Source organism: Oryctolagus cuniculus, chromosome X, assembly GCF_964237555.1.
Source record: "Oryctolagus cuniculus chromosome X, mOryCun1.1, whole genome shotgun sequence".
Classification (NCBI taxonomy): Eukaryota; Metazoa; Chordata; class Mammalia; order Lagomorpha; family Leporidae; genus Oryctolagus; species Oryctolagus cuniculus.
This window is the reverse complement of record NC_091453.1, coordinates 62884412-63028590: the sequence shown is the minus strand read 5'-3', so window position 1 is coordinate 63028590 and position 144179 is coordinate 62884412. Positions and strand designations below refer to the sequence as shown.

Here is a 144179-nt window from a genome sequence, read left to right as displayed (position 1 = left end):
ACAATGAGAAACTTGACATGTCTCATTAACTAATCTCATCAATAGTCTAGTTGAGGACATCTTTAATAGTGTTATTCTTTTAGACTTGCCATTTGCTTGAGGGTTCTTGGAAATCGTTGTGACAACTTGGGAAAGTTTCCATCAACAAATTGCCTAAGCACAACTGAGATAAATGTTGATTTACTGTCAAAAATGATAGCACCTGGCAATCCATGTGTTATGATCACTGACTTAGAACACTGATTATTGTCAAGAAATTTGAAGTGACACTTGGAGCAATTTGAGGAGTTTTGAAAAGGGGGGAAAAAAAGGGCCGGCGCTGTGGTGCAGCAGGTTAATGCCCTGGCCTGAAGCACCGGCATCCACTATGGATGCCGTTTCAAGACCCGGCTTCTCCACTTACACTCCAGCTCTCTGCTATGGCCTGGGAAAGCAGTAGAAGATGGCCCAAGTCCTTGGACCCCTGCACCCATGTGGGAGACCCGGAAGAAGCTCCTGGCTCCTGGATTTGGATCAGCGCATCTCCGGCTGTTGCGGTCAATTGGGGAGTGAACCATCAGGTGGAAGACTTCTCTCTCTCTGCCTCTGCTCTCTCTGTGTGTAACTCTTTCAGATAAATAAATAATTTTTTAAAAAGGGGGGGGGGCAGAGAATAGTCCAGAAGTTGTTCGCACAGGATGATACTGAAAAATAAGTACAGAACTGGTGTTCTTGGTCACTTTACATGAACAATTGTCTTTTTCATATATTCTAAATATCTTAGCACATTACTCATTATTTTATAATGTTGTAAGAACTGTACTTCATTCTGAGCTACTATTACAGAGATTATTTTTTCTAAAAATTTACTTATTTGCAAGTCAGAGAGAGAGAGAGAGAGAGAGATCTTCCATCTGCTGGTTCACTCCCCAAGTGGCTCCAACAGTGGAAAGAAGAAGGCTTAGGTAACAGCCTACAGTCAGGAGAGTTAGTTATAAAGAAGATGATGGTTTTAATAAACATTTAGTCAGTAAAATCAACTGAGTTTGATGATTGTGAGAGGTCACAGAAATGGAAGAAGTCAAGTAAGTCTTTCCCCATTGAGTACATAGAGATGCCTAGTACGTAATTGTATATTTATGTTTCTACTTAATAAAACAATTTAGGGGCTTATTATATTCCAGGCATTGTTCTTAGTGCAATGGGAACTGTCTTAGTCCATTTTGTGCTGCTACATAACAGAATATCATAGACTGGGTAATTCATAGTTTACAAAACTTTATTTCTAATAATTCTAGATGCTGGGAAGAGCAAGATTAAGGGGCCAGCATCTTGTGAGGGCCTTACTACATCATTTCATAATAGACAGTGGAAGGGAAATAGAAAGAGAAGACAAATATATATATATATATATATGTACACAAAGACACACACAGAGGCTGAATTCGCCTTCTGACTTCAATTTTCATTCATTTAAAAAATCTTACTGTGTATGTTTAAGATATACAACATGATGTTATGAGATACATGCAGATATAAAAAATTTCTACACTGAAGCAAATTAAGATGTCCATTAACTCACACACTCACTGTTTTTCTGTTTTTGTGATAAGAGCGGCTAAAATCTACTCATTTAGCATGAGTCTCAACCACTACAACCTTTTTTTTTTTCTTTTAAAGATTTCTTTGAAAGTCAGAACGAGAGAGAGAGAGAGAGAGAGAGAGAGAATCTTCTATCCCCTGGTTCACTCCACAAATGGCTACAACAGCCAAATCTGTCCAGGCTGAAGCCAGGAGTCAGGAATTTCATTCTGTTCTCCTACCTGGATAGCAAGGACATAAGCATTTGTGCCGTCTTCTGCTACCTTCCCGGGTGCAGTAGCCAGAAGCTGGATTGGAAGCAGAGAAAGTGGGACTCAGCACTGCAACTCAATTCACAATAGCTAAGGTATGGAATCAACAAACCCAGATGTCCATCAACTGAAGACTGGATACAGAAATTATGGTATATGTACACCCTGGAATATTACACAGCAATAAAAAAAAAAAGTTGAGGCTGGGGCTGTGACGCAGTGGGTAAAGCCATTGCCTGCAGTACCAGCATCCCATATGGGCACCAGTTTGAGTCCTGGCTGCTCCACTTCTGATCCAGCTCTCTGCTATGGCATGGGAAAGCAGTGGAAGATGGCCCAAGTCCTTGGGCCCCTGCACCCACATGGGAGACCCTGAAGAAGCTCCTGGCTCCTGCCTTCAGATAGGCACAGCTCCAGCAGTTGCGGCCATCTGGGGAGTGAACTAGCGGATGGAAGACCTCTCTCTCTCTTCTCTCTGTGTGTAATAAATCTTTAAAAAAAAAATCCTGTTGTTTGAAACAAAATGGATGCAACTGGAAACCATTATACTTAGTGAATTAAGTCAATCCCAAAAAGACAAATACCATATATTTTCCCTGATCTGTTGTATCTAATAGAATATCTAAAAGGTAATCTATAGAAGTGAAATGGATACTTTGAGATGCGATGACTTTGAACAGCCCTCTTCTCAACTGTTGAGGAACAGTTTTTTTTTTTCCATGCTATTTGTTGAACTGTTTACTTAGTGTAGGATTAATCTTATGTGTATAAAGTTAATTGAAAATAGATCTTAGTAAAAAGTAAGAACATGAATAGAAGAGGGAGGAGGAAGAAGGGTGGGCGTGCAGGTGGGGGAGAGAGGATAAGGGAGAGAATTGCTATGTTCCTAAATTTGTATATATGAAATGTATGAAGTTTCTTATGCCTTATATAAAAGGCTTCTAGGTTTTAAAAAAGATATTTTTATGTGAAAAAATTTGAAATCCATGCATAGGCCTTTTGTAAATCAAATTTTCCATGAACTTTTTGAAGATCGTTTGTATGACTGGATCTCAAAACTTTTTGCACCAAAATATATTTATCTTTGAAATATGTTTTCCATGAACGTTTTGAAGTTTCCTTGTATGTGCTACAGTTTACTCATTTATCCGTTGATGAGTACTTAGTTTTCCTGTCTTAATTATTGGGAATATATTGCAATGAACATGGAGTGCAGATATCTATGAAATAGTGATTTAATTTTTCTTTGGGTATATATATGCTCAGAAGATGAATTTCTAGGCCACATGGTAATTTTATTTTTGATTTATTTAAGAACCTACATACTGTTTTCCATAATGGCTGTATCAGTTTGCATTCACACCAACAGAGTACATTATTTTCCTTTTCTCCACACCCTCACCAGGATTTGTTATCTTTTGACTTTTTGATAATAGCCTTCCTAACTTCTAAGAGGTGTTATCTCATAGTAGTTTTGATTTTCTTTCCTTTGAGGGTTAAAGATGTCAGGAATATTTTGCATACCTGTTAGCCATTTCCATGTCTTCTTTCGAGAAATGTTACTCATATATTTTATTCATTTCTAAATGTAGTTGTGTGTTTTTCCACTAATGAGTGCTATACATTATTAATAAATTTTGAATATTAATGCCTTATCAGATACATAGTTTGAAAATATTTTTCCCAATCTGTAAGATTGTCATTATTTTGTGGATTGTTGTGTAGAAGCTTTGTAGCTTGATATAGTCTCCTTTAGCAATTTTTTCACTTGTCGTCTGAGCTCCTGGTGTGATACCCAAAAAAAATCATTACTACAGCCAATGCCCAGGAGCTTTCCCTGGTTAAATCCTTTCATCTTTTACTTCTTAGTCATGTGAATACTTAGCCCTAGATTAACACTGCTGTGGTTCAGCAGAGTTAAGAGTATTAAGCCTCCAATGAGGGGGCTTCAGCAGTAGTGCAATATACTTCACTCTGTCAAGTGAAGACATCTCTATACTACCTCCACAACCGTAAAACGTCAAATTATAGGAGATCATTATAATAACCCTAGCATAACTATAAGATGAATGTCTAACATTTTACTTTAACTGTTAATTAATAAAATTAGTAGAGAATTCAAATGTGTGTATGTATGTTTGTGTGTGTGGACACACACACACACACACAGAGAGAGAGAGAGAGAGAGAGAGAGAGAAGGAGTTGTAATCAGATCCATTATACAAGAAACATTTGCATTTCTAAGGACAAAAAAAGCTTGTGTCAGTGTGAGTTTTCCTGTATCCCTTGTAATATAGTTTAAAGATAAAAAAAAAAAAAACTACACAGAACTCAATGAAATCAGATAAACTATAATTGTATTCTAGAAAACAGCTTTTTATCTGTTGAAGCCAGCAAATACTCCTTTAGTCCATTTTAAAATACTTTCTAATTTGTCCTTTGTTACCACCTGTTTACTAGGGTTTGCACAAACCTGAGCTACAATTTTTTGTCAAACTGAAAGCTGCAAATATATGTGCTTATCTTTAGAAAATGCTGTTCGAGAACTAATATGAGAATATTTGCCTGGCCCTATACGTAACCTTTTTATTTCCTTTTTCTTTTGTTTTTTGTTTTTTTTTTTTCTCCTAACCAACCTCAGTATTTAAACATAAAAGCTTGCTAACTGCCAGAAGGAAGGATGATTTCACTTTTAGACCCCCTGCCCAAAGAATGAATTCAAAATAAAGTATCAAAAACATCTGTAGGGCATTCTTCATGCTAGAAGGAGCTCTTAGGAGATCCCAATAGAAAACTAACACTCTTTGAGGAGCATTTTTACAAAAGAATTCAAAGTATATGGATATATAGATATTGAAAAGCCTAAAATATCCAAAATATTTGGTTTACTTACTGAATTTTTCTAGTTGGAACAAATAACACAATTTAGTTTAAAAAGCTAGTTATTTTGATAAGCATTGGTTTTTGCCTGGTATTTGGTGAATATACCCATAACAAAAGCATACAGGAGTTGAGAAAAGCTTACTGGAGTTGAATGTATATTTACTTAACCTCCACTATGTGACATTATTGTACTATGTGCTGTAATGAACAAGATAATCATAATTGAATAAAATAATTGGTTAGTAAATAGTTTTGTGAACTGCACACACACTCACACACACACACACCTTTATGTAGATATTGATGGTCTAACTTCTGAATTACTTATATTGATTATATTAAAAATCCTTTAATTCCCCCCCCCCCTTTCTCATTCTGCTTTGGCTAAAATCACTTTTGCAGATAATTAAATAATAAAATAATATTCTTCTGTTAAAAACATGGCTATGGAACAGTTCAGATTCAGGATGGGATTCTTAATTTACAAATGCCCATGCTATGGTGTCAATCAGAAGAGGTTTAGCATTCTTGTACTGTGCAGATGATACAACCATATCCATTTGTATGCAGTTTCACCATCTCTTACGCTTGTCATTCACTCATTGGCTGAACAGATTGAAAATTGGCTGGCAGTGCTCTGCAGGCAGTGATGCAAAAGTGCCTTCCATCTTTAATCACATTCAGTTTCATTTGGATTACAACAGGAAGGAGACAATTTTCGTTCTCTGTGTTGAAGATTTAAAGTGTGAGCATTGGTTCCATACTATTGAATCTTAGTGCTTGTTATAAAAGAATGTCCTAGAAAGCTTTCAAAACAAATTACTTTCTTTTGGCGCTTCAAAGAATAGATTTTGTTTTTATTGTGCTTGTTAACTCAAAAAAGACACCTCTGAAAAAATTCCTCATCTGATTTCTGCTATAATAAAATTCATAACATGGTACTCAGGCCATATCACCTACAATTTTCCAAGTGAGCTTCTGTTAAATATTGCTAGCATGTTAATTTACCTATCTGCTTCTAACAAAGAAAAGAAAGGTGATCATAGTGAAGACCAGATCTGTGGCTATGCTGCCAAGGGTACAGACAAATCCAGAACACTCTGTAAACTTATTTGTAGCTTTCAGTAGTCTAAAAATGTAGCAAAATTTATTTATAGACCTCAGCTTTCCTAGCTCTCTTTGTGCCACTGATAGCTCTATAATCCTCCCCCCACCCCGCCCACCACTACCACTTGAAGTATAAAAAGGTTAAAAGAGTGGAGTCATTTTAAATTTTAACACAGCGTCTGTTCTACCCACCACAAGCTACACATTAAAGGGTACTTTGAGAAGCTCATTAAAAAATTGATTTACAAGATAGGTTTATTTTATTGCAAAAAGTTTTTTAATCCATGCATAAATGTTTTCATTATATACATTTTCCATGAACTTTCAGAAGTCATTGAACTCTAGTTCTGGGACTGATAAATTATGCCACAAGAAAAGAAGGATAGTTTACTTATTAAGAAATCACCAGAGAGAATTAACCCAGATAAAGTGGGGGGAAGATTTGCCTGCAAACTGACTGCTATTTAATCGTATAAGAATGTGCTATGGTTTAAGTATTGGCTTGGGGAACTCCCAAAAGTTAATATGTTAAAAGCTTGTAGCCAGGGTGGCAGTTTTGGGAAGTGGTGAAGTTTTAGTGAAGTGGGGCCGAATGCAAAGTCCTTAGGGACTTGAGGGCTTGCTTTTAAAGGGAATTGTGTCCCAACAAAATGTATGCAATTGGGGACCATTATGTTTAATGTGATATGCCCATCCCAAAAAGACAAATATCATATGTTTTCCCTGATTTGTGGTAACTAATATACAGAGCACACAAAAAAATGTAATGTATATGAAGAAAATTGACATTTTCGATTTCATTATTGATTATAGCATTTGTCTGAACTCTTAAGGAATAATGTTTTTTTTTTTCTAATTACTACTTGTTGACTACTTTATTTAGTGGAGGGTTAAGCTTGTGATTTTACAGTAAATTGTAAGTATGTCATTGTAAAAATTAAAAGAAAAATAAGAAAGGATGGAGGAGGGAGGGCAAGAGTGGGGGGATAGAAGAATAGGGTAGGAAATATCATTATGTTCTTAAAACTTTATATTATGAAATTTGTTCCCTTTACATAAATAAAAAAAAAATAAAGGGAATTGTGGAATCTCATTTTCTCTTTGTGTCCTCTATGCTCCAAAATGCACTCCAGCCATGGCCATCTGACATTCCCCATGCAGTCCTTAGAAGAACTGTGCCCATGCAGGCGCCACGTATTTGAACCTCCAAAACCGTGAACTAAATAAACCTGTCTTTATTTCATAAGTAGCTTGTCTTAGATATTTTGTTACCATAATGCACAGCTGGTATAACAGGAGTAGATTAGCAAGAGGAGGAAATATACAGGGTTAGGTTTTCCAAATGAATTTCTCAGACTTAATTAACACTGAGACATCTGACCAACTGAATATAAATGTAGCTCCACTCATTGCTTAAATATTATTAAAACAAATGTCATATTTCCAGATTATTAAAACTAGCTTTAGCACCTTGATCTCCAACATGCATCTAGGAGTTTTATGAGTGAATAAGAAGTCAAAGATTAGGTGAACTTATTTTCCAAAAGACTTGAAGTCTGATTGTCTTTGCATACCTGCATGATGTTAAAACATCTGGGTTAATTATTGCACATACCCTATAAAATTTCAAAACTAGAAAATAGTTCTTCCTTACAGAGTCTTGTTTTACCTGGATGTCAGCTGCCTTCATTAGAGTTCTTATAGCATAAAATAGTATTCTAACATATAGCTTAAAGTGGTGCATACATAAATATTCTTGGCAATTAATCTCTGATCTGGCAAAATAAAATAGAAGACTCCAACCTCCACAGCCCTCATCAAATTTCCCTTTGATGTCTGACTCTCTCTAAATCTACAAGAAGCCCTGCCTTCCTATTGTATCAACATTCTGAATGTCCTAGAATGGAAGTTATCTGTAAGCCTCTTGGAATTTTATTATAAGGGTGAGAGATGGGAGGGAGATAAGATTTTTCCTTTAGAATGAATTAATCAATTATATTAGCTATTTGTGATTTTAATTAGATATGCCAGTCCCCCATAGGTATAGAGAAAATTGTTTTCTAACAAAATCTCTTCTTTCAAAGTAATAGAGTTAATCCAACTGTTCAAATATAGACTATATCATACAGCTTTCCAGACCCTGTGACTGAATCGTCAGCAATGGTATGTGTACAGAAGTGATAAATGCAACATCTGTCTTAATTTTTAAATGAAAATAGTTTTATCTACACTTTCCATTCTCATAAGGTAGAACATGAGTATGTTACTAACCTTATATTAAGCCTACAATCTATGGCAATGCCTTAGAGCACGGTAGAGTAACAAGAAGGATGGGGGCCAGCACTGTGGTGTAGTGGGTAGAGCTGCTGTCTGCAGTGCCAGCATCCCATATGGTCACCGGTTCGAGTCCCAGCTGCTCCACTTCCCATCCAGCTCTCTGCTATGGCCTGGGAAAGCAGTAGAAGATGGCCCAAGTTCTTGGGCCCCTGCACCTGCATGGGAGAGTCGGAAGAAACTCCTGGCTCCTGGCTTCAGATGGGCCCAGCTCCAATTTTTGTGGCCAATTGGGGAGTGAACCAACGGATGGAAGGCCTCTCTCTCTCTCTCTCTGCCTCTCCTTCTCTCTGTGTAACTCTAACTTTCAGATAAATAAATAAATCTTTAAAGAATAACAAAAAAAAAGGAAGGAACATGCATCTCTGAATGTGAGTATAACCATCTAGTCAATTTGACTGTTTATGAACTTTAGAAAAGAGTGAAAAACATGTATTCTCTTTAAGGCATGTTCTTTTTGTACCCTTTGTGGAACCAATTTATCCTTTATTCTAATACATGAAAGAATAATAATCAATTTGGTAAGCTAGACTAGTGGAAACAGTTATTAGTAATCACATGCCTAGGCTGGATACCTGTTGTTCTTATGAGGGAAAGTAAAATAATATGGCTTATTTGCTAATAAAAAACAATTGTTTGTCCTGATTCTTCCAATGAAAACCCATAGGGAATTAGTTATTTACAGGATCATCTATACTCCCTTCAATATTCATTTAACATTCTTAGGACACTGGAGCAGCCCTGCTAGTGAAAGGGAATGAATGGAAATTAGTGGAAAATTTATAGTTTTTGATATGGTGTAAAGGGTAGGGAAAAATCAGAGATTGTTTCTTGTTTATCATTTCAAACTTGGCTGACAGATTGGCTCTCTAGGATAAAATATGATCCATTTTGCTAATTTATCACCTTTGAAATGTATTTGTTGTTCTAGTCTCCTGTAGTACTACACACTCTTTCATCTGATGCAAAATGATTATTTTATTTGCCTTTATGGAAAACTTTTGTAATTTTTTCCTGTTTGGATAGTTCACAGATACTAGTGCATTAATTACTATGAGATTGGTTTCATTAGAGATTATCAGTCTATTTATCCTCATCTACAAATGGTGAAGCAAAATAGCAGAACAATTGGATATAGGCCAGGTCCACTGTCAGAGGCTGGGAGTGACAAGTTCAGAAAGAACTCACCTTGGACCCATAGTCTTTCCCTAGACTACACTTCTAAGTTCTTGGAAAAAGATGAAGAAAGCATTTTACTTTCTATTTTCTGTAGGATCAAATTACTGTCCCCATTATTACAGAATGATTAGCAGTTCGCTTGCAGTTTCCCATTTAATTAAATGAGAAACAGCAGGCCTACTATGACCCACAATATTATAGGGAAACTAAACAGCTGTCACCATAATATGCTTTTGTATTCTGGAGTGGAACCTCCCTACACCCCTAAACATTTCCGGAAACAAGGGCACTCTTAAATTATCAGATAATAGCTGGCCTCATCTAATAAGGGCCTGAGTTATCTTGATGAGCTGAACATGATCAGAAAAAATACCTCTGAAACTCTCATTTACTATATGCTTTAAATATTTTAGGAAATGATATGTATTTCTCAGTTGTTTTTCTTATAATTCAAAACCTAGAAATTTATGAAAATGTCTTAGAATGGGTTTATTTGAAGCACACTTTATTAGGATATTTCTTGGCAATGGAGAGAAACAAGCGTATCAGTTCCTCCCTGCTGCTTGAGTAATTGAAGGTCTGAACCCAGCAGGGTCAGTTAGCCACGAATGAGGCAATTATGACGCATGGCTTATCTCAAAGTACTTATTTTCCCTGAAATGTCAAAACATCTCAAGAGCATAAAACTTTTCCAAGTTTAAGGTGAAACCTGCCTATCATCACAACTTTCCTTTTCTCTCAAGAGGAAAGTGTATGTGCAAGTACTAGTGATTTGTTTTATTGGCCTGTAGCAGAGTGATAAAGAGGGAAGGACATAATACCCAATTCTAAGGCTTGAATTTTGGTTTTAGAAAGTCATTGCCTACTTAACTATGAATAATTATGGATAATTCAAAGTGTATGGATAATATATTTTTGGCCATGACTCTGGTTACAAGCCTTGCTTGTCCTTTCTTCTATTACTGATCCTATTATATGAAGGGCTGGAATAAAACTCTAAGGACTTGGAAGATTACCCTACTGAACTCCATGTACTTCTTATTTACATACTGGTATGAATTTCTCAAAACGTAAATCAAAAGATTATTAATTTTGCACTTAAAACCTATGACATTTAATATACAAATTGGGACTCACATCAGAACTTCAGAGCTTTATGTGGTAGCTACTGAGTTACATCCTGTAGCCTCAACATACTCCTATGGTGTGGAGTTTCTGAAGAACTTAATGGATTAAGTTGTAATAGGTCTTTCTTATCAGATGTTATCAGAACATACTCTCTGGGGAAGGGTTTACATGAAAAAGTGACAATGCTATAAATAATTTTCCACTGTCTGTTAAATTCGCTATAAGTAAGTAAATGTTAGTTCAATGTTCAGAACATGTGAATCCCCTTTCATTATTGAAATGCTTGCTACTAGTCATACTCGAGTTTCTTGGTTTGTTTGTAAATGGGGATTTACTTTAAATTTTAGCTTAGATGTTTTTAAATAAATATACCTTTTTTTGTGTGTGGTGAGAACACTTAAAATCTGTACCCCAAGCAATTTTCAGATGTACAATATACTGTTATTAATTATAGTAACCATGATGTACAATATATATCTTGAACTTATTCCTCCTGTCCAACTGAACTTTTCTTCCCTTTGACCACCATCTCCCCCAACATCCCTGCCTGCCATCTCCACAACCATCGCAGCCCCTGATAACCATCATTATGCTTTATGTACTTACAAGTTCAACACTTTTTAGATTCCACATGTAAATGAGATCAGATAGTAATGTCTCCGATCAGGGAGAACATATGATATCCCTGATCAGTGACAACTAACTGAGCAACAAAGGGGAAACTTGTTGAAGTGAAATGGACACTATGAGAAACAGTGACTTGATCAGTTCTTGTCCTGACAGTTGATGTACAATGTAACACTTTATCCATTTTAGTATTTTTTTGTTCTAGTACCATTGGTTGAACTCTGTAATTAACACACAATTATTCTTAGGTGTTTAAATTTTAACTGAAAAGTGATCCCTGTTAGGAATTTGGAAAACATTATGCTGAGTGAAATAAGCCAATCCCAAAGGGACAAATACCACTTGTTCTCCCTGATAGGTGACAACTAACTGAGCACCAAAAAGGAAACCTGTTAAAGTGAAATGAACACTATGAGAAACGGTGACTTGATTAGCCCTCACCCTGACTGTTGATGAGCAACTTGATATGTTATCCCTCTTAGTATTTTTTTTGTTTGTTCTACTTAATACTTTTGGTTGAATACTGTAATCAATACACAATTCTTCTTAAGTGCTGAAACTTAACTGAAAAGTGATTGCTGTTAAATATAAGAGTGGGAATAAGAGAGGGAAGAGATGTGCAATTCGGGACATGCACAAGCTGACTTACCTCAAACGGTAGAGTTAGAAACATACCAGGGGATTCCAAGTCAATCCCATCAAGGTGGCATGTACCAGTGCCATCTCACTAGTCCCAGTGATCAATTTCTGTTCACAATTGATCATAATGATAGGACTAAGAACCAAAGGGATCACATAAACAAGAATAGTGTCTGCAAATACTAGCTGATAGAATATAAAAGGGAGAGAATGATCCAACATGGGAAGTGAGATACACAGCAGACCCATAGAATGGCAGATGTCCTAAACAGCACTCTGGCTTCAGAATCAGCCCTTAAGGCATGTGGATCTGGCTGAAAAGCCCATGAGAGTATTTCAGGCATGGAAAGCCAAGACACTCTGGCAAAAAAAAAGAAAGAAAACCTAAATGAAAGATCTCCGTGAGTGAGATCCCAGTGGAAAGAACGGGTCATCAAAGAAGGAGGTACCTTTCTCTGAAGGGAGGAGAGAACTTCCACTCTGACCATGGCCTTGTCTAAATATGATCAGAGTTGGTGAACTCAAAAGGCTTCCATAGCCTTGGCAGCTCATGACAAGAGCCTAGGGTGATTACTGATGCTATAAACAAGAGTGTCAATTTGTTAAGTCAACAACAGGAGTCACTGTGCACTTACTCCTCATGTAGGATCTCTGTCCTTAGTGTGCTGTACATTGAGATTTAATGCTATAACTAGTACTCAAACAGTATTTTTCACTTTATGTTTCTGTGTGGGAGCAAACTGTTGAAATCTTTACTTAATATATGCTAAACTGATCTTCTGTATATAAAGATAATCGAAAATGAATCTTGATGTGAATGGAAGGGGAGAGGGAGTGGGAAAGGGGAGGGTTGTGGGTGGGAAGGACATTATGGGGGGGAAGCCATTGTAATCCATAAGCTGTACTTTGGAAATTTATATTCATTAAATAAAAGTTTAAAAAAAGAAAAAAAAAAGACAGTAATGTCTTTCTGTGCTTGGCTTATTCCACTTAACATAATGTCTTCTGTATTCATTCACGTTATTGTGAATAACAGGATTTCCTTCTTTTTAAAGACTGAATAGTATTTCCTTGTGTATATATACAACATTTTCTTTATCCATTCATCTGTTGATGAATATGCCGGTTGATTCCACAACTTGGCTATTGTGAATAATGCTGCAATCAATATGGGAGTGCAGATATCTCTTTAATATGATTATTTCATTTCCTTTGTATATATACCCAGTAATGGGATTTCTGAATCATATAACTGTTTTGTTTTTTAAATTTTAGGAAATCTCCATTCTATTTTCCATGATTGCTGTGCCAATTTACATTCTAACCAGCAGTGTCCAAAGGTTCTGTTTTCTCTGTATCCTAACCAATCCTAATTATCCTTTGTCTTTTTGATAATAGCTACTTTAAGAGATGTCAGGTGATATCTCATTGATTCAAATTTCTATTTCTTTGATAATTGATAATGTAGAGTAGTTTTTAAAAATGTTTTTATTTGAATGTGGGAGAGAGATAAGAGATTTTCCATCTACTGGCTCACTCCCCAATATTAAAGCCAGGAGCCAAGAATTCCATGCAGTTCTTCCATTATGAGTGACAGGAACCCAAGTACATGGGCCCATCATCATTGCCTTCCCAGGAACATTAGTGGGGACCTGGAGCAGAAGCAGAGCAGTTGAGACTCAAACTGGCACCCTGGTATGGAATGCTGGTGTGGCAGATGATGGTTTAACCCACTGTGGCACGATGCCAGGTGCTAATGCTGAGCATTTTTTCCATGCATCTATTGGACATTTGCATAAATACCTTTGAGAAATGTCTAATGAGGTTATTTGCCCATTTGTTAATTAGATTCTTTTCTAACTACTGAATTTTTTGAGTCCTGGAGCATTTTGGGTATTTAGTCTTTATCAGATGTGTGATTTGCAAATATTTTCTCTCAATATGTAGGTTGTCTCTTCATTCTGTTAATTGGATAATTTTCTATGCAGAATCGTTTTGCTTTGATGTAGCCTAATTTGTCTCTTGTCTCTTTTCATTGTCATTGCTTGTGCTTTTGGGATCATATACAAAAATACATGCTCAGAGCAATGTTTTGGAGTTTTCTCTGACTTTGTTTTCTAACCTATTCATTGTTTCACCTCATTTTAAAGGATTTAATCCAGATTGAGTTGATTCTGGTATATTTATGTGTGAAATGTTTCAATTTTGTTCTTCCACATGTGGCTATCCAATTTTCTCAGCACCAATTTCCTCAGCACTTATTTAAAGACAGTCTTTTCACCTTTTTGTTTTGGTGTCTTTGTCAAAAATCAGTGGACTAGGGTGTGAATTTGATGCAGTGGTGATGAGCCCACATTCCATCTTGGAGTGCTCAAGTTGCTAACCTGTTTTCTACTCAGCTTCTTGCTATTACACACTCTAAGATGATGGCTCAAGTACTTAGGTGAGTGCCAAACACATGGGAGCCTAAATGGAGATCTGGGAACCTGGCTTTGACAGTATCCAGCTTAGGTTGTTGCAGGCATTTGCAGAGTGAACCAAAAAGATTCTCTCTCTCTTTCTCTCTCTCTCGTTCTCTGTTGCTCTGCCTTTCAAATACATCAAAAAAAATTTAAAAGCCTAATGGACTAATACAGGTTCATATGCAATCACACTGTTGGTGAACAGATGATTTAATTTTCTTCATTTCCAATTTAGATGACATTTATTTCTTTCTCTTGTCTACTTGCTCTGACTAGGACTACCAGTATTTTGTTGAATAGAAGTATTACCCTATTACTATGAGATTGGTTTCATTAGAGATTATCAATTTCTAATGAAGAGCTAAGATATGGGTATCTTGATCTTTTTCTTGATCTTAGAGAAAAAATATTCAATTTTCTACCATTGAGTATAATATTAATTATTGTCTTGTCATATATGACCTTCATTATGTTGAGATGAATTCCTTTTATATCTAATTTGATGAGTGATTTTTGACATGAAAGGATGTTGAATTTTGTCACATGCATTTTCCGTACCTAATGAGATGACCACATGGATTTGCCATTCATTCTTTTAATGTTATGTATCACATTAACTGATTTGCATATGTTGAACTATCCTTGTATCACAGGGATAAATACTACTTGATCATAGTGAATAATGCTTTCAATGTGCTGTTGAATTAAGTTTATTCATATTTTCTTAAATATTTTGCATGTATGTTCCATAAGAATGTTGGCCTCTAGTTATGATTAGTGGTTGTGTTTTGCCTGTTTTTGATATCAGGGTAATGCTGGCCTCATAGAGTGATTTTTGAAAATTTCCTTCCTCTTCAATTTTTTTGGAATACTATTAATATTAGTATTAGTTCTTCTTTAAATGTTGGATAGAATTCAAGAGTGAAGACAAACTCCTGGATTTTTATTTCATGGAAGATTTTTTATTGGATACCATTATTTATACTTGATCTAAACAGATTTCTCTTTTTTTTTCATGGTTCAGTCATCTGTGTTTGATTCCTTATCTTAATAGGAATGTTTCCAACCTTTCCCCTTTACAATAAGATGCTGGCTGTTGGTTTGTCATAAATTGCCTTGATTGTGTTGAGGAATGTTCCTTCAATACCCAATTTCCATGAAGTTTTCATCATGAAAGGATGTTTTATTTTAGCAAAGGCTCTCTCAACATCTATTGAAATAATCATATGATTTTTATTCTTAAGTTTGTTAATGCAATATAGCACATTCTGATGCGTTGTTGGATTCAATTAGCTAGCATTTTGTTGAGGATTTTTGCACCTATGTTCTTCAGTGATATTGGTCGGTAGTTCTCTCTCTCTGTTTTATCTTTTTCAGGTTTAAAAATTAAGGTTATGTGGCTTCATAGAAGGAGTTTGGGAGAACTCTATACCTTTCAGTTATTTAAATAACAGGAGAAAAATTGAATTAATTCTTTTTTTAAACATGTTGTAGAATTCAGCAGTAAAGCTAGTTGGTCTTTATTACTAATTCAATCTCTGTCTTGGTTATTGATCTGTTTAAGTTTTCTGTGTCTTCATGACTCAATTTTGGTAGATTGCATGTGTCCAGGAATCTATCCATTTCTTCTAGGTTTCCCCCTGTGTTGGCATACAGTTCTTTGTAGTAATTCCTGAAGATTCTTTTTATATCTGTGGTCTCTGTTGTTAAATTTCCTTTATCATCTTTGATTCTATTTATATGGGTCTTCTCTCTCTCTTTTTGGTTAGTTGGGCCAATGGCATGTCAATTTTGCTTTTTTTTTTTTTTCAAAAAGCCAGCTCTTCATTTCACTGATTTTTGTATTCTTGTTTCAATTTTGTTTATTGCTTCTCTAATTCTAATTATTTTTTTCCTCCTACTAATTTTGGGTTTGGTTTGTTGTTTTTTCAGGTCCTTGTGATGCATTGATAGCTCATTTATTTTGTGCTTTCTGTTACATCCAATAAGTTTTGGTATGTTATGTTGTCATTTTCATTTATCTTAGGGCATTTTAAAATTTCCCTTTCAACTTTCACCTGCTGGTAATTCAGACATTTGTTATTAACTTTTAAATAAAATACCTCCTATTGTTTATTTCTAGATTTATATGATGGTGGATGGACAAGATACTTGATATGCTTTTAATCTTCTTAAATTTATTAAGATTTGTTCTGTGGCCAATTATATGATCTATCCTGAGGAATTTTGTATGTGCATCTGAAAAGAATGTATATTCTACTGTTATTGGATGAAATATTTTATATATGTTTGTCAGATTCATTTGATCTAATAGGGACGAGGAATGTTCAGCTGGCAGGCTGCATAAGGCCTGTGAAATCATTTGGTCTGTCCCTACCACGGTAACCACAGGCAGGACTCAAAATTCTAAAAGTCTATAGCAGGTTAATTTTAAGTTGATAATTTTGTATAGCCTGCAAAAGTTGTTATAAATATCCAAATGGTCCTTAGGAGAAAAAGTTTCCCCACCATGCTATAATGTAGTTCAAGTTCAATGTTTCCTTTTTTTGTCTGTGTAATCTGCCCATTTTGGAGAGTGGAGTATTGGAGCTTGTTATTTTATTGCAGTGTATCATTTTCTTAACATCTATTACTATTTATTTTATATATTTATGTTCTCCGTGACTGGTGTACTTATATTTATAATTGTTATAACTTTTAGGTGAATCGACACCTTTAGCATTATATAATTGTCTTCTTTGCCTCATTTACAGTTTTTGACTGAAAGTCTATTTTTTCTTACATCAATATAGGTTCTCTTACTTCTTTTCATTTTCTGTTTGCATGGATTGTCTTTTCCCATCCTTTTACTTTCAATATATGTGTGTTCTCAAGACCACTGGTTGAACTCTGCAATCAATGCACAACCATTCTTAAGCGTTTAAAAATTAACAGAAAATTGATCTCTGTGGAACATGGGAGTGGGAATAAGAGAGGGAGGAGATATAGAGGATGGCACATACTCACTCAGACCTACCTCCAATGGTGGAACTAGAAACGTGCCAGGGGATTTCAACTCAACCTTACCAAGGAGGCAGGTACCAATGCCAGCATACTTGGTAAAGTGATAAGTATAAATACACAACCGATCAAAAAGATAGGGTAAGTGTCAAAGAGATTACACAAATAAGACCAGTGTAAGCAAATAATGAAAGATAGAATCAAAAGGGAGAGAATGATCCTGCGGGGGAAGCAGGACACACAGCAGACTCATAGAATGGCAAATGCCCAAAACAGCACTCCTGCCTCAGAATCAACCCTTGGGACATTCGGATCTGACTAAAAGGTCCATGAGAGTCTCACAGGCATGGAAAGCCATGACACGGTGGCCAAAAACAATCTAAATGAAAGATCCTGGTGAACAAGACCCAAGCAGAAGGATCAGGCCATCAAGGAGAGAGGCGCCTTTCTCTGAAGGGAGGAAGGAACCTCCACTGTGATATGGCCTTGACTAAACAAGTTCAGAGTTGGTGAACTCAAGGGGCTTCCATAGCCTAGACAGCTCATAGAAAGAGTCTCGGGTGATTGCTGACATCATAAATAAGAGTGCCAATTGTTAAATCAACAACGGGAGTCACTGGGTTCATGCTCCCCACGCAGGATCTCTGTCCTTAATGTGTTTAACTATGAAACTCAAAAACAACACTACTTACTAGTCGAACAATACCCTATACCTGGTTCGGTTGTGTGAGTGCAGCCTGTTGAAATCCCTACTTAGTATATACTAAGTTGATCTTCAGTATATGAAGGTAATTGAAAATGAAACGTGATGAAGGGCGGGATGGGAGAGGGAGTGGGTGAGGGGAGGGCCACGGGAGGGAGGGAGGTTGGGGCGGGGAGCCACAACAATACAAAAGTTGCATTTTATATTCTACTTAAAACTGTTGGTTGAACTCTGTAATTAATACACAATTACTCTTAGGTGTTTAATTAATGCTATAACTAGTACTCAAATAGTATTTTACACTTTGCGTTTCTGTGTGGGAGCAAAATGTGGAAATCTTTACTTAATATAAGCTAAATTGATCTTCTGTATATAAAGATAATTGAAAGTGAATCTTGATGTGAAGGGGAAAGGGAGAGGGAGTGGGAGAGGGGAGCATTGTGGGTGGGAGGGAAGTTATGGGGGGGAGGAAGCTATTGTAATCCATAAGCTGTACTTTGGAAATTTATGCTCATTAAATAAATAAATAAATAAACAAAGATTTGAAAAAGGGCGGCCTAACCACAAACTGTCGTTGCCATGACGACGGGACCCTGGGGGGGTCAGAATGTGGGCGGGGCTAGCCTCTAGAAACTGTATATAAAGGTACCCTCAGCCGCTGTAAACCAGAGGTTGCTCAGCCTCCCTCTCCCCAGTCTGTAGTGCCTAGTGCCGGCGGGGAGAAGCTCCTGGTCCATAGTGCCTAGTGCCCGCAAGAGTAGGCTTGAGCGATCTCTCCTCCTAGTCGCCTAGAGTAACAATAAAGTGTGTTTAGCTTGAAAAAAAATATATATATATGTGTTCTTAAAGGTGAATAGTGTCTGCTAGGCAGTACACAGTTGGTCCTTGTTTATATTTTAATTCATTTAACCATTGTATGGCTTTTTGATTGGAGAATTTAATTCATGTCCATTCGAGGTGATTTTTGATAGGTGGCAACTTACTATAGCTGGTTTGTTAATTGTTCTCTGGCTGTATCATGGAACCTTTGTTCTTTATTTCCTCTCTTGCTGAATTCCATTGTGATTAGATGAATTTCTTCAGTATGATGTGTTGATCCTGCCTTTCGTTTATCTACTTAACTGCTTTGCTTTTTAGTTACCATGAGGCTTACATAAAACATCTTACAGTTAAAGCAGGCTATTTTAAGCTGACAACTTCAGTTGCATTCTTAAAAATCCAGTATTTTACTGCATTGGTACCCCAAATTTTCTCGTTTGTTGCCATGATTTATATCATTTTATGTTGAATATCCCTTAAGAAATTGTTGTAGCTATTATTTTAATAAGTTTTTCAAATTTCATGTTAAAGATGTTATTTTGTCACTAAAATCACTGTTAGAGTATTCTGAATTTAGCTGTTTATTTTTATCATGGAATTTTGTAGCTTTATAGGCTTTTTCGTTACTAGTTAGCATTCTTGCCCTAATACTAGTGTTCCCATGGAAGTCCTTGCTTGTGGATTTCTTCTCTTTCCAGGGAAATTTTTTTTTTGACAGGCAGATTTAGACAGTGAGAGAGAGAGAGAGAGAGAGAGAGAGAGAGAGAGAGAAAGGTCTTGCTTTCCGTTGGTTCACCCCCGCAAATGGCCGCTACAGCTGGTGCACTGCACCAATCCGAAGCCAGGAGCCTCCTGGTCTCCCATGGGGTGCAGGGCCCAAGGACTTGGGCTATCCTCCACTGCCCTCCCGGGCCACAGCAGAGAGCTGGACTGGAAGAGGAGCACCAGGACAGAATCCGGCGCCCCAACCGGGACTAGAACCAGGGTGCCGGTGCTGCAGGCATAAGATTAGCCAAGTGAGCCGTGGCGCCGGCCCAGGAAACTTTAAAAATTTGCTGACAAATGGAATTAAAAGATAAGTTTATTTCAGTGAAAAATATTGAAGAAAGACTCTTTGTATTTGCTGTCAGTTTCTTCAGTGTTTGAGGTAGCCATTTGCTCCATTGTGCCACTTATCTGAGAGATCTGGGATGATTTGTTATAATTATTCTCTTGTTCTGGTTTTTTTTTTTTTTAACCTATTAGGTCAGAATGGTGATTCTAAGCTTGTTACATGCCAGCCCTGAAACTGGAAATCTCTGGTAATGTTTTTATTTCAATTACTGATATGTTTTTACTCAAAAGTTTCTTTTTGTTTCCTTTGAAAAATTCTGTGCCTGTAAATATTCTTTCTTTGTTGACATATTTTTCTCATGCTTCCTTTTAGTTTTTGAACATGTTTGAAGTACTTGATTTAGAAGGTTTGCCTAGTAAGTCTAATGCTTGATTCCTCAGGACAATTTGTATTTGCATTTTTCCCATGTGTATGGATTGTGGATTTTTTTGTGTGTCTTTCCACTATGTGTATGGTTGTGTGTGTATACAATTTAAAACTGGGCATTTTATCTAAAATATATTGTGGCAACTCTAGAAATCACATTCTACTCTTCCCCCAAACACACATACAGACACGCGCGCGCACACACACACACACACACACTCCAACTCAGGGTTGGTTGTTTCCAGATTTTTTTTTATATCAATTTATTTTATTTTTATCATTTATATTTATTATTAAATTGTTTATTTTTATTTATTTATATTATTTATCTCAATTTATTTCACAAAATTTGTATTCTTTGTCCTGCATAGCCACAAAGTATTTCTTCTTTTGGCTTAATGGTCACCTAAAGATTGAAAAAAGCTTTTCCTAAACACCTGTAACCGGTAAATCTCCCAGTCTTTGCTGAGGGATTCTGTGTTCTTCGAAAACTTAGTCAAGCACTTTACTACTCTATCTCAGCTTTTACTTCCTGCTAGCTCAAAGCCTCAGAATTTGCCAATGTTAGGCTTAGTACCTATTCAGGAGGTCTCTCTTGACTGTATGCATGTCATAGAAACATGCAAGATATTTCAGATTTATAGGAATATGCCCAGCTCAGCTTTTCAGAACCAGTTAAGTACCATTCATTTGTCAGCTTTTCATTTTCTAAAGTTTATATTTATTTTTGTTTATTTGAATGGCAGAGAGAGACAACAGACAGAGAGACAGACCAAGATCAACCATTTGCTGATTCATTCCCCATATGCCCACAACAGTGAAGCCTGAGCCAGGCTGAATCCGGTAGCCCAGAACTCAGTCCAAGTCTTCTTTGGGGGTGGAAGGGACCCAACTACTTGAGTCATCACCCACTGCCTCACAGGGTGCACATTAGCAAGAAGCTGGAATCAAGAGCAAAGCTGGCACTCAGTCCCAGACACTATGATATGCAATACAGGTGTCTCAAGCTGTTTAACTGCTTTGCCAAATGCTCACCCTCAGCTTTTAATTTCAGTGATTTTATTTGGCCAATATTTTGCCACAACTTTTTTTTTTTTTTTTCAGAAGACAATTTTATCCCAACGGGAGTTTCTCAAACAGAACACAGAGAAGTGAGGCAGCAGTTATTAAAATACACTCTCACCAATGATTTGACTTCCGAATACAGCAGGGAGCAGGGAAGCATGGGGCGGGTGCCCATCAAAGACAGGGCCAGAGTCAGACCCACCTGCCCCCGCTGCCCTGCTGGGCCAGGGGCTGTGGACAAAGGTCTCCCTCTTCCTCCAAGTTCACACCTCCACCCCGTATCTCCCAGCATCCTCTGCAGACGTGCAGAGGTGATGCCCCAGCACTCCTCCTCCTGCAAGATCCGGGTCCCCCCCCTCCACCTGAGGCCCCAGTGTGTGGGCTGGGTCTGCACCTCCCAGAGGGCCCCGGCTGGGGGTTCTGCAGCAGTGGGAAGTGACCTGAGCAGGCCATGGCAGGTAAGCTGGAGCCCTTGGGCAAGCCCAGGGGCCGGAGACAAAAGGCAGCTGCAGGTAGAACAGCCAGGGAGCCCTCAGAACAAGAATAAGGCCCCCCCCACTGTGCACTCTCACCCCGTCAGGGAGTCAGGGCCACCAGGCCCTCCCGTGGGGACAGTGGGAGCTGCCAGAGCAGTGTGGTAGGCTCAGGAGGATGTGGCCACACTGGCTCAAAACTCGCAGATGACACTGTCCAGCGACGAGGGGACTGAACCCCAGGGGTGCAGGCTGAGCGCAGTGGGGCATGACGAGGCGGCTTGGAATGTGGCACTGGCACGAGGGCACCTGGTTTCCGCGGTCACAGTGGCCTCCTCGGGGGCAGGGGCCAGCTTGGACCAAGCCTGCCCCTGACCACAGGCGGGTGATGGGAGCACTCCAACTGCTGGGCCCACGGAAGGGCCCATGTGCTCAGGCACCCGCAGTCCTGCGTTCCGAGACGGCGGCACCTGCTGCTTCCACCTGGGTGTTCAAGTCAAACTCCGAGCCAAGGCAGCGCGCCCGCCTCGGGCCAGCGAATCACCTGTGCGGGTCTTCCAGCGGAACACACCCCACGCGCCAGGACGCCGGGACGCCGGGACACGACTCACACCCCCAAGAGCGTATCTGCATCAAGTGTCAGCTGGGCGGCCCTGGCACAGGCAGGTGAACAGCGCAGGCGATGCCCCGCGTCCTTGGGCCCGAGTGCTGGCCCGCTGCCAGGCTCCAGGCCCGGCGCTGGGCCGCCCTCTCCTGCGGCAGCTTCCCCAGGTGCTGACTGCCCACCGGCCCTGTCACGGGAGGCTCCCACCCCCACCCCGCTTCCTGGAGAGTTAGTATCGTTAATGCACAAATAAAACCCAGACATACCAGGATCAAACAAGAGCTGGCTCTGCACTTCCGGGGTGGCTGGGATCAGCCCTTCAGTACCCACAGGAGCCACTCAGTTTATGGTTTCATTTGCCCAAAAATACACCGTCAGGGGCCTCAGATTCTTTCGAAAAATCACCAGACATACGAATGCGAACGTCCCCACCCCTCCACCACCCCGTGGGTCCTTCCAGAAATTCCAGAATAAAAATGGCCAGGTTGCCCCACCTGGGGCCTCTCCCGTCCGGGCTGCGGTCCTGATGTGATGACGGTGACGGCCCAGCGCGGCCGCGCATGCTGCGTCACATGATTGCACAGCAGGAGTTCTGCTTCCGGGCAGTCTTGTAGAAGGCCTTAGACTGTGTTCCCAGCACTTCCGACTTGGACACCAGGTCATCCAGCTTCTCCCCTCGCTCTAACAGAGACTCCATGGTGTTGTGCAGAATGATTTTGGTCTCGTCTAGTTCCGCTTGTACCTTAGTCATGGGGTCTGCTTCTCGAGGGTTCTGGTATCTGCTGAGGTGACCGTCCAGTGCCGTGTACTGTATTGTGGCAGGGGACCCCACCGGCCACTCTATCCTGTCGACCTGCTTGGAGAACTCGTCCAGTACCTTCTCTAGCAGGGTGAAGGCGACCCGGGACGGGTACTCACTGTCAGCAATGACCACACCCGCGAGACTGTCATTCCGGACATAGACATGGCACAGGTACTCTTGCTCTTTGACGGAAGCTCTGCTGCCTTTGGCCGAGCGCTCCACAATCAGCTGACTTGTGAAGGTCATGAACTCCTGGACGCTGGCCCTCTGGAAGAAGCTGAAGGAGGACACGTCGTACGCGGCTTTGAGCAGCACCACCTTGGCCTCGCCTTTGTAGAGGACGCTGAGGCTGTACAGCTTCATGGCGCCGCGCCCCGGCGCCCCCCGCCTGGCCGCGGGGCCGGCTCGCAGGGAGCAGCGCGGCCGCCTCCGGGGCTCCCCACCGCCGCCCGCCGGCCTCCCGGCCTCCCCGCGCCCAGCTGCTGACCAAGCCGCCGGAGCTTCCTTGCCACAACTTTTATCCAGCATCTGTTTCCTACCATTGTCTCTGATTATCTTGGACAGATTCTTCTGGTGAAAAGGTTGTTCACACTGGACAAGCTGAGTCAGGTCACATATAGACAACCATATAAGTGAAATTATATAAGATTTGAAAGACCCAGAAGTCATTTCAAATAATGACAATTCTTTGGGAATTGAGCTCCAACCCTATTTTGCTCCCGTCAATTGCTTCTAGACTGCTGGTGTTACTTTGTCTTGGCATTCAAAAGTACCCCACATCTGGCAAGGGACTGATAGGAATAGCACAGATTAAATTGCTGCGATGATCAGTGTTCTTAGCCAGATTCCTACTTTTCTTAAACATGAGAGTACTTCAAAACATTTGTTGGAAAATGGAATTAAAAGTTTATGGGTGGGGCCAGCGCTATGGCACAGTGGGTTAATGCCCTGGCCTGAAGCGCCGGCATCTCTTATGGGCACCAGTTCTAGTCCTGGCTACTCCTCTTCTGATCCAGCTCTCTGCTATGGCCTGGGAAAGCAGTAGAAGATGGCCCAAGTCCTTGGGCCCCTGCACCCATGTGGGAGACCTGGAAGAAGCTCCCGGCTCCTGGCCTCGGATCGGCGCAACTCAGAGTCTCATAACTGGACATCAAAATATGTAATTAAGAAAAGTGTTTTTAACTGAAACACTTGTTGCAATGAACAAGCCTTTTTTAGATAATGTAACTTCCTTCAAGGAATAAGAAAGATATTATGTATTAGAAAGTCTTGGTTAAATTCATATTTTCAAAGATGTTAGGGAAACCCAATTAATTTTTTTTCTTTTGAGGTTAAAGTTATATACTATCATAAAGTTAAACCTAACAAAATTAGATCTTCCATCAATAAAGGATTGCTTTATTATGACCTGATTAACCTTGCCTATATTAAGTTACTTTATACACAACATACTCTATTTATCGAATCCCAGAATTACAAAGAAATATGTCTAAATAAAATTTCATATAACTGAAATTTATCAATTACTGTTTCATCAACATTTAGATAACTGACACTACACACTAAAAAGAGAAAGATGGTTCTATGAACATGAAAAGTGCAAAGAATTATTCCTCCTATAAATTATACGAAAAGAATCTGAAATGAAATGTACAATACTACAAGTTTGAATTACAATAGTTTTAGAATTTTGGGAGAGTAATGGATAGCAAGATACTGATAGTTTTCTGGTACTAGTGATTTGTACAGTTTCAAATTCTTCTCAGACTTCTGAAAGGAGCAATTAACTACTACGTGCCAACAATATGGACTGTTTGCATGACTCATCTCCTGTTGTTATTGTTTTAGATAATTTCCTGCTTGTCATCCTGTCTTCTCTGCTGATCATTCCCTACATGACCTATTTCTTCTCATCCTGTGTGCTCTGGGCCTTATGGCTTAGTTACTATTAGTTAACTTTGAGCTTATCTCTGTATCAATACAAGTCAATATAAGTATAATGATCTCATTCAGTATTCAGAGCAGAAAACCAAACATTTCCTCACTGGAGTTAGGAGTTTTTATTAGGTTCTTGAGTAATAGGGGGTTCTATCTGAGATAAAGATGTGGAGTGTTGCATTAAAGAGACTAAAGTAGATGAAGAATCAGTGGTAACTACTGGAACCCAATGAGTTCTCTCTCAGTAAAGAACTCGGGAAATTTACTTTATGGTCACCCTTCTCTGGAAGCCTCTGCACATGCTTTTGGGTATTATTTGGAATAATATATAAATTTTAAATATTATTTGAAATAATACATAAATTTTGCTAATAGATAAATTAAATTATATTTGTTATAGATACATCCTCAGTGTAGAATGTTTATGCTGTTTGGATAGACATACTATGTAATCCATTCTTCACTCAAAAAAAACATTAAAATAAAAGATGGTAGCTTTTCAGACTTGTCGCTCCCCCTCTTCGCGGAGGAACAACACAGGACCCTGCCTAGGCTTCATATCCGAGTCACGGCACCATTATGTCGCTCCCCCTCTTCGTGGAGGAACGACACTAAACCCTGCCTAGGCTTCCTATCCAAGTCACGGCACCATTATGTCGCTCCCCCTCTTCGTGGAGGAACGACACTAAACCCTGCCTAGGCTTCATATCCGAGTCATGGCACCATTATGTCGCTCCCCGTCTTCGTGGAGGAACGACACAGGACCCTGCGCTGTTCTTTTGTCTGCTCAGCCCTCCCCGGGTTTGCTGCTGGTTCTTCCCGGGTTGGCTACCGTCCCTCCACCTCCGTGGAAGGGTGGTTCCCCCTGCCACATTCCCCACTTCCGCGGGGGAACGGCACACCGCCGGCCGGCTCTCTCGGGGGCTGCACAGGTGTTCCTTCAGATAGATGTTCCTGGTGCATGTTGTCTCTCTCCTCCTTTATAGTCCTCTTCCACCAATCCCAACTCTGCTACCCACACGCCGAGTACGCTGCTCTCCTCCAATCAGGAGCAGGTCCTGCTGTTTATTGGTTGAACTGGAGGCAGCTGTGTAGAAGCTGTTTCCTCCCTTCTCAGCGCCATATTGTGGGAGAGCAGATGCATAGAATAAGTCTTAATTCCAGTAACTTAGTCTAGTCCAAGTTGCTCCCAGTTGCTCCCCACAAGACTTCTCTAATTTGGAACAGCAGAAAATTCTGAAGTATTTGTTTTTACATAAGGCATTTACAAATTTCAAAGGCATACCATTCCTATAACTGGAATAATAGTGTCACAAAATTCAGGTAATCAAGAAATTTGCCTTTAGGAAATATTTATTATAATTAATGTACCAGATATTTACTTGTGTGTTGCTACTTCTAAATTGCTATACATTGAAAAAAAACTGGGCTGGCGCTTTGGTGTAGTGGGTAAAGCTGCTGTCTACAGTGCCAGCATCCCATATGGGCTCTGGTTCGAGTCCCAGATGCTCCACTTCTGATCCAGCTCTCTGTTATGGCCTGGGAAAGCAGTAGAAGATGGTCCAAGTCCTTGGGCCCCTGAACCCGTGTGGGAGACCCAGAGGAAGCTCCTGGCTCCTGGCTTTGGATCTGCGAAGTTCCGGCCATTGCAGCATCTTGGAAGTGAAACAGTGGATAGAAGCCCTCTCTCTTTCTCTCTGCCTCTTCTCTCTCTGTGTAACTCTGGCTTTCAAATAAATAAATAAAATAAATCCTTAAAAAGAAAGAAAATATCTGATGATTATTTTAAATGCATTCAGTCAACTACCTCTGACTCTTGTTGATCACATGGAATGTCTCAATTACCATGCTAGTCCCTAGAAATGTAGTTAAATAAAAGTAATCCCTTCACAGTCTTCTATGGACAGCTGGAGAAAATAGAATGTAAGCATTACTACTGAAACTCAGAAGATGGATATCTAACCCAGATATATAGAGAAATTAAGAATATTTTAGTCATAGGGAGCAGCATGTGAAAATCCCCATAAATCTAAGAGAGCATGGTGCCTTCAGGAACTGCAAGTAGTAAATATGATTGGAGCACAGATGAAGGGAAGAGTGATGGTGAAAGACAGAACGTTTACTTGAGTAAATTCAAAACCTAGAGGTACTATTTAAGAGATTATGAAGGCATGTTTTAGGACATTAAGGAGTAGGATTTTATTTCTGAGATTTATTTATGAAAAGCAGAGAGATGGGAAGAGAGGGAGGGAGGAAGGATAGAGAGAGAGAGAAAGAGAAAGAGAGAGGGAGAGAGGGAGAGAAAGATCTTCCATCCATTGGTTCACTCCCCATGTGGCCACAATGGCTGGGGCTAGGCCATGTCAAAGTCAAGAGCCTGGAACTCCATCAGCGTCCATGGGTTGTGGGGAGCAACTGGGAGCAACTTGGACTAGACTAAGTTACTGGAATTAAGACTTATTCTATGCATCTGCTCTCCCACAATATGGCGCTGAGAAGGGAGGAAACAGCTTCTACACAGCTGCCTCCAGTTCAACCAATAAACAGCAGGACCTGCTCCTGATTGGAGGAGAGCAGCGTACTCGGCGTGTGGGTAGCAGAGTTGGGATTGGTGGAAGAGGACTATAAAGGAGGAGAGAGCAACATGCACCAGGAACATCTATCTGAAGGAACATCTGAGCAGCCCCTGAGAGAGCCAGCCAGCGGTGTGCCGTTCCCCCGCGGAAGTGGGGAAAGTGGCAGGGGGAACCGCCCTTCCACGGAGGTGGAAGGGACGGTAGCCAACCCGGGAAGAACCAGCAGCAAACCCAAGGAGGGCTGAGCAGACAAAAGAACAGCGCAGGGTCCTGTGTCGTTCCTCCACGAAGACGGGGAGCGACATAATGGTGCCGTGACTCGGATAGGAAACCTAGGCAGGGTCTAGTGTCCTTCCTCCGCGAAGAGGGGGAGCAACATAATGGTGCCGTGACTCGGATATGAAGCCTAGGCAGGGTCCTGTGTCGTTCCTCCACGAAGAAGGGGAGCAACAATGGGTGGCTGTGAACCAAGCACTTGGGCCATTTTCCACTGCCTTCTCAGGAGCATTAGCAAGGAGCTGGATTAGAAGCAGAATAGTCAAGATTCAAACCAGCACTCTGATATGGATTGCTGGTGTTGCAAACAGTGGCTTAACCTATTGTTCCACAACACCAGCCTCAAGAGTAACAGTTTTATACTGATGTTGATTTAGAATTTTTTATTTTATAAAACTTAAATTAAATATTTATTAATATACTATGGATCAAATTGTGTTCAGTAGTTCACACACAGTACCTCTTATTTATTTTTTAATTCACCACTAGCCATAATATTCAACAAGTAAAAAGCAGGAAGCCCACAGTTCCACAAAAGTATAGTCAAGGGCTAAAAACAATAATCATATCACAAGATATTCATTTAATTCTTATACATTTTTATATTCTATACTAACTGCCACATATCAGAGAAAACATACAATATTTGTCTTTTTAGGACTGGCTTATTCACTAAGCATAATGGTTTTCAATTGCATCCATTTTGTTGAAAAAGACAGGATTTCATTCTTTTTTTTACAGCTGAGTAGTATTCCATCATGTATATATACCACAATTTCTTTATTCAGTCATCAGTTGATGACATCTGGGTTGATTTCATATTTTAGCTCTTGTGAATTGAACTACTGAGAATTATTTATTGAGAATAAACATGGGGATACAGGTAAGTTTTTCATATGCTGATTTCATTGGGGTACATTCCCAGGAGTGGGATGGCTGGGTCATATGGTAGATCTATTTTCAGATTTCTGAGGAATGGGAGTGGGCAATTAGCCTGTAGTTAAGATGCTCATATTCCACATTGGAATACCCAGGTTCAATTCCTGGTTCCAACTTGTATCTTCAGCTTCCTGGTGGATGGGAGATTCTCTCTCTCTCGCTCTTGCTCTCTCTCTCCTCTTTCAAATAAAGTAAAAAATAAATAATCTGTTTAAAAATAAACCTACTGATAACACAGATTATGATCATTAGAGTTTTCAGGGAAGACTTCTCAGAGGAAGTATTGGCTGAAATGAATCAAGTGGGAAACACTAAGGGCTAGTTATTCAAAGAAGGATGTTTTTGACACAGGAAGAGAAGCACAGGTAAATCCCAGAGATATAAAATAACAAGGCACAGAGAAGTGTATTATGGTAGCATGGATTGGTGAAGAAGATGGCAAAAAGCTAACGTGGGCTGCATGTGGGAGAGTTGTGGGGATTTGATAAATGGCTACATGGAAGGAATTGGCGCTTGTGTTGATGGGCAAAGCCTGTCTTCTCTTTTGGAGTACTGGATAGATGATGGACTCATGCCCAGGAACCGCATATGAGCAAATGGATAGATTTTAAGTGTAAGACACTGCATTTGTTTAGGGGTAAACTGGATTTAAGTTGCTCAAGTGGAGCTTTCCAGAGGACCTAGAATTTAAGAAATTTTCCCAGAGCAAAATTTCTTAAATTACTAAAACACTCCAAACCATCTTGATAGTACAAAAATATAAATTAACATGAATTTCAGGCCAGTACTTACTTTATCTATCAAAGGTTCTAGTAGTAGTGACACATTTTGGAAATGTTACCATGTTCTATGCAGTATGGTTTAAATAGTCCTATTTAAGCTGTGACTTCAGTGGCTCAGGTTTTCTCAGCTGCAATTTAGTATTTATATTTATGCTTACTTGTACATCAACCATTGGAATATAGAGAAGAAGGTGGCTGCTGATAAAAAGACAGTAAAATATTCATTTTTATTTATTCATTTTGTTAGAAATGCATTTTTAATAAACCCAGTAGAGTGGTAATAGGGTCTTGAACCTGAAATTTATTAGAGCAATTTTCAGAATAGACTAGAATGTAGAAGTTGCATGTACTCTATTTTACTTGTATTTTATTTATCATTTCCTTTAATGAGAAAGAAACAAAATCAAAATTTATGGAGTTGTTATACTAATGAGATAGCACTGTAATGATTGGGATCAAATCAGTAATGATGTCTTGTCTTTTTTCTTCACATTTATGTCTACTCCCTACAAAATAATTCTGTTAACATTGTAATTGCTAGAAATAGCTCATTATAAAACTTTATTTAGGCTCATAAATATATCACCCTAGAGAGTCTCCCTTTACAGATATTTTTGCAAAGAATATATAGGTAGCTAAATGTCATGGTTTAGTGAACTGGCAGTTACAGAGGTTAAAGTTCATACAAACAAATCCCAGTGACAAGTAAGCTTTGGAACTTCATGGATAACAGTGAATTTCACTAAAATTTTCTCTTCAAGTCTGTTTTTATTTTAATATATGCAATAGGGAAAATGACTGCTATTGTTTTTTTATAATTCTAAATCAAACCTTGTCAAATATTTCAGAATATACCCATCTTTCATTTGATGTGAAGTTATTCTTCAAGTAAGATACACTTAATAGAAGCAGACAGGAAATTGAAGCATTTTCTCAGAAATTTACACATGTGAACTTGTGGATTTGTGATAACTATGCATTCTGTGTTCTTGAAATAATAATTTCCATCAGTAATTGTCAATATTTAAGGCAACGGAGCAAGTAGAAATCTGAGAAAAGGCTGTTTTGAGAAAGCAAAATGAAGTCTGCTGATACCTATTTAACACATCTTTCGTGGCTAAGAAAAACTCATAGCAGGCAATTTGAAATAAAAGAAATCTCATTTCGTGCGATTGAATGCCCTCCACTGTTTTCTTGTGTTTAGTAAATGAACATGCCCACTGGTGTGGAACTTAATGAACTTATTAGCAGTCTCATATCTTTTATTTTGACAGGACTACAGGATACTCTGAGCTACAAATAATTCAAGCTGAAATTAGTGATAAAAGCATGTTTTTCAGAATTTCTCTCCTTTTTCATTTGCATTTTATTTAGTTCGTACATTCATTCATAAATTCTCTTACTTATTGACCAACTGCTATTGACCTCTGTGTTAGATACAAGTGCACAACAGGCCCTGTGGCAGTTAGTCACATAAATGAACAGGACACAGTCCCACTAACTGGAGCCCAGTCTAGTATTGGAGAAGCTTATTTAAATAAATACACAGTGTAATGAACCCTTTCACACATATCTAAACAAATATACACAGGAACAAGGAAGACAGAGTAATTAGCTTCACGGAAAAGTAGAGAAAGAGTAGCAAAGGAAGGCTGTTTGTCTTCAGTGCAGTGTAATGTGTTTGCACTCTCTCTTCCCATAGTTTGCTTGTCATCATACCAGCATTTGCAAGGATTTGGTGTCCTTATGCATTGCCAACTGCAGACCATGTTTCAGTCTGCACCTCCTTTACTTCTCCCTGTGGAGAATTATTTACCAGGAGGAAATGTCACTCAATTATCTTGTTCTATGAGAAAAATGTGTTTTCTTCCTTTAATTTTGAGACTTTGATAGGTCTGTCTCATCTTTAATTGTGAGTTTATTGTGGTATTATATTTTAGGTCATATTTTCTTCCAGAATTATTTCCCTCTTTATTAATATAGAAGGTGATGGAATATTCATTCGTTCTAGAAATTTTCAACCATATTTGCTATTCTTTCAGAGTCAGGAGTTTTCTACCAAGTGAATGTACCCATGTAGATTGCCACTGGCAGACACAATAATTCTTGTGGGATATCAAACCAGACAGCATATTCATCTGGTTTCACTTATTCTATTACTCTGAAGGCGTTCTTTCTCTTTCTTTTTTAAGGTTTGTTTATTTTCATTTACTGAAAGAGTATGGGAGAGTTGGGGGGAGAGACAGAGACAGACAGAGGTCTTCCAATGCTAGTTCACTCCCAAAGTGGCTCCAACAGCCAGGGCTGGCCAGGCCGAAGCCTGGAGTTAGGAGTTCTATCCAGGACTCACATGTAGGTGACAGGGTTCCCAGCACTTGAACTATCATCTGCTGCCTCCCAGGGTACACTAGCAGAAATGTTAGATCACAAGCAGAGTAGCCAGACCTTGAAGCTGCACTCTGATATGGGACTTGGGCATCCAAAGTGGCAAAAGTTATTTCAAATCAACAGTTACTTGAAAGGAAGCAAAAGCTTTTGACAAAATGTTTAATGCAGAGCTCTACGATGGAATCTAATTTCAAAAAGCACTCAAAAGATAGTTTTTCTTGAGTTGTTGTGAGCATTCATTTGGTAGCAAAACATGATCTGTTTTGTGACTATCTATTGTCTTTATTTAAATACCTAGAGTAAATACTTTTATATTTTATGACAGAAATATCAATCTTTTAGTTTATGGGGCACCGCTCCAGATGGTGATGGGAGTGGTGCTATGTGCAATGTATACCTTATTACATTTTTAAAAACTAAATTACATGAATTTCGAAGCACATCTAGATCTAAGAAATTGAAAGCATATAGTAGTATTTGTGCATCTAATGTGATATCTAATGTTTAGTACAAAAGTGTTTTTCAATATATAGTCATTAAATTACTTCCCCTGTGTATATTGAAACATATTAATTCTTCAAAATTCACCTTGAATATGTTACTGTAAAATCTTCACACACTTTCATCATTAATAGTCCTTTCCCCATGCTTAATACTCGATTGATGTATCTAAAATATTTCCAGTGTTGTATAGGAACTGTTACTTGTATTATGACTCTACAATAAGACTATTAATATTTCAAGAATTTCTCATCTTTCTGTATTTGTCTAGTGCCTAGTAGAGTGTCCTTCATGCCTGGACTCTCAGTAAATATTAAACAATTTTGTACTGAATGCTAAAAAATTCTAAAAATTCAGTTTAAAACTTGTTGTGTGGGACCAGCATTGTGGCATAATTGGTAAAGCTGCAGCCTACTATTTTGGCATCCCATATGGGTGCCTGTTAGAGTCCAGGCTGCTCCACTTCCAGACAATTTCCCTGCAAATGGCCTGGGCAAGCAGCAGAAGATACCCCAAGGGCTTGGGCCCCTGCACCCATGTGGGAGACCTGGAAGAAACTCCTGGCTGCTGGTTTCAGTCTGGCCAAGCAGTGGCTGTTGCAGCTATCTGGGGAGTGAACCAGTGGAAAAAAGATCTCTCTCTCTCATTCTACCTTTCAAATAAACAAAATAAATCTGTAAAAAAAAACTTAGTATTTGCCTAGAGTCCTTTAATAAAAATCAATAATCCTATTCAATCATGTTTTATTCTACAAAACGTGTTGTGTGTATAGAAAGCTGATATTAGACATGAGAGAGACCAAATGAATCCTAACTTGATTTCTTGCTATTCAGGATCTGACATTATAATCAACTAGCAATAAATTCACATACAACTTTATAAGATTATCATAAATTAATGTTTAAATGCTAAAAGAGTGCACACACATTAAATATTAAATGAATTCAAGAAAGGTATAGAATTAGGATAAAGCTTCTGAAACCCACATGAACCAGAGTTATGTAAAGGCCTCACTGGAAGGTGGGATACACTGAAAATGGACAAGAACTAAGGCAACTAGCTGAATGTAGGACCAAGTCTCAAAGAAAGACAAATGGCAACATCAATCATAGTGCCCAAATGGTATGGTGAACTCTGAATCTCCCTCAATATACATTCAATTAATTCAGTATGGTTGGTCAGCCACAGTTATAGGGTCTCTAGCTCAGACTACCTCCACTAAGTGTGGTCTATTGATTTTCATGTATTAAAGTCATTACTGAAAATTATTTGATTATAGCTTGACCAATGTAAGAAGTTCTGGGATTCTAGTACACAGTAGGGTGACTACGGAAAATGTTAATATACTGTGTATTTTTCTGTTAAAAAAGCCTAGAAGATAGAGTTTTTGATGTTTTCACCGTAAAAAAAAAATGTTAAATGTTAAAGGAGGTAGGCTGTATTTACCCCAATTGAACATTGCACATTGCATACATGTATTGAAATATCACATTATGCCACACAAATATATGTAATTTATATGTCTGTTAAAATATTTTGAATAAAATGTGAAAGATAAAATAATACTGATGCGAAAGTAAACACCTGAAATCCCCTTTTAAAATGCAAATATCTGGATTCCATTTTAGACCATTTGTATTAGGATCCTTGGGAAATTAGAGTTTTCTGGTAGTTGTGTTGCTTTATTGTTTATATATTAATTTTCTATTGTTGTATAATAAGTTGCCACTAAATTGGTGACTTCAAACAAGAGATATTTATTATCTGAAATTTTCCATAGGTCAGAAATCTGGTCATGGCATGGGAGATGCTAGGTGAGGCTGCTATCTCTTCTCAGGGTTCCTTTCCAAACACATTTGGGTTGTGGACAGCACTCAGTTGCTCACCACTGTATGACAGATTCTTCTTTTTTTGATGGTTATTGACTTAGGACCACTCTTAGGTCTTAGTGATGAGAATATTCAAAATCCTCTCATCTAGTTGTTTTGTCTTATATGACACATTATTGTTGGCTGTAATAACCATTGGTGTAATTGAACACCAGAACTTATTCCTTTTACCTAGCATGACTTCATAATCAGTCTCTATTCAATTCACCTCCTCTTTCGCTCATTGATCTCTGGTAACCACTGTTTTGCATTCTATTTCTATGACTTCAGCTCTTTCACTTATGGGTGAAATCAATTTGTCTTCCTGTGCCTGGCTTATTTTGCTTAACATTATGGTCTCCGGATCCATTCATGTTGATGCAAATGACAGTATTTAATCCTTTTATGGCTAAATAATTTTCCACTATGCATATATATCATATTTTCTTTTCATCCATATGATGAATGCCTCATTTGATTATATATATTGGGAAATGAGAATATTGCTGTAAATGTGCCCAATCTTGTCTGATTTCGTGAACTACACAAGATCAGGGCTGGTTAGTACTTGGGTGGGAGAATAATGCTGCAGTAAACATGTGAAAGAAGATATCTCTCTGATAGATATACTGACTTCATTTCCTTTGATGTAGCCCCAATTACGGGATTACTGTATCATACTGTATTCTTAAATTTTTGAGGAATTCCATATTTTACTAATTAACATTCTTACCAGTAGTATAGTAGAATTCTCCTTTATAGGATCGATTGTGTTTATAATTTCTTGTCTTTTGATTACAGTCATTCTAAGTAGGGTGAGATGATATCTCATTGTGGTTTTAATTTGCACTTCCCTAATGATTAATAATGTTGAGCATTTTTTGATGTATTTATTGTTTATTTGTGTATCTTTTGAGAAATATCTGTTGAGATCTACTGCCTATTTTAAACTGGATTATTTGTGGGTTTTTGCTGTTATTGCTGAGTGCTTCCTTTTGATTTTGAAGTAATTCTGTATTTGAGAAATCAAATTTTGGATTGTCATGTGTGTTGTAAATATATATTTTCCCAAATTAAAATTTTATGTTTTGCTTTGTTTTATGTTGTAGTTTGTGGTACATATTTATTTTACTTCTGTGTAGTTAACTATATGAATCTTTTTTGTCTTCTTGGTTTCTACTTTGTGTTTTGCTGTGCAAGTATTTTCTTGTTCCTAAAATTTATAAGAAAAAAAAAAAAAACTCATGCTTCATCCTAGCACTTTAACTCTGTTTTAAAGATATATCTTTAAGCAATGTGAGGAATTATTTATTAAATAATCTTTCTGTTTTTACTCTGTTTCTCTGTTTTGAAATGGAATCTTTTCAAATACTTAATACCTATATGCACCCATATACATAACTGGTCTTTTATATTCCATTGATTTTACCATCTATTAATGTGTTAATACTAATATAGAAAGGAGATCCAAAACATTAGTGGAAAAAAGTTCAAAAGTAAATTGAGTCCCAGAAGACTTTGAAATCCACTCATAGTGTTTTTTTTTTAATAATACACATTTGAGTCTTTTGAAGCCCTCTCATATTTAGTATAGTGTAGTGTTGCTTTTTTTTAAAGTATTTTTATTTATTTTTCGAAAGACAGAGTTACAGAAAAACAGAAAGAGAGACAAAGAGAAAGAGAATTTTCATCCACTAGTTCACTCCCCAAATAGCCTCAACAACCAGGACGGGCCAGGCCAAAGCCAGGAGCCAGGGGCTACTTCCGGGTCTCCCACTTGGGTGGCAGGGGCCCAGGGATATGCAAGAAGCTTCCATTGCCTTCCCAGGCACATTATCAGGGAGCTGGATCAAAAGTGGAGCAGATGAGACTCGAACCAGCACCCAATATGGGATGCCAGCGCTGCAGGCTGAGTCTTAACCCACGGTATCACAGCACTGGCTTCCGAGGATAGTACAGTTTTGCAATGTGTTTTAATATCTGGTAGTTCCAATTACCCTCATCTCCATTACTTTTCTTTTCCAGAATATTTCTGCCTATACTTATGTATTTTTCTCCACATGAAGGATAATTTTGGAAGTATGCAGAATATTAAGTGATGTATGCTATCAAATCTTCCTTCCAAGAACAAGGTACAGTATATCTGTTCTATTTATTTGTTTATTTTTAAATTTTAGAATAACATGTAATACTTGCACATTTTTGAGGGGTACAGTGCAGCTTTTCAACACATATACATAGCTTCAACCAACCATACCAGGCAACCATCCTTTCTATTTCCTTATCTTTTCTTTGTGTTTGGAGCCTACCAGCTCCACTCTTTCTGCTCTTTATACAGAATATTAACTTCCTTTTATTTGCTTCATCATTTTAAAAATATCTTGGGAAAATGACACATATACTTCATCTTCTCATGCAACTGAAGACTGATTTTTCAAATTCCTGAAGAACTGATTGTATAAATGCTTTCTTATGTGCTTTTGCTCCTGCAAAATTATCTGTGATCTCAGAACATGCTGTGTTGGACCTCCTGAGTTTATTGGTTATGTGATAAGGCATGTGTCACAGTTGAGCCAAGATGATTGTAATCCACCAAATTTCTAAATTTCTGTGAATATAGTCATCCAGGAAATCATTATTATTTCACTTAAAAGCAAATTATCATGCTATTCCACAGAATTTCCTTATTTTGATGGTAAAAAGATCATATTTAACAAGCTTCTATCTTTATAAATTTTGTAATGGACCTTAATATACTCAGCAGAATCTGTTCAAACAGAACCATGTAGAGTAGGAGACACTTGCTACTTGCAATACATGTTATAGGTTTCCTTCATGAATATTAATAGTGGAAAATTTTAGGATCTTCAATTAGGGAATATGTGTGTATCACCCTCTCCCACTTTTTCCCCGAGACATTGGTTAAATATATGCCACTTGATTCTCTGATGACATTAATTCCCAAATGAGTCTGTAGTCTCTTCCAAGTATGTCTGGGCTATTGGCTTATGGATTTTTTAACGTCTGATTTTGTACAGCTATTTTTACAGTCTACTGCAAATTCAAATCAGTCACCCTGATAACTATGCTTCAGATTTCATCTGTTAGAAATGCCTGTTTCAGGAGCCAGTGTTGAGGAGTAAAGTTAAGCAGCTGCCTGCAACACTGCATCTCATCTGGGTGCCAGATGGAGTTACAGCTGCTCCACTTCTGATCCAGCTCCCTGCTAATGTGCTTGGGGAAGTAGCACAGGATGGCCCAATTCCTCGGGCCCCTGCACCCACGGGGGAAACCTGGATGAGTCTCCTGGCTCCTGGCTCCTGGCTCCTGGCTTTGGTCTGGCCCAGCCCTGGCTGTTGTGGCTATTTGAGGAATGAACCAGTTGATGAAACCAATATTATCTCTCTTTCTCTCTCTCTTTCTTTCTCTCTCTCTCTCTCATGTGAGTGGCAGGAGCCCAACTAGTGTATCCATAATCTTCTGCCAGCTAGGGTCTGTATTAGCAGGAAACTGGAGTCAAGGGCCAGAGGAAAGTATGAAACCCATACACCCCAATATTCTGATATGGGATCTGGGCATCCAAACATCAACTTAAGCCCTAGGCCAAATGCATACACCTTAATATAATCTTGATTATTGCCATAGCAGGTTCTCCAGTATTGCCAAGGTTAAAATAGTAGTTTCATAAATTCCTGCCCCATGTAGTATTATACAAAGCATCATTCTGACCTTTCTCTTTTGGTGTTTTCAAACTGTTTATTTGAATCAGACATATATAGAAATTCCATCAGATAATACCAGGGCCTTAATATTTGTAATACTATTATCATAGGTATAACAATAAATATGTCATAGGCCACACCTAAGCAGACATTTATTTTTCATTTTGTCTAAAAATCTGCTTCAAATTCAATAAAAAGTATAATAAATCTCAGTAGACACTAGTAGTTACCTTAAACATTATAACTTGATGTTACTGAAAAGATATCTTGGTTACTTTACTAACAAACAAACAAAAAAAATATGAAGGGAATTCAATAACTTCATGGAAACTGGAATTAAAAGGTAAGTTTGTTTTGGTGCAAAAAATTTGGAATTCATGGATGCTTTTTCCATAATATATATTTTCCATTAATTTTATTTTTTATTTTTAAAAATTATTTAACAAATATAAATTTCCAAAGTACAGCTTTTGGATTACAGTGGCTTCCCCCCAATAATTTCCCTCCCACCCGCAACCCTCCCATCTCCCACTCCCTCTCCCATCCCATTCACATCAAGATTCATTTTCAATTATCTTTATATACAGAAGATCAATTTAGTATATACTAAGTAAAGATTTCAACAGTTTGCACCCACACAGATACACAAAGTATAAAGTACTATTTGAGTACTAGTTATACCATTAATTCACATAGTACAACACATTAGGGACAGAGATCCTACATGGGGAGTAAGTACACAGTGACTCCTGTTGATTTAACAATTGGCACTCTTGTTTATGGCATCTGTAATCACCCGAGGCTCTTGGCATGAGCTGCCAAGGCTATGGAAGCCTCTTGAGTTCGCCGACTCTGATCATATTTAGACAAGGTCATAGTCAAAGTGGAAGTTCTCTCCTCCCTTCAGAGAAAGGAACCTCCTTCTTTGATGGCCTATTCTTTACACTGGGATCTCACTCACAGAGATCTTTCAGTTAGGGGTTTTTTTGTTTTTGTTTTTGGTTTTTGGTTTTTTTGCCACAGTTTTCTGGCTTTCCATGCCTGAGAATCTCTCATGGGCTTTTTAGCCAGACCCGAATGCCTTAAGGACTGTTTCTCAGGCCAGAATGCTGTTTAGGACATCTGCCATTCTATGAGTCTGCTGTGTATCCCGCTTCCCATGTTGGATTGTTCTCTCCTTTTTAATTCTATCAGTTAGTATTAGCAGACACTAGTCTTGTTTATGTGATCCCTTTGACTCAATCCTATCATTATGATCAATTGTGAACTGAAAATGATCACTTGGACTAGTGAGATGGCATTGGTACATGTCACCTTGTTGGGATTGAATTGGAATCCCCTGGCACGTTTCTAACTCTACCATTAGGGGTAAGTCTGAGGGAGCATGTGCCGAACTGTACATATCCTTCCTCTCTTATTCCCTCTCTTATATTTACCAGCAATCACTTTTCAGTTAAATTTAAATTTAAACACTTAAGAATAATTGTGTGTTAATTAAAGATTTCATCCAATAGTATTAAGTAGAACAAAAAAATAATAAAAGGAATAAAGTAGTAAGTTGTTCCTCGACAGTCAGGACAAGGGCTGATCAAGTCACTGTTTCTCATAGTGTCCATTTCACTTCAACAGGTTTCCTTTTAGGTGCTCAGTTAGTTGTCACCGATCAGGGAGAACATATGATATTTGTCCCTTTGGGACTGGCTTCACTCAGCATGATGTTTTCCAGATTCCTCCATCTTGTTGCAAATGACCGGATTTTTTTTTTTTTTTTACTGCTGTATAGTATTCGATAGAGTACATGTCCCATAATTTCTTTATCCAGTCTACTGTTGATGGGCATTTAGGTTGATTTCAGGTTTTAGCTATTGTGAATTGAGCTGCAATAAACATTAAGGTGCAGACAGCTTGTTTGTTTGCCAATTTCATTTCCTTTGGGTAAATTCCAAGGAGTGGGATGGCTGGGTTGACTGGTAGGGTTATATTCAGGTTTCTGAGGAATCTCCAAACTGACTTCCATAGTGGCTTTACCGGTTTGCATTCCCACCAACAGTGGGTTAGTGTCCTTTTTTCCCCACATCCTCGCCAGCATCTGTTGTTGGTAGATTTCTGTATGTGAGCTATTCTAACCGGGGTGAGGTGAAACCTCATTGTGGTTTTGATTTGCATTTCCCTGATTGCTAGTGATCCTGAACATTTTCTCATGTGCCTGTTGGCCATTTGGATTTCCTCTTTTGAAAGATGTCTACTGAGGTCCTTGGCCCATCTCTTAAGTGAGTTATTTGTTTTGTTGTTGTGGAGTTTCTTGATCTCTTTGTAGATTCTGGTTATTAACCCTTTATCTGTAGCAAAGTTTGCAAATATTTTTTTCCCATTCTGTTGGTTGTCTCTTCACTTTCCTGACTGTTTCTTTTGCAGTACAGAAACTTCTCAATTTGATGTAATTCCAATTGTTAATTTTGGCTTCCATTAATTTTATGAAGACACTTTTATCTTTTCTAATTTGAATTTAATTAACCCTGTGTCCCTGAACATTCTTTAATGCCATAGACTGCCTCTTTTTCTGTGCCCACTTTTTAACAACTATGGAGATGAGGTATTCAACCAGTTCTTAATCAAAGATCATCTGAGATCTTTTTGAATACAGTGATTTCAAACTGGTGAGCTATCATGGTAGATATGTGAGCTATAAGTGAATAATAAAGCTCTGATAGGATTTGCTGATCTTCAGCTGAAATTCATTAAGAAATATAGATCATAAATAAGTTTCTCATGACAGAAAGTTTTAGTGAAAGGAATGCTAATACAGTTATAGAGCAATAGAAAGTCAGTTCTTCTAAGTGAACCATATTTCTTGGCAACTAAAAAGTGGTATTTCCTGGTGTAGTCATTATGGCTTACTGTGTTAAGTCATTACTTGGGACACCCACATCCAATATCTGAGTGCTGCTCTAATTCTTATTCAGCTCTCCGCCAATGTGTCTGGGCAGCAGTGGATGATGGATCAGGTACTTGAGTCCCTGCCACTCATGTGAGAGATTCAAATGGAATTCTTGGCTCCTCTCAGCCTGGCCCAGCTCCAGCTGTTGCAGTCATTTGGGAAATGAACCAGCAGATGGAAAAATCTCTTCTCCCTTCTCTCCCCTCCCTTCCCCTGCCCTCCCCTCCCCTCCTGTTTCCCACCCCTCCGTGTGTGTGTATGTGTATGTGTGTCTCATCTCTCTGCATTTCAATTAAATAAAAAAAAAATAAATGTTTAAGAGAGAAAGAGAGTCTTAGCTCATTTTGAAAAAAAAAAAGTAGTAATTCCTAATACAGTCTTTTTTACTAAAGATCAGCTCTGACTTCAGTAGTTTTCTAGCCCCACACTGGACAGTGGGTCAGGATAATATAATGGTTAAAGGGAACTTGAGCTCTGAAGGAAGATGAACCCGGGTTTGAATCCAGGCACTATGGTTTACTGCTTGTGTGGCTTTGTGGAAGTCATTTCATCCCTCTGAATTTCTATTTCTTTCTTTGCAAAATGAAGATAATTATAGGACCTGTGATTATGAAGCGCGATAATGCAAGTAATGCCTCAGGCATAGTGCCTAGCACATAGTAAACACTCAAGAAATTTTATCAGTCACAGTGAAATCCCCATAAATGTCTCAAGTCAGTTTTTATATATTTTGATATTCTATAGTTTGGTCACAGTGAGACTTTAAAAACTCTTGAAAGTACTTCGTAGTACAATGAATCCCATTTATATTATAGAGCACCAGTAACACGTGAATGGAGCTGGCTGTTGAAGATAATATAAACTGTTAAAACCCTAAGAATTATTTACATTTGACAAATAAGTAATTTGATCTTGCTGGAAAAATTCTAGCTTTAATTAGCTCTTGAGCAGCTTTTAAACCAACATACATTTCACTTTTCATGAAAAATGAAAATGATTCATTCATCTTTTAATTGAAAGTGAGAGCTGAAACAGAAATAGTAACCACAAAAATGGTAATTAAATGACAGCTACTTTAATATTCAATGCTCTACAGCTTGGAAGGCGGGAGAAAGACGCACCAAGGAACAGATCACAATGAAAATATGCCAATATTCTAGGCCAGCCTCTGCCATTTCACTTACAATGCTTGCCAAAAGCTGTAACATAAAAAGAGAATGACTTACAACATATTGATAATGATAGTCAGTTGTTCCTAGTACATGCAAGAAGCAGTTATCACAAATGTAAATAAAATAAGGAATGCTACATGAATATATATATATATATATATATTTCACCATCAAAGAACAGGATGACCTCATTATAGAAAATAGATATATCATTTTTACATAGGAATTTTGTGCAACTAAATTTTTCCCCACTCAGTTACATATGCAGTTTTATATATGGGGAATTCTATTAAGGAAGAACAAAATTAAATCGTACACCAAAGAGATTATTTCTTCTCCATTATCATGTAATCTAGGTTTATAAAGATTCTAGAGTCAACTGTACATACAACTATCCATTGACACTCTCATTATTCCGTGATATTTTAACCTTAGGAGAAGTAAACTCACTCAACTTACTGCTGTCTTTCGTAGAGGGTATTCATGTGGAGAATACTCAAAATATTTTCATATGGGTGTCCTCCTTCTCAAGTTTTTAAAGGCTTCCCTTCACTTACCCTATGCTCTCCTTTCTACAGTAGTCTGTTCTTAGGGCAGAGAATCTGCATGGAACTTGCCATTTTCACATGTTATTCTTTTTCTTTTTTTTTTTTTTAAAGATTTGTTTATTTATTTGAAAGTCAGAGAGAGAGAAAGAGAGAGAGAAAGAGAGAGAAAGATTCCATCCACTGGTTCACTCCCCAATTGGCCTCAATGGCTGAAGCAGTGCCGATCCAAAGCCAGGAGCCAGGAGCTTCTTCGGGTCTCCCACACGAATGCAGGGGCCCAAAGACTTGGGCCATCTTTTATTGATTTCCCAGGCTATATCAGAGAGCTGGATTGGAAGTGGAGCAGCTGGGACTCGAACCAGCATTGCAGGTGGCGGCTTTACCCGTTATACCACAACACTGGTCCCTTATTTTTCTTTTTCTCTCACATCATTCTGTGACCACAAGTCTTATCTCACTCTTTTCTCTTTCCCTTTCATTCCTAGTTATAATTGAAACACAAGATTTTAAAATTGGAAATCCATGAGAGATCATTAGCTACAAACTCATCATTTTAGAGATAGGAAAAAAGAAAGGAAAAGGTACTTAACTAAAGGTGAGTTGAAAGTAGAATCAGACTTTGAACTCCTATCTCCCATTTCCAGTGTTCTTTTGTTATAATTTTTAACTACAGTTAGAAACTTCCAGTACCATTGGATGATAATATAAACGCTTCAAATGCTGATTTCAGTTCTTGATTCACTCATTTGAGCACTCCACAAATATAATTGTTACCTACTATCACCTAATGGAGGGGAAGGAGGGTAGATAATGAACAAAAACACAATATTAAACATGGCCCATGTTGACAAAGAGTGTAAAATCTAGTGAAAGAAGTGAACATTAAACTAGTTATGCATATACTTCATGTAAAATTAAGCTTGCAGGAGATACTAAGAGTCTCATTGTGCTGTAAAATTGTATAAGATAATGGAATCTAACCTATGAGGCATGTATGTGGGAGGAGTTGGGTACAAATAATTTGAAGATGAACTGAAATTGAGCTTACAACAAATAACTGACTAGGAGCCAAATAGGCGATAAAGAGGAGGGAGAAAGGGAAATAGATTCCAGGCCACAAACAGCATGTATAATTGCTCTGTGACAGGAGAAAGCACAGGGGACTGAGAGAAGGCTATTGGCTGTAGAAGAAAGAGGGGGTGAGGAAGGGAGAATTATATACCCCTTCCTGCTTCAGGATTGGAAAGACTTGACCATTCACAGCCAATGAACACATGTCAACTTTTTGAAACTATGAGATAAATACCAATTTTCACTGATTTGTGATGACAGTTCTTTAAAAACAACTGTCTTTAAAAACAGGTGCCATCCACACAAATGTTGTGAGAAAATTGTGAGAACTGATGGAAGGACGTATTAACAATGGAAAGAAAAAATGAAGAAGTACAAAACAAATATAATACCTTATGAGTCAGTTCCCAATTTAACTAATTTTCATTTCCATTAGAGTGCACATACAGGCATATGAAAAAGGAATTTTTTTTTTTAAAAAAAGAGGTCATGACATTCTAGATTTTGTGTGCATGAAACTTTAGTTTATTCAGTGGCAAAATGCCTGGACGAGTGTAGCCAGTTTAGAAGCATTTGAATAGTCTGATAGCTAGAGAGGATTATCAAATAACTGTAATAAGCACTATTCTGCACAAGTAGAAAAGCCAGATGACTACCTAAATATCATGTATCTGAATGGAACAGGAAAGATAATGTGTAATTTCAGGGAGGGAGTATTGTAGAATAAAAGCTGTCTTCTGCTTCAGAAGAGGTACAGACAGTTCTCTATTTTTATGCACATAAGTGTACCTTATCACCTGCTAGCTTAACTAAGCCAGTGGTAAATTTGGACTAGCCATATTACAAAACACATTTCAGAAAATTTCAAAAGAAAATTTGAGCTCTGTAAGAAAAAAGTGCATAGAGAAAAGAATAACTAGCTGGAACTGCACCAGTGTTTTAAAGAGTGATTGTTTTTAAGTGATAAAATATGGGAATATTTTTCTTTTCTCTACACATCCATATTTCTTTTTCTTTTTCTTTTTCTTTTTTTTTTTTTTTGACAGGCAGAGTGGACAGTGAGAGAGAGACAGAGAGAAAGGTCTTCCTTTTGCCTTTGGTTCACCCTCCAATGGCCGCCGTGGCCCGCGCACCGCGCTGATCCGATGGCAGGAGCCAGGTACTTATCCTGGTCTCCCATGGGGTGCAGGGCCCAAGCACTTGGGCCATCCTCCACTGCACTCCCTGGCCACAGCAGAGAGCTGGCCTGAAAGAGGGGCAACCGGGACAGAATCCGGCGCCCCGACCGGGACTAGAACCCGGTGTGTTGGTGCCGCAAGGCGGAGGGTTAGCCTAGTGAGCCATGGCGCCGGCTACACATGCATATTTCAAAAATTTCATGAGTGTTTTAAACATAACTTTCATTTCTTATTGCAAAGTTATTCATGTTCCAAGAAAATGTAGAGAAGCAAAAAAGAAGAAAAAAATAACCCAGAGAAAAGTATTAATATTTCATATATTTCATTCTGGTGAAATTTTTATTCTGCTTATATGACCATATTTTAGTTAAAATTGAACCATAATATGCATTCAATTTTGTAACCTCCATTCACTTAATATATTTATTTGTAAATATCTTCCTTTATTATTACTTTTCTACTCATTCCTCTATTTCTTAAAAACAAATTCTTGTATTTACTGGAAAGGTGGGGAGGAAGTTACAGGGTGGGGAGGAAGAGCCAGAGAAAGAGAAATCAAGATCTACCATCCATTGGGTTCACTCCCCAGATGGTCGAAATGGCCAGGGCTGGGACAGGCTAAAGGCAGGAGCCAGGAGCTTCATGTGGATCTCCCACATGAGTGCAAGGGACTCAAGCACTTTCCATCTTCCACTGCTTTCCCAGGCCATTAGCAGGGAGCTGGGTCAGAAGTGAAGCAGCTGGGACTTGAACCGACTCCATATGGGATGCTGGCAATGCAGCTTTACCCTCTACACCACAATGCCAGCCTTCATCTTAACATTATCCATTGTATCTTCATGGCTTTTCCCTCCCAATTATTTCTAATAAGAAGACTCTTTTAAATGGCATGAGAAAGCACATGCCAATGATTGTACAAATTAAAGTTTTTTGACCATATTACGTATTATGTGTACTTCTCATACCTTTCTCTACACATACACATATTCACATATAAACACTTTAACAACATCAAATGAACTAGTTGGCTTCATCTCAAGTTCAGCTCCCATGGAATAGATTTCCAATCTGATTTACACAGAGTGGTGTTAAAGAGTTACTATTGAGAGAAGTGTCTATGGTGGAATAGTTTTATAATAAGGGCTCTGATTCAATATTGGTAATATTTGAAGAGATAAAATTGAAAAATTCTAAAAAGGCCTCTTTCAGGTATCTCTTTGTTCTTAAAATTTGCCAGATCTAAACAATCCTGATTGGTGCTAAGCTAAATTGACTGGAACTGAGGTTGGGAGTGGAGATTGGAGTCTTGTTAGAGGCAGAGTCACAGTGAAATACTGACAGATCACCACATTTCAGTTATGTGTCTATGGACAAATAGTGTGAGGGTATAAAGAAGAGAGAGGTGAGAGTTGTGTTGTCCTTACTGCAGATTGAACTTGGATGTTGGAGAGGTCAAATGTGATCCTGATGCTTAAAGACATTTCAACTGACCTGACACGTAAACAAAAAGAAGTCACTCTGCCTCAGAAAATACACTGGTGCAGCACACCCATTGAATCTAGTACAATATCATTTTACTTTGATATCAAGCAAATCACGGTAGAGTTTATTGGCACATATTTCTAAAAGATTTACCTGGATTACATGACTATACAAATCTTTTAGGGGCCGGCGCTGTGGCGCAGCAGGTTAACGCCCTGGCCTGCATGCAGTGCCAGCATCCCATATGTGCGCCAGTTCGAGACCCGGCTGCTCCACTTCTGATCCAGCTCTCTGCTATGGCCTGGGAAAGCAGTGGAGGATGGCCCAAGCCCTTGGGCCCCTGCACCCGCATAAGAGACCCGGAAGAACCTCCTGGCTTCTAACTCAGATCGGCGCAGCTCCGGCCATTGTGACCAATCAGGAAGTGAGCCATCAGATGGAAGACCTCTCTCTCTCTCTCTTGCTGCCTCTCCTCTCTCTGTGTAACTCTGACTTTCAAATAAATAAATACATCTTTTAAAAATATATATTTTAAATGGGACCAGCGCTGTGGCGCAATGGGTTAACGCCCTGGCCTGAAGCGCCGGCATCCCATATAGGTTCCGGTTCGTGTCCCAGCTGCTCCACTTCTGATCTGGCTCTCTGCTGTGGCCTGGGAAAGCAGTAGAAGATGACCCAAGTCCTTGGACCCCAGCACCCACGCGGGAGACCTGGAAGAAGCTCCTGGCTCCTGGCTTTGGATTGGTGCAGCTCCAGTCGTTGTGGCCATCTGGGGAGTAAACCAGTGGATGGAAATCCTCTCTCTCTCTCTCTCTCTCTCTCTCTCTCTGCCTCTCCTCTCTCTATGTAACTCTGACTTTCAAATAAAATAAATTTTTAAAAAATCTTTTAAATATCAAATTATATATATATATATACACATATGAAGATGCCTCAAAATTTTGTGGGAAAATGGAAATAAAAGATAAATTTATTTTGGTACAAAAATATTTCCATGTACATAAAGGTCTTCAAGAGTTTCATGGTAAGGTCGGCACTGTGGCGTAGCCGATAAAGCTGCTGTCTGTAGTGCCAGCATCCCATAAGGGTGCCAGTTGTTGTCTTGGCTGCTCCACTTCTGATCCAGCTCACTGCTAATGTGCCTGGGAAAGCAGCAGAGGACAGTCCAAGTCCTTGAACCCCTGCACCCACATGAGAGACCTTGTAGAAGCTCCTGGCCCCTTTGTTCAGACCAGCACAGCTCTGGCTATTGCGGCCGTTTGGGGAGTGAACCAATGGATGGAAAACATTTCTCTCTCTCTCTTTCTCTCTCTCTCTCTCTTTCTCTCTTTCTCTCTTTCTCTCTTTCTCTTTCTCTCTCCAACTCTGCCTTTCAAATAAATAAATAAATCTTTTTTTAAAAAAAGGAAGTTCATGAAAAATCTTTATTTTGAGAAAACTATGTATGGATTTCAACTTTTTTTAATATTTATTTTCATCTACTTGGAAGGCAGACAGAAGAGAGAGCTCTTACATTCACTGATTCACTCCCCAAATGTCTGCAAAATTCAGGACTGGACCAGCCTAAAGTCAGGAGCCTGAAACTCCATCTGGGTCTCTCATGTAGTTTGCAAGAACCCAAGCACTTGAGCCATCACTTGCTGCCTCCTAAGATGTCCGTTAGTAGAAAGCTGGATCAGAAGCGGAGTACCAGGACTAGAACCAGGTGCTCCCATGTGTGATACAGGCATCCCAAACCATGACTTAAACCACTGTGTCACCACCCCACCCCAATTTCAAAATATTTTGATGCAAAAATATACTGATCTTTGATTCTATTTTTCCATTAATGTTTTGAAATATCCTTCTCTGTGTGTATGTCTATATAAAATAGTTATGGATATAAATATGTTTGCATATATACAGTATGCATGTGTATGTATAGTTATATATATACATACTGCATAGTTAGTTTATTTTATATTCTGCTTTTATTGTCCTACATTTGAAAATTAGGAGAAAGCCAGGGTCTGGAGCTTATTCAGTAAAAATTAGCTTACTTTTATATAAACTTAGATTAATTTCAAAGTCTAAGTTGTAATTTTGAATGCATTTCCTTTATCAACACAATTGCTTTCCATTCAAAAGGGAAAGTACTCTCTGAAAGGCAACTGATCTATGTGAAGAATTATAGTTGTTTTGAAACTGAGCACATCACGGGTGTCTCTTTGATTCTTTTTCCTACACTCTTTCCAACAGCAGCTAAACAAAATTGCTTAGGGAAAAAGATGCGCTTGCTTTCTGTTAGCTCAGTCAGAAGAGAAACCATCAGATATGAGGCTTAATAGCTGGTCACGGAGGCTAAAAATATAATTATCACTTATACGAACGTCTGCTTTGAAAGCACTGGTAAAACTTTCTAGAGCAGCCAGATTTCTACTTCACATGTTGATTTGGCTTTCAAACTGAGACCAGACAATGCTCCAGCTAAAAATGTCAACTCCTATTAGGAGTTACTGAGTGATACATGTTTGGGAACAGACCAACATCAGAGGAATTTTTTCAAAGGGTGGCCTTTGGGCTACATATGGGAGGTAAATTAAATAACATGTTTTTTAAAATACAAAACCATGGGTTCATCTCCAAGCCTAGTGCATCATAGGGAATTCCTGCAAAGTGGGCCTGGGAATGTGCATTATAACAATCAAGTATGAGGTGCATTTCAGTTTGAGGATGGCTGGCTGCTGATCAGGGTAAAGGACGTGAACATTACCTTTGGATGAATCTGCACCAACACTACATTGCTCACTTCCTAACTGTGCCCATGGTGTGCACCTCCCCCTGGGTATCTTGCTCTTCCTTGATTTGACCCCCTGTCTTCCCTCCTTTTATGTAGCTGCCCCCAGCTATACAATTTAGATGGACAATTGCCTGTTCTCTTTTCCTTACCAAGGAAAAGCCTCTCAATGGTGTGTTATTGCCACCAGTCCCATTCTATGTCTTCTGAATGTTGTGTAGGACAGTTACTCAATTGGCAGCCCACTTGTTACTTCTCTTGCCCCATACTTCCTACCCTCAGCTTTCTAAACTGACATAGCCTCTTGTCCTTTGATATAGTGTTAATTGCCATCAGATTGGTACTCACTACTCTGACCTTCCAAAGGCATCATGCTGGGTATCTTGTAAGTCACCTAGCTTCTACCCTTGTCCACTGAACCAAAATAACACCAAAAAGCAAGGCAGTTGTGTGAAAGGAAATGATATATTAATCTGAGTTTTTTTTTTTTAACTAGATACAAAATTCCCTCCCTCCCTCCCTCCCTGGCTACAAAACACTTTACTTAATCACTCATGTGCTAAGACTTGGGTTCAGTATCTAGGAGTATGTTAAGTATTAACAGTGTCTCAGTTACCTGTGGATGTGAACATCTGAGTGAAGATCTGGGGTTCTTATCTCGAGCCTCCTTAGCATACTTGTTCTAGAGTCTGTTAGAGGACATCTTCTTGGAGCTGATACTTCAGCTGAGCTCCCACCTGGTTCTCAGATCTTCTCTTCCAGTAGCCATCGGTCAGGTCAAAAAGCAGTGAAAGAAGCTGTTTCAGAAGGGCCTGAAGATAATGGCAGCCTAGGGGATGCATGTGAGTGAGGATGCTACTGGAGAAGACACAGACCCACTGCTTCCAGGTCCAGGTCCAGTACTTGCCTGAAAATAGCCTTGTAACTGGCCTTTCAGTTATTTTTTTCCTCCTGCCTGCTTGAGATGAATGGAAGTTCATCTACCATGGTCCCTGGAGACAGGGTGCTATCTGGGAATAGCCAGAAGAGTTGAACCCGCAGAGCCTCCTGGAGGAATTGGTACGGCTGTGGGTACCCAGCGTGCTGAAATCTTAAGAGGGCAGTTCTAGGCCTACCCTCAACTCCAATCCATATGATTAGCTTATTGATACCAAGAGCAATATTAGGGGATGTGAGAATCTATTTATGGGCTTTTTGTTGGGCTTTTTCAACCCAGACTTGTGAAGAGTTAAAATTGTATATGTGCGGGTGTAAAAAGTTAAGCTTAAGCTTACAGGTTTAAACCTTCCTGGTGCAGCTGTGAAAATAAAACAGAGTGAAGTAGCACCTTGACAGTAGGGACTCCATTTTGGAGCACTTGAGACTGCATTCTGGGAAAGTCCCCCCCCCCCCCCACCGTGAGACTCTGGTCTGAAACTATGATCTCAAATAGTCGGACAATAGCAGTACACTACATCACCCTTGGCAACACACAAAAACCCCCTAGAATGATTGCTCAAGCTTAAAAATAAAAAGGTTACACCTGGGTTACCTGGGCTAATAATAAAGATGTGATTTGTCTATGTCTTAAGATCATAATTGCTGATTGTAAGACTTTAGCAACCGCTTAACAACCGTGTATTCTCTTCCCCTTCCCGGTTTTGCGGTTTTTGCCTTTATAAACCCTAACCTTTGGTTATTCGGGGCTGCTCTGCTCATGATGATCAGACAGCCCCAGCATGCTGGATAATCAGTAAAGCTTCCCCTTGCTGTTTGCATAAGAGATGTCTCTTGGTGACGTTTTTCGGGCGGTCGACTCTCACATTTGGAGGCCCCAGCGAGATCGGGGCTGCCCGTGGATGCCGCCAATGGACATCTCTTGGGGTAAGTATAAAGGCGCCTAAGGTAGGGACTCAGTATATGCACGCTTCAGGTTTCAGTTTTTCGGGTTATAGGCCTGTTTCGGTTTCAGTTTTTGGGTTGGCACGGTACGCACTGTGGCTGGCAGACGTGCCTGGAAGCCCCAGGCTACCACCTTGGGGGACGCCCCGAGAGGACCGGGAGACTGAGGACGCTCAGCGAAACTCCCATCAGAAATTCCCCTAGGCGGGAGTTTTGTGCCAACAGCAGTTACATTTTAGGTTTTTTTTGGGGGGGAATTGCTTTTCTGTCTGTAACATGGGTCAAACTGTGTCCACGCCGCTATCTCTTACTTTGGCTCACTGGCCTGATGTAGGGGCTAGGGGATCTAATCTCTCTCTTCTGATTAAGAAGGTAAAGCAGCAGTCTTTCTGTGCCTCTGAATGGCCTGCTCTAGGAGTGGATTGGCCCCCTGGAGGGCTCATTCCATTTACCACTCATTAGCCGAGTGAAAGAGGCCGTTCTCCTGCCTGGCCGTCATGGGCACCTGGACCGGGATTTTGGATTTTGAGAAGACATCGGAGGTCAGTATTCCTTCCCGCAAGCGGGACCGGATCTGTGGAAGTGACCGTTGAGTGTCCGGCACCCCACAGCTCTCCGAGAACGCAGAGTCCCCCCCCGGCCACGGCTTAGCTACGGCCGAAACTCCAGAGGGATTGTAAGGAACAGGAGGGAAATTAGGAAGGGCAGTTGGCTGAGAGCCTGGAGACCCCCTGAGCTCGCTTTGGCTTCCCGGCGGCCGGACTGCGACCCGAGGACCAGGTCTCTCTCTCGGAGGGACGCCTGGTCACGCTGCCTACTGCTACGCGAGCAGGGCTTAGCTTTGGTCGAGGCTAATATTGGCCCTTCAGGTAAACTCAGACAACTAGGTAGTGGATAACCTTGAGCAATAGGAGATTTCAAACCCCACTCAGCCCCCAGACAGGAGGAGGTCATTGCTTTCTGCCTTCCTCCTCCTCCGGGGGGCTCCTTCCCCCACTCTTTTGCTCTCCTCATCTATCCTCATCTCTCCTATACCACTGGCCAGGAGAAAGGGTGAGGGAAATTCCACAAGTCTCTCCACCTAGGGAAAAGCTGTTACCTGTTACCTGTTAACCCTTTCCAACCTGGTAGAAAGTTTTCCGTCTTTGCAGCTTATGGTAGCTCTGGTGCGTCTTAAAGTTTTTTGTAAACTATTACTGTTGCTAAGCTTTGATTGCCTGCGGACTAAATCTGGAAAAGAGCTAAAGTTAACTATCTGTTGTAATTGACTGAGTGTCTGCAGTAGTCCTAATTGATCTGGCTTTGGTTAAATTATAGGAGGTTCCCAACACTCTTGGTAAAATGGCGCACCTACCCAACCCCACAGTTAGTCCTGCCAAGCCCTGGTGTGTGCAGTCTTTCCTGTAAATGGGGGACTACAGCCTTTCTCTGCACTCTATTCTAGTCCATGTGGCCTGGTGCACCCAGGCAGGCATAGCCAAATATCTCTAGGCAGAGCCCCCACCCCAGTGCTGCTTCTTTTTTCCTCTCCTGGAGGAATTTCCAATTCAATATTACTGCTGGCCTTACCTAAGGGAGCCAGAACCTTAAGCCATTAACCCTTTCCAACCTGATGGGTTTTTCTCTTTGCAGCTAATAAAAACCTAAACAATGGGTTCATATGCTGATAATCAGCTCTTTTCTGTGCTGCTGTCCCTGACTCATCTGAGAGCGTTCACCTGTCTTGAAGGTTTCGCGTTTTTCTATTGCCATTAGAGTCTTGATTGGAAAAACTACAATGTGAAGTTGTTTACATTGTTTATCTGTTTTTAATGTCTGAGTGATTACCCACCTGATCAGAAATGTACTAATTTTGGCTAAATGGTTTGACTCTCTGACAGCTTAAATTCTAAACCAAGTCTTCCAACTTTGGGCTTCCAGTCGGATCCCTGGAACTCTCAAAGGATGAGACTCTAAATTTGTTAAAGTAACAGCTGCTTGGGTCAATTCAGATTATATAAAATATATTAAAATGTTATAAATGGTGTCAGACCTATACTGTATTTATGTTTTTACTTTCCAGCTAAAGTGGTCTTATAAAAATAAGAGTAAAATTCTATGTATACAAGCCTTTATGTTGTTAACTAAAGTAAGCCAATGCAGATTGGTTCAAAAAATTGAGGTAATGCAAATGCCCTTCGGTTTGCTCAGTGGCTTGCTTGCTCAGTTTACATGTCTTTGATATGCTTTAAACTTGTTTCTCTTAATGAGGAAGATCTTTTCAAAGTTGTAAACATGTACTAGTGTTTGCTGTCCAGGAGGTGTTATCCTCATGTTACTTAAAAACATAAAAATGTAATTTTAACTTTTATTTCAGATAATTGTGTGGTATTCATTAATAACTCAGTGTCTTAAGTCATCTAGGCATCAGTGCTAAGTAAAACTTGGGAAAATATATATACTTTTAACATCTCAAATTCAATTAAAAAAAACCTGTTTAAGTTTATTAACATGTATTCTCATAGGTTGTCCATACATGACAATTCAAGGCTATGTAAAAGTAACTACGGGTATAAAGTTTCAAAAGGTATAAACAAGTCATAAAAAGTTTTAAAATGTTTACGATTTTAAAATATTGTTTACAGAGTTGAGTGCTAATGCCAAAATTACACTGACCTAAAGTCTGATCTTCTGTTATAACAATGGGTTTAAAAAAAAAATGTGTACTAATATTAGTAAATATCTAAAAATGGTCTAAATCATAAATCTTAAAATCTGTTTCTGCAAAAACTGTAACGTCTATTTTAACAGTGTCTGCTTAATCGGTTACTCTGCCATTTCTAGAGTTAGGTCCTGTAAGCTCTTTTTTTTGACTCTGTTAAATAATCCTAAATTATGTAAACTCTTATATACAAGGTTTTTTTTTATTTCTGGTTTATTTGACAACAAGAGACATAAAATTCATGTTAATCCATTGTGTACTCTACTGTCTCTGTTAAGTTATGGTTATGCGGCAGATGCTAGAAAACTGGGTTCCAGAAAACCAAAAAAGCTCTAGTGTCCACAGGCTACATGGTAAATACCTGGAAGCCAAAGAATGGCAGAGACCTCTGCCACAATTTCTCCTCTAAGTCGGGCTACGCAGTAAACACTGGTTAAACTGCCAGTTAAATCTAAAAGCCCAGAAAGTCAGGCTAGAGACCCAACTCGCTGCCTCACTTCTCTTTTCTCTTCCAGAAGGGAAGTTACTACTGTTCTGCAGGTCTCTCCACTGTGACGTACGGTTTGATCCCCAGACCTTATGTAAGGGATGACTGACCTTTTCTGTAATAATGCCTGGCCACAGTATAGGGCCCCAAACAACAACAACAACAAAAAAGTTAAACTATAAAATAATGTGACAACTAGATCAATTTTTCGGTGTAAAAAGTTACACTGACGACCTCAAAGTATGCAAGCAGGTCACCACAGTTGATCTTACCTAAAGGGTCATAGTTCTCCTCATGGGCACAGTCTTAACTCGCAGGAAAATACTAAGTGTCAGAATTTGCCCATGACCATAATTTTTCTAGCTCACCCTGATATTAAAAAATCTCCAAAAATCAGGATTGGGTTGAGCACCCCCTTGACTGACATCATAGAGGCTGCCTCCTTGGTCTACTTTATTAGAGACCAGGAAAACGAGGAGCAAGCAAGCAGCAGAGGATAGGCAACAGACCAATCAATGGCTGCTTTACACGGTGATTGCCATCAAGGAGACCCAGCAAGGCCAGTGCACCCCAAACGGCACCTGTTGCTGATATAAGGAGCCAGGGCATTGGGCAAGCAGCTGTAGTGACAGCAAATGCCTTCTGTCAGCGCTGCCAAGAGCACGGTCACTGGACACGGAACTGCCCTGGGTGTCGAAGGACTCCTGGTTCAGAACAGCAGACCCTGTGGCCCTGAGCTAAAAAGCCTTTGGCTCTGCCCAGCCTCTGCCCAGCTTCCAGCTCCAGCCACTGCTATTGAGGGGATGGCCTAGGGTCAGTGAAACACAAGTTGCCTATTTCCATCAGCCTCCTATTCAGCTCTCCTCCTAGTCCAGCCATGTAATGCAAGTCAACAGGGTGCCTCCCTTAAAGGAGATTTGCATCTCTTTCAATTCTCTTCCAGCATCCCATGGATAGGTCTGAGCCTCACACACCCAGCCATGCCTTAAAAGTCTATCCAATAACATTAAGCTTAGAAAGCCCTCCCTGCCAGTTCCTAAAAACAGGGCTTTCAGTAACAGTTAACTCAGATAGCCCTACACCTATTTAAGTCCTCACTGAGGACTTAAAGGGCCTATCTCTTGAGGGGTGTACACAATAATCCATAATATAAATAGTTAAATGTAAATAATTCATTAGTCTGTCTTCTTTCCCAGCCTGAGACTCTAGTCTTGTATAAAAATCCTGGCTATTTCCTCTCCTTGGCCCACTAACTTCTGCAATCTTGATGCTTCTCTTTGGGCCATGTGTTTTTAATGCCCTTGTTCGTTTTGTCTCTAACAGACTAAAAGCTGTTAAATTCCAAATGGTCATCAGGCAAGACTTCCAGCCCATTCCACTGGACGACCTGAGCAGCCCTCTGGACCGAGCAACACAGTCTTTCCAAGGCCACTGTTGCACACCATAAGAAGGTAGCAAGAGGAAATACCCAAATCCCCCTCGACGCCCACATGCCAGCTTTGAAGAAGTTACAGAAAACGGAACTCCATCCATAATCCCAAAGAAGAATTTTGGGTATTACCTCTTGAGCAAAAAAATGTTAGGCAGAAAGTCAGTTATGAGCTTATGTGTGTGTGACATAAAGGCCTAATGTGTCCAGCACATGCATCTGCATCTCAGTCATCCTGACAATGTTTCAGGGGCAGCCCGGCCTTTGCATCCTGCCCTGCCCCCTTCTACCTGATAACCTGCCAGGTGGAGATCCCCGCCCCTTCTGCCTGACAAATCTTCCACAATCTCCCAGGTGCAGCCCAGTATCTGCATTTCAGTATTACAGAACAGGCGGGGGTTGAATCTCATTTTCATGGGCGGGGGGGTGGGTTATGCACGGCCCTAAAAAAAAAAATGTTGTCTTTATGCCGACTAAACTGGGGTGGTTAAAAACTCCATGGCCAAACTCAGAAAACGACTGGAAAAATGGCAACGGGAGAGGGAAACTCAACAGGGATGGTTAGAGTCATGGTTCGGCCGGTCCCCATGGCTTACTACTCTACTGTCAGCCCTAACAGGACCCTTAATTGTTCTACTCCTAATTGTAACCATAGGACCTTGTGTGTTAAATAGACTCATCACCTTCGTGCGGGAACAAGTTAAAAATGTTAAACTCATGGTCATAAGACAACAATATGTCACATTAAAAAAAAAAAAAACAAATAATCTCTAAGATTAGAGATCCTTACAACAAGGAGTGGGGAATGAAGAGTTAAAATTGTATATGTGCGGGTGTAAAAAGTTAAGCTTAAGCTTACAGGTTTAAACCTTCCTGGTGCAGCTGTGAAAATAAAACAGAGTGAAGTAGCACCTTGACAGTAGGGACTCCATTTTGGAGCACTTGAGACTGCATTCTGGGAAAGTCCCCCCCCCCCCCCCCACCGTGAGACTCTGGTCTGAAACTATGATCTCAAATAGTCGGACAATAGCAGTACACTACATCACCCTTGGCAACACACAAAAACCCCCTAGAATGATTGCTCAAGCTTAAAAATAAAAAGGTTACACCTGGGTTACCTGGGCTAATAATAAAGATGTGATTTGTCTATGTCTTAAGATCATAATTGCTGATTGTAAGACTTTAGCAACCGCTTAACAACCGTGTATTCTCTTCCCCTTCCCGGTTTTGCGGTTTTTGCCTTTATAAACCCTAACCTTTGGTTATTCGGGGCTGCTCTGCTCATGATGATCAGACAGCCCCAGCATGCTGGATAATCAGTAAAGCTTCCCCTTGCTGTTTGCATAAGAGATGTCTCTTGGTGACGTTTTTCGGGCGGTCAACTCTAACACTTGGACTCTAGTTCAACCCAGCTATGGGGGTGGGGGGCAGGATTCTTGAACTGCCACACTCTGGCCATAGAAATCACAAAGCAGAGGAGAACACTTCTCTCTGTTCACAGCATGAAAACCTCCTCACACCAGCTCTGTTTCCAGGACTTCAGCACCTAAGGCGCCACCTGAGCAGGTATCCCACCTGAAGAGGAAGGCACAGAGGGTGGTGTTTCTGCATGAAGCAAGACTATGTGACCTTGAACATGTCACTTGGTTTCTCTGAGCTTTTGTTTCCTTATCTGAAAAAGCAGAGTGATGGTCTCAATTTCACTGGGTGACTGAGAGATTGGTAACAGATTTTAACAAAACTTGTTTAATATTTTTCATTAACTTTCAAAAGCGTTCAATACTAGATATTGAAGCATCTTTGGAGGTTATTTGGTTGGATATTAATCCACAGCAAAGTGTTTCTTGAAATACTCATTAATCTGACCTGGGAAAGAGGCAGTAGTCACCTCCGGAACATTTCTAAAAACTGTGGAGTATTGAGACCGGCATTGTGGCACAGCGAGTAAAGCCGCCACTTTTAAATCCAGCATCCCATATGGGCGCTGGTTCATGTCCCAGCTGTTCCACTTCTGATCCAGCTCCCTGCTAATGGGTCTGAGAAAGCAGGGGACAATGGCCCAAGTGCGTAGACCCCTGCACTAGCATGGGAGACCTGGAAGAAGCTCCTGGCTCCTGGTTTTGACCTGCCTCTGCCCTGGCCATTGGGGCCATCTGGGGACTGAAGCAGCAGATGGAGAACCTCTCTCTCTGTCTCTCCCTCTCTCTGTACCTCTTTCAACTAAATAAAAAAAAAACTTAAAAAATAAAAACTGCTACATATCCTTATATCCTTATTCTTTTTTTTTTTTTTTTTTTTTTTTTTTGACAGGCAGAGTGGACAGTGAGAGAGAGACAGAGAGAAAAGTCTTCCTTTTCCACTGGTTCACCCCCCAGTGGCCACTGCAGGCGGCGCGCTGCGGCTTGTGCACCGCGCTGATCCGAAGCCAGGAGCCAGGTGCTTCTCCTGGTCTCCCATGCGGGTGCAGGGCCCAAGGACCTGGGCCATCCTTCACTGCACTCCTGGGCCACAGCAGAGAGCTGGACAGGAAGAGGAGCAACAGGGACAGAATCCTGCGCCCCAACGGGGACTAGAATCCAGTGTGCCGGCACCGCAGGCAGAGGATTAACCTATTGAGCCATGGCACCGGCCTCATATCCTTATTCTTGTGGCCTTCTCACTCTAAAGACCAACATAAATGATTTACAGAATATTGTAAAGCAAGTTCTTGAGAGTTGCATACACTTGGGTGAGAATTCTGTACTTTCAGTAGCTGTGTAACTTTGGATTAGTGAGGTAAACTTCCTGAGTATTAGTTTCTCCTATAATTTGTAAAAAGATAATGATACCTATTCTTGTGGTAATCAAAAGAGTCAAATGAAATGATGATGCCAAGCATAGTGTTGATCACTTAACACTCACTGAATGGTATTTATCAATTATTACTTTTATTTATACAGTTCTAATTGGTTTCAGGCATCTTAGTCTGCTTACTATCATGGCACTTTAGGCAAAAGAAAACTTTGGTTTTTATGGTAAGTTGGTAAGAATTAAGTGATTTTTGGTGCCTAACAACTGGATAAAGAACAAAGAATAGTTAATTTCCGAGGTTTCCATATAACAAGATACTTTTAAAATATCCAGAGCTTTGGGAAATAGTTTTAGCTCTCATCAGGAGGACAGGTTATATATAGTCCATTTGTTAATTAATTCATCTGTGATATACATGTCTCACTGAGACACTGGGAAAAAACATGAATTAGGCTAAGATATAGTTTTTAAGAAAAGTGAAGAAATTTAAGAATTCAAAGCATGAGGAACTTTTAATCAATGAAGGGTATTTTTATTTTGAACACAGGAAGTACTATAAAAATGGTTCTGTACAGAATTAAAACCCATAATATGTTAAGAGTTAATAAGAAGCCATATATATATGTGTGTGTGTATACATATATGTATATATATATATATTCTGAAAACAGAAAATGAAAGAATTACTCTACCATATAAAAATGTGTAGAGGGAATCATTAACACAGACTATATATATATATATATATATATATATGTAACATACTGCAAACCTAAGAGATTTTTGTAGCAAATTGTTTTGCCTTGTACACAAGAAGGCGAATAAAAATGACCGTGAGTGTATAGTCAGCATTTGGAAAGACAGCTCATAACCCAGTGGAGACATGTAAATGAGTTAACAAGGATTTAGACATTGGAAGCTTCTGAGCTGAAGCTTCTGCTCGCATCAGCTTTGCTAATGTTACTGTGTGGCTGAAGCTATGTCTAACTGCTAAATGAAGCCAAGGTAGAGTATGATGATGGATTCACAACAGAGATTCAATATAGTCATAGTCACTGCAAATATGCAATTAAAATTTAGTTACAGATTGGTAGAGATGATATACTGCAAATAGCTACACAGTTAAATATATATTCAGAAGATGAACCATGCTTAACTGACAGAGATTTGAATTTCTCAAAGTGGAACACTCCAACCAAATGTCCAAATGACCTCAAGTACCTGTTTAAAATTCAGTCTAGAAACCCCATTTCAAGCTTATTGAATTAGAACCCATGAGTCTGCATCTTAAATAATACCCCAAATGATTTTTAGATTTACTGAAGATTAAGAGACAAAATAAAGCAAATATCCATTCCTACAAACGTTAGACATGGTCACTCAAGTCTTTGGTAAGGAATTTCACAGTTCTAGAAGTATAATCCCGAGATTCTTTCAGAACATATTTGATATAACATGTTCACGAAGGAAGGAAGTCACAAAAACAAATAAATCTTACACATTAAAATGATTTTTGATAACAAATTAACAGCAGTAGAGCTTGTTGAAGTACTTGCCCCAATTTTTAAACCTATCAAAACCTACACAGTAAAGATGGAAAAAAAAAAAAAAAGGACATAGGTCTGACTGACACAAGGGACTTTTGTATAGTAGATTAAAACCTTGACACAACTATATGGCTTTGAGCAAATTTTTGAAATACTCTACACCTCACTTTCCTTTTTTATGTGTTTATTTGGGAGAGAGCTATAGAGATACAGAGACAGAGATGGAAATAAAACTCCCATCTGCTAGTTCACTTCCCAAGTGCCTGCAGTGGCTGAGACTGGGCCATGCTGAAGCTGGAGTGGGAACTTCATCTAGGTCTGCCCTAGCAGGAACTCAGTTGTTTGAGCTATTACTGCTGCCTGCTAGGCTCTGCATTAGCAGCTAGTTGGAGTAAGACACCAGAAGTGGACATCAAACTCAGACATTCCAATGTGAGATGCAGGCACCCTTACCTGCAGCTTAACTGGTAAGCCAAATGCCCAGCCTCTACAGACCTCATTTTCCGTAACTTGAGAATGATAATAATGGATCTGATTCATAGGCTTGTTGTGAAGATAGAATATATTAATAAATACATAAAGTTCTTAGAACGACACTCTCACAGAGCAATACATTTGAATACATTTAACACACAATGAGTATATGTGAGTAACTTTTATATATGTTTGCTATTGTTATTACTATTGATATGATTATTAATAGTAGCATTGGTATAGGGTGGTTAGAGTACACTATGAATCAAAGTAAAACCAAATCATTTAAGCATCCATAGAACTCACAGAATTATTGTATTTTGAGAACCAAACATAAAATATTTTCGTATGTGACATCAACAGATTAAGAAGATTTTCACTTTTAAAATTTGCTTTTAATTTTTAAAGAAAGTGTTTTTAAGGTAGAAAATACTTTATTTTAGGTGAGACAGAGGTGGGGGGTAAAGAGAATGGGTTTAAACCTGCGCAGACAGAGGGCAGGGGGTTTGAAGTCAAGCTTAATTCCCTTTAAAGAAAAGTTTGACATGTAAAAATTGTATATATTTATGTGGTATTATGTGATGTCTCATTACATGTATACATTGTATAGTATCCAATAAGCATAAATAGGTTTATCATTTCAAGCATTTAACATTTATTTATAGTTAAAACATCCAAAATCTTGTCTCTTAATTTTTTTAATAGGGAAACATATAGCACATTTACACTATTTAGATTCCTATTACTGTCTGATAGAAATCCAGAATTTGGGGGCCTGTGTTGTGGCATAGCAGGTAAAGCCACCGTCTGCAATGCTGGCCTCCCACATGGGAAACGGTTCAAATCCCGGCTGCTCCACTTTCAATCTAGCTCCCTGCTAATGCCCCTGGGAAAGCAGTGGAGGATGGCCCAAGTGCTTAGGACCCTGTGCCCACATGGGAAACAAGAAAATCTCCTCCAGAAACAGCATCCTAGTCTCAGACCTGAGTGGCAGTGCCCCAAGTACTTAGGCCATTTTCCATTGCCTCCCCAGTCACATTAACAGGAAACTGAATTAGAAATGGAGTAGCCAGGACTCGAACTGGCACTTTGATATGGGATGACAATGCTTCAAACACCAGGTGAATGGGCTGCACCACTATACCAAACCCTACTGTTATATTTTGAACTTCTATGAGATCACCTATTTTTTAGTCTCCACATATGAGTGAGATCCATGTGATATACGTCTTTCTGTGATTGGCTTATTCAACTTAACATAATGACCTCTAATTCCATCTACATTATTGCAAAAGAAAAAATTTCATCTTTTTATGGCTGAATAGTACTCCTTTGTGTATATGAACCACATTTTCTGTATCCATTCATCAGTGGATGGATTCTTAGATTGTTTCCATTTCTTAGCTAATGTGAATAGTACCGCAATAAACATGGGAATATGGATGAACAGATGGATTTGGTTTTCCTTGGACATACAACCAGGAGCAGAATTGATAGATTATGTCCTAGTTCTGGTTTATTTTTTTTTTCAATTTTTGAGGAACCTGCATATTGTTTTCCACAGGGGTTATACTAATTTACATTTCCATCAATAATGTACATGGGTTCTCTTTTCTCCATATCTTAGTCAACGCTTGTTATTTTGTTGCCTTTTTCCTAATAGCTGCTCTAACTGGAGAAAGGTGCTATCTCACTGCAGTTTTGATTTGCATTTCCCTGATAATTAATGATGCTGAGCATGTTTCATGCATTTGTTGACCATTTGTATGTCTTCCTGGGAGAAATGCCTTTTTAGATCTACTGCCCACTTTTTTGAGTATTAATATTATGATTAATGTCACCATTGATTGGAGTTTATTATATATTCTGTATATTAAAACATTTTCAGATGTATAACTTGCAAATGTTTTCTCACATTTGGTAGTTTGTGTCTTCACTCTGTTGAATGTTTCCATGGCTGTGCAGAAGCTCTTTAATTTGATAAAATCCCATATGTCTGTTTTTACTTTTGCTTCCTTTGCTGTTGAGGTATGATGCAGAAAATCCTTGCCCATTCCTATGTCCTGCAGTGTTTTCCCTATGTTTTGTTCTAGTAGTTCTAAAGTTTGAGTTCTTACCTTTAGGTTTTTTGAGTTAATTTCTATATAACATGTGATATAGGAATCTAGTTTCATTGTTTGCATGTGGCTATACAATTTTCACAACACCATTTATTGAAAAGACTCCCATTTGTCTAATGAATGTTCCTAGTATGTTTGTCAAAGCTCAGTTGGCTGTAGACGCATGGGCCTACTTCCAGAGTTTCTTTTCTGTTTCATTGGCTTATGGATCTGTTTTTATGCCAGTACCATGCTGTTTTAATTATTGTAGCTTTGTAGTATATTTTGTAGTCAAACAGAGTATTGTGTCCCGCATTGCTCTTTTTCTTCAATTTATCTTTAGTTATTTGGAGTATTGTGTGATTCATTACAAATATTGGTAGTGTTTCTTTTCTAGCTCTGTGAAAAATGTTATTGCAATTTTGATAGGGAGTGAATTGAACTTGTAAATTACTTTGGGTAGTGATATAGAACACCTTGAAAACTGGTGTAAAGTTTGTCTAGAACCCCCAAAACTGGATCTGCTGATCCAACTTACAGAAAGCCAATCACTAACACCAGACAGTAGGTATTTATTGCAAAAATAGAGCAAGGAACAAAGCAGCTATTGCTTAATTCCTGGGCTCCCCAAGTGGCTAGGGGTAAAGTTACTTTATGGATTTAAGTTAGGGCTAAGAGGTACATGCTAAGCTCATGTGCAGGTTCCTGGTTGGTCTGCAGTATTTGTGGTCCTACTTCGATTGGTCAGTGATACGTCTGTCCTTTAGGGAATTTTGAACTGGGAAGAAGGGTTATGCAGACAACTCTTTTCCTCTTGCTTTCCTCAATGCAACTTTTAGTATGATTATTGAAAGACAAGGAACTGTGGCTTCTCATCTGGCTTCCGTAGCTCATGTGAAGGTGACTTGGTGGGTGAATAGCTTTTCGCAGGAGGGTCTCTGCAGAGATGTGGTTACCAGAGCCTCTTTTTTTTAATGATTTGTATATTTTTTTATTTGCTTAAAAGTCAGAGTTACATAGAGAGAGGAGAGGCAGAAAAAGAGAGGTCTTCTATCCGCTGGTTCATTCCCCAGATGGCTGCAACAGCCGGAGCTGCACCAATCTGAAGCCAGGAACCAGGAAATTCTTGTGCATTTCCCACACGGGTACAAGGGCCCACATATTTGGGCCAATTTTTACTGTTTCCCAGACCATAGCAGAGAGATTGATTGGAAGTGCAGCAGCCGGGACTCGAACCAGCTCCAATATGGGATGCTGGCCCTGCATGCAATGGCTTTTCCCACTACGATACAGTGCCCCTCCCACCAGAGCCTCTTACTCGGCCATCATCTTGACTCCCACCTTCAATGATTGGAGTTTTAACTCAGACTGATTTTTAATGTGTTTGGCAAATAGAGAGTAGATAATTATATGAAATTTATGTCATATTCATCTGTGTGAAAAATGAAATTAAACTTTATATTTGTGTAACACTTTTAAAAACGTATTTAGCAGCTCAAATTTCATAACTACAAGATGGAATAGGGCCACCCAACTCACTTATGGCTCTGTTTGAGTAACAAATAAGCATTTATTGTATGAAACCACTGAGATTTCATGATTTATAAGTTATACCACTGACACCTATCTCATCCTGATTGATAATATGATCATATAAACTTAATTATCTTAACCAACTTCAGAAATAATCTAATGTTCCTTAAATTCTTTTTAATTTTTTTAACTTTTATTTAATAAATATAAATTTCCAAAGTACAGCTTTTGGATTACAGTGACTTTCCCCCCCATAATTTCCCTCCCGCCCACAACCCTCCCATCTCCCACTCCCTCTCCCATCCCATTCACATCAAGATTCATTTTCAATTATCTTTATATACAGAAGATCAATTTAGTATATATTAAGTAAAGATTTCAACAGTTTGCACCTACACAGAAACACAAAGAGTAAAGTACTGTTTGAGTATGAGTTATAACATTAATTCACATTGTACAACACAACACATTAAAGACAGAGGTCCTACATGGGAAGTAAGTGCACAGTGTCTCCTATTGTTGATTTAACAATTGACACTCTTGTTTATGGCATCAGTAATCACCCTAGGCTCTTGTCGTGAGTTGCCAAGGCTATAGAAGCCTTTTGAGTTTGCCAACTCTGATCTTTTTTAGACAAGGTCATAGCCAAAGTGGAAGTTCTCTCCTCCCTTCAGAGAAAGGTACCTCCTTCTTTGATGGCCCATTCTTTCCACTGGGATCTCACTCGCAGAGATCTTTCATTTAGTTTCTTTTTTTTTTTTTTTTTTTTTTTTTTTTTTTTTTTTGCCAGAGTGTCTTGGCTTTCCATGCCTGAAATACTCTCATGGGCTCTTCAGCCAGATCCGAATGCCTTAAGGGCTGATTCTGAGGCCAGAGTGCTGTTTAGGACATCTGCCATTCTATGAGTCTGCTGTGTATCCCGCTTCCCATGTTGGATTGTTCTTTCCTTTTTAATTCTATCAGTTAGTATTAGCAGACACTAGTCTTGTTTAGGTGATCCCTTTGACTCTTAATCCTATCGTTATGATCAATTGTGAACTGAAAATGATCACTTGGACTAGTGAGATGGCTTTGGTACATGCCACCTTAATGGGATTGAATTGGAATCCCCTGGCAAGTTTCTAACTCTACCATTGGGGCAAGTCCGATTGAGCAAGTCCCAAACTGTATATCTCCTTCCTCTCTTATTTCCACTCTTATACTTAACAGGGATCACTTTTCAGTTAAATTTAAACACTTAAGAATAATTGTGTGTTAATTAAAGATTTCATCCAATGGTATTAAGTAGAACAAAAAAATATTAAAAGGAATAAAGTAGTAAGTTGTTCTTTGACAGTCAGGACAAGGGCTGATCAAGTCATTGTTTCTCATAGTGTCCATTTCTCTTCAGCAGGTTTCCTTTTAGGTGCTCAGTTAGTTGTCACGGAACAGGGAGAACATATGATATTTGTCCCTTTGGGACTGACTTTTTTCACTCAGCATGATGTTTTCCAGATTCCTCCATTTTGTTGCAAATTCTAAACTTAAAAAAAAATCTATTCCCTATTTGTATACAAGATAAAACAAAAGGAAATTAATAAAATAATAAATATATGAATGTTAGTCACAAAAATATTAAAAGTAATGAAGTATAAAATGATTCATCAATAAATAAAATCATCATGAATGTTATAGAAATGCAGACTGATATTGATGTATTATATTGAAAAATCAAATATCACCAGTGATTTTGCTTTCAGTAATGTGATTTTCTAAGTCAATGCGAGATTCTTCTTTTCCAAATCAAACAAAATATGGTATTTATTCTATTTACAAGGCAACTGCATTTTAGAAATTGTGGTATATATGCAAGATAGAATACCACTCAGTCATAAAAAAAGAATGAAATCTTGTCTTTCACAACAAAATGAATACAACTGGAGACCATTATGTTTACTGAAATATGCTAGTCTCAAAAAGACAAATATATGTTTACCCTGATTTGTGGTAACTGATATACAGAGAAAAAAATGTAATGTATATGAGTGGATTTGACATTTTGAGACTTGATCATTGTTTATAACCCTTGTCTATATTTTTGAAGAACATTGGTTTTTCTACTTACTAACTTGTTGAATTCTGTATTTAGTGGAGGTTCCAACTTTCAATTATAAAGTAAATTGAAAGTATATCATTGTAAAAATTAAAAGAAAAATGAGAAAGAAGGATGAGGGAGAGTAGGTGAGGGAGGGAGGGAGGGTAGGGTGGGACATATCATTATGCTCTTAAAACTATATATATGAAGTACATGAAATGTACCCTTTATAACAATTGGAAAATTTAAAAAAGCATATAGTAAAATCTTGCAAAAATATTTTGTATTCATATGAAAGAAGGAGATTTTATAGGTTCACAGCCCTGTGATATGTGAGGAAACAATGCAAGATATATGAAAATCGTTCATTTTGTGGAGCTTTTCTGTATACAGTGGGAATTCTAACATCTCTTGCACCCCACACATTAAAAAGCCCACAATGCTTTTGCCATCAACCTTTGTACCAGAAACACTAAAATAGTAATTCTCAGAGCCACTATCTTTCAGGGTTAAGAAAAATGAACTCAGTTATTTTATCAACACAGATTTCTAGTGAAATAAACTTGAAAGAAATAAAACTGGAAGAAAAATGGGCTATATTTCAGGCTTACCATGTAAGTTCTTCCCTAGTCTTTGTCACTTAGTTTTATAATTATTAACATTCATGGATTGTTTTTGTTTTAGTTAAGGCTGCTATAACAAACTACCATAAACTGTGTGGTTTATAAACAACTGAAATTTGTTTCTTGCTGGAAGCCCTACAACAAAGCACTGGCAGATTTTATGTTTGGTGAGGGTCCACTTTGTGATTCACAGATGGTTCTCTTTTTGCTTTGCCCTCGCATGGTGAAAGGGACAAATGAGCTCTCTGGGGTCTCATTTAAAGAGCACTAATCCCATTTATGAAGACTCTACCTTTTTGAACTCAGCATTTCCCAAAGGTCCCGCATCTACCACTATATTGGGCATTAGGATTTCAACATCTGAGTTTTTGAAGGGCCACTAACATTAAGTCTCTAGCATTTCTCATTAGTATTTTATATTTTTCAACATTGCTGTGAGGTAGGCTGGTCTGGTGCTATGCTCTCTATTTTATACTTCAATAAAAAATTTGAAAAATATTCAGTGAATAACATGAACCTGGTCTTTAATATATATATTCTAAATAAATGTAATTTTAAATTATTTGCTCTTTGTAAGTCTGCACTATGTGACTAAATCCTCTCATATGAATCATGAAATTAACTGCACTTAAACAAGTAAAGTATAAATCATTGAATGCTAGCAAAATAAGATGTCATGTAGCTTCATGGAAAATCAGTTAGAACCCTTGATTAATCTGAGTAATTTTTGATTTATGAATTATTATTTAGTTTTCCTTGTCCTACAATAAAACATACCAGAATATTGAAAATAATAACATTGAGAGTGGGAAGTTCAGAGCTGTCTAGTGACCTTTGATTAAACTCTTGAATTCTAATATTTCTCTTCCCATGAAATACATGAATATATATTAAGTAATAATTTGTTATTATTAGGTAATAACTTAAATTCTTATGGCAATTCATCAAAGACTTAAAATTTTAACTTCTGATTACCATGATATAACCTGGGCTGGGGTTGACACAATTTGAATCAATAGAAAATAAATTACATATGCTAGTTCAAAGGATATAATGTTGTTTTGAAATTGATGGAAAATTTTGTCACTTTTACAATGAGTAATATTTTGGGGATAAGCTTATCTAAATACTAGCAGGATCAATGAGTATGTAATGTTCAGTGATGTTTAAGTTTATTAAATCATACTTTAATCTTCTAAAGAACTTACCATAGTGTAATAAGCATTTTTCAAAAGCACACTTACTTGTTTATGGTTTAAGTTACAGGCACACACACACACACACACACACACACACGTTGTTTACCACTTTCTCCTCACTCAGTTGTTAGAACTCACAAAGCACATGTATCAGCACAGCAGCTAGTCTGGCAGCTATAGAAATACAATTATGCAAATTAGATATGTGTTCCCTGAAGAGTCCTAATAGGATGATTGACCTATATACAGCTTCATTTGTTCTCATGCTTCCTCTTTATTGTCTTCCAGCTGCACAAGAAATTAAAACTTGTTAAATTGTATTGCTCCCCAATTATATATCAAAGGTACTCCGTCATTCCATGTCAAAAAGAATCAGTAGCTCTTTAATGCTGTCTTCTCTAGATAATATATCCATGGTACTGGAAGACAGGAACATTTCAAATCATACATATTAAGCACTTTCTGTTTGAATTTACATATCACTTAGGAAATGTATGACAGTGAGTTGTAAAGGTGTGTAGCTGAGAGATCACGGGATCTTTGGTTTTTTTCCTTGTGTTTTTGATCAACTTTCCCATTTGGAAATATGATTTATCTGTGGGTAGTACTAAAACTCTTTAAAATTATTTAGCAGACCAGAACTTAGTGCAAATGGGAGGTATCTTGGTTGCCTTTCAGTCATAGAAACAGAAAATAGTGTTCTTAAAGTTTCTATAATGCATTAACTACAATGCATTAACTTTTATTTTTGTTTTGCTCTTTAGCTAAAATCAAAATGTATGTGATATTTACATTGGTGGTACAGTTGTTTCAGAGAAGTGTTTTTCTCTTTAAAAAAAAAGATTTTATTTATTTATTTGAGAGGTAGAGTTACAGACAGAGAGAGGGAGAGACACTGAGAGAGGTTTTCCATCCACTGGTTCACTCCCCAAATGGCCACAGTGACCTGAGCTGGGCCGGTTCGAGGCCAGGAGCCAGGAGCCTATTCCGGGTCTCCCATGCAGGTGCAGGGGTCCAAGCATTTGGTCCACCTTCTACTGCTTTCCCAGGCCTTAGCATAGAGCTGGATCAGAAGAGGAGCAGCCGGGACTTGAACCGGTGTCCATATGGGATGCAGGAGCTACAGTCAAAGGCTTAGCCCACTATGCCACAGCTCCAGCCCCATATTTTTCTCTTCGTGGAGGTAATTAGAAAGAGATAATGTAAGTACTTTTAAATTCCCTTCTTCACCTCACTGCAATTTTAGAATCTGACATTTGTTGCAGGATGAGTTCTGTATTCTGAGGTTGGAAATCCTTTTGTGTGTGTTTATTTTTAAATATGTATTTATTTATTTATTTGAAAGGCAGCGTTAGAGAGAGAGAAAGAGGAGAGAGAAATTCCTTCTGCTGGTTCACTCCTCAAATGGCTACAACCACTGGAGCTGAGCCAGGGCTGAAACCAGGAGACAGAAACTTCATGCGGGTCTCCCACGTGGGTGCAGGGGCCCAAGTACTCAGGGTATTCTTCCGCTGCTTTTCTAGGTGCATTAGCAGAGAGCTGGATCAAAGTGGCACAACCAGGACTTGAATCCACGCTCATATGGGATGCTGGCATGGCAGACAGTGGATTAACTCACTATGCCACAGTGCTGGCACCAAAGGCACTCCTTGTATCACTGATTAGGGTAAAATAAGTTGGAAGTTTTTTTTTTTTCTTTTTTAGTATATTACTTTCTGACTTACTTATGATGCAAACTGAGTGTAACTAGAAAATGGATAGACTCTATTATGACCTACTAGTGATGGTAGGTGAGTGCTCCCCAAATGGTCAATCCCATGTGATTTACAGGCTACTGGCCAAGACCCCAGATTCTACCTAACTATCATAAAGGTTAGGGAAATTGAGATCTAACAATCTGGAGCTCTCATGGGACATTATGGTTAAGAAGCTTTTTGCTATTTATTAGGCGGATCATTGCCCTATTGCCGACCTCAACATTGGAGCGGCCAGAGGCTGAGGGAGTGAAATCTTTTTAGGAATAATAATCGCTGGCAACCAGTCAAGTGTTTTTGCAGCTTGGAAAATGATCTGGTTACTCAGGCACAAATGAAGCTTTTCCATTTAATTGACATTATCTCTCCCTCTAAGAGGCTTCACAATGTCTCTTTTTTTTTTCAGACTGATTTCTAGACAATCAAAATGTGTAGATTCCCATAAATAGTCCTATTTTGTTGACTTGGTTTAAATGGCCATAGCAACAAATGGGATATACTGATTGTCCTCAACTGCAATCAAAAGATTGAAATGACCATATTAATGATATCAACCCATTTGTCCATCAGTAAGTTGTTCAGCATTTGATGGCTAGGTGACCCAAAACAACAAAATGAGGACAACATGGCAATTTCACTAGATTCATAGTTTTATACTGAGAGTATTCATTTAATGTGACTTCTAGTGCTATGTGAAAGGTGTGCTCTTCATTCTCCTCTAGTCATGTTGGGGAATTGAATGGATCTGTCACTTGAGGCGTCACCAAATGATCATCCTCAAATGAGAGTTACTCAGTGGAAAGCCTTTTTTTTTACCAGTGAAATGTAAAGGCGACAGTCAAAATACATATTTTGCAGAAAGAAAGAACCTCTCCAAAGAGCAATTTGCTAGAACTTGTATAGCAAGTGTTAGGGGAGCATCCGGGATGTAGTAACTGGAAGAAGGAGAATGAGGGGAGCCCCCACCCTGCTCAGGCAACATACTACATTTTATGTTCAAAAATCTGACTTCCAGGTTTCCTGCAGGTTTATGGCCTCTCTGAGTACAGTGTGGCCAAATAAGCTTTCCTGGAATATCCTTTGAAAAACAATCTCAGGAGAGTATGTACTTACAAACTGCGTCAGATTCTCTGGGTTCTACTGCCCCCTTTAAGCCTAAATCCTACACTGTTGGTTACAGTCATACTCAACAAACAAGAGAGTTGAGCAATGAATACATTGAATATATTGTTTGGATGCTAATTCCAGAATTATCCTTTTCTCCGTGAGCTATTAGATCCACTGATTACTATATTTGCTAGTCAGTAATTATTTTTAAATATGGTATCATTTGTAATTATTTTTGAAGGTGATATCATTTCTGCTGGGTCTGTATTATAACCCCTCCTGTCAAAATATAATTAAAGAACAAAACGAAAAATTTCAATTCCACTGATTTTTCATGGACTTGTTGGCCAGGACTTTTGTAGCTCTCTATCTAGCATAAGTTCAAGGACCTTAATAAGAACCTTGGTTAAAGACAACAACAGCAATAGCAGAATATTTTATCTGCTGTTTTTTAGAATTCGGGCTATAGACTCAAATATTTATCCCAGTGATATCCCAGTCTACCCCATTTTATGTAAATGAATAAATAAATAAATAAACAAATGCCAGTCAATTTTTTGGGATCTATTGCATCTTTGCATTTGTTTATTTTATAACTTACTATTTTTCAATGTGGAAAGAACACTTAACATCAGATGCATGCTCATAACAAATTTTCAAGTGCATGCAACACTATTGTTAAGTTCAGGCAAAAAATTTGTACATCAGATCTCTAGAGCTTATTCATATTTTATAATTGAAACTTTATAATAAAAGAGTGAAACTCATAGAAACAGATAATAGAGTGGTAGTTACATTTATTTTCTGTTGTGGAAATAATGGTTTGGATGAAATGTTTTCAGCATAGACTGTTGGTTAAGGGTACACTATTTGGACTCAGACCTAAGTCTGAAATGGTCAATTACCACTTACTAGTTGTATGACATTGACTCAATGATTATCTCGTTAAGTTGTTGTGTGGATTAAATGTGATCTCATTCAGAATACATACAAAAACTAAACATTATTTATCTTACATTTTTGCTTCTCTAGCAGATGATTCAGTTAGAATTTCATATTGTGAATGTAAATGAAGATTTCATTGCTTACCAATTCAAGGGTGGCTTCAAAGGTATACAAAGGATGGTTTCAAAATCTTCATTTAATTTTCCTACCCACTTAAATTATATGTCTCAAGATACTGGATTCAGCTATCTCCTTAATTATAGAATTAGTTAAACTAAAAGAAAACCAAAAAGTTAGTACATATTAGTTTTTTATATGTTTTTGATCTACTTTAATAAAGTGATATTTTCTCTTCTTTAATATAGTATCCCTGCTCCATAAACCTACTCTTATACAGTATAAATTAAGATTGAGGAATATTCCTTTCTAATACATATTTTCTATCAATTTAAAATTGTTCATATTATTATTATTAAAAATATAACTCATTATCAATTATAGATGAAAACTGTTGTATTTAAGGGAGACATTATATGATGTCTGAATACAGAAAGACAAATGCCTTCTGTTTTCCCTTATTTTGGGGAGCTAAATTTAAAAAAAAGAAAGGAAATGCTCATATGTATCAGTTTTGCTGCAAATACAGTGTTTTGACAAACTTTCCTTTATATATTTGTCCAACAAATTGATAGAAATCATATACTACTAGAGTATTAATGATTTGGTGAATATTTTTAAATTTTACTTTGTAAGAGTGAAGTTGAACCTCTTTTCACTTGGTTCTTTGTTTTATGGCCCTTGTCTATTTCCCTGCTGGATTTTAACATTTTATTTGTTGAACTCTTTATTTAGTAAAGCCATTAAGCCTTTGGCTACAGTGCATGGTAAATGTTATTAAGAGTGGCTGTGAAGATGAATAAAGAGACATTACCAAGGTGTTGATAACTGTTAAAGATAGGTGATGAGTCCTCGGGGATTCAGTATGCTTTGCCTGTATCTCTTATTTTTGGTATTTGTAAACATTTCCATCATAAGTTAACGATACAGATATTCTACACATGGGAAGAGTTCACACATGAAAGTGAATGAAATCTTTTTGCAGTTCTCTAGAGTTAGCAGCTTTTTTTTGTACTTGGCAAAACATGTATCTATTTATGGTGTGTAATACAATGTTTTGATAAGCAGCAGCAGTTTAAATAGTGCACTTTAGTGTTGTAGTGAGTTAACCTGCTGCTTGGGAGGCGAGCATCCCATATGGAGTGCTAGTTTGAATCCCAGCTGTTCTGCTTCCAATCCAACTCTCTGCTAATATGTCTGGGAATGCAGCAGATGATGGCCAAAGTGCTTGCACTCCTGCTACTCATATGAGAGACCTGGATGGAGTTCCTGGCTCTTGGCTTCTGCCTGGCCCAGACCTGGTTGTTGCGGCCATTTAGACAGTGAACCAATAGATGGGAGATTCTCTCTCTCCTTGAGTCTCTTTCTCTCTCTCTCTCGCTCTCTCTCTCTGTGTGTGTATGTGTGTGTGTCTCCCTCTCTTCCTTGTTCTTTCAAGTAAATACATCTTTAAAAAATGATTTAAAATGGTACATTTTAACTTCTTTCTCCTGAAACAAAATGTATGTGTGTTTGCATGCACATGTGTTTGGATGCATTACGTATGTTTATGCACATATGTAACTATAATGATTTAGGAACCATTGCAAATAATTGACACAGACAAACAAATGTTAATGTAAGATTCCCAGACGACAGCATTGTGCAATACACTGAGTATATTCCTTGTTTACATGTTATGTAAATTTTGTATCAGAGAAACCTACCATGGCTGTAATGATACAATCCAGGCCTCCAATTTGGAAGGGGACTTCACAATGTTAGAATTGTTTTTCACTATGAAATAACAGGAAAATCTATGCATCTCTTAGGCTGTTCTTACCTGAGATTGTCAATATCTTGAGCCATATTTAATTTTTGTCAAAGTTCTATCAAAATTGAGGAGATAGATGGCAAGAATAGCACCTATGAGGATCAAAACTTTTGTTACAAATAGACAATTGGTCGGCACTTTGGCGTAGTGGGTAAAGCCGCCATCTGCAGTGCTGGCATCCCGTATGGGTGCCAGTTCAAGTCCTTGCTGCTCCACTTCTAATCCAGCTCTCAGCTATGGCCTGGGAAAGCACTGGAAGATAGCTCAAATCCTTGGGCCCCTGCACCCATGTGAGAGACTCAGAAGCTCCTGTCTCCTGGCTTCAGATTGGCCCAGCTCCGGCCGTTGTAGCCATTTGGGGAGTGAACCAGTGTAAGGAAGACCTCTCTCTCTCTCTCTCCCTCTCTCTGCCTCTGCCTCTGCTTCTGCCTCTGCCTCTCTGTAACTCTGTCTTTCAAATAAATAAAGAAATGTTTAAAAACAACAGCAAACAAATAGACAAATGGCAAATAATCATTATGGCAGTCATTTAGGAATAGGATAAAGGACAGTCATTGGAGTTTTGCCATTAGATGATTAGAGAAAGCAACTACTATTGACATTATAATTGAGCAAAGAATAGTATTACCTCCCCCTAGGCACTGAAACTCAGAAGTTACATATTTCTAAAACTAACATGAAATACAACTTCTAATCCAATGAAGGTTAATGAGGCATCATTAGAAGAAAGAAATTCTCAAGATTCATGAACTTCTCTACTTAGTTTAGCTTCTTGTGATCACTGCCTCTATGCAAATAGTGCCTTTTTTCTTTTACATATTTTATGACTAATTCAACATATTAAGACTTTCCTAATTAATATACTCATTAAAACATGATATCACAAGTACCATCAATCATGAATATACTGTTACTCTTTGAAGGAATTTCTAAAATATTTTAATGTCTTGACTGAGAGAAATAATGAGGCTATGAAGAAAAAAGAACATATTGTAGTCAAGTGAACAAGATTGTTTAAAAATGAATCAATTTAAATGAAACAGCACAGAAAAACTAAAAAACTCAAACATGCTGAACATTATATTGAGTTCATTATAACATGGAACTAATGAGACAAAGGTTGCATATTTTAATTCCCCTACAAAGATTTGCAAAACAAATCTGAGTAAGAGTCAAAGGTTGTACCCCTGACACTAGTGGACTTGGTTTGCAAACATATGTCATTGATCATAGCTGCAACTACTTCAACACTTCAGAAAAACTACCATAGTAAATGACACAACATAATAGCATTGCATACTTCCTTACACAAAGAGTAATGTTTATTTTGTATGATATTTATCAACTAAATACCATAAATTGCAATTTGAACTTTCATTTTGTAGTACATTTAAAATGGGTCTTGTATGAGAAGAAACACAATAGCATATTCTTAACAAACACAACACAATATCCCTTGAAACCATGACAACATCCCTAGAATCATAATAGCAGGTCAAGGGAGTGACTTCTAGTTTAAGAGGGCCCTATTATAGTGAGAAAAGAATATACTGTGAGAGTCCTGTCTAACAGACCTATGCTGGACATTCAGTTCCACTAAGCAAAGCAGCTGAGAGCTTCTTAGACTTAGATATCAGTGTTTGGTTTAGCCATATACTAGCTAGTTGAATTTCATTCAGCTAAAAAGGAAAAGTTAAGCTTAAACTGTCTATGGGGCAGGCATGTGGCATACAGATTAAGTTGCCACTTGGGATGCTCATATCCCACATCTGGAGTACCTGATTCAAGCTCCAGCTCTGCTTCCATTCCAGTTTCCTGTCAATTAACTCCTTGGGAGACATTAGGTCATGGTTCAAGTACTTGAGTCCCTGCTACTTACATGGGAGACACAGATTAAATCACAGAGTCTTGGTTTTGGCTTGGTCTAATCCTGGCTGCCGTGGGCTTTGAGGACTGACTTAGCACATAGAAGATTTCTCTCTCTGCCTCTTTGACTTTCAAATAAAATGAAAATAAATAATCAACAATTAAAAAAGAAACTGTTCACAGTCAGAGAAAATTTATCATTTAGTTTGTGTTTACGTTTCTTGAGTATTGCTTTAATCTTCACTTAAGTTTTCTGGTAATTTATTATAGCCTACAAAGAAAGGATTTGTTTACTCCAATTATTTAAATGGTTTAAATAAATGTATATCTCTTTCCAAAATTTATGCATATTCTTCCCTTGGTACAAGAAGATCTAGCCATCTGATCTTGACATGGGGAAAAAGAGTCAAAACACAAGTATGCACAAGGATTTTTCTAATAGTCCATATTTTATTACCACACCTTCTAGTATACATGGACCATATTGCATTTAAGATTGTACTCATAGCACCTAGCCTAAAATTCCTGACTCACATTTAAATTCAGATAAAATAAAACATCTATTATATATAAAATATAATTTATGTGTAGCATTGTGTGTTATATCTGCAATGTAGTATATATGAGATATATATATATAATTTGTATAGTAAAAACAAATATAACATATATGTGCTATTTTTAAAGATTTTATTTATTTATTTGAGAGGTAGAGTTACAGACAGTGAGGAGAGACAGAGAGAAAGGTCTTCCTTCCATTGATTCACTCCCCAGATGGCCACAACAGCCGGAGCTGCGCCGATCTGAAGCCAGGAGCCAGGAGCTTCCTGCCGGTTTCCCATGCGGGTGCAGGGGCCCAAGCACCCAGGCCATCTTCTACTGCTTCCCCAGGCCACAGCAGAAAGCTGGATTGGAAGAGGGGCAGCTGGAACTAGAACCGGTGCCCACATGGGATACTGGTGCGCAGGTGGAGGATTAACCTACTGCGCCATGGAGCTGGCCCCACATATATAGGCTATTTACAACATTGTAAAATAGGGAGTACAAAAATGGACTTTGTTACAAAATTTTTCACCTTACAATACACTACCCATAAGATATATTACCACTTTTCAAAAAGGTATTGGGGCAAATATAAAGGGATATAGATAGATTTAAGAACACTACCTTTTTTGTTTAGTAATATGGTTTATCTAATTGTTATTACTGCTATTCCATATTAGTTAGATATAAAGTGAACCAAGAAAAATCAAATTAACTGTTTAAACTGATTATGTGCCACGTTTAATCTTGTGCTTGTCACATCTGAATTTGTTTAAGCTTTAATAATATTCAAGTTCATGTACTCATATTAAAGGCAACATGCACTTGAGTATAATGAATATTTTAATCTCAGCAATTCATTATTGTTCTATTTTAAAATTTATCTAGGCGGATCACTTATCATTCTCATAAGATTTATGAAACAGATTAATTCAAAATAGTGGAAAATTGAGCCTTATCATTTATTTTTACATTTATTCATCAATCATTAATTCAGTGATTCTCATTTGAGAAGTATAGTGAATCTACCTGAAACCAGTGTTTTACTCAATATCCACGCACACATTTAATTCAATAGCATTTCTGATTATTTAATTAGAATGAAAACAGAGTTTCTTATTTATACAATTAAATTGTTAATAGATGGAAGATAACGTTGAAGTCTAAGTTTGGGGACATAGTGATCACCTAATTAAGTATCATTTTGATTGACTTTCCTTTAAAACTTAGTAGGTTGCTAGTCCATTTTGCCATCATTTGATTCTTGCTTATATTCATTTCAGGCTATCTATAAAGGGTTAAATCAATGAGTTACAGCTCAAATTTTGCCATCTTCCTCATTCATCCCTCCTCAGTTCGATGTCTGTGGCTTTGGGAAGTAGTTCAGAAGAAAAAAATGATGCATGACTCAGTACAAGTTTATTCCCCTTATGATTGCTAACTCAGAGATTTTTTCCTTCTTGATAGGGAATAGGTAGAATTCCTTTCATATATAATATAATTTAATGTTTCTCAAATTCTGACTATCAGTTTTTTTTCTTATTTTAAGTATATGAAAATCACCTTGCAGGTTTGATGAAAATGTTAATTCCAGGCCACACCCACAATTTACTCTTGCACTTTAGAGTCTGAAGAATGCTGCTGTGTTTTGAGTATAATATAGTGGTTAAAAGCCTGAGTTCAAGTTTGGACTGTCTGGCTGCAAAGCTTCCTTGCCATACACTGGCTGTGTGAGCTTTCAAACATCACTTAAAACATTCTGAGTCTTAATCTAATCATCAAAAAAGCAAGGATTATAATTGCAACACCTACGGGGTAGAAATGAGAGAATGTGTATAAAAGGCTAAGCACATAGCCTAACATATAATAAGCACTTAATAAGTGCTAGTTATTTTGCACTTTATTATAAACTCCACAGGAAGATAACGTTGTGGATCTGATTCACAAATGAATCTATCAAGTGACAGTAGAGTATGTGGTATGCAGGGTACACATAGTAGTTATTGAAGGAATATTCGAAAGATGGCACAATCTCTTATTTTGAGACACTATCTCTCTTGTATCATTACTGCACAATGCAATATTTAAAAATCAATTTTGGAACTTCTCTAAACACTGATTTTAAATAAAACTGGTTGCATTCATCATGGTAGGTTTGGTTCTGCTATTTTAACAACACCAGCAAATCTCAGTGGCTCAACAACAGTACTTTAGAGCTCCCCAAATGCCATATCTATCGTGTAGATCAGCTCTGCTCCCTAGCCACTCAGGAAACCAGGACAACAGAGGCTTCACCATTTTGTAAATGTATTGTCAGGGACGTGAGGCCCTCTGATTTTATTTGCTGCCACTGAAGTCCCATATAAGGAAACACATAGGAAACTTTGGTGCATATGCTCACATTTCTAAGTATAGTTTAACTTTTTGCACAAAAAGAATCCCACTTGCATTCAATAAAGGCTTAGCCTACTATGACATGATGCCAGACCCAATTGCACCATTTTACAACCCTACCTGAAATATACAAGTGTCCACATCTTTCTCAATGCCTATTTTCTCTTTATTCTTTAAAAAAATTATATAATAGCCAATCTAATAGGTGTAAAGGAGCATTTTATTATGATCTTGGTTTTCATTTCACTAATGATTAATGATTTTGAGACTCTTTCCAGGTATATATTCACCATATTTGTGTCTTTTATAGAGGAATTGCCTATTCAAAAAATGTGCTCATTTTAAAATCAAGTTCCTTGGCCTTTTGTTGTTTGTTGACTTCTAGGAGTTCTCTATATATTCTGGATATAACCTATTATCAGATATATGATTTGAAAATAATTTCTCACATTTTGCATAGTTGCCTTTTCAGTCTATGGACAGTGCCCTTTGATATAAGAAGGTTTACTCTTAATTCTGATTATTCAAATTTTCTACTATTTTATTGTTGTCTGTGCCATTGGAATCATTTTTACCAAATCTTGGCTAAGTCCAATATCATGAAGCTTTCCATTAAATTCTAGTCTAAAATTTTTATACTTTTATCCACTGTAGTTATTTCTTTTATCTGTCTAATTATTTTTATATGTGGTATAAGTAAAGCATCCAACTTTATTCTTATATTAGTAGATATACAATTTTCTGTATACAACATTTGTTTGAAAATGGTTTTTTTAAAAGATTTATTTTCTATTTATTTGAAAGAGTTACAGAGAGAGGTAGAGCCAGAGAGAGAGAGGTCTTCCATCCATTGGTTCACTCCCCAAATGACCACAACCACCAGAACTGAGCTGATCCGAAGCCAGGAGCCAGGAGCTTCTTCCAGGACTCCCACATGGGTGCAGGGGCCCAATGAATTGGGCCATCTTCCACTGCCTTCCCAGGCCTTAGCAGAGAGCTGCACTGGAAGCAGAGCAGCTGGGACTTGAACTGGCACCCATATAGGATGCCAGCAATGCAGACCGCTGCTTTAACCCACTATGCCACAGCGCCAGCCTCGAAAATGTGATTTTTAAATGGAATATTCTCGGCACTTTTATCTGGCTAAAAAGCCCATGAGAGAGCCGGCGCCATGGCTCAATAGGCTAATCCTCCACCTGCGGAGCCGGCACACCGGGTTCTAGTCCCGGTCAGGGCGCCGGATTCTGTCCCGGTTGCCCCTCTTCCAGGCCAGCTCTCTGCTGTGGCCCGGGAGTGCAGTGGAGGATGGCCCAAGTGCTTGGGCCCTGCACCAGCATGGGACACCAGGAGAAGCACCTGGCTCCTGCCATTGGATCAGCGCGGTGTACCAGCCACAGCGCGCCGGCCGTGGCCGCCATCAGAGGGTGAACCAACAGCAAACGAAGACCTTTCTCTCTGTCTCTCTCTCTCACTGTCCACTCTGCCTGTCAAAAAAAAAAAAAAAAAAAAAGCCCATGAGAGAGTATTTCAGGCATGGAAAGCCAAGACACTCTGGCAAAAAAAAAATAAATAAATAAATAAAAAAACAACTAAATGAAAGATCTCTGTGAGTGAGATCCCAGCAGAAAGAACGGGCCATCAAAGAAGGAGGTACCTTTCTCTGAAGGGAGGAGAGGACTTCCACTTTGGCTATGACCTTGTCTAAATAAGATCGGAGCTGGCAAACTCAAAAGGCTTCCATAGCCTTGGCAACTCACGACAAGAGCCTAGGGTGATTACTGATGCCATAAATAAGAGTGTCAATTGTTAAGTTAAGAACAGGAGTCACTGTGCACTTACTTCCCATGTAGGATCTCTGTCCTTAATGTGGTGTTGTACTATGTGAATCAATGGTATAACTAGTACTTTACACTTTGTGTTTCTGTGTGAGTGCAAACTGTTGAAATCTTTTCTTAATATATACTAAATTGATCTTCTGTATATAAAGATAATTGAAAATGAATCTTGTGGCCGGCGCGGTGGCTCACTTGGGTAATCCTCCACCTGCGGCGTCGGCACCCGGGTTCTTGTCCCGGTTGGGGCACCGGATTCTGTCCCAGTTGCTCCTCTTCCAGTCCAGCTCTCTGCTGTGGCCCTGGAGTGCAGTGGAGGATGGCCCAAGTGCTTGGGCCCTGCACCCGCATGAGAGACCAGGAGGAAGCACCTGGCTCCTGGCTTCGGATCGGCGCAGCACACCGGCAGTAGCAGCCATTTGTGGGGGTGAACCAACTGAAAAAGGAAGACCTTTCTCTCTGTCTCTGTGACTTTGCCTGTCAAAAGAAAAGAAAAGAAAAGAAAAGAAAAGAAAAGAAAAGAAAAGAAAAGAGAAAAAAAAGGAATCTTGATGTGAATTGGATGGGAGTGGGAGGGAGGTTATGGGGTGGGGTAAGCCACTGTAATCCAAAAGCTGTACTTTGGAAATTTATATTTATTAAATAAAAGTTAAAAAAATCATATAACCAAGCATGTACACTTAAATTGACTCTATTCTAGTCCATTGGTTTATATATCTTTCTTTAAGTCAGTACTATACCATTTTGATTACATAGTTTCCTAGTAAGTTTTGAAAGAGGAATTGTGATACCTCCAAATGTATCCTTTTTCAAAGTTGTTTTGGTAATTCTGAAGCCTGTGAGATTCCATATTAATTTATGGTGAATATTTATATTGCTACCTACATATTTTGGGCATTTTGATAGTAATTACCTTGAATCTAGAGATAATTTAGGATAATATTGACCTCTTAAAAATATTGTCTTCAAAACCAGGAATGTGGATGTTTTTTCATTTCATTTTGTCTTCTTTAATTTCTTTCAGTGACATTTTATAGTTTTTAGTGTATAAGTCCTTTGGCTCCTTGGTTAAGATTACTCCAAAGCACTTTATTGTTTTGATGTTATTCTAAATGAAATTGCTTCCCATTTTCCCTTTTAGATTTATTTTTATTACATTTTTTATTATCTGAGAGGCAGGAACAGACAAACGGACAGACAGAAATTTCCCTTATGCTGGCTGACACCCAAAATGCCATCAAGAGCTGGGGCTGGACAAGGCCAAAGCCAGGAGACCAGAACTCAGTCCAGGTCTCCCACATGGTGGCAGGGACCAAAGTACTTGAGTCATCTCCTGCTGCCTCCCAGTATGCACATTAGCAGGAAGTTGGGATCAGGAACAGAGTTGGAACTTGAACCCAGGCACTCTAAGAGACATAAGCATTAAAAGTAGCACTTCAATTGCTAGACCAAATACCTGCACCTCTATATTGACTTGTTCCACACAATTTTGTTGTATTCATTGATTAATTCTAAGAGGAATGCATTTGTGTATATGTGGAATCTTCAGGGTTTCTTGTATATATAAGATTATATTGAAGGAAAATCAATCATTTTAACTTCATTCTTTCAAATTTCAGTGACTTTTTTCTCTTTACTACTTAGTGGCTCTGGATAGGACTTTAGTACTATGTTGAAAAGATGTAGGGAGAATGAGCATCCTTGTCTTGTTCCTGATCTTAGGGGAAAAGCTTTCAACCTTTCACCATCGAGAATGCCTTAGCTGTGGGTTTGTCATACATGACCTTTATTTTGGTGTGGTACATTCCTTCTATACCAAAATTATTGAGTTTTTAATTATGGAACAGTGTTAAATTTTGTTGAATGCTGTTTCTGCAAAAATTGGGAAAATATGTTCTTTTCACTTCATTCTGTTTATGTAGTGCATTCCATCAGTTAGTGTTCATATATTGAGCCATGCCTACATTCCAGGAATAAATTCTACTTGCTCATATGTGATTGGTATTCTGTTAATGATGTTTATATTGATATTCATAAAGGACATTGGCCTGTCTTTGGTATCAGGGTAATTTTGACTTAGGAAGTATTTCCTTGTCTTCAATTTTCTGTAAAATTTTGAGAAACATTGATATTAATTTTCCTTAAATACTTGATAGACTTCACCAGTGAAATCATCTGATCCAGAACTTCTCTTTGTTGGGAAGTTTTGATTATTGATTTAATTTCTTTAATAGTTATAGAAATTTTTGATGTTCTATAACTTCATGGTGGGTGAACGGTTTCTTAGAATATTTACATCACAAGTAGGTTGTCCAATTTGTTAGCATACAATTATTTGTAATACTCTCTTGCAGACCATTATTTCTTGTCTTTGTTCACAAATCTGCAAACCATTTTATTGTCTTGGTTCACAAATTTGTGAATAAACCATGCATTTATGAATACATATATCATTATTTCAGTGAATAAAGACAACACCATTGTTTCGCCTCTAATAGAAGTGGAATATTTGGAAACCAGCCAATCATATTTATCCACACTACCATTGAAAGTGTTTTAGTCACTCAATACCTTTGGTTGAGGCACATTGGTTCTACTCTCTATTTTATTTTCTAGCTTTAAACTTTGCCAGTTTGTCCACTTTATTACACTTCATTCTGACACCACCAAATTTATTACCTATCTATTTTTAACGAGAATTTAATTCTTGCATTGAATATGTAATCATACAACCCTCTTGCTTGTTTTTCTATCAATGTTGTTAATGTCAGAGGACTCTTATTTAGTCTGTTTTTCCTGAAGATGCTTGTATCGGGGCCAGCGCCATGGCTCACTTGGTTAATCCTCCGATGGCAGCACTGGCATCCCATATGGGCGCTGGTTCTAGTCCCGGTTGTTCCTCTTCCAGTCCAGCTCTCTGCTGTGGCCCAGGAACGCATTGGAGGATGGCCCTGGTGCTTGGGCCCTGCACCCACATGGGAGATGGGCAGGAAGCACCTGGCTTCTACTTCGGATAGGCACAGCTCCAGCTGTTGTGGCCATTTGGAGAGTGAACCAATGGAAGGAAGACCTTTCTCTCTGTCTCTCTCTCTCTCACTGTCTATAACTCTACCTGTCAAATAAAAAAAAAAGATGCTTGTATCTTGGAATCCAGTATTGCAAAGGAGAACCAACAAGCCATAACCAATGAGCAGATTGTCCAAAAATAAATAAATAAATAAATAAATAACAAGGTTTTTTTCCTTTTGTCTCTTTCTCTCAAATAAGTAAAATAACTAATTACAAAATTTAATAAAAAGAAAGGTTTGCTCAACAGTGTAGATGTCAAATAAAGCATAAAGTCTTAGAAGAAATTTAGTTAAACAGATGATGAAAGTTGGATTCTGGAAAAGGTTGGAAAGACAGTACACAGTGAACATGGGAAGAGACTATGATGTAGACTGGTTAAATTGGAAGACATGGAGAAGAAGTGGATTAGGGAGAGAAGTTTGGGTATATAACTTTTCTAACAACTTTACTAAGGTGTAATTGACATACCATAAAATTCATCCTGATAAGTGTATATAGTTCAATGAGATTTTGACATACAATTTTTTCAAAACTTCTTAAAAGCAATTAGAAAAATCATCCTACTGAAATGAATTTATAAAATGTTTTGTGGATTCTTTCAAGTTCTTAGATCCACATTATCATTTGCTATTTAATTATTTTATTTATTTTTATTGTTTTCCTTTTTGCTGATAAATAATGAGTTTGGTAACTTTGTTGTTATTTTTATGGATTGTGTTCATGAGCTTGTGTTTGGAATTGATTGGCCATGTCAATTATAATAAAAATCCTGATCACCCTCTTGGAAAAAAATATTTGTTCTCTCATTTGCCTTACTGGATAACTTTATATTGTTATATGGATTCAAGACACTATTCACCATGCATTTATTTCAAATCGAGAGACTTCCTTTAGCATATTCTTATAGGATATAAGTCATTCGGCTTCTATATATATCTGGAAATATCTTAATTTCATTCTTATTTTCATTTTAGAAATGTATTAAACTTATTTATTTGAACGGCAAACAAAAAGAGACAGAGATATTCCATTCCATGGTTCACTCTTCAAATGTTAGGGCTGGGCCAGGACAAAGTCACGAGCTGTGAACTCAGTCTAGGTCTCCTCATGAGTGGCAGGGACACAAGTACTTGAGTCACCCCTGCTGCCTTCCAGAACACTAGTAGGAAGCCGGAGTCAAAAACAGAGCCAGGACTTGAAACCAAGTGCTTTGATAAGGGATGCAGGTGTCCCAACTGGCAGCTTAACCACACACTAAAAGCTCATGCTTATCCGTATTTTTGAAGTATAGTTTTACAAGATCTAGGACCCTTGGTTGATAGCTTTTGGTTTGGTTTGGTTTAGTACTTAAACATACAATTTCATTGCCTCAACATCTAGAAGATTTCTGCTGGGATTTCTGTTACACATCTTCTTGGAAATCTGTATGTGATGAATCATGTATTTATAGTGCATTCCAAATCACTTTTTACAGCTGGATTGCATCTTGAAGTAGGTTTCTTTGTGTTTTTCCTTACACTGCGTTCATTGTTACCTGAATATGTAGATTTATGTTTTTCTTTAAAAATATGAAAAAATTTAGCCGTTATTTCTTCAAATGAAATGTATGCCTTTTCTATCTAGCTCATCTCCTTCTGAGACCCCCATCATACATAGTTTATTTCCCCTGATGGTATACAATAAATCTCTCATATTCTATTAACTTTTCCTTTTTTTTCCTCTTCAGACTCAATAATTTTAAATCACTTACCTTCAGGATGAGTGATTCTTTTGGCTTTTTGAATTTGTTGTTAAACTCTCTTAATGATTTTTTCCCAATCCCATTATATTTTCCAGCTTTAAAATTTCTTTTTGGTTGTTTTTCTGTAATTTTTATCTCTGTGTTCATATTGTCATTTTGTTCATATATCATTTTCTTGATTTTCTTTAGTCCTTTGTATTTCCCTTTAGCTTTTTGAACAGAAGTTTCCCATGCTTTATAAAGGTTTTTGTCTAGGAAATCTGATGGCTGCTTCTTCAGAGAAATATTCTAGAGATTTATTTTATTGGTGTGTTTGAAGTACATTTTCCTGTTTCCTTGTTTTAAAAACTGGATACTTGAAAAAGCTACCAATTGTCCCACTCTTTATGGGCTGATGGAAAATGTTTTCACTAATTAATAGAATCCCTGAGCCTTGTTATCTGTTAAATAACTTTAGTCTTCTGAGTTTTTTCTGGGCCTGCTTGATGCATGAGCCTGTCCATGTGCTTTTTTTTTTCAATTTGTCCTGTGTACAAGGCTGCTTTTCAATGCTTTTATTTATCAAAGAATTTAACCCTATGTTCTTTTCAGTCTCTTAAATGTTATATTGCATTCCTATACTTGTAATGTTTTCCTCCAAAAGTCCACTGTTTTACAGTTCCCATGTGGTTTTCATGTGCTGAAACAGCTGCCATGTTTTCCATAGCTTCTTTTTTTCCTACCAAAGAAATTTTTATTGAAGGAATGCAAACTTCATGCATTTTGTAAGTACAACTTTAGGAATAGAGTGATTCTTCCCACCATATACACTCTCCCACCCACTCTCCTACCCTTCCTCTTCCTCCCTTCCCCATCTCCAGGCCCATTCTCCACTAAGATCCATTTTCAATTAACTTTATACACAGAAGACCAGCTCTATACTAAGAGTTCATCAATTTGCATGAAACAAGCAAAAACTAAAAAACAAAACAACAAAAAAAAGAAAAAGCAAAAAAAAAAGCCCCTTGGTCTTCAACAGTCAAGATAGGAGCTGTTTAAAGTCATTCCTTCTTGAAGTTAATACCACTTTTTTTAGAAACTTAATTAACTTTAAATATGAACAAAGAATGATACATCTGTTGTAAGCACTTAGGCATAACTGTAATAAAACTCTTTGAAGACATAGGCCCTGCATGGGAAGTTAGTGCACAGTGACTCTTGATGCTAATTTAGCAATTAACACTCTTATGTATGACATCAGCGATCACCTGAGCTACTTGACATGAGCTGTCTAGGCTATGGAAGCCTTTTGAATCCAGAAACTCTGTCAATATTTAGACAAGGCCATAAGCAAAGTAGAAGTTCTCTTCCCTTCAGAGAAGTACCTCCTTCTTTGATAACCACTACTTTCCACTGAGGTCTCACCCACCAAGAAGATTGGTCATGTAGGACACTTTTTGCCACAATGTCTTGGCATTCCATGCCTGAAATGCTCTCATGGGCTTTTCAACTAGACCAGAATGCCTTAAGGGCTGATTCTGAGGTCAGAGTGCTATTTAAAGTGATTGCCATTCTATGAGTCTGCTGTGTGGACTGCTTCCCATGTTGGAGCATTCCCTCCTTTATAATTCTATCTATTATTATTACCAGACACTCAATCCTATCCATACGATCACTTTAACACTTAAGATGGTATTTTTACCACCCAGCCTAAGGGGATTTGGGGTCCCATGGCAACTTTTTAAATTGTACTCTTGTAAGTAAATCCATAGGAATGTATGCAGAACTATACAATTTTACAGTTACAAACTTCATATACTTCAATATTAGAACTTTAGGAACATGGTGATTCTTCCCACTGTGCCTGCCCTCCCACCCATATTCCCACCTCTCTTCCTCCTCCCTCTCTTATTCCCACTCTTATTTTTTACTGAGATCTATTTTCAATTGACTTTATACACAAATTTAATTCTGTGTTAAGTAAAGAGCTCAACAAATACTATAAAAAAACTGTTCTTCAATAGTCAAGACAAGGGCTGTTCAAATCATTGCTTCTTAAAGTGTCAATTTCACTTCTACAGATTGCTTTCCATAGCTTCTGCCAGCTTGAGACCCAAACTATGTCACCATTTCCCACGTAAGCTCTGAGTTGGTAAAAGCAGAAAGTTCTTCAGACATCCTATAGAAAAGATTGAAAGTGTGTTCTACTCTTCTCCTTCTATCTCAAGTGAGAAAATTGAGAGATGGGATGCTTATTCCTTACCATGCCAAGAAACTTGTAGGCAAGTGACAGTAAAAGTACCAAAACAACCATTTTAAAGGTGACTCTCTCTTGATTATGTGTTTGCATGGCTGCTAGAGGACTCTGAGTGGGTTCCAAAGTTCCTATAATGTCATTTCAATCACTTTATAGTTTATTAAAATGTTTCTATGCAGTAATTAGGGCCTGGAACTTCAGAGTCTGCCATTTTTCTTTCATCTGAGTATCCATTTTCAGATGGTCATTTAAGAGATAGCTAGTCAGTTAACAATTGCAGTCATTTAACCATTGCAATAATGATACTGATTGGTTCTAAATAAATTGTTAACACATAAAGCATTGTTATATTATACAAAATACAAATAATTAAAAATCAGGCTTTAAATTCTGAACACAACTTGTGGCTCTTTGTTATTAGTACATGATCAGGAACAAAGCTTTCAATGTTTTCACTTGTTAATTACATTTTCATTTGTAAAAGAACTTCAACACAACTGAATGACAAGGAGGATTTTCCTCAAATCTTTTCTCTTCACTGAATGACTGCTTTATTTTGAGGGGTTCTAACACTTTTAGATAATCTTTTTACCAGCTTACTCAAATGAATTTTCAGTGTGGCTGTAGCAAATAAAATGTCAAGAAGTTCTAATAAACTTGCCACGTCAGAACCTTTTGTTCCTTCACTCATTTGTAAGTTTTCTATTTTTTTTCCACTGTTGCAACTTTATCTAATGTAAGTATCTCATAAGCATAAAGTTCTTTTCCTTTAGATTTTATTTCTCTTCTCTTGCTTTAATAGTTCCCCTATTTGCATTTGCCATCCTGTTTGCTTTTTCTGAGCTATGTTAGATCTTAATTTCTGCATGTTTTTGGCGCCTGAATGTTGCTATTTCTCACCACTGTTTCTCTCATCTAGTAATTTCTCCTTGTCTTAGCACTAGAGCAAAAATTCTTATGTTAGCAGATCTTTTGAAGAAAGCAGGAGAGGGAGTTAAGGGAGGGTGAGAAACAAGGGGAACACAGGATAGGGCTAGCTGCAAGTTGGTCTCTGGCCAGATGATAAAGGACTGGTGAGAGTCACAGTGGTTACTTTCATGACCAATCTTCTGGTCTTTCTGTCTGGGACTGGCCAGATTAGTTTGCAACTTCATCCAGCTTTCTCAAGGCCATTTTCTGGAATTCCCAAGCTAGCATTATTTTACTGTTAAGTTAAACCAGAGTCTGATTAGTTGCAAAGTCAGCAGGTCGCTTTTGTTAAACAAAATGATCATTTGAGCTACTGTTGTGCTATGACTATTGCCATGAAGTGTTGTTATTACAGTCATATTATGACTCTGCTATGCATTTTATCTTCATATTACAGGCAGAAAACTGGATCCAGTAAAGGCTAAGTGACTTAACTAAAGGCAGTTCCTGGAGGTGGAAACTATGTGTAGCTGACCTGATACTAAGGTTCTTAATCAATTTGCTGAGCTAGGAATCTGGGGAGGCCAGAGTGAAGTCCATTATAAAGGGACTCAAAATTGATTGTATAACTTAGACAACCAACAAAACAAACAGCAGTCAACACACATTACACACACACAGGTGAACTCAAATTCCCTCAAACAATAAAATAAGCACAATATTAAGGTAGAAAAAAAATTCTGTTTTCCAATTGATTTCCCTTGTAAGATTCAGTTACGGAAAGAAGAATATTACTTAGTAATACCATCTGCTTCTGTCATTTGCACTACCTTGTCTCTCTGGACAGCTTAGAGGCCAGGCACGTGTGGACAGTTGATAGCCCCTGTATCCAAAAAGTTCATAAAAAGCTTTTCATGGAAACAAATTAACATTTGACTAGCATACAATTCAGCTTGTGCTGCATTTAGTTAAGAGTTTTGAGACCTAAATTAATTTCCCCATCTCCTGCAATGCATTTACAGCCCTATGTTACTTTGGACCTGAAAATTTACAAAGCTGGTATAAAACAAAGACGTTGTATTACTTATAAAATGCCTCATTATATGATATAATCTTATTATCAATTTATAGGAAATGCAGAGAACAGAGAAATATGTTAGGTTATGTCATGGAAATGCAATATGTAAAATCCATGCTGTAGGACACTTCAGAAAAAAAGTCTAGTATCTGAATTGCAAGGAGGAAAAAGAATGAAATCGAAGTCCATAGATTGAAAGAAACTTAAAAGAATTATTAATGTAAGTCAAAGGAAAACATAGGGTTTAGGGATAAACACAAGTCTATAAAGATAAGTAAAGAAGTAATGATTGTAATTGTGAAGGATAGTAGTTACCCCTAAGTGAGTAGATACCATACAGGGCTTTTACAAATCACCACAAATACAGTGGTTTGACTCCTCACTGCTCTGTTGCCCATCTAACGCCTTGCTAATTCACCTGGGAAGGCAGCAGAAAATGGCCCAAGTACTTTTTGGGCTGTGCTATCCACCTGGGAGACCAGGGTGGAGTTTCAAGATCCTAGTTTTGGCCTGGCCCAGCCCTGGCTGTTGCAGCCATTTGAGGAGTGAACCAGCAATGGAGGATCTCTCTCTCTCTCTCTCACTCTCTCTCTCTCTTTCTTTCCCTCTCCCTCTCTTTCTGTGTCTGTTACTACGCCATTCAAATAAATAAGTAACTGGGACTTGTATAGTGGTACAGCAAGTCAAGCTACAGCTTAAGACCCTAGTATCCCATATTGGAATACCATTTCAACTTCCAGCTACCTGGTTTCAGATGCGGTTCCCTGCTAATGTGCCTGGGTAGGAAGTAGAAGATGGTCCAAGGACTTGGGCCCCTGCTAGCCATGTGGGAGACCAGGAGGAGCTCCTAGCTCCTGGCTCCATCCTGGACCAGCTCTGGCTGTCGTAGGAATTTGGATAAGGAATCAGTGGCTGACAGATCTCTCTCCCTCTCTCTGACCATTTGCCTTTCAAATAAACAAGTTAATATTGCTAAAAAAAAAACGAATCTTTAAGAACAATAAAATAAAATAAATATGTTTTACATTTTGGGAGGCTGGATTTCCGAAGGGCATTTTAGCCCCATAAGGGGCTAAAATCAAGGGACCGGCAGAGCTATACTTACTTCAGAGGTGGTAGGGAAGGATCTTTTCCTTCTTATTCCAGGTTTTTGGTGCTCCATTATGTTTCTTGGCTCATTGCCCCTTCCTCTATATTCACGACCAGCAGTGTAGCATCGTTTCTTCTCTTGGACATCATGCTCCTGTCTTATAAGGACTCTGTGATTACATTGGACACACCTGGACTATTCTGGATACCACCTCAAGATCCTTAATATAATCACATCGCAAAGTCCCCCTTTCCATGTAACCTAACAAATTCATGGGTTCTGAGGAGGGCATTATTCAACCCACCACAAATGGCTAAAAAAGTTTTATATCCACACCTTGGAAGTTATGAGAGTATATCTTAGATTTAGGATTAGAAGATATAGCAACAAGTACACATACACATACACATGCACATGCAAGACAGCAAGTTAAATTAGAATTTTAGGTAAAGAATATTTCTAGTATATCTGAGGCAATATTTCATGCATACTTTTAATAGTGAGGATTATTTATTTGAATTTAAATTTAAGGGTGCTATATTCTTTATATGTCAATTACATTTATATTCACATGCATTTGTTTTATGTAGCATTCGGTATAAATATTACAAAAAATAAAAAGTTAGAATAGAACCACTCCAGAATTATTTCTTTTTTCCTCTCAAGAATATTATTCCTCCGCACAACTGCCAGAATGCTTTCTTGTAATTATTAGTTTATCTCCATGGCACCTCATCAAGTAAACCAAACCTCACCAAGCTACATAAAGCAAAATTTACTTCCTGTACTTTCCAACACATTGCATTGCTTCATTTTTCTTCGGAGAACTTATTATTTGAAAACAACTTAAAATTTTATCTGACCAATAATATAATGATAGAACTTAATGATAGCCTGGCAGTGGAGCAGACATCTTGCAGTGATTTCAATGAAAGTCGTTTTCCAAAGTCAATTGAGTGAGATAAAAGAATAAATGTGGGCCGGCGCCGCGGCTCACCAGGCTAATCCTCTGCCTGCGGTGCAGGCACCACGGGTTCTAGTCCCAGCAGGGGCTCTGGATTCTGTCCCGGTTGCTCCTCTTCCAGGCCAGCTCTCTGCTGTGGCCCGGGAGGGCAGTGGAGGATGGCCCAAGTGCTTGGGCCCTGCGCCCGCATGGGAGACCAGAAGAAGCACCTGGCTCCTGGCTTCGGATTGGTGCGGCTCACTGGCTGTGTCAGCCATTTGGGGATTGAACCAATGGAGGGAAGACCTTTCTATCTGTCTCTCACTGTCTAACTCTACCTGGCAAAAAAAAAAAAAAAAAGAATGAATGTGTTCCATGATAACTTCTTCCAACACCTGTAACCATCTCTGTTGCACTTGAACTGGACATTGCTGTTTATTAAAAAATAAATAAATAAATAAATACCCTGATGTAAAGCTAAAACAAAACTCTGGAGATAAGTATTAGGCCCTAAAAGACGAAACTGAATCCCTTCAGATAACATGTTAAAATGTAATAACATGTGGGATCTAGAAGCAGGAAATAGCTCACTTTTGCCACGTTTTCTCATTTGAAAGAACTATGTGCTTGGTCATGCATCTTAAAAAGTCAGAGACCAAAGCAGGCAGTGTCACACAGGAGAGAAAGGGAAGCTTGTGCTACGTATCTTTGAGGTAATATTTATCTTTTGGTTTACAAATTGTTTGAAAGTTTGCCAATTAGTCACGCCTCAATACATGCTTCCTGTAGTTAAGTTTTGACTACATGGTTTAATACATTTTGATATTTGGGACAATTTTCTTGGTTTTTCATACTACTTCTAAGTTGCTGTTCATAACGCTCTGTATTTCATGTGATAGTACTTTGAAATTAAGTGCATATTAATCTGAGTATCTGATTATTTGACAATTGTCATTTTGATGAGTTGACGGTTTATCTCCCACACATCATTAACATAACCAAGATTCATAATATTCCCACAGTACACCTCTTGTGATAGAATAATTGTAATAAATTACTGTCAACAGAGTGTGAATGATAAGCTTTACTTTTACATTACTTAAAACTAATAATACATTTCACATTAAATTGAATTATGTGTTTTTCTCAGAAATTTTTTCCCTTGATCAGTTTGAGTTTCTAGGACAAAATTTTTTTTTTTAAATGACATAAAATTTTAATAATAGAATGATATGCACCCAAGGTCATATTGTAAAGATTTCAATTTTATGAATCTACATATAGGTTGTTAAATAGATTGTCAGTTTCACTGTCAATTATTTTTCTAAGTAAAATAATGACCTGTAGAACATCACTGGGCGTTATAATTCACACATAATATTTCTGTTAAGAGACTGACGCTGTGGCTCAATAGGCTAATCCTCCGCCTTGCGGCGCCGGCACACCGGGTTCTAGTCCCAGTCGGAGCGCCGGATTCTGTCCCGGTTGCCCCTCTTCCAGGCCAGCTCTCTGCTGTGGCCCGGGAGTGCAGTGCAGGATGGCCCAAGTGCTTGGGCCCCCACCTGCACGGGAGACCAGGAGGAAGCACCTGGCTCCTGGCTTCAGATCAGCGTGATGCGCCAGCCGTGGTGGCCATTGGAGGGTGAACCAACGGCAAAGGAAGACCTTTCTCTCTGTCTCTCTCTCACTGCCCACTCTGCCTGCCAAAAACATAAAAAATTAAAAAATTAAAAAATTCTGTTAAGAGTATATTTTACTTAATATTTCCCTTCATAATGTGACACGTGTTTAATGCTCAAATAAACCTTGTTAATTCATTGGATGCTAACAAAAGAAATGTACAGTAATGTCTCTTTCAAGTTAAGTACCTTTTGGGTCTTTTTTTATTTTTAATTTTTTTAAAGATTTGTTTATTTGAAAGGCAGAATTACAGAGATGTAGAGGCAGAGGCAGAGAGAGAGAGAGAGAGAGAGAGAGGGGTCTTCCCTCTGCTGGTTCACTCCCCAAGTGGCCACAATGGCTGGAACTAGGGCGATCTGAAGCCAGGAGCCTGAAGCTTCTTCCAGGTCTCCCAAGTGGGTGCAGGGGCCCAAGGATGTGGGCCATCTTTCTCTGCTTTCCCTGGCACATTAGCAGAGAGCTATGTAGGAAGTGGAGCAGCCTTGACACGAACCAGTGCCCATATGGGATGCCGGTGCTGCTGGCAGCAGCTTTAACTGCTACTCCACAGTGCCGGCCCCACCTTTTGGGTCTTTTCCTTGGTCTGTGCATGTGACAATGCCACTAACATGGGTATTCTAGTTTGTATATTATGTTGCATTTTATTTGATAAAATCTTTTCTGGTTCATTATGGAAATAGACTCAATAGCTTCAGATTGTGATGTACTCTAAAAATTCATCTGTTTTTTGAGTACATATATTGAAGTCTTGATCAGGTCCCTAGCATGAACATCCCTGGTAAGGTCAGTGCTGTGATTAATATTTCAAGTCCCTAAGATCTGGGGCCGGGATTAAGACATAGTGGGTAAGGCCGTTGCTTGTGATGCTGACATCCCCTTTGGGTGCCTGTTCATGTCCCTGCTGCTCCATTTCCTATATGGTTCCCTGCTAATGCTCCCAGGAAAGCAGTGGAAGGTGACCCAAGATCCTGGACCCCTGCCACCCATGTGGGTGACCCAGATGAAACTCCTGGCTCCTGGATTCAGCCTGGTCCCAGTGCTGGCTATTGCAGCCATCTGGGGCATGAACCTGTGGATGGAAGCTCTCTCTCTCTCTCTCTCTCTCTCTCTTTCTCTCTGTCTCTCTTTCTCTCTGTCTCACTCTCTCTCTGTAACTCTGACTCTCAAATAATTAAATAAATCATTAAAAAAAATAAAGTCCCTAAGATCTAACCCTTCAGGTTTTTTTTTATTTTTTTTTTTATTTTTTGACAGGCAGAGTGGACAGTGAGAGAGAGAGACAGAGAGAAAGGTCTTCCTTTGCCGTTGGTTCACCCTCCAATGGCTGCCGCGGCCGGCGCGCTGCGGCCGGTGCACCGCGCTGATCCAGTGGCAGGAGCCAGGAGCCAGGAGCCAGGTGCTTCTCCTGGTCTCCCATGGGGTGCAGGGCCCAAGCACTTGGGCCATCCTCCACTGCACTCCCTGGCCACAGCAGAGAGCTGGCCTGGAATAGGGGCAACCGGGACAGAATCCGGCGCCCCAACCGGGACTAGAACCCGGTGTGCCGGCGCCGCAAGGCGGAGGATTAGCCTACTGAGCCGGCGCCGGCCGTAACCCTTCAGTTTTACAACTTGTTATAATGGTACGCCTTTCTATATGATCTCTGCTGTGTTATGGAAAAAAAACATAAGGTGTAACAATGCAGATTCTAGTAAAGATAATTTAAATAGAATCGGTGAAGTACTAGGTCATGAAAGCTTAAAAGAGCAATTTAGAACCTAAGAACGAAGAAAGGACAGCTAACCTGTAGGAAACATAGAAATACTGGAAAGGCGGCAGAAACAGCTTTTCCGTGAATTGAATAACTTAATAGGTTTTTGCTGATTCTTCTTCCTATGATTAATTATACTTAGGATTGATCTATACAAGGAATAGCTACATGAATCTGTGTTTCAATTTGGCGTGCTAATGAAATGTGAAAAGTCAATCACATTGTCTTGCAATATCTTTACACCTCCAAATTGGTTATAGGGAATATGTCTATTTGTGTAGCATGGTTTAGAAAAGCTCCCTTACTATTATTCAGCAGTATACCAGCGTGCTGTGCTGATCTGAAGCCAGGAGCTAGGTGCTTCCTCCTGGTCTCCCATGGGGTACAGGGCCCAAGCACTTGGGCCATCCTCCACTGCACTCCCGGGCCACAGCAGAGAGCTGGACAGGAAGAGGGGCAACTGGAACAGAATCCAGCGCCCCGACCGGGACTAGAACCCGGTGTGCTGGCACCGCAGGCAGAGAATTAGTCTAGTGAGCCATGGCGCCAGCCCATTAGTGTACTTTTAATAAAGCAGTACAAGAACAGATAAAAGGATATTTTTTGTAAAACTATATCTTGATGTAATCATATTCTACTCCTGTGCATCTGCGTATTACCTCACTGTACCTGGTAAGACCAGGGATGTGTACAGAGTTGTGACATTTCTAAAAAGAATGGTTTCCATTTCTAAAATGCAGTTTCTTTAAATAAATGTGACTGCAACCAATTGAGTGGTGTAGTTACTTATCGCAGTTACTTGCTTAAAGGTAGAAAAGGATAATTTGAACTCTTAATCAAGAACTTAAGGTTAATGGAGCTGTGAAAGAGGAGGGCTATTTGAAAGCCACCCATGCCCTGGGAGCGTCAGTCTCCTTTACCATACAAGGTGGTGAGATTGTGTTTTCTGTTTACCGGAGGTCACACTGTGTTACCCTTTTTCTCCAAAACAATGCTATTTGCTATGTCATGTCTCAAAACAGGAGGCCAAAGTCTATGTTTCTTAATCAATTAGAAAGAGTAAACTAATCAAAGATAATGTACACCTTCAGTGGAAATTCTGGGAGAAGGAGAGCCATTTTACCAAAGTTGTATTTTTTCCTTCTGTAAGAATTCAGAAGCAAAATGAAAATAATATAATATTTCTGTCTACTTATGAAACTATTATCATAAAGAAATATACTCTCATGAAATAATAAGCCAGAATCATATTTACTTAGGAGCAATTATGAAATTCAAATATGAAACCCATTTCTTTCATTGGGGGAAGGTTTGTGTTTCTAATTTTATGAGTCTCAAAGGATTCAAAGGTTTTCAATCATCTCCATATGAGAATATATTCACTAATAACTTGAATTAACTCAAATTGCATTTTCTGCATTATTAGCCACAGTATAACAACCCTCATCTGCTGTAACTAAATGATCATTCATTTCTTTCCACTTTTGCTGCAAATAGACTCTTCCTGAAGGTTATGAAAAAAGTGTCTACGATGGTATTTATTTGGGAGGGTTTGCGGCCTGAAGATAATTCTTTAATAGCTTTATTATTATGCTCTAATTCTCAAGTGCATTTGCAAGAGAAACTTTTAATAGATTATTGCCCAAAACATCTGAAAGTCCAGTTTGGCGTATGAACTAATTTTGATATTGAATCAGTTGTTGCCAAACTTGTTTTAGCGTCCTAATTTTCTCTTAGGACGCCATATTACTCAACTTCTCCTGTCCTATTTCACCTTCAAGATGACAATACCACCTCACAAACTAAGAACTGCTGTTTCCCCACATTTCTCAGCTCTGCCTGCTTGTTATATTCTATTTTACCCCAGGCACTCAACAGTGTAGAATCCCATTGCAGGCTTCTTCAGAAGTCTCATGAAAATACTGACAGTTCAGAAGAAATGAGAAGAATAAAAGAACAACCAAACCAAGCTCAATGTACGACATTGGGCTTAATGAAACTTCTAGTCAGAAACTACTAAGCTTCAAAACAAAAAAGAGGAGCTAGTTTATAATGTATGTTGTTTCTTCTTGAACAATACCTAGTAAGATTTCAATTTATTTTTTGAAAGAATATCCTCCTTAGATTTTTGCATGTGTGGTCTTCTTGGGGAAGTTAAAATTTCTAAGAGTCTTGAGTGAAGGAGAAATTATGTTTCTGTCTAAATACTTGGTAAGGTAGAATTTTCACAATATTAAAGTAACCACAAGCATATATCACAAATTGTTTTCCATCAATGTTTTTAATTTGCCATTAAAATTGGCATTTAATTAGCACAATTAAATGAACATATTCTGAAAATAATAGGAATTACCATCAATGCACACTTTTTATGTAGTAGCTAGTATAAATCCTATAGTAGATGCTTTATATATGATAATTCATGAATGCTCCAATCAGTTCTGTAAGGAAGACATCATTTTTCTAAGTAAGGATTGTAGAAATAATTAAGTTTGGAATATGAAAAACACATCTATCTACAATTTTAATTAGTTTGCTTTTAAGGGATTTGATCACAATGAAGGGGAAGATATTTTGAATGCTTAAGCAGTAACACTCAGGTCAAAGTTGCTGTTATATCTGCTTGTATTTTCCCTAAAAATAGGCAAAATTATAATTCTGTGTCACTCTGAATTTCTTTGCCTTTTTAAGTATGTTCTTTCAATCTGGTTTCTAGTCAGAATAATGTAGACAGATTTGTAAATAATAAAGACACAAAGACACTCTAATTCTGCAGTTCTAGAGGTGTTCCGACAAATGTATTTGGAAAATAGCTGTTATGATAAAGTCAGTACAGAGAATAATATTACCAGAGACAGTAGATTGTATCCCATACTCCCATTTTCATATAATGTCTTACATAGTCTTTAGTTCAGAGTTTCTTAAGTTATTGTCCATAAGACTCCAACTATAATAATAATAAAAAACCTCTTGGAAAGTTATTACAACATACAGGTTTTTGGGTGTCAATGAGACCTACAAAATCATACTATGGGGAGAGTACCTAAGCATTTATATGTTGAACAAATTCTTTAGTTCTTATGCCCAGTAAAGTTTGAGAACAATTAATTTAGTTAACAGTATAGATATTAAAGTAAGATGAATTTGGACTTGAATGATAATGTTAGTACTGACTTGCTTCCAAGGCCTCTATCTCTCATATGTCATTGCCAATATTGCTGTTCACAGTGATCTTTTAAAATAACTTCCTACTGGTTATATAATGCATACTTACTGAAAAAAAAAAAAGCTCAGACAAGTAGCTGTTTGTTAACCTATGGATCCAGAAAAATGAAAGTCCCTTAGTAAATACTGCTATACTCTCCAATCATCTATACTGCAGGGCTGAGTTGTTGAACTGACAGACATTTTGCTTCATTTGGTCACAAATCTGCTGCTAGGATGTATTCTCCCGTCCTTCATTCAAAATGTGTTCGACATTTGTACACTGCTTATGAAAATGTTCATGTTACCCTCTCTCTAAGGTCATTGCTCACAACATCATGTAAAAGACAATGAAGAAAAATTGGTCAAAAATATGGTTTGGGGCTGGCCTTATCACACAGTCGGTTAAGCTGCCACCTGTGACACCAGAAAGTTATGTTAGAATGCCAGTTCAAGACCTGGGTGCTTCACTTCTGATCCAGCTCCCTGCTAATGTATCTGGGAAGGCAGCAAAAGATGGCCTAAGTACCCTGCCACTCAGATAGAAGAACTCAGATGGCATTTCAGATTCCTGGCTTTGGCCTATCCCAGCCCTGGTTGCTGTAGCCCTTTGGTTAGTGAACATGGGGATGGAAGACCCATTTGTAGCTGTCTGTCTCTTTTTGTCTCTCTGATGAATAAATAAATACATATACAAACCTCTTTTTTTAAAAAATATGCTTTTTATTCTTCTCTTAGCCCACTTATAAAAGAAACCATAAGATATGAGGCTTCTGAGGTTGGCGTTGTAGTGTAGTAGGTTAAGACTCTACCTGTGGTGCCAGCATTTCATCTGGGCTTTGGTTCGTACCCTGGCTGCTTTTCTTCTTATCCATCTCTCTGCAAATGGCCTGGGAAAGCAGTGGAAGATGGCCCAAATGCCTGGGGCTCTGTATCCACATGGGAGACCCAAACGAAGCTTCTGGCTCCTGGCTTTAGATTAGCCCAGCTCCAGTCATTGCAGCCATCTGGGGAGTGAACCAGCAGATGGATGACCTCTCTCTCTGTCTCTATATCTCTCTGTAATGTCTTTCAAATAAATAAAATGAATCTTAAAAAAAAACTCAAAAAAATATGAGGCTTCACATCTGTTCATGGAGGCTAAAAGTATAATTAACAATTAAATGAACATCTACTTTGAAAGTACTGTACAAATCAGTAGAGTGGCCAGATTTCTACTTAGCGTGTTGATTTGGTTTCCAAATTCAGACTACACAATGCTCAAATTAAAAATATCAGCTCATTAGGAGTTACTTTGAGATGCATCTTCTGGAATGACAGAAAGTGAAGGCATGATTTCCAAAATGCGGACTTTAAGCTACCTCTGTAAGTCAAAGTAAATCAGATGCTTTTAAATATGCCAAACCATGGGTTTCTCTCAGAGGCAGTGAATCCCTGTAGTGTGAGCCTGGATATGTGCATTTTCACAAGCAGAGGCATGGTACATTCCCATGTGAGGATGGCTGGCTGCTGGCTAGAGCATACAGCATGAGAAGTACCTTTGGATGAATCTTTGCCAAGCGCCGCCTCTCTCACTTCCTAAGTGTGCCCATGGTGTGCACCTCGCCTGGGTATCATGCTCCTCCTTTCTGTGACCTCTCATCCCCTACCTTCAGGTAGACACTTGCCTTTTCTCCTTTTCTCCTTACCAAGGAAAGGTCTCTCAGTGCTGTGTCACTATCACAAGCCCCTACTCTGTGTCTTCTGAATGTGTGTAGGACAGTTATTCAATTGGCAACCCATTTGTCACTTCTCTCGCCCCATACTTTTCGTCCTCAGCTTTCTGAAACAATATAGCCTCTGGTTGCTTTCCCTGGTTTTCATTACCATCAGACTGAGTCTCTGTTCTGATCTTCCAGAGTCAATGTGCTCGGTATTTTGTAAATAACCTTGGTTCTACCCTTATCAGTAGAACTAGAATAGCACTGAGTTGGGGCTGGCACTGTGGCGTAGTGAATAAAGCAGCCACCTGCATCCCATATGGGCATCAGCTCAAGTCCTGGCTGCTCCACTTCTGATCCAGCTCTCTGCTATGGCCTGAGACAGCAGTACAAGATGGTCCAAGTGCTTGGGCCCCTGCACCTGCATGGGAGATCCAGAAGCAGCTCCTGGTTCCTGGCTTTGGATCAGCCCAGCTCCGGCCATTGTGGCTATTTGGGCAGCGAACCAGCAGATGGAAGACCTCTCTCTCTGCCTCTGCCTCTGCCTCTCTGTAATTCTGCCTTTCAAATAAATAAATGAATTCTTTTAAAGAAGTAGCATTGAATTTCAAACTAGCTCTTGGAAGCCAGTCAGAATTTCCAAAATCAAGATGGAAGTAATAGGTAAATCCAAAATAAGAACCAATAGGAGTGAAGGCATGAAGATTGTCCTGGGAACCAGTATAGTGCTTGAAGTACTGTAAACATTTTCTCATTGTTACCCAAAGCATGACCTTTGCATATATTGCATAGAATCACCAGCAACGCTTATTTAAAATGCAGATTCTTGGGCAGGCACCGTGACGTAGTAGGATAAGCCTCCACCTGCGGCTCCATCATCCCGTATGGGCACTGGTTCGTGTCCTAGCTGTTCCTCTTCTGATCAAGCTCTCTGCTTATTGCCTGGGAAAACAGTTGAAGATGGCCCGGATGCTTAGGGCCCCTGCACCCACATGGGAGAACCTGAATAAGCTCCTGGCTCCTGGCTTCAGATTGGCCCAGTTCTGGCCTTTGCGGCCATTTGGGGAGTGAACCGGTAGATGGAAGACCTCTCTCTCTCTCTAGCTCTGCCTCTCAAATAAATAAATAAAAAAATAAATAAGCTCTTTAAAAAAATAAAATGCAGGCCGGCGCCGCGGCTCACTAGGCTAATCCTCTGCCTAGCGGCGCCGGCACACCGGGTTCTAGTCCCGGTCGGGGCACCGGATTCTGTCCCGGTTGCCCCTCTTCCAGGCCAGCCCTCTGCTGTGGCCCGGGAGTGCAGTGGAGGATGGCCCAGGTGCTTGGGCCCTGCACCCCATGGGAGACCAGGAAAAGCACCTGGCTCCTGGCTCCTGCCATCGGATCAGCGCGGTGCGCCGGCCACATCGCGCTGGCCGCGGCGGCCATTGGAGGGTGAACCAACGGCAAAGGAAGACCTTTCTCTCTGTCTCTCTCTCTCACTGTCCACTCTGCCTGTCAAAAAAAATAAATAAAAAAAAAATATAAAATGCAGATTCCTTTACTTCCTATCAAATCTACTGTCTCAGAATCCTTATGGTTGAGGCTAAAGAATCTTCAGTTTCACAGATTTCCTTGACTTTTCTGTGGAAAAGTAGTGATTGGAAAAGACGTTCTAACCAGGGGATTCCAATTCAATCCCATCAAGGTGGCATGTACCAATGCCATCTCAATAGTCCAAGTGATCAATTTCTGTTCACAATTGATCATAATGAAAGGACTAAGAGCCAAAGGGATCACATAAACAAGTCTAGTGCCTGCTAATACTAACCGATAGAATAAATAAAGGGGAGAGTGATCCAACATGGGAAGCGAGATACACAGCAGACTCATAGAATGGCGGATGTCCTAAACAGCACTCTAGCCTCAGAATCAGCCCTAAAGGCATTCAGTTCTGGCTGAGAAGCGCATGAGAGTATTTCAGGCATGGAAAGCCAAGACACTCTGGCAAAAAAAAAAAAAAAAAAAAAAAAAAAAAAAACAAACCTAAATGAAAGATCTCTGTGAGTGAGATCCCAGTGGAAAGAACAGGTCTTCAAAGAAGGACATACCTTTCTCTGAAGGGAGGAGAGAACTTCCACTTTGACTACGACCTTGTCTAAATAAGATAAGAGTCGGTGAACTCAAAAGGCTTCCATAGCCTTGAAAACTGATGACTGGAGCATAGGGAGATTACTGATGCCATAAACAAGAGTGTCAATTTGTTAAGTCAACAACAGGAGTCACTGTGCACTTACTCCTCATGTTGGATCTCTGTCCTTAATGTGCTGTACATTGAGATTTAATGCTATAACGAGTACTCAAACCGTATTTTTCACTTTGTGTTTCTATGTGGGTGCAAACTGTTGAAATCTTTACTTAATATATGCTAAACTGATCTTCTGTATATAAAGAGAATTGAAAATGAATCTTGATATGAATGGAAGGGGAAAGAGAGCGGGAAAGGGGAGGGTTGCGGGTGGGAGGGAAGTCATTGGGGGGGGGGAAGCCAATGTAATCCATAAGCTGTACTTTGGAAATCTATATTCATTAAATAAAAGTTTAAAAAAAAGGAAGAGATGTTCTAGGTTTATGTATTCAGAGAGGGGATCGCACTGCCCAAGATCACTGATTTCACAAAACTTTGACAGTCGATGAGTAGATAAAATTTAAAGCCAACATTGTAACTAAAATCTTTTTTCTGTTGTTAATGCAGCCATCAGCCTTTGGTTAGGTTGCAAATTCATGATGATACACACATACACATACATATACATACATATATATGGTTACATAGATAGCTAGATGCAAAATTGCATATAGATGCATTTGCATACATGGAGTAAGAGTAATATAGAAAACATATATTTTAAAGTCCTAGGAGCAGTGACATCCCAACAACCAGCAGAACTCTCATTGTTCAGATTTTTGTCTCCAGTAGCGTTTCTCAATAGAAGCCAGAACTCCTTGCAGAAATCACTGTCCAAGACTATAGGAGGAAAAATGCAATATCAACTTGGAACATTTTATTTGCCAGAAATAAGGAAAGACTAGAATATTAAAATGGGACATGGGATGGTGTCTTTCATGGCAGCTCAGACTGCACGCCTTATGCGAGTGTCTAGGTTTGATGTCCACCTTTCAGCACTGATTACAGCTGACTGCTAAAATATACCCTGTGAAGCAACAGTATATGGTTCAAGTAGTTGGATCCCTGCCTTCCACGTTGGAGACCTGGGTTGAGTTGCCAACTCTTGTTTAAGCGACGAATTCAACCTCAGTGCAGTCCTGGCTTTTGGAGGCATTTAGGAAATGAAACAGTAGATGGGAACTGTCTCTCCCTCTTTCTGCCTGTTTCTCTCTCTCTCTCCTTCTTTCTCTGCCTCTCAAATACATAAACATTTTTAAAAAAGATGTAGGCATGCCAATATGACAAAGAGTCAACTTGAAAGAGATTGCAATTATCAAGGCTGGAACAATCTGAAGAATATAATATTGAACAATATTATTTCATTTAACCCAAATAATAAATATTCATGAGCCCATGCTTAAATAAGTAACTATTTTAATAAATAAATGGGAAAGAATGGACAATGTTCTTTGTAGGCTAATTCTGAATTCTGACTTCTGACTAATAAATGTAAAAAGAATAAGAGAAAAAAGCACCATTAGATGCCACAGTAGTAATTGCTGCAGGCCGTATCTATAGATGAAGACAACCATAATTGGTGGGAATCGGGGCCAGTGCTGTGGTACAGCCAGTAAAGCCACTGCCTGCAGTGCAGGTATCCCATATGGGAACCAGTTCGAATCCCTGCTGCTCCACTTCCGATCCAGCTCTCTACTATGGCCTGGGAAAGCAGTAGAAGATGGCCCAAGTCCTTGGGCCCCTGCACCTGTGTGGGAGAGCTGGAAGAAGCTGCTGTCTTCTGGCTTCAAATCAGCGAAGCTCTGGCCATTGCAGCCATCTGGGGAGTGAACCAGCATATGGAAGACCTCTCACGCGCGTGCGCGCGCGCTCGCTCGCTCTCTCTCTGCTTCTGCCTCTCTGTAACTCAGCCTTTCAAATAAATAAATAAATCTTAAAAAAATAAATCAAAACCATACAGAGGGATTTGAGGAATATTTTATTTGCATAGCCTCAAAACACTTCCCCAAGACATGCAAATATTTACTAGCTACTATGGTCAGTTTTTCTTTTAAAAATTTATTTACTGAATGATGTATTGGTTTGTTGATTTAGTTGCCAGGAAGAATGACAAGAGAGGGAGAGATTGATAAAGATCTTCCATCTCTTGGTTCACACCCCAAATTGCCACAGCAGCCAAGATTGGGTCAGGCCAAAGACAGCAACCAGGAACTCCATCCAGGTCTCCCACATGGGTGTCAGAGGCTCAATACTTGGGTCATCTTCTACTGTTTTCCCAGGCACATTAACAAGAAGGTGGATGAGAAACAGAATAGCTGGAACTCCAACTGGCATTCATATGGGATGCTGGACACTGCTGTGTCACATTGCTGGCCCACCTGTGGTGGTTTTATAATATATCCATAAAACCTTTTCCAATCCTTCCTAAAAAAATTGTGGAACTTATTTCACATTTCCTTAAGTATGGATTGGATTTACTGACTCACTTCAGATAAAGTTTGTAAAGAGAAAAATGGTAACTTTACATTGCATAAAGCCGGTAAACATCACTTAATCATGATACAATTTTAATTTAAAACATGACAACTGATGTTGATATGTAACACAGATATGATGTGATGAGAAGGGACTATTACACTGATGTCCTTACCAGTAATATATGTCGATCCAATTATTGAAAGAAAACACCAGATAAACTCAAAATTGAACAACAGTCGATGAAATACCTAACCAATAATCTTCAAAAGTGTCACAGTCATAAAAGACATAGAAAGACTGAGGCACTATCACAAATTGGACAAGACTAGGGAGCTATGTGAAACTCTAGATTGGATTTTGGATAAGAGAAAGACTATTAGTGGAAAAACTAGTGAAATCTAAAAAGTCTTTTGTTCAGTCAATAGTAACATATCATTGCTAAATTCTTAGATTGGATAAATGTACCATAAATGTAAGATATCAGCATTAAGGGAAGCTCCACAATGGGTATGTAAGAGACTTGTTTACTGTCTTGTAACTCTTACATAAACATAAAATTATTTTGTAATAAAAAAGCTAAAAAGGCCTTATAGGATAATCATGCAGTGGACTACTAAACAGTAATAAAAAACAAATACTGATAGATGGATTTTTAAAAATTGATCCATTTATTTATTTTAAAGGCAGAGAGAGAGAGAGAGAGAGAAGCAGAGAGATCTCCCATCCATCCACTGGTTCATTCTCCAGATGTCTGCATGCCTGCCACAGCCACAACTGGGAGAGAGTGAAACCAGGATCCTGGAAACCAATCCAGGTTTCCCACATGGGTGGCAAGCATCTAACTATTTGACCCATCACCTGCTGGTTCCCAAGGTGCACATTAGCGGGAATCTGAATTTGGAAGAAGAACTCAGGCACTCTGGTATGGAATGTGGGCATTCCATGCAACATCTTAACCAATGTTGCAAACACTCACCCCAGTAGACATGTTTTCAAGACATACACTGTGGGGGGCCGGTGCTGTGGTACAGTGGGTAAAGCTGCCGGCCTGTGGTACCAGCATCCCATATGGACACTGGTTCAAGTCCCAGCTGCTCCACTTCTGATCCAGTTCTCTGCTATGGCCTGGGAAAGCAATAGAAGATGGCTCAAGTCCTCCCTACACCTGCATGGGAGACCCAGAAGAAGCTCCTGGCTCCTGACTTTGGATTGGCGCAGCTCTGACCGTTGCAGTCATCTGGGGCGTGAACCCAGATCTTTCTCTCTCACTTTCTGCTTCTGCCTCTCTGTAACTCTACCTTTCAAATAAATCAATCTTTAAAAAAAAGACACATGCTCTGTAAAAAGCCAGTCTCAAAAGAAAATTCCATTTATATGAAGTTCTAGAACAGGCTAAACTAATATGTGGTTATGGAAATCAGAACAATTGTCAATGGGAGTGAGAATTGACTGAATCAAACTTTCTGAAATGATTTGGATTTTTATATCTTGACTTAGGTATTGGTGCAATGTATGCATATATCTGTCAAAAATCATCATACGTACTCTTAGGATGTTTGAATATCACTGTATTTAAATTATACATCCATATAAAATATTCACTAAATGTTATGCTTTTAGCAGAATGTGAAACCTACAAAGTGTTGGCATGTTTGAAATTTATATCTATTTCTATATCCTGCCTCTGCTCCATGTACATTAAGAAACACTATTTCCCAAGTCTCTTGTCTGGTTAGCCAACCAAAAGTATATTTTCACCTTGGAGCAGTATTATGAGATCCTTCCCTCAAACTACTAAGCTTCTTTCAACCAAATGACTACTACTGTGTTCCACTCTCAAATTCATCCTTGGATTTCTGTTTAGGTAAATATTTTCTGAACTTACAGCTTATTACTATTGTTTTCCTTTGATTATAGCAAACCCTCCCATACCCCTATTTCTGACTGTCCTACCATGTCTTATCCTACCAAATCATTATGATAAAATGTCAGGTTCATTGGTTAACAGTAAATTGTAAATTACTAACAATCACAATTATTTTTGACAATCACTCTATTATGAGTTGTACATATATGAAAGATGTCCTGGTCATAATATGACTGTCAATTTTGGCTTGTTGGTAAAATATTTTTATTTGTGAAGATGCCATGATTTGAATTGTGTTCACAGCCACTACCGCACCGCTGTTGCTCCCTAATGCCAGTGCCGCCTCTGGCTCCCTGAGCTCCAGCCGAAGGAGAAGAGGGGTAAGTAAGGAGGTCTTTATACCACGGCTCATACAAAGCAGACTGCCCGCAAATCGACTAGTGGTAAAGCACCCAGGAAGCAACTGGCTACAAAAGCCGCTCACAAGAGTGCGCCCTCTACTGGAGGGGTGAAGAAACCTCACTGTTACAGGCCTGGTACTGTGGCACTTTGTGAAATTAGACGTTATCAGAAGTCCAAGGAGCTTCTGATTCGCAAACTCCCCTTCCAGCGTCTGGTGCAAGAAATGCTCAGGACGTCAAAACAGATCTGCGCTTCCAGAGCGCAGCTATTGGTGCTTTGCAGGAGGCCAGTGAGGCCTACCTGGTTGGCCTTTTTGAAGACACCAACCTGTGTGCTATCCATGCCAAACGTGTAACAATTACGCCAAAAGACATCCAGCCACATACGTGGAGAACGTGCTTAAGAATTCACTATGACGGGAAGCAGTTCATTTTCAAAAAAAAATTTTTTCTCTTCTTCCTGTTATTGGTAGTTCTGAACATTAGATATTTTTTCCCATGGGATAAAAAGGTACCTAAGTATATGATTGCGAGTGGAAAAATAGGGGACAGAAATCAGGTATTGGCAGTTTTTCCATTTTCATTGTGTGTGGAATTTTAATATAAATGCGGGGACGTAAAGCATTAATGCAAGTCAAAATGTTTCAGTGAACAAGTTTCAGCAGTTCAACTTTATAACAATTATAAATAAATAAACCTGTTAAATTTTTCTGGGCAATGCCAGCATTTGGATTTTTTTAAAACAAGTAAATTTCTTATTGATGGCAATTAAATGGTGTTTGTAGCATTTTTATCATACAGTAGATTCCATCCATTCACTATACTTTTCTGAGTTGTCCTACATGCAAGTACATGTTTTTAATGTTGTCTGTCTTCTGTGCTGTTCCTGTAAGTTTGCTATTAAAATACATTAAACTATAAAAAAGATGCCATGATTTTCTTTGTATAGTGCAACAAACCACAATGTAAAATGCAGCAACTCAACACTGCAATTGTGTACACCTTCATTTGTACACTTGAAAACATCTCGCTAGATGGGTGCAATTGCTGAACAACTATGAGAATCATGATGCTTCTTAGACATTCCCATTGTAATTCATCATTCGAGATATGCATGTGTCTAAAAGAAATTAATGCTTAATTGCTGCATAACCTGAATAATTTAGAAATGTGAATTAGCTCAAAAAGCAAACAAGTGTGTGTTCATTAACTTCTTTGTTATCACCATCTGCTTAATTTAAAAATTGGGTTTTACTGAATGACAGATTGCTAACTATATAAGTGATTTTCTTAATGGAAAAATGTCTATTGCAATAAAGGTCAGTATCTGATAAAACTTGAATTTATAAATAAATATGTTATCTAAATAAATACTAGTATTTTTGAGCTCATAAGAAAATCAATACTAATATATGAAATCTATAGTATGAAACAGGTTATTTTTATGTCATCTGAAGAAAAATCATATGTATTAGATGATACAGCAATTACAATGTACTGTTGCAATTTCAGTCTTTAATATTTTTAATTATTTTATTCTTATTTTTTTTCTCTTTACATAGTAAATTTTGTATATTTGTTAAATTATAACTGAAAAAACAATTTTGAAATTTTACCCAGGGTTGGAAGATATAGCAATAAGTGGTTTGGGAGTCTTGTAATCTAAAAAAAAAAATCATATCATTTAATACATTTAAAACCTGTAGAAATGATTCATATCTTGGAAATTCTTTCAAATGTTTAATCTCTCAGAAATCAAAGTAGAAAGTAATTGGTAATTTTTTAAAAAGATCCTTGTAAACATTATAATAGAAAAAGAGGTTTCATATCAGTGGTATTATAAAACAATTAAGTCATTTTCTGTTATTAAGGAAACCAAAACATGCATATTTAAAAAATTGATATAGAACAGAGGTGTAAAATTAGATTAAGTTCATGAAAATGCCAGCAGGTATACATGTAGTGTATGTATGTGTGCATGTGCACATAGAAGGCTGTTTTTATGTTACCTAATGACTTGCTGTAACTAGGAGAGATATTTCAGTATCAGCCCATATATGTCTGTCTATGTCATACTATACAGTATTCCAATGTATAAAAGTGTCAAAAGCGTATAGTGTGGTGCTGGCACAGTGGCGTAGCCTGTAAAGCCACCACCTGCAGTGCCGGCATCTCATATGGGCGCCGGTTCAAGTACTGGTTGCTCCACTTCCCATCCAGCTCTCTGCTGTGGCCTGAGAAGGCAGTGGAGGATGGCTCAAGTCCTTGGGCCCCTGCACTCGTGTGGGAGATCAGGAGGAAGCTCCTGGCTCCTGGCTTTGGATTGGCCTAGCTCTGACCATTGAGGCCAATTGAGGAGTGAACCAATGGATGGAAGATCTCTCTCTCTCTCTCTCTCTCTCTCTCTCTCTGCCTCTCCTTCTCTCTGTGTGTAACACTAACTTTCAAACAAATAAGTAAATATTTAAAAAAAAGCTTATAGCCGGTACTTTATTGATTAGGATTTAATTTGTTTCCATTTTGTTTTCCTAATTTAAAATTGTAGTAAATATCATTGATGCATAAATCCTTGTGGGCATTATGTTTGTATACCTACAGAATAATTCCCCAGAAAAAGTAAATTACTCAGACCAATGGTACACAATGACTTTGACATTTTGGTAGTTATTGAATAGTTTTCCTACAGAATGGTAGCACCAGTTTAAACACTTATCAATGATATATAAGAACATTTTTCCCCCAGAATTTCTGATATTGGGTACTTTGAAACAACTTAATTTTTTTTCTTATGGAAAATGGAAAATATATCACATTGCTGTGTTAATTTGCTTTTCTTTAATTGTGAATGAGGCTGGTCATTCTTAGTGGCTTCTTATATTTGTGTGTAAATTCTTCTTTTCCTTTTCCTTATTGGGCTTTTTAGTTATTGTTTTGTAGGAGTATCTTAGTTACTTTTTAAAATATGACCTGATTCTCTAAAAACTTTGCCTATTCATCTTTATCAAATGAAAGTCTGGGCCGGCGCCGCGGCTCACTAGGCTAATCCTCCACCTCGCGGCGCCGGCACACCGGGTTCTAGTCCCGGTTGGGGCGCCGGATTCTGTCCCGGTTGCCCCTCTTCCAGGCCAGCTCTCTGCTGTGGCCCGGGAGTGCAGTGGAGGATGGCCCAAGTGCTTGGGCCCTGCACCCCATGGGAGACCAGGAGAAGCACCTGGCTCCTGCCATCGGATCAGCGCAGTGCGCAGGCCGCAGCGCGCCAGCCGCGGCGGCCATTCATTGGAGGGTGAACCAACGGCAAAGGAAGACCTTTCTCTCTGTCTCTCTCTCTCACTGTCCACTCTGCCTGTTAAAAAAAAAAAGGAAAGAAAAAAGAAAGTCTGCACTTGATGTTAATTGTCAAAATTGATCCACCTCGATTTTTCCTGACAAGGCATGTTTGGTAAGTCTTTGATGTGTACAGTGTAGTATTCATTTCTTGCATTTACCTGAAGAAAGGACACAAAATGATTTGAACCTAATTTTATTTCAAATATATAATGCAGAGAAGATAGTATATATGTTATTTGATATTAAATATATATACTTATATGTATACATTTCTGTATGCATATATGGATGTGTTAATATAAAGATGCCGTTCAGGAGTGAACCTATTTTGTATTTTTTAATTCTTACATCTGTAGTCTTTGATCATCTTAATCTGTGATCTGTTATTCCTTCTAATTCTTAATATCTTATTTCATTGTGTACTTTAATTTTTTTTACTGTTTCTGATTTTACTTTTTATTTAAGTGGGGACATATTGAGGCCTGCACTTCAGTGTTCTACAAGGAGAAATGAAATTTACTTAATCCATATGGTTGTTTTATATATATATGTGTGTGTGTGTGTGTTTCTGTTTGTGTATGTGTGTGTGTGTATGTATGTATGTAGTTACACCTATTTAGACTAACTTTTTGGTATGAATATTTCTTGGAGAAATGAACAATTAGAGTGAATTCGATTTCAAATTCACAGGAGCTTTAGCTAATGGTTAGGAGCTTTTGTAAGAACATGTTGGCCTAGCACCAATGCTGAGACAGGGATCTATCTCTACCATCTAGTTGCATGGGATGGTTTTGAAAAATCACGTAGATTTCTAGGTCAATATTATAGAAGGGCTTCTGCAGATCACTGCTATGCTATTTCTGAACTAGTGAGTCTCTGCTTTGTACCTGAATGCTCTGGAAAGCTTTTACAAACAAGCAGTGCACAGGCTGTCTTGTAGGCCAACTAACTTGAAACTTTCAGCAGACAAGAAGTATAATTTTCATATTTTTATGGCAGGAAAAAGAGCAGAAGTGGAAACTCAGAAATAGGAGCTCACCCAATATCAGGTTGATATGGGCTAGGCAGGGAGCTAGTTAGTGAACAAAGGCCCTGAGAGGCTCCCAGCAGTCCCTTTGCTAGAGCCACACACATGTAAAACCCCACTTCCCTTCCATGTGGATTCAGCACACACACTTTCCCATCAGGCACCTGGGACTCTGTCTATCATGCACATGAGCACTCCATATGCAGGCACCATGAAGCCTTTCCAGAGATCGTCACACGCACTGAACCCCACCCAAACCCCACCCTATTTGTATATTCAGTTAGGCCACTGTACAGCCACTGTACAGGAGGCAACCTAAATGTGGGTGAACACAGAAGAAGGGGCAGAAGCAGTGCCAACAGATCCCCTGCTCTCCTCAAGAAAGGAGGCTGTCCACATTTACCTCTAAATATGTACTCTCCCTTCAATCTGTTTAAATACATCCTTACACTTTATCTATGTCCCCAGTATGAATTCATCTTTCACTGTGAGACAAGAATAAATTCAGCTGGAGATGAACACCTGAACATTCTATAACAACATGGCTACTAAGGGACAGCCCTGGAATTCTCTGGGTGTTCTTCTGGCCTACGGGCCACTGTGCCTTTGTTTGCTGTCTTAAGCATTTTAGTGTACTACTGATACTTCTTACTACATATTGAACAGAGAAAGATAATTTGGAATTGGTTTGGTACTCTTTTTTCAATCATAATTCTAAAATTAAGTGTTTAGGGGTAAAACATGCACAACTATATGCTCATTCTGTTTTTGATAAACTCAGGGTGCAAGCTTATGAGTTAAATAATTAGCCTATAAATATAAAATGGTCTGAGCTGTTGGCCTTCTGCTAATGGAGCTTAAAAGATGCTTTAACTATTATAATGTTGATGTGATTAGACACTCTGAACTCCAGGATGCCTGTTTACAAGAACATTAATCTTTTATTATTGTACTTCTTTTTGCAATACTAAAATTGTTTGTATAGCCACATTAAATTTTTAATATGTGTTGTGTTCTCAATTGAGCAAAGTAATTTTTTACTTAAGTAAATAGAAGAGTGACAAACTAAGGCAGTACATATTAATACATTATACATAATACTATGTATATCCCACTGAGAAAGACAAAGTCATAATTTTCTTTTTGTTCTTAAGCTCCCTTAATTTGATCATAGTTGCTGACATTTCACTAGATGGCAATATTGCATTACATTCACATTAAAAATACTTATATATGCTCATAATTCTCTTCTGAGAAAATAATGCTCACAGAAGTTTAAATACAATATTTTCTATAAGCATTTTAACCTAATTAGATCCTATGATAAAAGATTTCTGGTTTTAGTTCTATAAGAGTCAGTATACCTAAAATTTTTATGTCTCTTTTTATTCATATTCAATGTTCAAGTTCCTTAAACTTTATCTCCTTTATCTCTGATTCTTTTTTATTTTAATGTCGAAGTCAAACTGAGACTTCATTAGTGGCATCACATTATTATGTTGTTTAAGGAAAATCTTTCATCCTTAAAACCTCATTTAAGCCAACCGGTCTCAGTCACTTACTAGTGTTCCTCATCTTTTTTGACCCTGTCAGTAGCATTTAAAATAGATGACCCTTCCTTGATAACCCTCTCTCTTCCCCTGGTTTCCATGACAATGCAAGCTCTTGATTACATTTTTCCCTTTCTGCTGTTATTCAATTACTTTTGCTTGTTTTTCCTTCTATGCCTTACAGCCTTAAAGTTCCAAACACTTCTCTGGCAATTATATCTTCATGAATTTTAAGAGTTCTAGTTACAACTCCTAAAATACAATCTCTAATTCATAGTGTTTCTGTGGATTCGAGACCCATTACTGCTTAATTACCATTTCCGATACAACATCTTACTGGAATTTTTTACTACATTTTCAAAACTGCACTTGTGATCCCAATCCTCATCTTATCCCACTCCTGCTTGATCTTAGTAAAAGACACTCTTATTCGGCAATGTGCTCATATTGAAGTAGGCAGGCATACAGGATAAAATCGATAAGGTTTGTGAGCTGGAAGACCACACCTTCACCATGCCCCTGTGTGACCTCACGCTCTACCTGATACCTTCACCATGCCCCTGTGTGACCTCATGCCCCTACCTGGCCACACCTGGGTGCCCACCAGCCAATCAGTTTAATTAACCACTCCCCTTTGGAACTGGGTTAAAAGCCTGGGACACAGTGTGTCCCACCCTTCTCTCTTCCCTGGCCTCTTGCCAGAAGGAGGCTTGCTGTTGCCCTGCGCCTGCAGGACGCATGGCCTTCAGGCCACGTGCCCCTAGGTTTCTTGGCCTAGATGCTTCTCCACGTGGCTGGTTCCTGGTGCTCAGTATGAACCCAGATTTACCTCTCTCCCTTAATAAAGCTCTCACTCTATGTATCTTTCACACTAAATAAAGCTTTAAGTGTACCATGCTGCCTCGTTTATCTGTGCTAGTATTTAGAATTCTTCTCTAAATATTAAGCAAGAACCCTCTTGGGCTTATTAATATTGGGGATTTATTAGTAAGCATATGGTGAAATCATATGGCACCCCAAATTCCGGTAGCACATGTGGCACCCCAGGTAGCACTTCTGGGGAACTTTAAGGGGCCACATTTTCATATAGATTTTTGGGGGGTCATCTCCGATTTCATATGGCAACCATGAAGGGAATTAGGCAAGTGAGATTTTTTACTTCTTTCTCTTTTCTTTTGCTGGTAGCCTTCAAAAAGGAAGACATGGGTTGTTTTTTGTTTTTTGTTTTTTGTTTTTTTTTCACAGTTTCTGGCTTTAAGGACTTTGGTGTTGTTACTAGTGCAATGTAATGAGAGAGATAAAACAGATTTACACGGAGGAAAAACTCCTAAGGAGTCTAAATTGGTTGTAGTGTGTTTCAAAGACAATTTACGTGTTTTTCTAAGGTTAAGCTTTTAACTAGTATCAGCAGCTAAAAAGGTTCTAAAACATTTCTCCTTGTCCCTGGGCCTTATCATACAAGCTTTCAATTGCTAATTTCAAGTTGGAGAACTGGTCTGGTTGCTTAGAAACATGTTAGCATCAGGGAGGAGGAGCTTCAAACATGGAGGACATTCTACTTCCTGTCATGGAGGGTGGGACTTCTGCCCCAAGATGGCGGCTCCCATGGCCCACCACATGCTAAATGCCTGATTAATAGAGCAATGTATATTAAATCATGTTTTGTTTTAATTTATTATTTTTGCCTTCAGAGCATATCCCAGTTATTTTGTTTTTTTCATCTCTGGAGCAGCATTAAACCATATTTTTTATTTTCATTTCCAGAGCGGGTGCCCCTCATTCCGGTTTGTTTTTTTCACCTCTGGAACGGCATTAAATCATATTTTTTAAAATTTTTGTTTCTAGAGTGGATACCCCTCATTTCAGTTTGTTGTTTTCACCTCCAGTGTGGGATTCTAACAGTCTGAAATGGCATTTCTCAGAGTGGGTAGTTTATATTCCCTTGGTATGATATGTATGCATTCAGCTCTATAATAGGCATAGTAGCACTGAGATGTCAGATTATTGGTTAAGGTAAATGATCAGAGATATAGCTGGGCTGAAAGCTTAGCCCTATTTACCTCCTGTCTCCCCAGGTTACAAAGTAATGTAACTATGGGTAGTTCTACATCTGCTCCATTGGAGACTCCCTGAAAGATCTACACTTAATAATTGGGAGACCCTTCAACTAGATGGGATTAAAGAATTATAGCTAAAACAATGTATCCATGTAAAATGCTTAAGGATAATTAAGCTCATGAAGAACTGTGTCTGTTTTTATTTTCTCAGGTCCTACAGAGAGACTGTAAAGCTGTGTAGACCTGCATGCATTCTTACGGACTTACTTCTAAGGGTAGAGTTTAAAATTTGCTATGGGATCACAAATCCCCCTGGGCTAGATGGTAATGGTAACATCTTAAGTTTTAAAGTGATCATATAGGTGAGATTAAGTATTACAGTGATCATGTCGATAGGATTAAGTGTTTACTACTAATAATAATAGTTAAAGAGGAGTAAATGCTCCAACATGGGAAGGAGTCTGTACAGCAGACTCGTAGAGTGACAATCACTTTAAGGAGCACTCAGTAACCTCAAAATCAGCCCTAAAGACATTCTGGTCTGGCTGGAAAGCCCACAAGAGCATTTCAGGCGTGCAAAGCCAGGACACTCCTTGAGAAAGTGTCCCTACATGGAGAATCTCCCTGGGTGAGACCCCAGTGGAAAAGAGTGGCCATCAAAAAAGGATGTACTTTTCTCCAGAGGGAGGAGAGAACTTCCACTTTGCTCATGGCCCTGTCTGAATACTAATGGAGTTTGCAAAACTCAAAAGGCTTCCATGGTCTAGGCAGCTCATGTCAAGAGCCTCGGGTGATCACTGACGTCACACGTAAGAGTGTTAATTGTTAAATTAACAACAGGAGTCACTGTGTACTAACTTCCCATGTAGGACCTCTGTTCTCAAAAGAGCTACAGTATTAACTTTAATGGCAAAACTTAATCCCAAAGATTTGCTTTGTTCTATTGTGTGATATTATGCATCATATGTTCTAGTTATGTCTAAGTGTTAGACTCCATTGCCTGTGATTTTAGGTATTTATTTAAGGTTTAGTAAGTCCCTCAAACATAAAATCTTAAGTACATGTCTCTCTCTGAAATTCCTATCTCATATGTTTTAACATAGGGTCAGATATTTAAAGGCACCCGAAGAGATTTCTGAGAATGGCAAAATACTGTGGACTTTGGGTTCCAAGATTTGGATTCCAAACCTTTGTGTATAGCTTTAAAGATGCCCTGGAGCTGTCTCCATACTGAAAAGGGTAGCTGCAAAAGTTGTTACGGATTCCAGGATTTGGATTCTAAGCCTTGTGTTTGCTTAAAAGCCTCTGAAACAGACAATGTGCTGGACAGGGGAGCTGCAAAGGTGTTCCAAGGAATCAAGGAGTTTTTAACAAAAACTCCAACATTAGGAATTCCTGAGCAAGCCATTCAAAGAAGATCCTCTTCAGATCAGCTTCAGAGTAAATTAAAGGGACCTCACCAGGTGCTGTTGAGCACAACTACCTCCGTGAAATTAGGATTGAACTTCTAACTCTTAAGTCTTCACAGGTGAATGCTAAAGACATGCCTGACTGTTCCTATAAGCCAATCAGAAACCTTAAGTACTTCAAAGCAAAAAGGATAAGTAAAACTTTTGCCTTTGTCTCCTTAAGGCAAACATGCTGTACCTGCCTTTCTTAATTACCTCTGGGAACTGTTACTGATAATAAAGCTACCTGATGAGCTCTTGTATTATAATTCTCTATACTCAAACTAAATGGGTTTATAATCTACCTAAGGGTAGCCTATCACTACCCACTATCTGGGAATCTGTAAGATATGTTCTTTCATCTAAAGGGGCGCCTCACCTAAAATTGGTTTTGCTCCAGTTTTGCCTTTGCTAATTAACAACTTATATATTTCAGAACTCGACTTCTGGGAGTAACTGACCATGCAGGGGTCACAGACGTTGGCAATGAGACTGCCCCAGCTCACAAAGCAAATTTGCGAGATAGGATAGGCAGAGACCTCTAGACCCTGGCTAGGCAGGGCCTGCACTACGCCCCTCATAAGCAGGAAGCAGTTACAGAGAGATGATTCGACGTCCATCAAATCCCTTTAGGATTAAGGGGATGGAGTCTCTGAGGGGGGGATGAAGTAGGCAGGCATACAGGTTAAAATCAATTAGGTTTGTGAGCTGGAAGACCACGCCTTCACCACGCCCTTGTGTGACCTCATCCTCCTACCTGGCCACACCTGGGTGCCACCAGCCAATCAGGTTAATTTACCACTCCCCTTTGGAACTGGGTTAAAAGCCTGGGACATGGTGTATCCGCCCTTCTCTTCCTCCCTGGCCTCTTGCCAGGAGGGGGCTTGCTGTAGCCCTGCGCCCCCAGGGCATGTGGCCTTCAGGGCCACCCGCCCTAGGCTTCCTGGCCTGGATGCTCCTCCATGTGGCTGGTTCCTGGTGCTCGGTATGAACCCAGATTTATCTCTCTTAAATAAAGCTCTCACTCTCCTGTGCATCTTTCTCACTAAATAAAGGCTTAGAATGTACCATGCTGCCTCATTTATCTGTGCCGGTATTTAGAATTCTCTAAATATTAGGCAAGAACCCTCTTGGGCTTATTAATATTTGGGATTTATTAGTGATTTATTATTATTAGTGATTTATTATTATTAGTGATTTATTATTTATTGGTGAAATCATATGGCACCCCAAATTCCGGTAGCACATGTGGCACCCCAGATAGCACTTCTGGGGACCTTTAAGGGGCCACATTTTTATGTAAATTTTAGGGGGTCATCTCTGATTTCATATTCTTTGTAAGTCATCTAAATTTTCCTTACAAAGCTACATACTATCCATTGTTCATTACTTTGAGTTTTATTGCATTAATATGTTCTAAATGCTATTCCCCCTTGGCCTAGCAATTAAGACACCACCTTGGGTGCTGACGTTCCATCTTGGATTGCTTGAGTTCCGGTCCCAGCTTTGCTCTGGATTTCAGCTTCCTGTAATGTAGATCATGGGAGGCTGTGATGATAGCTAAAGCAATTGGGCAGGTTCCTGACATCCACGTCAGAGTCCAGAATTCTGTTGCCTTTGTGTATCTGTCACTCTGTCTCTGCCTCATAAATACATTTGTCAGGTAGATAGTCAGACATATGCCACAAGACCCTCCTCCAAAGGGGAACCCAACTATGCTACTCTCCCAGGACCCACTCAGGATCACCCACTTTGCGGTTTCCCTTGTTTAAGTATGTGAGCTGAGTCCAGGTGTCGGTGGCAACGCCCACTGGGACTTCCCCTGGAGCCTCCAGGGTGTGCCTGGGCCTGCCAGCCCTGGGCCTAACCGCCTGAAGGTCTCACTCACTAAGCAAAATGTTACAGGCCCCGGAATGCTACCTGGCCTGCCCTGTTGGGCAGACTGTGTTTCTGTCTCTGTGTGGCGTTCAGTCTCCGAGACACTAGAAAAGTCGAGTTTGTGCAGAGATCCCAAAGGTATGCCACTTCCGGATGTCACACAAACATCAATCCTGAGCGTCCTGGCCACATTGCTAATCAACACAATTCATATTTTAGGGATAAAAGTCGCAAACCACAGAGAAAGATTGTCATGTTTCCTTTTATCTGGCCAGTTCTTCTCCTGGAATTTACTGTCACTACAGGTTGCATGTGCTCTTTCCACTAGCCCATTTTCCCTTTGGGATTTACTTTGCTTTACCATCCCTACAGGGAGCCGTGTGTTTCCTTGATTGGCCCATTCTGATGTGGGAAAAGTCAGGGAGATAGATTAAGCTCATGAGCTGGAGGCCACACCTTCCCCACCCCCATGTAATCCTATCAACGAATCAGATGACCCCTCCCCAACATGCACCTCCCCTTACCTGGGACCTGGGGACAGTACTATGTACCTATTCCCCTTTTCAAAGCTAAGAAGCCTGGGGAAGGAGAGTGTGCTGCCTTGTCTCTCTCCTCACCTCATGGACCCAGGACAAGTAGAGCAGAGTATGGAATTCCCCTTTTACCTTTCCTGGCCCACTCTCCCTAAACGAAGCCCTCTGTTCTTCTCATGTTCTAAATAAACCTTACCATGTTTCATGCTGTGCTTGTGCCTCTGCTTAGAATTCTTCTCTAAGTAAAAGGCAAGAGCCTGAAATATTAATTTTGGCCCAACCTAGCCCACAACAATTCCTCCGTTGGGACTTACTATAATACATTTTTCTTTACTATTGCTACTGAGTGCCACATGAGATTTCCTTTGTCCTTTTTCTCCCTTGGAATGCATTTCAATAAACATTTGCTTTGCTATCCTTACTTTCATCTCTCTGACCTATAATTCATTACTGCCTTGCCAAAAAGGAACCAAGGCAAACTGCCCCCCACCAATCGTACATACATACATATTTCCATTATTATCTTGATCCAAACAATCTACATTTTCTACTCAAACTTCTTAATAACTTCCTGTTGTATTCTTTTCTTTGTGTCCCACCTTCAGAGTGATCCATTTTATACATGTGAGTAATAATTATCAATGTATGTATGTATGTATCTATCTGAAAGTTATCATTAGTTTCCCAATGAGTAATAACACACCCATATCCTAATGGTATGGCCATTAGCTTTTTCAATTCTGTCCTCTTTCTTTTCCACACTATGCTCTAACAATATTGTTATTGGAATTCCTTTATCCTCAAAGCTTAGAAGCATGCTCAATCCTCTGCCTCTAAGGCTCTAGGCATAGCTCTGCCTTTCTCAGCCCTCATTCTTCAGGTTTCAGCTTAAGACTCACTATCTCAGGGAGGCCATTCCTGTCTGGATGAAGAAAATCTAGTTATTTCATCAGAAATGGGTTCATTTGTTTTGCAACAATTATTCCAATTGTAATTATGTATTGTGAGCATTAATTTATTCAATGTCTGTGAATTCCACTAGACTATATGTTCCAAGGGAACAAGGACTGTTTTGGTTATCACTGTTTATCACTCAGCGGCTAGCACCTAGGCTAGTACTAGACACTTGGTAGCAGGTTGCTGACAATGTACTTTTGCTAATCTTTCTGGATTTTATGAAATTTTTCTAAAGGTTAAATAATATATGGCATGGAAAATATTTAGTAAGCACACAATAAATATTCATTATTATTTTCTTTAAACCAATACAAAAGCATTTATGTATAGAGTACCTTGGCATAATATTTTGCCTTTTAAATGTCCTGTGTTGTCCAGTTTCTAACCATGGCTAGTGTTTTACTGTTTCTTTAGCTTTTGTTTTTTAAATTTCATAATTAAATATTGAAAACAGGATTTAGGGCTGGTGTTGTTGCACAAAGTATGCATTCAAGTCACATCTGATCTGCTTTGGATCAGCTTCTTGTTAGTGTGCCCGGGAAAGCAACAGATGATGGCTCAAGTACTTCTGTCCCTGACATCCACGTGGGAACCAGGATGGAGTTGTGGGCTCCTGACTTTGGCTTTGTGGCCATTTAGGGGGTGAAACAGTAGATGAAAGAACTTCTGTTTCTCCCTCTCTTTCTCTCTCTCTCTGCTCTACATTTCAAAATAAATAGATCTTTTAAAAAGGAAGACAGAAGCTGAAGTTCTGTTAGGAGTTACTCCACTTTAATTAAAAAGGATGAACCTTTCATATCATTATGAATACTTAATTATTTCCTCATTCTTTCAGAAGATTTAGTACTGCCTAAAATGTTCCCAAGAAGTATGGTATGCCTTTAATTTTATGAGTTATAAAACATGGAATATTTTAGATGTTTTACAACATCAAGAGGAAAAAAACAAGCCAACAAAACTCTTAAGCTTCTGTTAACTATAATATTGCCTCCCAGGAGATTAAATAGCTTCTGGATGAACATGATTATAGACCTGAGAAAACTATAGTAAAATCAAGGTGGGCCCTAACGAACCATTTTCTAATTTTCTCAAACAAGTGGCATTGTTATTGCTCTAGAAGCACCCACTTAATTAGATGTGCATCACTGTCTCTGGTGCAACCAATGCGTTCATTATCTTAAGAATTATTACTGAATCATCAAAAACCATTTGATTAACATCCTTTTCAGGTCATTAAAATGGTCAGACTCTTTTTTCATAAAAGAAATTTCATAAAATTAGTGTCCTGTAAAATCAAGCTCTCAATTGTCTAGAACAAGCAAATAGTTCACTTCAGAAAATATTATATGCAAATGCATGGAAAAATTTTGGACATAAAAATGTCTCTGAAATATATAGATTTTTTTCAGTCATGCTAATTGAATATCAGGATACACTTCTGAATGATAGGAACTATCAGACTAATCGGGGGTTAGAAAATGCTAACTTTGGAATAGATTTTTTAGATCATTAAAACTTTTTATAATTAAACAGAGGCACAGAAAGCATAGATGATTTATGTATATTGACATAACTCACTACTCTCCTGTCTCTCTGGTCAATACTCTTCCCATTGTACTACCTTGCCTTTGTATTCCTAAATGGTTTATAAGTAGTGTTACTGCATAGAGTTGTTTAGATTTATATAGAAACAGGGCAACTGGGGAACAAAATTTAACATGAACACCATTTGCCAGGCCATGTGCCAGTGAACTGGGTAATTCTTTTTTGGTTCAGTGAGTTTCTCTCGGGACTAGCAAAGACCATGAATTTCTCCCTTCTTTTCCCAAGACACATAAAAAGCACTGGGCCCACATTTCCCCATACATAAAAAGTGACAACCCTTAGAGTATTTTCTATGTGTGTGATGGGAGCATAAAGAACCATTGTTTCACTTACTTAATGTAGATTATGGCCCAAGGATTGTGCCTTTGACTCCTGCCCATTTAAATATCATTTTTGGCATATCCTACACAGGAAATAATGAAGCAGGGACTAAGGATCAGATGCATACCTTCTCTGAACTTGTAAGTAGGTAATTATCTTCTGATAAGGAGAATAAATGATAATAGGACATTAACATATTTGATATACTATAAAAATGAAATCAGTATCCAATTGAAATTCCATCAGTATAAAAATTGTCAATTTTCTTAAAGTTTCTGTCTCAAATAAATATTTAAAGAAAATCTGTTCAATGCTCTTAGTATTTGCAAAATTAAAAGATAAAATACTCATTTAGATGCTTCTTGAAAGGAAGCCAATTATAATATGGTTTCAAAATGACATGGCTAGGGTGACCCATTGTGTTGCAGCAGAATAAGCAGCCCTCCTGTGATGCCCACATCCTGGCTGCTCTGCTTCTGATCCATCTCCCTGCTAATGTGTCTGGGAAAGCAGCAGAAGATGGCCTGAGTGCTTTGGGTCCCTGCCACCCACATGGGAGGCTTATATGGAGTTCCAGGCCCCTGACTTCAGCTTGGCCCATACTTGGCTGTTGCAGATCTTTGGGGAGTGAACCAGTCAATGGAAGATCTCTCTCTCTCTTTCTCTCTCTTTCTCTCTTTCTCTCTATAACTCAGCCTTTCAGATAAATAATCTTTTTTTTTAAGTGATATAGCTAAGTTTTTTGGAGGGGCCGGTGCTGTGGTGTAACAGGTAAAGCCGCCTTCTGCAGTGCCGGTATCCCATTTGGGCACGGGTTCAAGTCCCAGCTGCTCTATTTCCAATCCAACTCTCTGCTGTGTCCTGGGAAAGCAGTGGAAGATGGCCCAAGTCCTTGGGCCCCTGTACCCGTGTGGGAGACCCTGAAGGAGCTCCTGGCTCCTGCCTTTAAATCAGCACAGCTCTGGCCATTGTGGCCAATTGGGGAGTGCATCAGTGGATGAAAGACCTCTCTCTCTCTCTGCCTCTCCTTCTCTCTCTGTGTAACTCTGACTTTCAAATAAATAAATCTTTAAAAAAAAAGTTTACTGGAGCCAAATAAGACTACTAATTTTGCAAATCACAAAAGTCATGGTAGTTTTTAGGGACCATGAACTGTGAACTCATAGATTTCATTATATCTTTATTATCATCATCATAATCAGCATAATCCTCATTATCTCTCGTTGACTTCCACACAACTGTTGACCTGGTAACTTCACTTGGTTATCTCATCTATCTCATAATAACAGCCCAGTAGGGATAAAATTCTTAATTCTTCATTATTCCTAAGTTTCTCACATCCCATCTAGTTGCTCAGGCTCAAATTCTATACATCATCCATAAATCATACTTTTTTACCAACAGTATTTAATTTATCATCAAGATACATAGATACCGTCTTTAAAATAAACCCCCAACTGTTCTTCATGTCGTCCAATCCACCATCATCACTTCATACACCAACAGAATGACCTCCTATTTGATCTCATTTTCACTCTTGACTGTCCTGAAACCCATTGTTACACTGCAGGAAGAGTGATATTTTTAAGGCAAATTGGACTATGTCAACATTCTGTTCAGAACCCTTTAGTTACATTATAATAATGCATATCCTTTTCCAGGCACATCTTTTTCTATTCTCCTCATTGTTTGCCTTTGAGTAACACAGTCTTTCTTTCAAATCTCTAAGTGTCCCAAACATTGTCCCATACTGGGGCCATTACTCATGGTCTTCCTTTTGCCTAGACCGTACTTTGTCTACGTTCTTTGCCTTGCTAGCTCCTAGCTCCTATTTACCTTTATATCGCACTTTGACTGTCACATCCTCAGAAGGACTATCTGTACCTTCCACTCTAAATTTTAGTAGCTCTGCTATTTTCTTTTACAAGGCCCTGCTATTTAAAAATCTCATTCTTCACTATTTATGCTCCATATTTAAATGTGAGATTATTTGTTTACTGATCTTCCTATATCCTTTACCATATTTCATTGGTACTGAACTAATAGGTCACTTGCTTCCTAAAAGAGCAACAGTGTTTTTCAATTACTTTTCATAGTAAATTCAAACTTTCCAGGCTGCCTTTTAAGGTTATTTTCCAATTAACTCCCCCCATCTGGCAGTGCTTACTTCCAAGGGAGACAAGCAGGGAAGATGAAAATCAACATGTGGTAAGAGTCTTCCAAATGCCTGGCCATGTGCTGATGCTATTACCTACATGATTAAATTTAATCCTCACCATAATCTTTCTGAAAGACGTGTTATTGCCCCTACTTTTACAGATGAGAAAACTGAGTCTGAGATGGCAAATGACTTGCATAATGTCTGAGATTTAAGCATACATATAAATCATATTCCAGTCACTTCCTGCATCTCAGGCAAACTAACTTACTTGCCTTACCTCATATATGCATTACTCAAAGCTGTCCCTGTTGCAGTGCCATGTAAGCAAATACTTCCTGAAATTTCTGCTCTTCTATTGATTCCTATTCTGAATTTTGTCAGAACTCTTCTCAAAATTTATCATTTGAAATCCTTTTTCAAAAATGCTTTTAGGGGCCGGTGCTGTGGTGTAGTGGGTGGGGCCGCCACCTGCAGTGCCAGCATCTCATGGGCTGCTCTAATTCCCAGCTGCTCCACTTCTGATCCAGCTCTCTGCTATGGCTTGGGAGAGCAGTAGAGAATGGCCCGAATCCTTGGGCCCCTGCAGCCACGTGGGAGACCCAGAAGACACTCCTGGCTCCTGGCTTCGGTTTGACCCAACTCCGGACGTTGTGGTCAATTGGTGGGGGGTGGGCCAGTGGATGGAAGACCTCTCTATCTTTCTCTCTCTCTCTGTCTCTGCCTCTCCTTCTCTCTCTGTGTAGCTCTGACTTTCAAATAAATAAATAAGTCTTTAAAAAAATGCTTTTAAACTGATCCTAATTAGCTCAGCACTTTCTCTGTTTTATATATGTCTACATATTCCTTTATCAATGCTCAGTCTTTTACTTTGTTGTACAGATGATAATACAAAATTTTAATGACAAGTGTATTGACCAATCAGTAACACTTCTGGCTCTTATATTCTTCCTGATTATTCTCTATCTGTGTTTCCAAACTCGGTGAGTCCTGAAGAATAGAGCCAATTTTCCATCAGACTGCTGAAAATAGTTTATATTTAGCCCTTGTCAGAAGAACTTACAGAATCAATATTGATCCGAAGTGTTCTTTCTCATGAAATATTGTCAAAATCACAAGTCTACTTTGCCACATAATACATTGCTGATACGATTTTAATATGCAAACCAACTTCCAATTATTTCATTTCATCCCCCCTCCCCACTGTGAACTCTCTGGTTGCATGGTATCCTGTAACTAGTGCTATGGTTAAGGTTATCCAAATGCTAGAGCTGTTTAGGACTCTTCACTCATACTAAGGGTGGTTAGAAACATATCAGTTGCTTGGCTCTGAAGTTCTGGAACATTAAAGCAAATGTTATTACAGCTCACCATGTGCTTTCTTGGATCTGAAAGTGATCTGGTTGTGGCATGCTATTCAGGGAAACTCCAGTGTGGTAGGATTGATCTGATTAGTCAATTTCCATTTTTTCTACTTTTAGGACTCTTAAAACACCTTCAAATTGGAAGGAAAATCTATCAAGCTTATCCAAATAAATGTGCCCTTGATTAGCATTGAAAAACAAATTCAAAAGGATCTTTTGGAGGAGGAGATACGGCCGCTTAGGGTAGGATGGAGATGTTTTCACATTAATAAGGTATATTTTCTTTTTGAATAACTATCTCAATTAATTCTGAAGTAATAGCACACTAATTCTTACCTTTTATTATTTTTCTGCTTTTACAATTATGTTGAAATGACAACATTTCTCATATGATATGATTGAGAAACACGTTAGACAAGAATATCTGAAATTCCATACACCTTAGTCCCATCTTTTTTTTAAAAGATTTATTTTATTTATTTGAAAGGCAGAGCTACAGAGAGTAGAGCCAGAGAAAGAGAGAGAGAGGTCTTCAGCCTGCTGGTTCATACCCTAAATGACCACAACAGCCAGAGCTGAGCTGATCCGAAGCCAGGAGCCAGGAGAGCCAGGAGCTTCTTCTGGGTCTCCCATATGGGTACAGGGGCCCAAGGACTTGGGCCATCTTCTACTGCTTTCCCAGGCTATAGCGGAGAGCTGGATCAGAAGTGTAGCAGATGGGACTTGAACCAGCATCCATATGAAATATCGATGCTGCAGGCCAGGGTTTTAACCTGCTGCGCCACAGCACCCGGCCTCAGTTTTACCTTTCATTTGCTCATGTACTTCGGGGCTTAATCTTTGGGATTAATACTTTACAATTTACATCTTCTATTCTTTCTTAAAATCAGGCCATTCCCTCAGGGCTCTGCTCTCAGTTAGCTAACTGAATGAACAATTACAATTCAAGTGTTTAGGAATTAATTAAATTACCTCCCCCATAATAACTGTAGCTTGACTGAGGTCTCTAACAATCTTAACCAAGCAAGTAAGTAATTTGGTGCTCTAGAACTATGAGATAGCATCCACAAATGTTATCCTAATATAAGTATTTCAAAGATTAACCTTACCCATGGAGTTAGTTTGTTTATAGACTATAAACTCCCTTGCTTTGAATGGAAAGAAAAAAATTATATGTAATATATATTATCATGAAACTTTTTTGGCATTTAAAATATTGCTATATTATAAACTTAATGATGACTGGGGTCTTTACATTGATGTATGTGAATAGGAACTAAATATTCCCCTTAAGTCATAAAAGATGGAAATCATCTTCCTGGAATGACAAGCCTATGTATGATAGAGAATTGAGATGTGTAGCATGAAACACTCTCCTCATCACGCTCAAAATTTTATATTTCATTTATTATTTTCTCCTTTTAAAATTCCTCAACTGTATATATGTTTTAAAGCAAAATAAACTGAACAATCCCTTCTCCTAATGCTATTATGGTTATGTAGGATAATGTCTTCATTCTTAGCAGAAATATGTTAAGAAATTTAGATATGAGGCATTACCACATCTGAAACCCAGTTTCTAATGATTTAGCAAAAATAAAAAAGAATGTACATAAGGATAAAGAAGGAAAGAGAGATAAGAAAATTGTGTAACATGTTTGCAATTATTAAATATATCTAGGATATATAGATGTTTATTGTGTATTCCTGTAATGTTTTTCTGTTGGGTTGTAATTTTTCAAAATAAATTGTTAGGAAGAAAGAGCAGACTCAGTATTTTATTAACCACATGCAATGTATAGCCCTTGTTTAGATCTAGATCAAGACAAACAACTTATAAAGAAATCAGTTATGAAGAAATTGGGAAATTTGAACTTCAACAGGATATTACAAGATATTAAATAATTATTGCTAATTTGTTAGGAATGATAGCAATATTTTGAGTCTGTTTATAAAAAGGAAACTTTATTTCTAGTGAGATATAAATGTATATATATGAGGGGGAGAGAGAGAGAGAGAGAGAGAGAGAGAAGTATTTATAGATGAAATATGCCTGGAATTGGCTTCAAATTAAAACACTTTGGTGGTAGTTTCTTAGATAAGATTAGTTACTTGTCTATAAATTTTAAAGCTTGTTGATGTGTACATAAAGGTTAATTATATTATTCTTTTTATTTTTTATACGTTAGAAATTTTCCATAATAAAAGCTTTAAAAAATCCCTTTCACTTGGGCCTCAAATAATTTGGATGACCCATGTAAGCTCACCATTTTAGGCACTTTTTGTAATGCCCACAGTAGAAACTAATAGACACAATTTTCAAATTGTATTCAGCAGCATGCTGAAGACACAAGTGCACTGCTAGTGATGTTTTTCTAAGATAAGGTAGCATATAAATTGAATTTTATGCTGTTAAACGAGACTAGAAGTGTCTATTCTCACTCATCTGAAGAATATAGAAAAATAATTTTTGAAAAGTTAGAAAAGAAGATTCAAGGCAGAGGTATCAAAAATTTTCAGTAGTTAGCCAGCAGATTAGAAGCCTTTGTGTGAGTAGGCATATGAATTTTTCTACTGATAACAATAGTTAGGTATCTCTTGTTGACTTGTAAAATTATAGATTTTAGTAGAAATGTGATAGAAGTCTTAAAATTAAATAGATTATTTGCGTAAAGTTTCATGTTACTGCAACTGATCAATTTGGATCAAGTCAATGAGAATACTGAAATATGTACTTGTGAACTATTATCAGGTACAATGAGTTTTGTTCAGTAAGGCTATGTAGAGTGTCCCTTCTTATCTATAGGTTATATGATCCAGGCACTCCAGTGGATACCAGAAACTGTGGAGAGTTTGAAACTTCATATACACTATGTTCATTCTAATCATACATATTCAAATATATTATCTTTTCCATATTAACTAAATACTTATAATGCATTGTATTTGTAACTTTTGCAATTTGAGGTATGGCAACAAAACTAGCATGCATTTTTTTTTCTCCTTCCAAATTTCACAAATAGAAGATTCATTCTTTCTGTAGATAATAGCAAACTCTGTGTATGATTTTTTTCATTCCTTATTAAGTCAAGAACTTTCAGTTCTTACAGGAAACGCTTTACAACTTCTCTTTGGCATATCTGAATTGCCAGTGTCAATACCCTTGTGCTTTGGAGCATTGTAATTACTAAAGTAATATTTGAGTACATCAGTTAATAAAGCATTATTAAGTATTTATTAAAAATTACTGGACTATATGCACCATGACAATATGACAGTCTTATAATTGAGATGGCTACTAGGTGACTGATAGGAGGGTAAGCATATATACAATGGATACATTGGACAAAGGGATGATTCATTCACATCTTGGATGAGATGGAACTCATCACGAGATGAGTTTGCCTCCTGAGATGGCACACTTCATCATGCCACTCAGAGTGTCATGTAGTTTTAAATTTATCAATGGTTTATTTCCAGAATTTTCCATTTAGTATTTTCAGAATCTCATTGGCTACAGGTAACTGAAACTGTAGAAAGTGAAATCATGAGTAAGGGTATGCTACTGTATTAATTAGTGTTCTACAGAGAAACAGAATCATTAGAATAGATAGATAGAGAGATGATAGATATAGGGTCATTTCTTAAAAGATTTATTTATTTATTTATTTATTTAAAGGCAGAGTTAGAGAAATAAGGGAGAGAGAGAGGAAGAAAGAGATTTTCCATCTTCTGGTTCACTCCCCCAAACAGCTGCAAGAGCCAGAGCTGATCTAGGTCGAAGCTAGGAGCCCCAAAATCCATCCCTGTCTCCCAGATGGGTGGCAGAGGCCCAAGCATTGGACCATCTTTTGCTGTTTTCCTGTGTGCATTAGCAAGGAGCTGCATTTGCAAGTGGAGCAACTGGGACTCAAATTGGCGCTCATATGGGAAGCTGGCATTGACCTGCTTCCCCACAATGCCAGCCCTTAGAGGATGATTTATAGTGGGAACTGACTGACACAATTCTTGTGGCCAAAGAGTCACATGACATGCTATTTGCTGACTGAAGAACCAGGGAATCCAGCAGTATAACTTATTTCTGAAGGCCAAAGAACCAGGGGATTCCAAAGATGTCTCAGAGGCCTAAGGACTGAATTCTGGAGTAGGGGAGGGAGAGTTGGAGCCTGAAAGCTCAAGAACCTGGGTATCTGATGCCTGGGGACTGGAGAAGATGGGCACCTTAAGTCCAGAAGAGTGGAAGAATTAACTCTTTCATTATCATTTTGTTCTATTTGGGCCTTAAGTGGATTGGATATACCCAACCACGTTGCCGAAGACAGATTTCTTTATCCAGTCTATTGGTTCAAATGCCAATTTCTTCCAGAGGCATCCTCACAACTAGGTATCCATTGACCTAGTCAAATTGATGCATAAAATTAACCATCACTGGCTACCTCTTAATTTAAATCCAAAGTTAGCATCACTGATGATAAGTTGATCTAAGCTTTGCTTTTATCACTTTGGTAAATGAAGATGTTATTTCATAAAGCCATGTGGACCTAAATACCACCCAGTATTTGCTCATATACTCAGCAATATTAGTATGTATACAGGACTCACTTGTTAATTTCTGTAACTCCAAAACTGCTTTGTATTCTTGTTGAAATATTGGGTTTTAGGTTCACTAATCCCTTAAGAAACTGTGTAAATTGGAAAAGATACATTCTTGATAATTTTAGTATATCCTGATATTGACAATACAAAGTCAGTCATAGAAAATTAAAGTTGAATTCCTACTCATCAGACTTCCTGAACCATTACTAAAGTTATGACAATTCAACAAACAACTCTACATATTTATAATATCACTCTTGGGGTTGGCATTGTGGAGCTGCAGGTTAAGCCACCACTGTCTCCGGCTACTCTGTTTCCTACCCAGCTTCCTGCTAATGCACATGGAAAAGCAGCAGATGACAGCCCAAGTAGCAGCAGATGGAAGATCACTATCAGTCTGTGTGCTTATCTTGCTATAACTGCCTTTCAAACAAGTAAAATGTAAAACTAACCAACCAACCAACCAACAAAAATCGAGAGTATTGAGTAATATAGAAGAGCAGGATAGAGAATGGTTGAAATGTAAGTTGAAACCAGGTCATGTAGGGTATAAATGTGTGTGTGTGTGTGTGTGTGTGTGTGTGTGTGTGTCATAAACTGCTTGGTTTTTTAAATGCTGTGGATTAAAATGATCGATTCAGTAGCGACGAGTGATTAATATACCCAGTCTTGTTACCTTTATTTCAGTTCATTTACATGGCCATGCTTCACATTTTGGGTAAGAAAACTGGAGAATTGCAAAAACACAATTCCCCCATCTACCTGTTAACTGTGTCTTCAGAATTTGTCACCATGCCTAGGATTGATGGTGCAAAGGGAAAAAAATACTATTACCAGAACTCTTTGAGAATTGGAGCTGTGAAGAAGAACCTGCTTCCAAGGGAGCTTCAATCCTGAAGGGATGTAGTCTGTGCTAGCAAATATGGCACTGAAGTAGAGAAGGAATGAGGCAGAAGAATTTCTGCCTTTCTCTGTATTCCTAATATCTAGTGCTTCTAAGTGGTCAGACCCAACAAAGAAGTCAACCAGTAAGGGAGACCGTGTTAAGGGGAACTTCCCAGCATATAGAACACAGTAAAAGGTAGAAATGGATTAATGGTGCATAGAGAGAAATGGCCTGAATTGCACCTCCTTTCTTCTTATTTCAGAGAAAGAAGAATCCTTTCCCCTTATTATTTTGCTATGATTAATTCGTTTAACTTTGTTCTTAAACCCACACACTGCTTTCTGCTTCAGAACTATGATAGAACATTTTTAAAGTATGTTTTTTACATTTTTTCATTGTTTGAAATTTGTTTTTTGAGGTTGACACTGTGGCATAGTGGGTAAAGCTGCTGCTTGCAGTGCTGGCATCTCATATGGGAGCAGGTGGGTCAACTCCCGGCTGCTCCACTTCTGATTTAATTCCTAACAATGTGCCTTGCAAAGCACTGGAGGATGATCCAAGTAATTGGGCCCCTGAGCCCATGTGGGAGACCTGGAAGAAACTCTAGGCTTTTGGCTTCAGATCAGCCCAGCTCCACCTGGCTGATGTGGCCATTTGGGGAGTTATCTAGTGGATGGAAGATCTCTCTCTCTCCGTAACTGTGCCCTTCAAATAACTAAATAAATCTTAATTTTTTTCACTGAAAAAATAGTAATTGTGTTTATTTGTGGGGTATAATGTTATATTTAGATCTATGTATATATTATACAAAAATTTAATCAAACACCTTAACATTGAACAAGTCATCAACTATTTTGTGCAGTGAGAACATTAAAATCTCTAAAATTTATTCTTCCGGTCTAAATGAAACTGTTCCCCTGGGTCAGCATCTTCCTTCCCCCATCCTCTCTCCTCTTACCCAGGCTTTGGCAAGTACCTTTCTACTCGCTATTTCTATGAGAATGATTTTTTTTAAAGATTCCACATATAAGTAAAATACTATTTATCTTTTTGTGCCTGATTTATTTCACTTGCCACGTCCTATGGATCTATTCTGCTTGTTAAAATGGCAGAGTTTCCTTCCTTTTTGAATATTGCATAGTATACCATTGCATATAGGTATTTTTTTATTCTGAGTGTCCATTAGTGAAGGAATGGATAAAGAAAATGCTTAAAGTATTTATTTTAGTTGAACAGTTAATACATTCAATGCTGTTATTCCACAAACATTCAGGTTATTCTTCCCAAAGATAAAAAGCATTATAATTTTCTGTGTATTTTTCATTTGCTTTTTTATATACAGTTTAACACACACACACACACACACACACACGCAGGTGTGCACAAACACAAACCTGTAATCACTTTTCTAAAAATCCTTGGGAAGAGATGTGGTTTAGAATTAAATTTTATTTTAATTTTTACATACAGAATGAGGTAAAAACACTGTATGTTACATAAAACCTGGTAGTAAATCACATATCTTTGGGAATTGGCAAGGAATAACATAAGGTGATAGAAACAAGAAAATAAATAATTCTAGTAAAGATTATATTCAATGATTAACTGTGAAGTTTAGATTTGGTACTGGGCCAGAAATAAACTGACTGTTGTCAGTGTAGGAATGAGAGTGAGGAATAGGAATGATCATGTCTATAAAGAGTAGATTGACTAGATTGGAGAAAATGGGTGGAGGTTACAGAATGGGTGCACTTAAACATTTTTTGTTCAATTTTTAACTGTTACATAAAAATTGACATATCTATGGAGAACCATTGATGTTTTGACAAATGTATACTTGTATAATTTTCACATCATAGCTATCTCCTTAACCAATTGTCATTTTCACGTGGTGAAAATATTAAAAATCTACTACTCTTGCTTTTAAAAAATACAGTACAGTATCATTCTGCCGTGCAATAGAACACCAAAGCTTCTTACTCTTATCTAACTGTAACTTAGTACCCATCAAATAACCTTTCCCCATATCTCCTTCCCCTCTACTTTCCCAAGCATCTGGTAACCACCATTTTATTTTCAACTGTTTTAGAGTCAACTGTCTTAGATTCTACTTATGAATGAGATCATGTACTACTTGTCTTTCTGTACTTGGCTTATTTTACTTAACATAATGACCTCTAGTTCCATCCATGGTGTTACAAATGACAGGGTTTAATGACTTTTGTGGCTGAATAATATTCCATTCATCATATGTAACCCATTTTCTGCTCATTCATCAGTTGAAGGACACAAGCTTGTTTCCAATTATTGGCTATCATGAACATAATTGCATTAAACAGGAGTATAGTGATTTCTTCAATAGACTTATTTTATTCTCTTTGGATATATACCCAATAATGGAGTTGGTGTGCCATATGGTAGTTCTATCTTTAAATTATTAAGGAACCTCCATACTGTCTTCTGCAGGGACTTACTAGTGTACATTCCCATCAATAGTGCACAAGAATTCCCTTCTCTCATATGCTTTACAGCACTTATCTTTTCTTTTTAGTAATAGCCAAATTAACTAGAGTGATATTTCATTGTGGTTTTTACTTTCTTTTCCCTGATGGCTAATGATAGTGAATACTTTTTTTCATGAATTTGTTGGACATCTGAATTTCTTCTTTTGAAAAGGGTCTATTCATATCATTGGCTTATATTTGAATGGATAATTTGAAATCTTTGCTTCCTTTCTTTTTTGCTACTGAGTTTAGTTTCTCATGTACTCTTGTTATTACCCCCTTGACAGATATATCGCTTGCAGATTTTTTTCTCCCATTGTGTAACTTGTCTTTTCACTCTATTGGATGCTTTATTTGTAGTGCAGAGACCTTTAGTTTATGAAATTTCATTTGTATGTTTTTGCTTTGGTTTCCTGCGCTTGCAAGGTCTGATTCAAAAAAGTCCTTGCCAATTTCAATGCCATGAAGAATTTCCACTCTGTTTTCTTCTAGTAGCTTCAAAGTACCAAGATTTATCTTCAGGGTTTTAATCTATTTTTGAGATTATTTTTGTACTTGGAGAGAGAGAGGGCACTAGTTTCATGCTTCTCCATGTGGATATCCAATTTTTTTTGCACCGGTTTTTGAAAAGACTGCTTTTTCTACAAATCTTGCCATTAGTACTTTTATCAGCTATAATTAGGCTGTAGATGCATTGGTTTATATCTGCACTGTCCATTCTGTCACATTAGTATATGTGTCTGTTCCTTATCAATACCATGCTGTTTTGATAACCTTAACTTTGTAACAGATTTTAAAGTCAGGCAGCATAATGTCTCCTGCTTTGTTCTTTTTGCCTAATACTGTTTGGCTATTCGGGATAATTTTTTGGAAGGTTCATGCATATTTTAATAGAGTGCTTTTAGTTATCTGAAAGATTATTTGTATTTTGGTAGGGACTGCATTGAATCTGCATACCACTTTGGATAGTATGGTCATTTTAATGATATTGACCCTCCCAATACATGAACATACATGTCTTTCCATTTGTATTCCTTCTCAGTTTTTCCATCAATATTTTATAGTTTTATTATAGAGATCTTTCACATTTTGATTAAGCTCATACATAGGTAGTTTTTGTAGCTATTAGAAATAGTATTTCTTTATTTATTATCAGATAATTCACTATTGGTGTATAACACCACCACTGATATTTTACTGCTGACTTTGTATCCCGAAACATTGCTGCATTCATTTATTTGTTTTAATAATGTTTTGGTGAAGTCTTCGGAGTTTTCTATATATAAGCTCATGTCATGCCAACATGGAAAATTTGACTTCTTCCTTTCCACTAGGATGCCCTTGACTTCTTTCTCTTGCCTAATTGCCCTGGCTAAGACTTCCACTACTGTTTTGAATAAAATGATGTAAGTAAGTGCAGTATATTAGTTAGATATTGCTATTATAATACTGTATAACAAATGATCTCACAATCTTTATGGCTTATAAAAACAGATGTTTCATTTTCTAGTTCATGTTTGTGCAGGTTGGATGTTTGGGACCCTGAATGTCATTTCCAGTTCAGTTATTCTCCACATGTCTCAATAAAGGAGCCAGAATTAAAAGGCAATTATTGCCCCAAATATGTTCCTTCCTTGGTGATGACAAAACTTCAAGAGATCAAGCCCAACTATTTTTTTTTAACTTTTATTTAATGAATATAAATTTCCAAAGTACAGCTTATGGATTACAATGGCTCCCCCCCAATAACTTCCCTCCCACCCACAACCCTCCCCTTTCCCACTCCCTCTTCCCTTCCATTCACATCAAGATTCATTTTCAATTCTCTTTATATACAGAAGATCAGTTTAGAATATATTAAGTAAAGATTTCAACAGTTTACACCAACATAGAAACACAAAGTGAAAAATACTGTTTGAGTACTAGTTATAGCATTAAATCACAATGTACAGCACATTAAGGACAGAGATCCTACATGAGGAGTAAGTGCACAGTGACTCCTGCTGTTGACTTAACAAATTGACACTCTTGTTTATGGCATCAGTAATCACCCTAGGCTCTTGTCATGAGTTGCCAAGGCTATGGAAGCCTTTTGAGTTCACCGACTCTGATCATATTTAGACAAGGTCGTAGTCAAAGTGGAAGTTCTCTCCTTCCTCCCTTCAGAGAAAGGTACCTCCTTCTTTGATGACCTGTTCTTTCCACTGGGGATCTCACTCTCAGAGATCTTTCATTTAGGTCATTTTTTTTTTTTTTGACAGAGTGTCTTGGCTTTCCATGCCTGAAATACTCTCATGGGCTCTTCAGCCAGATCCGAATGCCTTAAGGGCTGATTCTGAGGCCAGAGCAAGCCCAACTATTAAGCACTTTTTCAAACATCTGGTGCACTGTATTCATTTTAGTCCCATAGGCCTAAATATGTCACATGACCAAAACTAAAGCCAAAAGATAAAACTATACTCTGCCAACCATAATTCAGTATTCTGAGTTTGAGTATGGATTAAGTAAAGCATTTCTCGGATATTAACTGTCTTGGAGGAGCATCATGCTCATGTGATTAATTAGATTTAAAAATTTTGCAATGTCAGGCCGGCGCCACGGCTCACTAGGCTAATCCTCCGCCTAGCGGCGCCGGCACACCGGGTTCTAGTCCCGGTTGGGGCGCCGGATTCTGTCCCGGTTGCCCCTCTTCCAGGCCAGCCCTCTGCTGTGGCCAGGGAGTGCAGTGGAGGATGGCCCAGGTGCTTGGGCCGTGCACCCATGGGAGACCAGGAAAAGCACCTGGCTCCTGGCTCCTGCCATCGGATCAGCGCGGTGCGCCGGCTGCAGCGCGCCTGCCGCGGCGGCCATTGGAGGGTGAACCAACGGCAAAAGGAAGACCTTTCTCTCTGTCTCTCTCTCTCACTGTCCACTCTGCCTGTCAAAAAAAAAAAAAATTTGCAATGTCTATGGATATATGGGGCAGAGTGAATATAGACATCATGTGAGATCAGGGCTGAAATATGTGTGTCAGGTACTAGAAATGTCATTGTATGTATGATGATTGGCGTGATGATAAAAATAATATAAATGAGACAATGAAATTAATAATAATGGGTTAGAAAATATTGTAGAATTTCACAAAGCAGCAATAAGGGCAAGGATAATGTGTTATAGATAGTATGGACTTTACTTTTTAAGTTTTTAAATGATTTATTTATGTGAAAGCCAGAATGACAGAGAAAAGGGTGGGGAGTGGAGAGAGATATCTTGCATCTGATGTTTATTCCCCAAATGGCCACAATAGGCAGGGCTGTGCCAGGCTGAAGCCAGTAGCCAGGAATTGCATCTAGAGCTCCCATGTGGGTAGCATGGGCCCAAATACTTGGGCAATCTTCTGCTGCTTTCCCACATGTATTCATGTATTAGCAGTGATCTAGATTGGAAGCAGAGTAATTGAGACTGGAACTGACACTGAAACGTGAGATGCTGGCCTTGCAAGTAGCAACTGAACCCACTAAGTCACAATGTCATCCCAGTTTGGATTTCATAGAACAGAAGATTTGAGAAACTGCAAAAAATAGATGTATTACCAGTTATGAGGAATAATATATTGACTTATTTTCCTCTCTATATGTAGAATTGAAGACAATTCTTTCTTTTTATTTATTGTGACTAAATAATAGTGCAAAACTACCAAATATACTAATGTACTATTATTGCTATTATTGAAACATGATTTATCAATTGTATAGATCCAAATATACATACAACAAAACGCCTCATATGAAATCCTTAGAATGGATATCTCCAAAACAAATTTCTTAATTGGGGTTAGTTTGGAATAAGGTCTATTCACAAACAAATATTTTTAGTTGAAATTCATTAATGTGTTGTAAAACTTTGAAATTTGGAGATATGACAAAATCAGTGTTCAAAGTGCTGAATTGTTAATAGAAAAAGCTCACTTATGTCTATCCAGAGATTCAGTTTTACCTTTTAATGTATATTAGATGAAAATCAATTAGATAAAACACACATTTTTCTGAAAATGTCAATATTTTTGTTCTGTTACACTCTGCTTTCCCTGTAAAATGCACAATAGGGCAGTGGAGAATAAGCTGAGACCTTATTCAAAACTGAGTTTTAACTGGAAACCATTATACTTAATGAAATAAGCCAATCCCAAAAAGACAAATACCATATGTTTTCCCTGATCTGGGATAAATAATAGAAAATGAAAAAAAGTAATATATAGAAGTGAAATTGACACTTAGAGATTCAATGATTTGCAGAAACAGTGTTTTTTTTTCTTCATGCTATTTGTTGAATTCTTTACTTAGTGTATGCTCAATCTTATGAGTATAAAATAAACTGAATGTAGGTTGTTGTAAAAATTATAAGGAAGAATAAGAAAAAAAGCAGGAGGGAGGGAGGGTGGGAAGTATCAGTATGCTCCTAAATCCGTCTATATGAAATACAAGAACTTTGTTCACCTTAAAAAAATAAAAACAGCAAAAACCCCTGAATTTTATATGCAAATTACTCTAAGAACTATTTGGTAAATGTTAAAATGCAAATGGATTTATCTTGAGGGTAATAACAATCTGATATAGTGCAAGTTATATGTAAGTGTTTTAAAACTTTTACCAAACTTAGAACAACTGTTTACTGTAACTACGTAACAGTCTTTTTATATCAATGAGTGTTTTTACTAAATATCAGGAATCTTTGCTGTATATTAAATATAAGAAAATCAGATGGAATTGATACTAGTTTCATAATTTATTGCTTAGATAAATTAAGTATTCTGAGACTCACAGCTTTTTGTATTCTGAATTTGGGAATTAATTTGCCAAAATAACCTGATACATTTTATTCTGGTGGGTTTTTAGTACTTCAGTGTAAATCTTATATTGAGTTTCCAGTTCTTACATGCTATTTGTAGTGTTCTAGAAGATAAAATGCCGGCAAATATTAAACCAGATGATGCTTTTTTGCATGATAGAATGTGGGACAATATTGTTATGAAAAACATAAATGTAAGATGAGTGTGAACCAAATTGAAACTTCATTGTTATACTGACTGCTAGAATGCTACTAGTTTGGTAAAATTTAAAAATAACACATTGAATTAGCTAAAATACTAGCAAAACATAAAGTACTATCAGAGTAATATTTACAGATTATAAAGCACAACACAGCATGACCTTTTGGTGTGAATTGTATAAATTTACTGTAGAGAAATTCTCACATTAAAAAAATCAGTCCTTTTAAAATAATAATTTTTTTCCTTAACACTACTACTTTCAGGTTTTAATACACAAGAGCTACATCTTTGTGGTATTCTCCTATACATATTGTATTTATACACACACACACACACACACACACACACAAACATACCTAGAACATCCGCAGAATGTCATTCATAAAACATTTGCTTCACCTGAAAAACTGAAGGGATTCAGAAGTACCTGTAGTTTTATATTTTCAAGCTATGGAATCTTTATAGATTTAGTTATTTGACATTTTGATTTGGACTCTTCCCTAAGACAAAATCTGTTTCCCTTTTATTTTAACCATTTTGTTTCCCTTTTAAAAAGTGGGGTGTGTTGGAGTAGATGTTTTTGATTCAATGCTTAAGATATCATCTGTCGGGCCAGTGCTGTGGCTTAACAGGCTGGTGCCTGCATCCCATATGAGCACCGATTCAAGTCCCAATTGCTTCACTTCTGATCCAGTTCTCTGCTAATGTGCCTTAGATAGCAACAGAGGATGGCCCAAGTGCTTGGGCACCTGCACTCATGTGGGAGACCCATTAGAAGCTCCTGGCTCCTGGCTTCAGCCTGGCTCAGCCCTGGCCATTGTAGCCATTTGGGGAGTGAACCAGCAGATGGAAGATCTCTCTCTCTCTTTCTCTGCCTCTTTGTAATTCTGTCTTTCAAATAAATAATCTTTTTTTTTTTTTTTAAAAAAAAGTCATTTGTGTATCCCTTATCAGAGTGCCTAGTATTGAGTCCAGGCTCTGCTCCCAATTCCTATTAGCTTCCTGTTAGTGTACATATAAAAGGCAGTGGTTGATGATGGACGAACTTGGTTCTTTGAACCCATATGGAAGACCCTGACTAAGTTCTAGTTACTCTTGACTTCGGCCTGGCCTAGCTTTAGCTATTGTGGGCATTTGGGGAGTAGACTAGCAAATGGTAGATTCCTCTCTCTCTTTCTCTCTCTCTCTCTCTCTGTGTGTTTCAAATAAAAAAAAAAAGCAAGAAAGAAAAGTTGGAAAAAGGTGAGGTATGGAGACATTCTAGGAGGACGATGATAGTAAAGTTACATATTTCATCCACCTCTCCAAATCCTTACATGAAACACAGATTAATTCCTACATGAAACAGACATATCAAGAAGATATCAACCTAAAAAATAACAGAATGACTTCTGTAAAGAAGGAGTAAGAAGGATAACAAACTCTCTTCTGAACAAGAAATATTTTAACTGGATCAAATTACTTAAAACTGACATTTTTTGTGTGTTTGATTTTTCTTTTTTTAATTTTATTTAAGTTATATAAGTTTCATATATTTCATATATGCAGATTTAGGAACATAGTGGGATATCCCCCCTACCTTCTCTCCTGCTCACGCTTCAACCCTTCCTCTCCCTCCATCTTGGATTCCCATTCTTAATATTTACAATGATCTATCTTCAGTGTACTTAATGATCATATAGTCAACCCTACTCTAAATAAAGGAGTTCAACAAATAGTATGAAGAGAAAGAAAACAAAACAAAACACTGTTTCTCAATGGAAGAGACAAGGGCTATAAACAATCAACTATTCTCAAAATATCTATTACATTCCAATACATTACATTTCAGGTATTCTATTAGTTACATCAGATCAGGGAAAACATATGATATCTGCCTTTTAGGGACTGGCTTATTTCTCTAAGAATAATAGTTTCCAGCTACAACCATCTTGTTGCAAGAGATAGGATTTCATGTTTTTTAACAACTCAGAAGTACTCCATAGTGTATATATAGCATAATTTCTAAATCCAATCAACAGTTGATGGATATCTGGGTTGATTCCATACCTTAGCTATTGTGAATTGTGCTAAAATGAACATGGGAGCACAGATAACTTATTCATATACTGATTTATTTTGGTTTGGGTAAATTCTCAGGAGTGGGATGGCTGGGTTGTATGGTAGGTCTATATTCAGATTTCTGAGCTATCTCCATACTGTCTTCCACAGTGGCTGTAACAGTTTACATTCACATCAACAGAGGACCAAGGTACATTTTTACCCCCATCCTTGCACCCTTTTGTCATCTGTTGATTTCTAGCCATTCTAACTGAAGTGAGGTGAAACATCATTGTGGTTTTGATTTGCATTTTCCTGATGGCAAGTGATCCTGAGCATTTTCACAAGTGTCTGTTGACATTTGAATTTCATCTCTTGAAAAATACCTGTTTAGGTCTTTTGCCCATTTCTTCACTGGGTTGTTTGTTTTGTTGTTGAATTTCCTGAGCTTTATATATATTATAGATGTTAACTGTTTATCAGCTGTGCAGTTTGCAAATATTTTCTCCCATTCTGTCAGTTGTCTCTTCACTTTGCTGAGTGTTTCTTTTGCAGTACTGAAAATTCTCAGCTTGGTGTAATCCCATTTGTCAATTTTGGCTTTGATTGCCTGTGGTTTTGCGGTTTTGTCCAAGAAGTCTTTGCCTATGCCAATGTCTTGTAGAGTTTCCCCCTTGTTTTCTAAGGATTTGGTGATACTGGGACATATATTTAGGTCTTTGATCCATATTGAGTGGATTTTTGTGTCAGGTATAAGGTAGGGGTCTAGTTTCATACTTCTACATGTGGAGATCCAGTTTCCCCAAAAACCATTTGTTAAAGATACTCTTTTATCAAAGATAAGATGGCTGTAGATGCAAGAATTGATTTCTGGAAATTCTATTCTGTTCCATTGGTCTACAGGTCTTTTGCGCCACTACCAGACTGTTTTGATTATAATTACGCTGCAGTATGTTTTGAAATCAGGTGTTGTGATGCCTCCAATTTTGTTTTTGTTGTATAAGATTGCTTTAGCTATTCAGGGTTTCTTGTGTTTTCATATGAATTTGATCATACATTTTTCTAGATCTGTGAAGAATGCCATTGGTATTCTGATTGGGATCACATGGAATCTATAAATTGCTTTTGGTAGTATAGACATTTTGACGATGTTGAATCTTCCAATCCATAAGCAAAGTAGATTTTTCCATTTTAATGTCTTCTATTTATTTCTTTAGTGTTTAGTAATTTTCATTGTAGATATCTTTGGCATCCTTGGTTAAATTTATTCCAAGGTATTTGATTTTTGGAGCTATTGTGAATGGGACTGATCTTAAAAACTCTTTCTCTGGAAGAATCTGGAAAATATAATGCTGAAATAAGCCAGTTCCAAAGGGACAAATATCATGTGTTCTCCCTTATCCGGGACAACTAACCGACCATGAAAAAGGAAACCTGTTGAAGTGAAATGGACACTATGAGAAACAGTGACTTGATCAGCCCTTGCCCTGACTGTTGATGTACAACTTAATACTTTATCCCTTTTAGTATTTTTTATTTTACTTAATACTATTGGTTGAACTCTGTAATTAATACACAATTATTCTTAGGTATTTAAATTTAACTGAAAAAGTGATCTCTGTTAAATATAAGAGTGTGCCGCGGCTCAATAGGCTAATCCTTGCCTGCGGTGCCGGCACTCCGGGTTCTAGTCCCAGTCAGGATGCCAGATTCTGTCCCGGTGGCTCCTCTTCCAGTCCAGCTCTCTGCTGTGGCCCGGGAATACAGTGGAGGATGGCCCAAGTCCTTGGGCCCTGCACCTGCATGGGAGACTGGGGAAGCACCTGGCTCCTGGCTTTGGATCAGTGCAGTGCACTGGCCACAGCTCGCTGGCTGCAGCAGCCACTGGGGGGTGAACCAACAGAAAAGGAAGACATTTCTTTCTGTCTCTCTCACTGTCCACTCCGCCTGTCAAAAAATATAAGAGTGGGAATAAGAGAGCGAGGAGATGTACAATTTGGGACATGCTCAATTGGACTTGCCTCAAATGGTAGTTAGAAACATGCCAAGGGATTCCAATTCAATCCCATCAAGGTGGCATGTACCAATGCCATCTCACAGGTCCAAGTGATCAATTTCAGTTCACAATTGATCATAATGATAGGTCTAAGAGTCAAAGGGATCACATAAACAAGACTAGTGTCTGCTAATACTAACTGATGGAATTAAAAAGGAGAGAATGATCCAACATAGGAAGCGGGATACACAGCAGACTCATTGAATGGCAGATGTCCTAAACAGCACTCTGGCCTCAGAATCAGCCCTTAAGGCATTCGGATCTGGCTGAAGAGCCCATGAGAGTATTTCAGGCATGGAAAGCCAAGACACTCTGGCAAAAAAAAATGACCTAAATGAAAGATCTCCACAAGTGAGATCCCAGTGGAAAGAACAGGTCATCAAAGAAGGAGGTACCTTTCTCTGAAGGGAGGAAGGAGAGAACTTCCACTTTGACTACGACCTTGTCTAAATATGATCAGAGTCGGTGAACTCAAAAGGCTTCCATAGCCTTGGCAGCTCATGACAAGAGCCTAGGGTGATTACTGATGCCATAAACGAGAATGTCAATTTGTTAAGTCAACAACAGGAGTCACTGTGCACTTACTCCTCATGTAAGATCTCTGTCCTTAATGTGTTGTTCAATGTGAATTAATGCTATAACTAGTACTCAAACAGTATTTTACACTTTGTTTCTGTGAGGGTGCAAACTGTTGAAACCTTTGCTTAATATATTCTAAATTGATCTTCTGTATATAAAGAGAATTGAAAATGAATCTTGATGCGAATGGAATAGGAGAAGGAGTGGGAAAGGGGAGTGTCGCGGGTGGGAGGGAAGTTATGGGGGGGAAGCCATTGTAATCCATAAGCTATACTTTGGAAATTTATGTTTGTCAAATAAAAGTTAAAAAAAAAAAAGCTCTCAGCCAAGACATTGTTTGTGTATATAAAAGCTATTGATTTTTCCATGTTGATTTTATGTCCAGCCATTTTACCAAATTCTTTTTTAAGTTCCAATATTCTCTTAGTGGAGTCTTTTGGATTACGTATGTATAGGATCATGTCATCTGCAAATAGGGATAGTTTGATTTCCTCCTTCCCAATCTGTATCCCTTTGATTTCTTTTTCTTGCCTAATCACTCTGGCTAAAAGTTCCAGGACTATATTAAATAGCAGTGGTGAGAGTGGGTATTCTTGTCCGGTTCTGGATCTTAGGGGAAATGTTTCCAGCTTTTCTCCATTCAGTAGAATGCTGTCTGTAGGTTTGTGATAAATTGTCTTGATTGTGTTGAGGAATGTTCCTTCTATACCCATTTTGCTTCAGATTTTCATCATGAAAGAATGTTGTATTTTATCAAATGCTTTCTCTGCATCTATTGAGATAATTATATGGTTTTTGTTCTTCAGTTTGTTAATGTGATATACCACAATGACTGATTTGTGAATGCTGAACCATCCATGCAAACCAGGGATAAATCCCACTTGGTCCAGGTGAACGATTTTTCTGATGTTTGTTGGATTCAATTATCTAATATTTTGTTGAGGATTTTCATATCTATGTTCATCGGGGATATTGGTCTACAGTTCTCTTTCTTTGTTGTGTCTTTTTCAGGTTTAGGTGTTATGGTGATGCAGCTTTCTTAGAAGGACTTTGGGAAGTTCCATTTCAATTGCTTTTTTTTAATTTAATTTTATTTTTTGACAGGCAGAGTGGACAGTGAGAGAGAGAGACAGAGAGAAAGGTCTTCCTTTGCCCTTGGTTCACCCTCCAATGGCTGCCGCGGCCGGTGTGCTGCAGCCAGTGCACCGCACTGGTCCAATGGCAGGAGCCAGGTACTTATCCTGGTCTCCCATGGGGTGCAGGGCCCAAGGACTTGGGCCATCCTCCACTGCACTCCCTGGCCACAGCAGAGAGCTGGCCTGGAAGAGGGGCAACCGGGAAAGAATCCGGCACCCTGACCGGGACTAGAACCCGGTGTGCCGGTGCCGCAAGACGGAGGATTAGCCTAGTGAGCCACAGCGCCAGCTCAATTGCTTTTAATAGCTTGAGAA

General features: G+C 38.4%; 1 protein-coding gene and 1 pseudogene across 1 annotated transcript; one reads left to right on the top strand and one right to left on the bottom strand.

The window, feature by feature from the left end:
• Nucleotides 1-22606: 22606 nt before the first annotated feature.
• On the bottom strand, nucleotides 22607-23641 carry LOC100348853 (synaptobrevin homolog YKT6). The gene has a single exon (XM_002720150.4). The coding sequence runs from the start codon at nucleotides 23498-23500 to the stop codon at nucleotides 22904-22906; it is 597 nt and encodes a 198-aa protein (XP_002720196.1). The 5' UTR covers nucleotides 23501-23641; the 3' UTR covers nucleotides 22607-22903.
• Nucleotides 23642-51670: 28029 nt separating this feature from the next.
• Nucleotides 51671-107217, top strand: LOC100354564 (histone H3.3A-like; annotated as a pseudogene).
• The last annotated feature ends 36962 nt before the right edge of the window (nucleotides 107218-144179 follow it).

Coding starts and splice junctions, on each gene's coding strand:
- LOC100348853 (XM_002720150.4), bottom strand. CDS start 23,500: ATGAAGCTGTACAGCCTCAGCGTCCTCTACAAAGGCGAGGCCAAGGTG.